General features: G+C 39.4%; 3 protein-coding genes and 3 pseudogenes across 8 annotated transcripts; all 6 read right to left on the reverse strand.

The window, feature by feature from the left end:
* Nucleotides 1-23,773: 23,773 nt before the first annotated feature.
* Nucleotides 23,774-33,764, reverse strand: LOC107823959 (thiamine pyrophosphokinase 2-like; annotated as a pseudogene).
* A 4,198-nt stretch (nt 33,765-37,962) lies between these two features.
* LOC107810085 (outer mitochondrial transmembrane helix translocase-like) lies at nt 37,963-42,693 on the reverse strand (annotated as a pseudogene).
* Nucleotides 42,694-42,713: 20 nt separating this feature from the next.
* Nucleotides 42,714-54,950, reverse strand: LOC107803471 (thiamine pyrophosphokinase 2). 4 transcript variants are annotated; one of them, XM_016627207.2, is made up of 8 exons: nt 54,575-54,950; nt 54,272-54,367; nt 53,651-53,816; nt 53,453-53,549; nt 52,634-52,706; nt 51,525-51,623; nt 43,469-43,718; nt 42,714-43,245 (listed from the first exon to the last, which is right to left on the reverse strand). In XM_016627207.2, exons 3-8 carry the CDS (start codon nt 53,781-53,783, stop codon nt 43,127-43,129), a joined length of 771 nt encoding a protein of 256 aa, XP_016482693.1. In that variant the 5' UTR covers nt 53,784-53,816; nt 54,272-54,367; nt 54,575-54,950; the 3' UTR covers nt 42,714-43,126. The 4 variants fall into 4 exon arrangements, with proteins under 4 accessions (XP_016482693.1, XP_016482692.1, XP_016482694.1 ...); XM_016627206.2 differs by having other exon boundaries at nt 54,313-54,367; nt 54,575-54,899; XM_016627208.2 differs by having other exon boundaries at nt 53,453-53,544; nt 54,575-54,898.
* A 7,949-nt stretch (nt 54,951-62,899) lies between these two features.
* LOC107803474 (uncharacterized) lies at nt 62,900-86,875 on the reverse strand (annotated as a pseudogene).
* A 485-nt stretch (nt 86,876-87,360) lies between these two features.
* Nucleotides 87,361-100,258, reverse strand: LOC107818778 (DNA mismatch repair protein PMS1). 3 transcript variants are annotated; one of them, XM_075226013.1, is made up of 11 exons: nt 99,756-100,258; nt 98,884-99,207; nt 96,712-97,944; nt 96,284-96,558; nt 96,071-96,197; nt 95,000-95,068; nt 94,743-94,816; nt 93,200-93,265; nt 88,510-88,613; nt 87,979-88,160; nt 87,361-87,645 (listed from the first exon to the last, which is right to left on the reverse strand). In XM_075226013.1, the coding sequence occupies exons 1-11, from the start codon at nt 99,987-99,989 to the stop codon at nt 87,514-87,516; spliced, it is 2,820 nt and encodes a 939-aa protein (XP_075082114.1). In that variant the 5' UTR covers nt 99,990-100,258; the 3' UTR covers nt 87,361-87,513. The 3 variants fall into 3 exon arrangements, 2 of the variants coding, with proteins under 2 accessions (XP_075082114.1, XP_075082113.1); XM_075226012.1 differs by having other exon boundaries at nt 96,071-96,200; nt 99,756-100,254; XR_012697147.1 differs by lacking the exon at nt 94,743-94,816 and having other exon boundaries at nt 96,071-96,200; nt 99,756-100,254.
* A 37,863-nt stretch (nt 100,259-138,121) lies between these two features.
* On the reverse strand, nt 138,122-138,947 carry LOC107820728 (RING-H2 finger protein ATL80-like). The gene has a single exon (XM_016647066.2). It carries the CDS (start codon nt 138,871-138,873, stop codon nt 138,298-138,300), a length of 576 nt encoding a protein of 191 aa, XP_016502552.2. The 5' UTR covers nt 138,874-138,947; the 3' UTR covers nt 138,122-138,297.
* Nucleotides 138,948-144,179: the final 5,232 nt, after the last annotated feature.

Here is a 144,179-nt window from a genome sequence, read left to right on the forward strand (position 1 = left end):
TCAAACACTCTTTCTTCAGTTTCAGTGGTTGTAATTGAAGTGTTTGGTTTTGTAGATGATTAGGCATTATTATCTTCATTTGCCTCCTTCATTTGACTCATCATATATGCCTTTCCATTTGTCATGTTAATGACTTCGCCAGGAACAAGTAAGGTTTCTCCATCTTGATCTTCCTCAGCGTTCTTCTCAAATGATGGGTGAGATTCATCAAAGATAACATGGAAGCTTTCTTCAACATATTGAGTTCGCTTGTTATATATCTTGTAAGCCTTGATTTGAGAAGAGTAGCCAAGAAATATCCCTTCGTCACTTTTGGCATCGAACTTACCAAGCTGATCTTTTCCATTGTTGAGAACATAGAATTTGCATCCAAACATTCTTAGGTAGGTCAACTTGGGTTTTCTTCCATTCAGGAGTTCATATAGTGTCTTGTTCAGAATTGATCTGATCATGCACCTGCTCACTAAGTAGCAGACAGTGTTGACAACTTCAGCCCAAAAGTTCTTTGCAAGTCCACTGTCAATCAGCATTGTTCTTGCCATTTCTTCCAGAGTTCTGTTCTTTCTTTCTACTACACCATTTTGCTGAGGAGTTCTGGAAGCTGAGAAGTTATGAGAGATACCATTTTTATTGCAGAAATCATCAAATTTGACATTGTCAAATTCTGTCCCATGATCTGATCTAATGCATACAACTCTAGACTCCATCTTCACCTAAATTTTCTTCATAAAGGCCACAAATACTTCTGTCATTTCATCTTTTGTTCTGAGAAACAAAGTCCATGTGAATCTGGAATAGTCATCCATGATCACGAAAATATCTCTTTCCTCCTCTGCTTTGCACCCTCATAGGTCTGCACAGATCCATGTGCAAGAGCTCAAGTGGTTTTGAGGTGCTCACATCTCTTTTTGACTTAAAGAAGGACTTTACATGTTTTCCTCTAATACAGACATCGCAGACTTTTTGAGTTTTGAATTGTGACACAGGCAAACCATGGACCAGGTCCTTTTGAATTAGTTTGTTCAGAAGAGAAAAGCTTGCATGGCCCAGTCTTTTGTGCCATAGTTCAGCATCATCGTCAACCTCCTTCAGACAACTCAGATCACCACTCTGTAAAGATTCGAAATCAGCAACATAGATGTTCTTGTATCTATACTTAAGGAGATTGTACTTAAGTCCATTGACATAGTACATAGAGACACTCAAGAGACTGTACTTAAGTCCATTGACATAGTACACATTTTCAATAGAGTGAGTGAGTGACTTCCCAACTTTTTCAACTCCAAGAATGTACCCCTTTTTGCCATTGCCAAAGGATACACTCCCTCCCTGCAGGCTTTTAGTGAAAGAAAGTTTGTGGTGTTCCCAGTCATGTGTTTCGAGCATCCACTATCCATGAACCATTGTTGACCACTTCCCTTCATTGTCCCCTGCACAAGAATTTTAGGAGTTATTTTTAGGATCCCAAACAAGTTTGGGTCCCTTGTAGTAACCAAGAGGATGAATAAGAGCTCTTTTAGTCCATGTAGGTAATGTGCATTTTCTATGAGTGGAACCTGGTCCCTCTTTTGTGATTATGGTTTCAGCAACCACATTATCTTTTGGTACTAATTGATTTTTGGCATGGACACCTTCCTTGGAGTGCCCAGTGTTTCCCCATTGGGTCCTAGGCCAGTTATCAGATGCAGTGGCGCTCTTACTATGAGGGTTGTAAGGATCCTTTTTCCTTGAAAACCCTGCTCCCCGCCCTTTTTCACTATCATTAGTGAACAAGGCAGTGGTAGCCTCTACGGACCAAGTCCACTTTAAAGACTTTTCAAGGTCATTCATTACTTTTTCTAGATTGGCTTGGAGGAGCTCGTTTTTCTCAATTTCAGCGCTCATCCTACATCTCAAGGCCTTCACCTCATCTTCAAGCCTATCATATTCCTCACTAACTATCTCCTTTCCTCTTTCAGGGTTTTTAGGTTTTGACTTAGTCAAGGGCTCTACTATTTGTTCCCTTTGGTTAGCAGCTTCTGCCAAGAGATCACTCTTTTCTTTTCTAAGAGTTTTAATGGCATTCTTTTGATCAATAACTATAGCCACTACGTATTTCCTAGTATGTTCAGATTCTTCTAGTTCTAAGAACAAGGAATCCCTATCCTCCGCAAGACTACAAAATGCAGTAATTAAAACATCAGCTAAACACATGACTTTTTTTGAAGAGTAGGATTTTAGATTTTTCTGAACATCCCTGAAGTTTACCTCTTCGTTGCCATTGTCTTCATCATTGTTTGTTTGACCAATCAAAGCAAGCGTTGAGTCATATCCAGTCTCCTCGCCTTCAATTGCCATCGTAGAACTATCGTCGGTATTAGATTTATTTTGTTTTACTTGTGTAGTTCCATCATAAGCTATTTGCAAAGCCTCCTATATTTCCTTGGCAGTGTCGCATGTAGAGATTCTGCTGTACTCATTAGGTTCCAAACCATATACCAGAATTTCTTGGTACGAGCATTCTTCTTCAATGATTTCTTGTCTGCTTTAGTGTATTCTCCACTGGTCTTGATTGGAACAAACGGACCATCGCAGATAATATCCAAATCTTGCAATCCTCAGCCATGATGAAATCATGCACTCTAGCTTTCCACCACCAATAGCATTTTCCATCAAACTTGGGCGGGTGGTATATGTACTGACCTTCTTCAAGATTTAGTGGAGCCATCATAAGTATCCTTCCTAGGTGTTAACCTGATAGGAGGAACCTGCTCTGATACCAATTGATAGTTTGTATGGGTTTACCAAGTCTTAGAGTACCTGGTCCTCTACAAGTTTCTGCTGAGAGCACTTAGTAAAACAGTAAGTAAATGAGGTAGAGGATATTTACGTGGAAATATCTCGCACAAGGGGATTAAAAAACCACGACCTACACCTGTAGGCTTTTAACTTTACTATTTGTAATTTTACCTATTACAAGCCACTTTACAATACTTCTGATTGCAAAGGATTTACTCAACTAACTTGTGGTACCTTTACCACAAGCCACTTTGTGACTATCCTAGTTACAAAGGCTTTTTCTAACTTGTGGTGCTATCACCCCAAGCCACTTTGCAATTCTACAATTACAAAGACTTTCTTTATGACTAAATCTAGTCGCAACCTAAACGCAACGAGTTTGAGGATTTACAAGAGGAATCCTAATCAATATGCTTCTAATTAAGCGATTTAGGAGATATAGTAAGTACAATAACAAGGCTACAACTCAACTAGGATAACAACAATCAATCTTTTAGGAACTGGTCCATAGTGGCGTGCAACCTTGTTCTTCAAGCTTGAGAGGATGACAAGTTTTCTATTTTGCAAAGAGCTTGAATGAGAAATAGAAACCTTCCAGTGATGTCTTTGTATAAAGCTTCATCGGGTGCATCTTGATCACACCGCTTGAGGTGATGTGAGTGCTTTGTTTGATTAGAGAGTGAGTGGGCAGACAGTGTATTGCAGTGCGGCAGAAATAGTGTTGTCAGTCACTTCATTTTCAGCTGTGTCCACATGAATTTGTACTGCTATATAGGAACCACAGGAGCACCAGGTCCTTGATTGGTTCCTAGCTCCTGAATCTGTAGCAGTTCATCCTTAGCTGGAATCCGTTTAAGTTTGCAGCAATCCAAGTAGGTCAGGTTCCCTATCTGGTTCTTATCAGTAAGTTTGTTAGATCATCAAAACACAAGGCAAGAGTATTTAAGATCTATCACTAACCTCAAAATAATCTCATCCCCGAGTTTATGTCAATTAACTGAAGACAAAACTTTAACGTATAACGCGAGATGTAACATAATGCGTATTACAAGATATGTGTACTCTTTTTCCTTCACTAAGATTTTTTCCCACGGGGTTTTTTCTTAGTAATGTTTTAACCAGGCATATTATCTATAGACATCCAAGGGGGAGTGTTATGAAATATTATATTATGTGGTGGATGTCTATAACTCCTAAAGAAGTTACCCCCGCTAATCTTCTATATTAACCTCCCTCTACTTCTTACCATTATGGTTATAACTCTCACACCTCCATAACCCCATCCATCATCTTTCCCTATTATCTCAAAATTTATCATGACATCCCTTTGTATTACCTAAATATCATCCTATAAATAGAGGGTTTGGGCATCATATTGTACATATTTCAATAAGAATCTCCCATCTCCTGCTCCCTACATTCTTGTTTATTTTCTTGTTTTATATTATTACTTTGAGCTAAGTTTCTTAACAAATTTTAATTAATTTAAGATCGAGGCATTGGTTCATTGACTCTTCATCTGACTGTTGACGCAATAAATTCTCCTTCTAGCAAGCAATTGTTGGCACAATATTTCAGCTTTCCATACTTGCGCATTTCAAGGAAGTGTAACTTGAGAATCCACTCAATCAGTTAATTAAACCTCCTGCTCATTATGGAAATGGAGAAAATTGAACAAACAAAGAAATAAACACCGTTAAAGAAACAAGATAAAGTGTTTGAAAGAAAGGTAAGTAATAAAGATCGCTCTTTAAACAAAAACGAAAAAAGGAATGTATAAAACGAAGTAGATGGAAAGGAAAAGACCCCTTTCTGCGTTCTCAATAATTTCCTTGACATTTTGATAATTCTAGGCAAAATGTAGCCTTGATTTATAGGTTTCTAATAGTTTACAGAAAGAAGTACCCGCTTTAGTTTGGTGGTTGTGTTACCAACTGGAGTTTATAAGGCGGTCTCATTCTCATCCGCATTTATTCTTCTATGTACAGTCCTCAGATCAACCAAGTGACGCATTGTTGGTCTACCATGTGGACAATTCCACGGAAACTTGAGTCGTGATAGATTGTCAAGTATCTAAAACAATGAATTTTATATCTCGGGTCATGAAGCAACCAGAGGGAAGAAGAACAATTTTTGGCCAAAAACTCCTGATAACTGTTCTCAAGTAAGTTTTCAGAAATATGAAATGTTTTTTTAGAGTTTTGGAGAAACAATATAGCTTTTTTGGCATAAACTATCAAACAAACACTTCGAAACTAGAAATAGTATTTGGCCAAAATTCTTTTTACCTTTTTCCCCTTCTATATTAAGCTAGACAATTGTAGAAGTGCAACGCAGAGAGGATGATACCAAAGATACTATGATATGAGCATAAATTTTAAGAGCACGATAAAATGGACAAAAATACCTTTTGCATCTCATTTCTCCCAAGTGGATCTCCAATAACAATAGATGATTTGCAGGCACGTGATGCCAACATTGCACGAACTCTAGGAGGATAAAGTGAATCGGCGGAATCATCCTTATACATGCCACAAATAGGCACTGTCTATAAATAGCAACACTTGTCTTCACACAACTGTCCATTATAAATTCTAAGAGTAAAAAATGAGAGCTTACATGATGACCTACTGGCCTGAATAGAGCTGTGTTGAGGTATCCCGCCTCGAGTCATATCTTCAGTTTGAAATAGGTGGGGGTATTTAGACTTCATTTCTTCCTCTGCTTCCTATGACATCTCTTCCACATTCTTGCTTCTCCATAAGACCTTCATGGAGGCTACCTCTTTATTCTGTAGCTTGCGGATTTGTTGGTCTAGGATTTCAACCAGAATTTCCTCGTATGACAAGTCCTATGTAATATGTACATCATCCGTGGCACGACTCGGGTAGGATCGCCAATGCACTTCCGTAGCATAGATACGTGAAAAATCGGATGGACAGACTCTAATTTCGAGGGCAATTATAACTCATAAGCTACTTGGCCCACTCTCCGAATGATCCTATAAGGCCCAATACATGGGCTAAGTTTGCCTTTCTTGCCAAACATCATCACACCCTTCATAGGTGACACCTTTAAGAATACCCAATTATTAACCCCAAACTCTAAATCTCATTGCTGCACATCAGAATATGACTTATGACGACTTTGAGATATCAACAGTCGCTCCCGAATAAGCTTTACTTTTTCTATGGCCTGCTGAACTAGATCTGGCCTATGTAACCTAGATTCTCCAACATCAAACCACCTTATAGGAGATCTGAACTTATGCCCATACAAAGCCTCGTATGGATCCATCTGGATACTGGAGTAGTAACTGTTATTTTATGCAAACTCGATAAGAGGTAGATGTTCATTCCAATTTCTTTTAAAATCCAACACACATGCTCGTAACATATCCTCGAGCGTCTGAATTGTGCGCTCGGCTTGCCCATCAGTTTATGGATGAAAAGTTGTGCTGAGATTCACCTGAGTCCCTAGACCTTTCTAAAATGATCTCCAAAAATGTTCTGTAAACTGGGCCCATGGTTAGATATAATAGATATTAGTACTCTGTGTAGTCGCACTATCTCTTTAATATATAATTTTGCATAATCTTCTACTGTATATGTAGATCTGACCGGTAGGAAATGAGCTGATTTCATGAACCTATCGACTATCACCCATATGGAATCGATCTTACGATGAGAACGAAGTAAACCCGTGATAAAGTTTATGTTTATCGCCTCCCATTTCCATGTCAGGATCTCTATAGTCTGTATTAGCCCTCCGGGCTTTTGGTGCTCTATCTTCACCTGCTGGCAACTAGGACACTGAGCGACATACTCAGCAATGTTCTTCTTCATATTGTTCCACCAATACAGGATCACTGCCAACTCTACACTACTAAAAGGTAGGAAGAGAGGGTCGCAATAGCTTTTACCCGATATGAGGGTAGAGATCGATTTCCACAGGGAGCTAGAAATGGAGTCGAGTATCTATCTAGACTAGAGTTGTGTATTTGTCCTAATGCTTCCATACATTTTTGTTTTTTTTTTTATTATAAACTACTGTTATCAAGCTATTAATTGAAACTAGATTATGCTATGAGATAATTGCTAAGTTGTATCTAATGGGAAGAAAGGCACTAGGGTCGTGACATTACCTAGGTGGCTAATTGACGGGTAGATGTTACTAAGGTTCGATTGACATAATTGGGGCTCATGCTATAACTGTTGCACAATTTTACCCATTCTCACATCTCTCGGTGTAGAGAGTGATTTTGCTCAATTGACTTTCTCGAGACCAAACGGGTAGGCAAATTAGCTCAAGCAACTAGGGTTCAAGTTGGGTAATTACTCTCTCGAGGTTTAACCCTTTAATTGGGACTATCAATTCTTTTGAGTCCATCCCAATTCCTTGTTGGGTCAATTTTGGAAACTTAGGCTCTCTTTATCAAGAAGAGCCAAGTCAACTTAGCACAAACCAGTGTTTGCAACCACCAATTCATATATTAAACCATAAAATTGACCCAAATAACAAACACTCATAGTCAATCTAACAATAGATGGCAACACCCATCAATTACCCACACTAGGGTTGAGCCACAACCCTAGCTAATGGGTTTAGCTACTCATGCTTGAAGGAGAAAATAGAGAAATAGATGAAAAACAAGGCATATTAATTAAATGCTAAATTAAAATACAAGAATCTATCGTTAATTTGAAGCTAAGATGCCAAAAATGGCTACAGATGAAGTTCTCACGAGCGCAGCTAAGTTTTGGATATATCTGATGACCTAAAAAGGGTAAAATGTTCTATTTATACTAGGCTGGAAAAACTGGACAAAAATACCCCTGTGGGGTCAGTGTGGACCACATAAAATGGATCGCGGCCGCGCTAGGCTTTTGGACTTCAATTCTGGGCTCTCTGACTTGGGCTACGCAGACTGCATAGAATGGACAGCGGCCGCGGAGACAGCTGTCGCGGTCCGCACAACCATGACCGCGGACCGCATTGGCATTTTCCATCTCTCTGAATATCTCTTCCGCGGACTGCATAAAAAGGTAGTGCAGTCGCGGAACCTTTACTGCGGACCGCGCAATGTGTATCGCGGTCGCGTTGCCTGAAGCCTGTTTTTTGTCATCTCTTTGAATCTCTCTTCCGCGTACCGCACAAAAAAGCAGTGCGGCCGCGGAACCTTCACTGCGAACCGCGCAATGTGGATTGCGGTAGCGTTGCCTGAAGTATGGTTTTGCCATCTCTCTAAATCACCTAGTGCGGTAGCATTCGACTTTGTGCGGTCCGCACTAGGCCTGTTTGCCCTTAGTTTATTTTGTCTTTGATACTTGAGCAGGTTTCACTCCTTTTGAGCCGATCTTTGACATTTCGTCACTTTGTCGATCAAACCTGCAATCAAGCACAACTTATGAGCCTTTTGGGACTATTTTATAACAATTTATAATGAAAGCATAGGCAAGAAGGAGCATGAAACTCGTTAAAATCCCTACTTATCAACTCCCCCAAACTTAAGTCTTTGCTTGTCCTCAAGCAAACAAAATAAGACTCACCCCTTAAGGGAAAATCCAAGTATTTCCAACTATCCTAAAGTAACCTCAACAAGCATCAATTGGGACTAACAATTGCCCTCACTACGAATGAACCATTCACAACATTTAAACTTTGAAAAAACTATGGATCAAGTGTGACACAAGAGCATCAAGAGTTGACTCATTACATCAAAGAACTCTCTCAATAACTTTGGTCATCGTGGAACCCAAACACACACATCCCCAACTCTCTCTAAGCAAACCTCACCTTTTAGAGTATTAGCACACAAACCGAGGTTAATGGGAATTCACTCATCTCTCTCAAGTAAAGGCCACAAATCCGGCTCTAAGTACCATATGTTTGCCCCTCATGTAAGTATCCACTAATGTAAGCGTCATTCAACTCAAAATCATATAGGGCTTTTGAGGAGTCAATGTGAAGGCGTTTGGTTCAGGGTAGGAAAAGTTTTTGGTCTAAATGGGTTCCATCTTCCCTTAAGCACTTCTTTTGATTCATTTGGCACAATTCTCTTGACTCTTGGAGTATCTCACTTCTTTTTAAGGGGTTAGAGAGACAAAACGTCATTTTTCTTTTACACTTCAAAACGTTTCTCCTTTTTTCAACTTTTTCCACACTTTTTTTCTCTTTTGTTTTTTTCTTGAATCCCTTTTTATTCTTTTTCACATTGGGCTTTCTTTTTGTCCTTTTCTTTTCTTTTTCATTGCCTTCCTTTTTTTCGCTTTAGTACCTTTTACCACTTTGTTCCCTCTCTCGTCTCCCCCCCCCCCCCCCCCCCCCAACTTAGACTTTTGCCATTGCTCAAGGGAAGATCGGGTGCCAAAAGAGGGTATATTTTAGAACGGATATAGGCTTATATTATTGGTTCTTGAAAGAAAAAGGTTTAAGGCTCAAAAGGGTTAACTAGGGATTATATCATTGGTGGGATATGGAATTGTTCAACTATCATCTGAATCCAGGAGAACCTATAATCACTTCTCAAGCCAAATTCACTCAAGATTTCGCCTCAACAGACATTCAGGGCAAGTTCTAGACCATTGGCTCGGGACTTGGACTCACAGTTTGATTTCTCACCACACAAGCTCAATGATTGCTAAAGACATAAAGTAGGGGGCCCACAACAACCTTAGACACGATTGAGCACACAATAGTCCCGAAAGACCACATGATGATTGTTTGGTCAACACAAGAGTCTCAAGGTCACGACTTTCACCATCCTAAACACAACAACTTGTCTTTGATCATGGGATCAAAGGCAAATGTGTTAGGCCCAAGTGAAGCTTTTCTTGAGGTACCCTTAACTATAAGCTACCAAAAATAAAAACAAAAACAGACTCAAACCCTTAAGAAGGTTGTCACGCCATCCATCATCGGGAAGAGTCACCCGGTTCACACAATACTCCACCTTTGGAAAGAACCGTGGCATTAAGAAAACCAAAGGCTTATTGAAGCACCAAAAACGAAACAGAAAGCTACGAGCCTATCTAAGAAGCTAAAAACGAGGAATTTTTACAAAAATAGAAGATAGAATGAATATGTACAATAGAGGATTTGAATATACAATAGGGGATGAATATATACAATAATGTAACTTTATATACAGACCAAAGGGAAGATAAAAAAAATGCGATAAAAGTAGCCAAATGTAAAGTTATATACAGACCAATAGAAGATCAAAAAGACATAAAATGTAACAATATATACAGTAATCCAAAAATGTAGGGCGCACCCCCTGAAATAAAAGTTGGCATTGTCCCCAATGCCAACTAAACAAATAAGCATCAAAAAGTATAAAGAAAGGATATGGGAACTCCCTAAGCTGTGTCCGTCTGCATAGGATCATCAATGGTCCCCGGGTCCTCTGTATGCGCGGGAACCTTAGACTGGTTCCCAGTCTCCTGCTGCTCAGCTGCTGGGACTGGGGCCCGGTCGTACCTACCAGCGCGGCCGCACAAAATGGACCGCGGACCGCAATGGTTTAGTTCAGAAGAAGCTTGAAAAGGCAACCTCCGGAGATCGCACAAAATAGACCGCGGCCGCGGAGGTCCACTATGACCCGCACTAAATGGAAAACGACCGCGGTGGCAATCATCAGAGAGTACCTCACTTGGCCTTCACCAGTGCGGATCGCACAAAGTGCAATGTGGCCGCACTGGCAACTTCAGAGACTGTTCAATTTTTCTAGAATGTTTTGCACTGTGTCAACACAATACCTGCAACATCTCACAACCAATTAGCTCAAAAATCAATCTACACTACAAAGAAAATCAAAGAAAACAAGAAGAAAAAGACATGGGTTGCCTCCCAAGAAGCGTCTGATTTAACGTCGCAGCACGACGCATGTTACCATCACATCACTTTAGATGAAGAAGTGCCACCACGTGGATGTCATCAAATTTTCCAAGATAATGCTTAACGCGGTGCCCATTAACTTTGAAAACTTCACCATTTTTGTTCCTTAGATCAAGAGCACCAAATGGGATCACAAACACAACTTCAAATGGCCCACTCCACTTTGACTTGAGCTTACCCGGAAACAGACGTAACTGGGAATTGAACAAGAGAACCATATCTCCAACCTTAAACTCCTTACCCTGAGCATATTTGTCGTGAAGGTAATTTATTTTGTCCTTATACAAGGATGAACTTGAGTAGGCATGGAATCTAAACTCATTGAGCTCATTGAGTTGTTCAACATGAAGATTTGCCGCAACATCCCATTCCAAATTCAACTTCCTCAAAGCCCACATGGCCTTGTGCCCTAACTCAACCGGAAGATGAAAAGATTTTCCAAACACTAACCGATACGGAGACATACCAATTGGAGTTTTGTAAGCCGTCTGATAAGCCCATAGAGCGTTATCCAACTTTTTCGTCCAATCGGTCCTATTAGCATTGACAGTTTTTGACAAGATGCTCTTAATTTCTCTGTTGGAGACTTCCACTTGACCAATAGCTTAAGGATGATAAGGGGTAGAAAAATTATGATTGACACTGTACTTGGAAAGCAACGTGTCGAAATCCTTGTTGCAAAAGTGAGACCCCCCATCACTAATAATCGCACGAGGAGTGCCAAACCTTGTGAAGATGCTCTTTTTAAGAAATGTCACAACACTTCGGGCTTCATTATTAGGCAAAACCACAACTTCAACCCATTTTGAGACATAGTCAACCGCCACGAGAATGTAAGTATTCTCACAAGAGCTAACAAATGGACCCATGAAATCGACGCCCCAAACATCAAAGATATCCACTTCTAGAATCGTATTGAGAGGTATCTTATCCCTTTTTGAAATTTCGCTCGCTCTTTGGCACTCATCACACCTCTTCACCACATCGCCCACATCTTTGAACACGGTGGGCCAATAGAATCCACAACTAAGAACTTTCAAGGCAGTCCTCCCCCCCACCATGATGGCCACCATAGGGTGAAGAATGGCAAGCCTCCAAGATACTCAATTGTTCTTCCTCCGGGACACATCTACGAATCACACCATCCGTGCAAATCTTGAACAAGTATGTCTCACCCCAATAGAAATTCAAACTATCCCACTTGAGCTTCTTCCTTTGGTTAGAAGAGAGCTCACACGGGATTATTCCGGTCACAAGGTAATTGGCAACATCAGCAAACCATGGCATATCCTTCATTGACACCGAAAGGAGTTGTTCATCGAGAAATGAATCATTGATCTCAAGGCCGTCACATGGCCTCCCCCCTCCTCCAAATGGGACAAGTGGTCTGCCACTTGATTCTCACTACCCTTCTGGTTAACAATTTCTAGATCAAACTCTTGAAGAAGTAACACTCATCTCATCAATCTCGCCTTAGAGTCTTTCTTGGTCATCAAATACCTAAGGGCAGCATGATCGGTGTGCACTATAACTTTGGCTCCCATAAGGTAAGGTTGAAACTTTTCCATAGCAAACATAATAGCCAATAACTCTTTCTCCGTGACTGTATAGTTCCTTTGAGCCTCATTCATGGTCTTGCTTGCGTAGTACACCGGATGAAACATTTTGTTGATTCTTTGGCCCAAAACATCCCCAACCGCAATGTCACTAGCATCACACATGAGCTCAAAAGGCAAGCTCCAATTCGGTGCGGTAGTGATGGGGGTAGAAGTCAACTTGAGCTTGAGAAGCTCGAATGCTTGCATACAACTCTCATCGAACAAGAACTTTGCATCTTTCTCTAGCAATTTGCACAAAAGGTGTACCACTTTGAAAAAATCTTTTATGAACCTCCGGTAAAAACCCACGTGCCCAAGAAAACTCCTCACCCCTTTGACAGAAATAGGGGGAGGAAGCCTTGAAATCACCTCTATCTTGGCTTTGTCAACCTCAATTCCTCACTTCGAGATTTTGTGACCCAACACTATACCCTCTTCAACCATGAAATGGCATTTTTCCCAATTGAGTACGAGGTTTATGTCTTCACACCGGGCCAATACTCTATCCAAATTTGTTAGACACTCATCAAAAGAATCCCCAACCATGCTGAAATCATTCATGAAAACCTCCAAGATATCTTCCACCATGTCAGTGAAAATAGCCATCATGCAACGTTGGAAGGTTGCCGGAGCATTACACAATCCGAACGACATTCGAGAGAAAGCGAATGTGTCATAAGGACATGTAAAAGTTGTATTCTCTTGGTCCTCTGGGGCAATTAAAATTTGATTGTACCCTGAGTAACCATCCAAGAAGCAATAGAAAGCATGCCCCGCAAGACGATCTAGCATTTGGTCAAGGAATGGCAATGGAAAATGATCTTTTCGGGTCACCTTGTTTAGCTTCCGGCAATCCATACATACTCTCCACCCGGTGACCGTGCGAGTAGGGATGAGTTCATTGTTGTCATTGGTCACCACAGTCATACCACCTTTCTTTGGCATACATTGCACCGGAGAAGTCCAAGAACTGTCAGAAATAGGATAAACCACACCGGCGTCTAACCACTTGATAACCTCTTTCTTCACCACTTCTTGCATCACCTCATTTAATCTTCTTTGATGTTCCAAGGATGGCTTTGCATCCTCCTCCAAGATGATTTTGTGCATGCAAAATGCGGGACTTATTCCCCGAATGTAAGCTAGAGTCCATCCAATTGCCCTTTTTTGCTTTTGAAGTACCGCCAAAGTGGCATCAACCTGCATGTTAGTAAGGCAAGAAGAAAGAATAACTGGTAAAGTAGCATTTGAACCTAAGAATTCATACCTGAGGTGTGGAGGAAGTGGCTTCAACTCTAACACCGGTGGCTCCTCAATTGATGGCTTTGTTGGTGGAGTTTTCCGATTTTCAAGATCCAAAGATAGCTTCCGCGGCTCATAAGAATAAGAGCCCATCCCATGTAGGGCATTGACACATTCCACTCTACTAGCATCATCATTGACATCCATGTTCAAGAGCACTGCTTCAAGAGGATCTTCCACGTTGATCATAGCACTGGTATCATCCACAATAACTGTTGTGACAAGGTCTACAAATGAGCACACCTCGGTGCTATTGGGCTGCTTTATAGATTTGCAAACGTGGAAAATGGCCTTTTCATCTCCCACTCGAAAAGTGAGCTCACCTGCTTCAACATCAACCAATGCCTTCCTCGTTGCAAGGAAAGGTCTACCCAAGATAATAGGAATCTCATAGTCCACCTCATAATCCAAAATCACAAAGTCGGCCGACAATATGAATTTGTCCACCCGGACAAGCACATCATCAATAATGCCCAAAGGTTGCTTCATCCATTGATCCACCATTTGAAGTCTCATTGAAGTTGGCTTAGGTTGCCCGATACCCAAAGTTTTGAAAACCAAGTAGGGCATCAAATTGATACTAGCTCCCAAGTCACAAAGAGCTTTGGCAAAATCTGCACTTCCAATGGTGCAAGGAATGGTGAAAGCAACGGGATTTTCAAGCTTCGGGGCCATTGAATGCACTATAGCACTAACTTGGTGAGTCATCTTTATAGTTTCACAGTCCATAGAATGCTTATTTGTAACCAAGTCCTTCATGAATTTTGCATAACCCGTCATTTGTTCAAGTGCCTCCGCCAGAGGCACATTAATAGATAAGATCTTCATCATGTCAATGAACTTTTTAAACTAATTATCATTCTTCTGCTTTGCGAGCCTTTGAGGATAAGGTGGAGGTGACCTTGGCAAAGGAGCCTTGGCTTTTGGCACAACCAGCTCGGGCATGTCAATCACGTGTTCCCTAGATGGGTTCACGGCATCTTGGGTTTCTACCTCAGCCTCACCAATATCAATCATCACATCATTGTTCACATTCTCTTCAACCACATCTTCAACAATCAAAGGTATATCATCATCCCGCAACTCAACATCTTCATCCACAACTTGCTTTTCCTTTAAGGCATTCACATCATCACCTCTCCCACTTCTTGTTGTAACCGCCATCACATGATTGTTATTTCCACCCTTTCGGGTTCACTACCGTATCACTTGGTAGAGCACCCTTCGGGCGAGTATTCAATGACTGTGAGATTTTGCCTAATTGCACCTCCAAGTTTCGGATAGAGGTATTGTGAGAAGCTAATTGTGCATCCGAATCCGCATTCCTCTTCATCATCTGCTCAAACATCATTTGAATTCTACCCATATCATTGCCAGAGAAACTAGGACCTTGAGAAGGGAAAGGGAGTGGATTGTTCGGTTGTTGGTACATTGGGGGCCTTTGAAAGCCTTGCCCCTAGTTGCCTTGGTTTCCATTATTGTTCCACCCGCCTTGATTGTTGTTGTTGCCCTAGTTGTTGTTATTTCCATTCCAGTTGCCTTGGTTGTTGTTCTGATTGCCCCAATTGTTGTTTTGGTTGTTGTTCCAATTGCCACCACTTTGTTGTTGATTGCCCCAATTTCCTTGGGGTCACCATTGTTGGTTTGAAGAGTTGCCTCTATTGCCTTGATAGTTGTTGACATATTGTACCTCCTACACTTTGGTCATCATAACCATCATTTTGACACCCATCATATTCATCAACAAATTGCTCAGAATTTCCTTGATTTTGTTGACTCTTTTGCCTTCTCTTGTTGACAAGCATAATAACACCCTTCACGGCATTCATTTGGCGAGGATTCTGAACTTGTTGCAATTGTGCCTTAGCCAATTGATTCATCGTAGTGGTAAGTTCAGCTATCGCTTGCCCGTGATCATGTAATTCCTTGTGCAAATGGATAACCGTAAGGTCACCTTGAGGCACATTTGCTCTACTACATGCTTAAGAAGTGTCCGCCATTTCATCAAGTACATCACATGCCTCCTCATAAGAAAGTTTCATAAAATTGCCCCCAGCCAATTGGTTAACAATGCATTGATTTGTAGTATTTGTGCCCCAATAGAAGGTTTATTGTATCATGGCCTCAATCACATCATTATTTGGGCACTCCTTCACCATCGTTCTATACCGCTCACAAATCTCATGCAAAGGTTCTGTTGGCTCTTGCTTGAAGGCTAATATTTCATCTCGAAGTGATGCCATATGACTAGGAGAGAAGAATTTGGCAATAAACTTATCCGCCAACTCATCCCAAGTTGTGATGGAATGGTTGGGGAGTCTATCGAGCCAATCCAATGCCTTTCCCCGAAGTGAAAATGGGAAAAGTCTCAATCTCAATGCATCCTCGAACACATTTGTCTATTTGCTCCCCCAGCATGTATCTACGAACCCCTTGATATGTTTGTAGGCATTTTGATTTGCAGCGCTCGTGAAGTACCAATGCTGCTCAAGTAAGGTCAACATCACATTGGTTATCTGAAAGTTGCCCGCCTGGATTCGGGGTGGGACAATAGCACTTGTGTAGCCCTGGTTCTTTAATACTCTAGGAGCCACTCTTGGAGGAACCGGGGGAGGGTTTGGAATATTGTCATTTGGATTAGCATTGGCATTCCGGCCTCTCCGTTGACCTTGAGGTGCAAGAGTCACCTCATCTTGCTCAAGATCATCTACCTCCTCCCTCGCTATCACGTTTCCAAGAGGATCATTAGCGTTGTTTAAAGTCATGTTGGTACCTGAGTAATGACACAAACAAGTAAGTAACAAAGAAGGAAAAAAGAACAATACACAAAACTAACTAAATAGATAGCCAAAACCGTTAGCTCCCCGGCAACGGTGCCAAAAAGTGATCGCTACCAACTCCACACTACTAAAAGGTAGGAAGAGAGGGTCGCAATAGCTTTTACCCGATATGAGGATTGGGATCGATTTTCACAGGGAGCTAGGAATAGAGTTGAGTATCTATCTAGACTATAGTTGTGTATTTGTCCTAATGCTTCCATACATTCTTTGTTTTTTGATTATAAACTGCTGTTATCAAGCTATAATTGAAACTAGATTATGCTAAGAGACAATTGCTAAGTTGTATCTAATGGGAAGAAAGGCACTAGGGTCGTGACATTACCTAGGTGGCTAATTGACGGGTAGATGTTACTAAGGTTCGATTGACATAATTGGGGCTTATGCTATAACTGTTGCACAATTTTACCCACTCTCACACCTCTCGGTGTAGAGAGTGATTTTGCTCAATTGACTCTCTCGAGACCAAACGGGTAGGCAAATTAGCTCAAGCAACTAGGGTTCAAGTTGGGTAATTACTCTCTCGAGGTTTAACCCTTTAATTGGGACTATCAATTCTTTTGAGTCCATCCCAATTCCTTGTTGGGTCAATTTTGGAAACTTAGGCTCTCTTTCTCAAGAAGAGCCAAGTCAACTTAGCACAAACCAGTGTTTGCAACCACCAATTCATATATTAAACCATAAAATTGACCCAACTAACAAACACACATAGTCAATCTAACAATAGATGGCAACACCCATCAATTACCCACACTAGGGTTGAGCCACAACCCTAGCTAATGGGTTTAGCTACTCATGCTTGAAGGAGAAAATAGAGAAATAGATGAAAAACAAGGCATATTAATTAAATGCTAAATTAAAATACAAGAATCTATCGTTAATTTGAAGCTACGATGCCAAAATGGCTACAGATGAAGTTCCCACGAGCGCAACTAAGTTTTGGATATATCTAATTACCTAAAAATGGTAAAATGTTCTATTTATACTAGGCTGGAAAAACTAGACAAAAATACCCTTGCGGGGTCAGCGTGGGCCGCATAAAATGGATCGCGACCGCGCTAGGCTCTTGGACTTCAATTTTGAGCTCTCTGACTTGGGCTCCGCAGACCGCGTAGAATGGACAGCGGCCGCGGAGGCAGCTGTCGCGGTCCGCACAACCATGACTGCGGACCGCATTGGCATTTTCCATCTCTCTAAATATCTCTTCCGCGGATCGCACAAAAAGGTAGTACGGTCGCGGAACCTTTACCGCGCACCGCACAATGTGTACCGCGGACGCATTGCTTGAAGCCTGGTTTTTTGTCATCTCTCTGAATCTCTCTTCCGCGAACCACACAAAAAGCAGTGCGGCCAAAGAACCTTCACCGCGGACCGCGCAATGTGGATTGCGGCCTCGTTGCATGAAGTCTAGTTTTGCCATCTCTCTGAATCACCTAATGTGGTCGCATTCGACTTTGTGCGGTCTGCACTAGGCCTGTTTGCCCTCAGTTTACTTTGTCTTTGATACTTGAGCAGGTTTCACTCTTTTTGAGCCGATCTTTGACATTTCGTCACTTTGTCGATCAAACCTGCAATCAAGCACAACTTATGAGCCTTTTGGGACTATTTTGTAACAATTTATAATCAAAGCATAGGCAAGAAGAAGCATGAAACTCGTTAAAATCCCTACTTATCAATACACATCCTTAATGTCATGATACTTCTTCGTCGACCCAGGGTGAATATAGTACCACGAATAATGTGCCTCTGATATAATCCTGTCTCGTAGCCTGCTACATATAGGACACACAAACGACCAATGTATCTGAGAACCCCATCTCCCTTGAGTTCTAACAACGGCTTCTTCTGCTACGGAACTCGCTCTCTCAACTCGACCAACTCTAGGTCCTCGTACTGCCTCTCCTTTATTTCAGCTATGAGAGACGATTTTGCAATATTTTGGAGTACAACTCCACCATTGACATATTCTCCTAATCGAACCCTCAAACAAGCCAATTGATCAATCTCTCTAGTTAATTGTCTTTTTTCGGCCTCTACATGTGCTAAGCTACCTATAGATCAGCGACTTAAGGGATCTGCTACAATATTAGCTTTCCCTGGATGGTAGAGAATGTTAACATCGTAATCTTTCAATAACTCAAGTCATCGCCTCTGTCGCAAATTCAACTCTTTTTTCTTGAAGATGTATTGCAGGCTTTTATGATCTGTGAATACATCAACATGAACGACATATAAATAATGCCTTCATATCTTAAGTGCATGGACAACCGCAGCTAATTCGAGGTCGTGGGTCGGATAAATCCAATCATGCTTCCATAACTGCCTTGAAGCATTTGCAATTACTTTCCCATGTTGCATCAGAACACATCCTAACCCGACACCTGAGGCATCACAATATATGGCATAACCATCTGGACCCTCTGGAAGCGCTAGAACTGGCGCTAAAGTCAACATGTTTTTAAGCTCCTGGAAACTCTGCTCGCAAGCCTATGTTCACTGAAACTTAGTTGCTTTCTACCTCAACCTCGTTAATAGTGTCGAAAGAGAAGGAAACCCTTCTACGAACCTCCGGTAGTCTCCTGCTAAGCCTAAAAAGCTACGAACCTCTGTTGGAGTGGTAGGTCTAGGCCAAGATTTCACAGCCTCAATCTTCTGAGTGTCTGCCTTTATACCTCCATCAGATACAACGTGCCCTAAGAATGCTACAAACTTCAACCATAACTCACATTTAGAAAACTTAGCATATAATTTACTATCACAGAGGGTTTGGAGTACCGCTCGCAGGTGATCCACATGCTCATCCTCTCAGCGTGAATAAACTAGAATATCATTAATAAAGACTATCATGAACAGATCTAAATATGGCCGGAATAGGCTATTCATCAAGTCCATAAATATGACAGGTTCATTCGTCAACCCAAAGGACATGACAAGGAACTCGAAGTGGCCATATAAGGTCCTGAAAGCTGTCTTGGGAATATTTTTCTCCCGAACTCTGACCTGGTGGTAACCCGACCTCAAATCTATCTTTGAAAAGCATTTATCTCCATGTAACTGATCAAACAAGTCGTCTATCCTTGGAAGTGGATACTTATTCTTATAGTTACCTTGTTCAATTGTCTATAATCGATACACATCCTCAGCGAGCCGTCTTTCTTCCGTACAAATAGTACCGGTGCACCCCAAGGTGAGGTATTGGGTCTGATGAAACCTTTCTCCAGCAAATCTTTTAACTGCTCCTTCAACTCCTTCAATTCGGCAGGTGCCATTCTATACGGAGGGATGGATATTAGTTGCATTACAGGAAGCAAATCGATGCCAAAATCAATTTCTCGCTCTGGAGGAATACCTAGAATTTCATCTGGAAATATATCTATGTACTCTTTGACTACTGTAATAGATTGAAGTGTAGGTATCTCAGCATCTGCATCTTTAAATCGCACAATATGATAAATGTACCCTTTTGCGATCATTTTCCTCGCCTTCAGATAGGAAATAAACCTACCTCTAGGTGTCATTGTATTACCTACCCATTCAAGGACGGGCACACCTGGAAAATGAAATCTAGCTATCTTTGCCCAACAATCAACTGTGGCATAGCAAGCTGCCAACCAGCCCATGCCTATGATAGCATCAAAATCCAACATCTCTAGCTCAACTAGGTCGGCTAAGTTCTGACGACCACAAACTGATACCGCACAACCTCGGTAAACCCGTCTAGCAATAATAGATTCTCTGACCAGCGTAGATACCACAAAAGGATCACTTAATATTTTAGGCACTATACCAAATTTCCCCGCGACAAATGGGGTAATACACGATAAAGTAGATCCTGGGTCTATCAAGGTATAAGCATCAAGAGAGCAAATGGTCAATATACCTGTCACAACGTCTCGTGAGACTCCTGGTCATGTTGACCCGTTAACGCATAGCTACAATTCTGGTTACCACCTAATTTGGAACCTCACCAGCCGAAGACTGAGACTCGCGCCCTGAAGGATGCACGGACATAGATGATCCTATTGGTGAATTCGTTGGTTGCGACACCCCCCCCCCCCCCAAAAAAAATCTCTATTTGGGCAATATCATATCATATGCCCCACACGTCCACATGTATAACAAGCATCTAAACCGGCTCGGCATTGGCCCAAGTGTCCTCTACCGCAGATGGCACACCGCGGCGAAAATGGACATATCTAACCCGAACCATGTTGTCCCTACAAACTTGACGCCTGGGAGCTCTCACCTAGTCCTGACTGAATATAATGGTCATACCTGTAACCCTGTGACTGAGGTGGCGGAGGTCTAGGTGGTCGTTCGAAGTACTGGGTCCTATAACTACCCTAAGACTGCTCTTGAGATCTGGCAAATCTCATCCTCTTACATTGCGCTGACTCAATCCTCTCAGTACCGTGCTGCTGACGCCTACCCCTTTCTATATTCTGGGCAAATGCCTGAATCCGGGAGATATCCATATTATCTTGTAATGCAAGCGGTGGCATATGCCTCAGTCAACTCTGGGGCCAACCCTACTATAAACCTGTGGATCTTGTACCGCATAGTAGCAACTATGGATGGTGTACATCTGGCCAATGAGTCAAAATGGAGACTATACTCTCGAACATTCATATTGCCCTACTTAAGGGCTAGAAACTAATCGACTCGGGCCTGTCGGATCTCCCGCGGTAAGTACTGGTCAAGGAAGGCATCTGAAAAATTCTCCCAAATAGCGAGAGGTGCATCACGTCCCCTGGATCTTTCCCATCCCTCGTACCAAAGGATGGCTATATCTTTGAGTCAAAAAACTGTTAGCTCAACTGCTTCTTTCTTCGTGGCATGCATAACCCAAAAGATCATGTGAAGCTGATCTATGAAATCTTGCCAGTCATACCTCTAATCTGTCCCAGTGAACTCTGGGGGACCCAAAGCAATATAAACTCGGACCCTTGAACTCTCAGATCCCTCATAAGGTCCTGCACTAGCGGATGCCCTAGCCTGTTGCTGGGTAGCTACCAACTGTGCCAACAAATGCACTACTCTCCTCAAGTCCTGATCAGATGGAAGCGGAGGGAGAACTGGATGTACGGTCTCCCTAGGAATCTCCTAAGGTGGCGGAGGAGCCGGTAATGGCTGAGTAGGGGTCTCTCCCTGGGCCTCTGATTGGGCCCCATCTAATGGGGGTACCCTGTTGGTCCCCTCACCTAATGTTGTCTCTCTCCTCTGGCTAGTCGTAGCCTTCCTAGTTATCGTCATTTGTGCATGTGAATGCCAACATATAATTTTAACTCAAATTTCCTATAATTCAGTTCTACAACATGATATATATACACAATTACACACACTGGCACACACATCTACATAAACACACACAAAACACACACATGACACATATACATAAAGACACACAAAACACACACAAGACATAAATTGATTGAAAATAGATAGTAGTATGGAGAAAGCCTACACACATACACATATACAAGCAGAATCGCATAAATGTGGGTGTCTGTATGCATAATACACACACACACAAACACACACACACACAAAACACAATTTTACTGGCTTATTCACAAATAACAAGCAAATGGAAGAGAGAGTGACAAAAATTTAGGACAAGAACAGAAAATAGAATGGCAAAGAGAGACCTTGAAATTGTGAGGCGAGATACCACAACCGTTGTCGATAACCTGGAAGGATTCAGCGCCATAGTCTTTGAGCGAAACCTTGATGCTGGTGGCGCCGGCGTCCAAGCTGTTCACAACCAACTCCTTGAAGGCGGAGGAAAGGTCCAAAATAACTTGACCAGCACAAATTCTATGCACGATGCGCTTGTTTATAGGGTTTATAGTCGACGGTGAAGCTGCTGGTCCTCCATCCATTTCAATGGCGCTCAATTACAGGGCAATGCCGGTACCTGTAAGGTATCAAATTGACTTCATGCTGAGAACTTAGGGATGCATATCTGCAATTTTTTAAGCTTTTAACTGATTATTGAGTAGTGGAGCTTCAAGGACCAGAAATCAAACCAAGCAACAAAACCCTATGGTTTCAATTTGATTACTGTTCAGAAAATCACTTATTTGTCGTCAAAAGAGAACATGTATGAGATATAAAATATATCGAAAAGAGGTAATGCAATGTTGTCGTGGTGTAGTTGGTTATGACTTCATTCTAACACACTGAAGGTCTCCGGTTCAAGTCCGGGCGATGCCACTATATATTTTTTAGTTGAAATTTTAACTTGGAACTGAAAGTTGGAAAAAATAATCCTTTTTCTTTTTCAAAGTTGGAAAAATAATCCTTTTTCTTTTTCATAGTCCATTCCTTTACTGAATCGCGATATCAATTGTTATTATTGCACAAGTAGTAGATTATTATTCATTACTCGATATCATTTGGACTTTGGTGTTTTCCAAAAGAAATTGTATTGGTCTTAATCGAAAAAAGTTTACTCAAAAATATAGACGTGTCTTTGTATATTAAACATAGTTATGTTTCAAGTGCAAGTGATATATTTTCATTCAATTTAGAAAACTATAGTAAAGTAGCAAGGTTCAAAGGAGCAACAAAGTTTGTCGGATGTGTACTTGCGCTTCAACTTGTCACTCGGTTAAAATGCTTGATTACGCACACACTTGGTGTCTTTTAACGTTTGTTATCTTTCCTTTTCATGTCGAAGACAGAGAGATATATTATATATGTTATTGGTGCATATAAATGTATAACACCTTAAAGAGAGACACGAGCTGGCACTCTACCTTTCGCAGAATCAGATTCGAATATGATTCTTCACCATTACATTTTCTAAAACAAAATCGTCTACCATCTTGTGATCATTCTAATTTTTACGTAGCAAATATTTGGTAGTTCCTCTTAAGCATGCTGATTTGTTGGTGTCCGAGAATTAAACACCACTAGGAACAATTTTCAAACGATCCCTTTCTACGAGCAATTGAACGAGCGAACTCTTTCTCTCATTTATATTGCAATCTTCCGTATTTACCAACTATAGACATGTCAGTGTATCACCGGAAAATAAAAAATATACTTTTCCATGTTTCATTATAATGGTAAAAGAGTTATGTATACAAAAGATTAGAGAATTGTTGGACCAAATGCGTTTAATGAATCAAGCACACAAACAGAAGTTGATAATCAAAGTTAACCCCCCACAAGTACTCTTTACTCATAAGAACCCGTGTTGTTTGTTTCCCCAAGACTACTACAATACAGGCACTTGACGCCAAAGAAATCTGTTGTGCGCCATCACACAATCGGACTCGAGAGATGTTGTATTCCCAAAAACATAAGAACCCCAACAATTTTCAAACTCTATGAAACTTCTTTATCTGGAAAGAATTGAACAGAAAATGGAGGTCAGCACCCACGATTCATCTAGCAAAAGTTGGCTCTTCATTTGTGTCATCTGCAAGCTGCATCCTTCATTCTTTTTTATATAGAAATCGCCTATGGAAGGTCAGATTAGGATTGTACTGTTACTATGTTCTCTTTCACGATATTAGATGTACTGACTAAACCACCAAACCTCATTTCTGTCTTGTCTGAAATAAAGTCAAGTGAACACAAGTCAGTCTAGTAGAAAAGGTAGATACCACTAGTATGATGGCATCAAATCTGGAGAGAAATTTATCCTTCTTGTATTGAACCAAAAACAAATAGAGATATGCAACACATAAAGCATCAATCTATAACAAATTGAGGCAGGTTGAGTCTAAACTACCATATTAAAAGTTAATAAGAAAAGAGTAGATGGAGTTGCTCACCCAAATTCCATTTGAGACCTGTGGTTGTGGTTTTTCCAGCAGTCGTTCTAATGGGTATGAGTCCGCAATGTGGTCCCTCAACAGAGGACTGGATATGAATCTTGTGATGATGTGTACTCGGAAGAAGTTGGATGAGGCAGTCATCATAGAGAAGAATAATCGGCATGGACGGGAAACGGCATATGACATTAATATTTCTCATCTCATGGTCAAACCTTCCACCAAGTGCTCCGGTGGCTGGAATACAAAATTGTAATTACACACAGATACAAGTCAATCCCACTAAAACTACATTACGACATTTTTTCCAGTAATGGGGTCCTATAATCTTCTAATTGCTCAGAGATTATGCTAAATTATATTTTGGCTCTCCCTGTGTGTGCTTGTAATTATTATCTTGCTATGTTAGAGTTGTAATATTGCATCATATTTATGATCTTTATAATAGTGGCTTTTCTCTAATGTCAGTAGATCCACTCAAAATAATAATAATGGTAATCATAAAAAGACATTAACAAATATACTGTTCCTTTTAATACTACTTTATTCTTCGTCATCCTGTGAAATGTTTATCATTTGTCAGCTTTTAGTTTGATCCAGCACCCTTATGTGGTGGTAGAAATGTTAATTAATTAATTGTTCAATTGGTTACAAAACACTTTACTATATTTTTTTAGCAAAAGTAATAGAAGTTGGACCAATCATGCTTACAAGTAGAAAACTTCCACTATATATGAAAAGGCATATCACATTTTTTTCCATAATAACCTTACAACATACCCTACTAGAGAGGACAAGGAAGAGTTTTTTTTTTTTTTGATAAGGTAAATTGTATTAATCAAAAGGGAGAGAACTCCCGTATACAAGAAGTATACCAAAAAGTAGAGAATTTACATAAGAACATAATTCTCTACAAAAGACGCCCAATCTTCTATACAAATAGGGGCTATATGAGTGCACCAAAAAACGATCAAAAATAAAAGACTATTCTTAAGATGTGAAAAAGGAGACTCAATCCCCTTAAAAGCTCTACTATTTATCTCCTCCCAAACTATCCACATGAGATCAAACGGGGCGAACTTTCACGCCTTTTGCTTTCTTCTTCTACGAAAACCGGCCCAGCTATATAACATTTCCTTTACAGTGCTTAGCATCACCCAATTAAACACCAAAAAGGTTCAGGATCGCCCTCCACAAAGCCGATGACACAGGGCAATGCAACAAAAGATGATCAACATCTTTCCCTGAGCTTTTACACATATAGCACCAACTAACAAGTGTAATTCCTCTCTTTCGCAGATTCTCAGCAGTCAAAATCACTGCCCTCGCTGCTAGCCATGCAAAAAAGCATACCTTTGTGGGCACCTTAGGAATCCAGATCGAGGAGTATGGAAAAGAGGCCTCCTCTCTCACCAACATACTCTGATAAAAGGACTTTACGGTGAACAGACCATCGCCAAGCAAACCCTATCTCCAAGAATCACAAAATGGCTGGGGCCTGTCTTGCTCATATAGCAGTGTCAATAAATCTTAGAGCTCCGCAATCTCCCAATCTTGCATGTTCCTTCTAAATTAGAGGTCCCATACTACCCCACCCCCCACCCCCTTCATGCTCCTTACGAATCTGTTGGACCATCAATTCCTTCTGGTTTCAAACTTTGAAGACATGGGGAAGGAAACCCTCACAGTATCCTCTCCACACCACCTATGATTCCAAAAGCTCATTATCCTTCCATCTCTCACCTTGTGAGAGATGTTGCCACTGAAGGATGCTCCTCCACATGCCACACCGGAAAGGTGTTGTGATTGCCTTGACCCTCCAACCCCCTCCCGTGGAATTGTACTTTTCTATTGTGACCTACCTCCATAGAGTATGCTCTTTTACCCCGAATCTCTATATACATTTGCCCAACAAAGCTCTGTTGAAAACCCTAAGATCTTTTAATCCAAGTCCACCCCACTTCTTTGGGGAAGTGACTGTCTGCCAATTCACTAGATCATACTTTCTAGTTCCATCTGCTGCATCCAAAAGAAAATTCTTTGAAGCCGCTCTAGTTTTTCCGTGATGCTCACAGGAGCTTGCAACAAGGACAAGTAATAGGTGGGCATACTCGATAAAGTGCTTTTAATGGGCACTTTCTTTCCACCTTTTGACAAATACTATTTCTGTCAGCTTGCTAATCTTTTTTCAACCCTTTCGATCACTGGATTCCAAACCGTACTATCCTTATGTGAAGCGTCCAATGGGAGACATAGGTAAGTAGTAGGAAGGGATCCCACCTTACATCTAAGAACATAAGGCAAATCATCAATGTTAGCAACGTTACCCACCGGAAAAATCTCACACTTGCCGAGGTTGATTTTGAGACCTGATACTATCTGAAACCACTACAGGACCTGCTTCAGGTAGGTCAACTGATCCATATCGGGATCATAGAAAACCAGGGTGTCATCCACAAAAAGCAAATGAGAGACTCTTCGGGCACTGGCACCCCGATCGGAGCTGAGAATCCTCTCAAGAAACCTCCGCCCGCCGCACGATCCATCATTTTACTTAAAGCATCCATCACTAGAATGAATAGCATGGGGGATAGCGGGTCTCCTTGCCTGAGACCCCTAGAAATGCAGAACTTGATCCATCCTCCCCATCTTGCCCCAAACCCCATCCGCATCATAATGAAATCCAGGAACTCCTAATTGACATGGTCGAAAGCCTTCTCAAGGTCCAACTTGCATAGTAAGCCGGGATCTCTATTTTTCCTTCTAGAGTCTACAAGTTCATTTTCCATCAAAGCTGCATCTAGGATCTGCCTACCTTCCACAAACGCATACCTTCCACAAATGCATTCTGGAAGGATGAAACAAACACGTCAAAAACCTTCTTCAGTCTGTTGGAAAGAACTTTAGAAATAATCTTGTAAATGCTCCCCACGATACTAATAGGCATGTAGTCACTGATACAAGATGCACCTTCTTTCTTAGGCACAATAGTAATAAAAGAAGCATTGATACTTCTCTTGAAAACACCATTCACATGGAACTATTCAATGGCTTCCATCAACTCCCCCTTAATGGTGTCCCAACAGAGCTGGAAGAAGGCCAAGGAGAAACTATCAGGGTCGGGGGCCTTATCACCAGCACAACTCGACACAGCCTCGTGCACCTCCTCCTCCTCAAAGGCCCTTTCTAGCCACTCACTGTCTCCCTCCCATATGTGGTTGAACTCTGTTCCTCCCAAAGTTGGCCTCCAACTAACTTCCTCTTTGTATAAGTTCTCATAAAACCCTACTATCGCTCATTTTACCTCCTCCTCTCCCTCAATCCTCACCCCATCCACAAAAGGACTATGAAATTTCTCCTGCGATTTGCAACCGCCACCCTGTCAAAAAATTTGGTATTCGAATCCTCCTCTTTTAACTATAGCGCCCTCAAATTTTTCCGCCAACTAGTCTTCTGAGCTATTGCTAACTCGACTATTTACCTCTTAACCTCCCCCAGTCTCGCTTTCTCAGATTTATCTAACTCTCTCGCCCCTTACCCTCTCTCTCTAGATCCCCCAATTCATGCATAAGTTCCTCATTTTAACCTCTATCCTCCTAAAAACCTCCTTATCCCACCTAATAATATCTCCCTTGAACAATTTAAGTTTTTTCGAAAGACGGAATGAAGGTGTCCCTGATACCCCATAGCTTATCCATCATCCTTAACCTTGTCACCAAATCTTAGCACCTTCAACCACATGTTCTCGAATCAGAAGTGAGCACGCACCCCACTCCCTCTACATCCACCTAGAAAGATAGGCAAATGATCTGAAGTCAGCCTAGGTAAAGGAATCTGCAGCACATTCGGCACTAGCTCATCCCAGGAGGGTGATATCAAAAATCTATCAAGTCTAGACCTTGAGTTGGAATCCTCCGCCCTGGCCCAAGTAAACCTTTCCCTTAACAGAGGAAGATCAATGAGAAAGTGATCATTGATGAAGTCGGAGAACTCCTCCATGGCCCTTGAAATCATACTACACCCTAATCTCTCCTACGAGAATCTAATAGTGTTAAAGTCTCCCCCTAGAACCCGTGGAATGTCCCATTCCCCCATCATATTGACCAGTTCCTCCCAGAAAAACACCTTGGACACTTCTCTTACCGGTCTGTACACTCCCCAAAATCCCCACTCTACCTCACTCATTTATTTTTTACAAGAGCTGCTAAAGAAAAAACTCTCTTCTTAATCTCCTTTACCTCCAAGCTTCTATCATCCCATATTAGAAGAATGCCCCAAGCACTTCACTCTCTAACTCCCACTTTGATGATGGCCCTTCTGTTTGGGTCATCCATCCCCCTCACATTCCATGAAATAATCTTAACTTCCATAAGAAACAATATCCCCCTTCTCCCCACCCCCTCTAACCGAGCTCCCTTCCTCCCTGTCACACACCCGACCCCTTCTCTTGTACACCACTACATCCCCTAAATTATTTTGCTTAACACCTTGACCCAACTCCCTCCATGCACCATCATAACAAGATTGTTGCTCAATCTCCTTCAACAGTTCTAACACTCTATCTTCCTTCCCTTCAAAAGAAACACCTAGAAACTTCCCAAAGTTTAATAGTTTATCCTCCATCCAGAAAGACATATCCCCTCCTCCAATCCATGACGAAATTGGACATGCGTCTTCTATATATACCCTTTCTTTGCCCCTACTGGAGGAATACAAGACCATAGCATTATTAGCAATAGGAATGTTTGGTGCCGAAAGGTTCTCACCCCTTCCTTGATGGATATCAATCTCTGAAATTAGCACCCCGCTGCTATAGGAATGACCAAAAACACCAGTAGGGTAGTAGGAAGGGGGAGAGCATGGAACCCTTGGTGGCATCTTAACTAGAAAACTAGCCCAGTACTAACATCAGGTGGGACATGCTCAACAATCTTCCCAGAAAAAGAAGAAGCTTGAAGTGTAGCCTCAACACAACTAAGCCCAGAAACAGATGAGGGGGCGATGGAGTGGGGTCCATCAGATGCGGGAGGCCGTGGAATAACAGCACCATCTATAGTCGGTGTCGCCCCTGAAGCAACGGCCATCGAAGAGGGGCGCAGGTCACTAGAGCTCGATGCAGAAATGCCACTGTGTGTAGCACCACTAGCAGAAGAAGGAAGAACGACTGTTCCCATATGCTTAGGAGCCTTATCAAACGCAGCTTGAAATAATCTGGGTCCCTTAGGATCAATTCTAATAGAATTGGAAAACGTTTGGGCCCATGTGAGGAGGCCCAGGCCTATACTTGCTGAAACCTTGCCTGGCCGTAGGATAATTAGAAGATGACCGACCCATTTTGCCTTTCCATCATGCATCACTAACCCATTCATGTTTTTCCTCCTGTTGAAATTTTGTCTTCTTCTCCCAAAATCATACATCCCGCCTTTTCTCGATATGACGTCTGATTCCGGCTTAGTCCATTGATCCAGTGAGCCCTCCCCTCCCCTCAGAGACTGATTTCCCCTTCCCTCCCTTCTATTTGACCTTCTCTTTTCTTCCGCCACTATCTCGGACATAAAGATAAGGCAAAATTCAGGGCTCAACCAAATCCTATAACTTAAGTAGTCATCTTTCACCATAGTGGAGACAGGGATTTTGCCCCTTTCCTCACCATAATCCTCATTGAGAGAGATCGTGTAAGCTGCAAGCAACAACAATAAAAACCCCACATATTTCCCCAATCTTCTTGAATAAGTCAAGACACCAAAGATGCACAGGGAGACCCACCATGTTGACCACCAATGATTCGCCGGTGAAACAAAGGTCTAGACACCCATCGTGCTCTACCCATCTGTCTAGCTTTAAGAAGTTCCCATCGAACCACATGTTTCCTCTTACAAGAATTTTTGAAGCTTGAGACTCATCGACAAAACGAAAGAGATATTGTGTGTCCCCCAGTTGCGATATTTTCAGCCTGTCCTTGACATTCCATGCCTATGCTGCTCAGTTCCTAATAGCCTCTTGAGAACCAACCCATTTGGAAAAACACCCAATCAGATAAGATTTCAAGAAGTCCTTGCGCCTAAGAGTATGTTCCTCAGATAGCGAGAAGTGCGGCTCCTGCCCTATGTCAAACTTTCGATGACATCTTCCCCCAAGTTCTAGGTCTGGCCAAGAGGCAACTTTGATGAAAGATATGTTTTCCAGTTTTCAAGATTCTAGAGAGAAATAGGAGTTTCTCTTTGTAGAATCCATCATATTCTAGATGTGGTTATCCCAAAAAAGAGTAAGATCTTGCCGGAAAAAGCCCTAAAGGATAGAAAAATCAGTAGTCACAGTAGGTGAAAAGCAGAATATAGGGAGGGAAGAAAGTTTTCTGGTACTGAACAACTGAAACACTCGCTGGAATCTGCGGTTTAATGGCCGGAAAAAGAAAAAGTCACCAGATTTTGGTGGAACTGGGACAAGGAGACTCGAAAAAGCCTCGAGAAGAGGTTGTCTGAAGAAAAAGGTTTGAAATAGTCGCCGTAAATAGCCACATGCGCCGGCGCGTGGCTGAGATCTCGCCATAAAACAAGCGTGTTGCCCGCGCGTGGCGGCGCGTGAGAGCACGGTTGACGGAGGGTATCACTGGGGTTTGGTCGCGGGAAGCTTGGCTATTGATAGGGGTGGTAGAGTCTTAGGAAGGAGAAGAGAGAGAAGAATCTCAGGGAGCGTGCCTCAGAGCATTTTTTAGATCTGGATAGAAGAGTGTTTTCACGCAGCAAATTGGGGGGATAACAAGGAAGAGGTTAAAAGGGTTTTCTTGAATTTATTGATGATTACTTCACCTTGCCACTTTATATCCTCACTTTCTTGAAGATTGTGCATGCAATGGTGTCCCTGGTAACTAGTTTCAATTTCATTTTAAAGGAGTGAGTAAAAAAAAGCAATAAATGAAGCTTATACCAACCCAGATTGAATAATGACGAATAAGCAATACATCTGATCCACCATGTGAAAGATTTTCTAATGAATTGTTTATTTCAAATATCTATTCTAAATGAATAATATCTTATTATTAGCAATAATCATAAATAAGAAACAATTAGAGTACAAATATCCCACAGTGAAAAGATGCAGATATAGTTTGAGCAACTATTTAGTGTAGAGATATTTTTAATGAATATAAATTAAAATATAGCATATTGATAAACATGGAAAATGCTAAAAATTTCCAGAGTTATGTTAAAAAGCTTAACTTACATTTGGATGTTCTGGGTTTAGTAATTCACGAATATATGCAACACATTTATGAAGATCTGTGATATCTTGATTATGAGATTCATCAATTATCTTGGTCCCCTGCAGAGTCACCAAGCTATACATCCTCAATATATGGTTTTAACTATGCTTTGTAGTGAACTGCACAAACATATTGCACAAGAACAAGACGGCAAAGAACGATCTTGAGCCACATTGCTAATTATATCCAAAAGTGTAATAACTATCTAGTAACTGAAATGATATACACATGTAGTCAGGTAGCTTAGAATCCTCACTAACATGCTTAAAAATGAAAAAAAATGCACAAGTTAAATTACATACTACATTAGAAAGAATTTAAACAAGACCAGATATTACTCTCTTGATCTTTACACAAAAACTAGTAAGTAGAAGTGTGGTACCTGCTTGTACATATGGCAAAAACTTGAACTCAATAATATATTTGGAAACCACAAGGTTTTAACAAAGTGGGCTTCTCTTCCAGACTCAAGAATATATTTGCACAGCTCAACTGTACTGTAAACAAATTTCTCACTCTCGGATAAGGTGAAAGACAGGGAAGCTCTTGACACACCATACAATTAGTAAACTGTCACATGGAGCTCCATTCCATTGCATATCAAATAAGATCCACCACAAAGGTTCTGTAAGGCCAAGGGTTCAAACACCAGATTCTTTCGGTAAGGTCAAACACCAAATTCTTTGAAGGTTGACGTCCCTAGAGGTCGACATTTAACATAAAGTGATGATTCAATTCAAAGTAGGATAAATTATACTAGTAAGGGAGACTTGTGAGTATATATCAATCAGGACTGCCTCAATCCAAATTAATTGAGATCGACTACATCAATCCAATGTATCTATGCTGCCGCACCATTCATGTTCCATTTCATTTCAACACTAAATATTCTGTTTTTTAAGGCAAATTAGTTATTCTCCAAAACTAGATGTTCTCTTACACTTATCCCTACACAAATATAAAAATGTGGATGATTTTAAAATTTATTGGAAAACAGATTTGCTAAGAAACTACAGAACAATCACAAGCAAACTCTAGCTTACTAGGCCTCTATAAAAGTCAAGAACATCAGTTCTAATTGAATCCATATCTCCTTTTATAGCATATGGCTTGTACCTGCAAAAAAATCATGGTTCACTCGAATTCAATCTAAGACGACAAAATAAAAATTTCCAAATATTAAGAAATCGTGTTTTAGCCCAAAAAAAAAAGAGAAATCCCGATGCTTTTACATATTGTCTGCATGTGTTTTTACTCACTTACAGCTCAAACTTGAATCTCAGTATTTGTCCTATGCTTGGATTACTAATATGGCATGAAAATTTTCAAATAGTAACTTATTAACTCATTCTTTCCTCCAGCAAAAATCCAAGTTTTAGTTTCCTTTTGCACATTCTGGTCCAAGAAAAAAAATACCAAGGCCCACGTGAGGGGAGTGCAGCAAACCTAAACAAGTTCACAGAGTTCAAAGCTATTAATATATACTATTTTTTTAAAGTAGATTTTTCTTTTCTCGAAATGGTGGAAAAAGTAAATTCTTCGCCCTATAAAAATCCAGATTTTATTCAGAGGCGGAGCTAGAGTGCTGGGAGAGGGTTCGGCCGAACCCAGTAGCTTTGGTTCGAACCCTGTATTTGTCTCAAAAAATCCATTGAATATGTATAAATTATTAATTTAGAACCTAGTAACTTAAAACGATAAGAATCTCGAACTCATAAGCTTGAAATCGTAGCTCCGCCTGTGATTTTATTCCTTATTATTTTGCCAATTTGCAAACAAGTTTAGAGATTGAAGAATGAACCAGCAACAAGCTGCTACGTATAATCAGTAACAAGAGCAATTGGTAAGTGAATTCAGAATCACCTCTTACGAATATTAGAAGGGTCGTCATGAGGGAAAAAGCGGGGCAATTCATCAAACACCCTATTCGCTCCACCGTCAGCACAAACATGAACCCGTTCTGCTCTAAACAACAAACATATGCCACCATTTTCAGGAAAATTACAAGGCACTAGAGAAGTTCAAAAAAGGTTAAAAAAGGAAGGCACAGGGGCCATTACCGTGCTCCCAGAGCAAATGAGTGAATTAAGGGAGGCGTTGGTTAAGGATAACAAGCGCATACGTTAGAGCAGGTTCATTGTCGGTAGGAAGATTTGGGAGGAGGAAAGTAGATAAATGAGACATCGTCCCCATCTTTGCTAACTTGCGCCCCTCAAAATCACCCCGTTGTTTCAGTTTTTTCAATTAAGAAAGAGAAAACATACGAGCACCATTATATACCAATCAATCAATTGATTAATTAACTGCATCATAATCCAAAAATTATTTAGTATAGACAAGGTGCTCTAAATCTCAAGCTTATACAAACCTCAAAGGATTGGGGTTAAAGACAAGATTGGTAGAAGAAAAGAGAATATTAGAAGCGGTCAACAATTGAGACGGAAGAAATTTCAGGTCAAACACTATAATTATTTCACACAAAAGTAATTTTAATGTAGAATGTAGAACTTTGTGGAAATATTTCGATTGGTCAACCCCTTTATTACAGGCAGATTTTGTGGTTGTGTTTAACCAATTTTTAAGTCACGTTAGGAAGGATATGTACGCATTTGCTTAATATTATCTTAGAAAATAATTATTAGTGATTTATTTTTAGAGACTTTGATTAAGTTTTTCAGTTTTACTTAATTAAAATATTTCATCTTTTATTTGAGATTTGATATGATTAGCACAAAAAAGAGTTGAAGAGATAATAAAAAAAACGCATACAATGTAAGAGGAAGAGACCAAATTTAATGGTTGATTTTCTTGTTGAAATGAAGACATACTTTTGTAAATGAAAGTTATTGATAAGAATATTTTTTATTTTGAAGAATAAATTTTATTTTTTTTGGCAATCCGCTAGGCAAGTGCCTCGGGCTAGTTTTTTATTAATAGAAGAAAAGAAAAATACAACAATTAGGAAAAGTACAAATAAGGGGGACAATAGCATCGGTATTGTTACTCATATGTCTTGGCTATATAATCACTCCTTTGCGCCTCACATTGCCTATGACAGCCTCATGTAGAGGATTCATGGTGTAGCTGCCTGCAAAGTCTCACGAGGGCATATAATCTTATAGCCGTGTGGATAATTTCCAAAGGCATAGGACCAAGGAAACACAAACCGTGCTAAACCTTACCTTACTAATCGTATTGAGGCATAAAAAACCTCACCTACTAGCATGTATGTAAAAAATAAGAACTAGAAAGTACCAAATATTCAATGATCATCACAGAGTTTATAACATACTCTGTGATGATATTACAAATGAGTATACTAATATAATGGTAGAATAAAATGATGAAGGAATTAAAATGTTGTCCCTTCTTGTCCGAACTTGTAATTTCTTCAAGTTGAAATTCTTTTTCATCACAACCCCAATTCTTCAAGATGTATTCAAAAATCATGATTTCTTTTTTGAACGATTGGACTTTGTAGATGTAGTTGGGGCAGCCTTCTTTTGTTTGGCAACTCTCATTGGAGGTTGCCTAACATTTAAAAAATCGCTGACCTTGTCGTCCCAACTATTTTTCCTTGTATGTGCCTTCTTTATTTTTCCACTATGCATAGGTGATAGGTCACCTTTTCTTGATGTCTCTGCCCGGCATTGATTTAAGATATCACCTTCCTCCCCTTCTTCATATATATCTCTACCTACCAATAGTGAATTTGGCATGTCTTGAGAAACACCCTGAGTCATCAATGTATTGCCAGCTTGTGCAGTAACCAGACTTGCCTTACTTTGTTGTGATTTGTTCCTGCTCATATTCTCATGACCAGTGCTTGAAATAGCATGATTTAAAGCTTTTTTAGGATCAGAACTTACCATTGCATCCAAAAGTTATCTTTCGTCTAACGAAATAACTGGAGCAGTGGTTACGAGCTGTTGCTGCCCAACCTGTGAAATTGTTACTGTTTTGCAATAACCAGTAGGAGTCCTAGCTGTAGCGTTTGGATCATTTTGTTGTTGTTGTTCAATAGGACTTGTATGGATACCTGATGTGGCATGTTTGGTCGATGTTGCACCTATATGAGTTGTAGCTGGCGTACCTTGCCTTGTAGATGTTCTTGCAGGAGCACTTGTTTGTCACAGTTTGGAACTGCCCAGATGTTGGTGTTCCTATTTTTGTTCGATCACCATTAGGCTTTGTGTTTGAGGTGTTGGGATTAATTTGCTGATATTGCACAGTAGTTGTAGGTGTTCCAGCTACTGCATTTTGAAAAGCTTGAGATGAAGGATTTCTAGGAACGAATGCAGGAGCATTGGAGTTCAAATTGCTCGTTGGACTTGCTGCTGGCACTCGTTCAGATATTACCATCACTAAGGAATCAATCTCCTCACCTGCACTCTCATGATTAGCCTCACGATCAGCCTCTTCTGATGAATAGCCAGCAAAACCATCTCCCCAATCCTCTTCATCATCATCCTCCCGTTGTTCTAGCCAAAGTTTAGACTTGATAGCCAGCAGCCTCAAATTTCCTTGTATAGCATCATTGTTATTCCCCGTTGATAACATAAGTTGCCCAGTTTCACCTTCAACCTCTCCACAAGATTCCATTGACTGAGAAGGGACCTCAAAAACAGATTTGTTTAAGGTGACCAAAGGTTGTTTGACCATGGAATTGTTCATCATCATTTCTTTTTGAACATCTTTAATGATTTGTTCAACCTGTGGATTGGAGAAATGCAATGTAGGTGGATTGGAGTTGTGTGCCTCTGCATTAGAACGAATCTGTTGTTCTGGACTGCCTGGAGATTTATGCATCCCAGATTTTGTAGCTGCCTCGCGATCACACTATTGCATAGTCTTCGCAGTATCATCCAAAAAAGGTTCGTGCATCAGAACCTGCTGTATACTCTTCCTCTCCTTATTCACCACTTGTTCCTGGTCGTTGCTTAAGGCATCAAAAGAATTAGTAAATTCAACTCCTTGCTTTTGCGCCAGCTGGTGCACTTTTTTATTTCTTGGAGATCCTATTTTGCTGGACACCATTGTCCAGTTTTCAGCCTTTTTCCCATGAATGTTATCACTCTTTACACCTTCTTTAGAAGCGTCATTAGTTCCAGCCTGTAAAATTGCTGATTTTGTATTTGCAACAGTAGGTTTATCAATCTTAGACATCACTCGATCAACAATTTTATTCAACTCAGGAGCATCAGTTTTGTTTTCTAGAATTGCACCAGCTTGGCCTGCATAAAGAATCACATGTGCATTAACTGTTTGACGCTCAACTTCATCAGATTTTTGCTTATCCCCTGGTCCTTTAGTAACCCCTGCTGAAGCACGAACAGATATAGGAACTGTAACAGGATTCAATTTCGTCGATACCCTAGCACCACATATAATTAGGACACTCACCACATATAAACCCCTGCTGATGAACTAAGACACTCACCACATATAATTAGGCTCCGTAAAATTAAAAAAACCAGTGTATACCAGACTAGAAGAGAAGACTAGTGGAATTTGAGACTATATTTGATCATCAGATTGAAGCTTGGTGGCTTAAAAGCAAAGGCCAGCCAGTGAAGGTACAAGTACCTATACTAGTGGCTGACTAGGAGATACTAGCATAAATAGAGAATCATTTCTCCATGAAACAGTGACGAAAGAAAGCCACTCGCTAAGAGAGGATTATATCAGTTTGAGGAGCTATTGATCTTTCAAGTTACATATATAGACTAGCTGATCGAAACCCCGAAATGTTGTGGTGGTCTCTTGTGCAATCACATGAACAAAATTCCTTTTTGAACTACTTCACAGTAGCATGTAGAAGACATGAGAGACCGACAACATTCAACCAGTCAATGTGATTTGTTGTGTTTAACTGGTTGAATGTTGTTGATCTCTCATGTCTTCTGCATGCTGCTGAGAAGTAGTTCAACAAACCAGTCAACATGATTTACCCCATAATTTTATGACAACAGCTCTCAAATCCCAAATCTGTATCTCGCACCATCGAATAAATAAATAAAAACTAATCACTTGAGTACATATATATCTGAAGTTACGAGAGATGTTCGATTCCTTCCTCTATGATCCCTGCATTCTCTTTCTTTGTTGTGAAGTGGATGTGGATTTGGAGCCCAAGTCCACTGAAGGAACTGGATGAAAGAGCTACCTTCCTGGAGCTGCCTCCTTATTGTAGATCGTTAGTTCACCAATTCAAACTCAGATCAGTTGGCAAGTGGATTTGTGCCTGGGTACGAACTACAAACTAGAAATTCGATCTTGAAAGTGTATCTAAGGCGGATTAGTTGTTTATTTTCAAAAGAGAATTTGATTAGAAAATCTGCAACAGTGTGATATCAGAAAGATCCATGAGAAAGTCCCAAACTTTTCTTGGCAGTAAATAAAGCCTACTAAAAACTTTTCTTGGCAGTAAATAAAGCCTACTAACATTTCTCCTGAACCCCAAATACTCTGCAGAGAAAGTAGAATGCATGGCACAAAAATCAGATTAACCACAGTACGTGCAATTGTGTACCTGTTCTTGTGCATGCTTAAAATCATCCATGTTAAGTGGACAGATGCCTGCACTACTACGCAACGCCGGAGTTGGCCTGTTCTCTGCAACTGCCGATGCTTTCTCCTGAAATCATGCCCCAAAAATAAAGAACAATAAGTCAATAAATTTAGCAGATTAAAGTGTAAAGACTCCATAGGAGATGACGAAGACCAATTAATTTAAGACATCGCCAAAGGAAATACATCATGAAGCTAGAACAAAAAGACTTCCAAACAAAATTAGTAATAGCGCTTTTGTATGTTGTGATCCAGGTCACCAATTCAACCAAATGTTGGAAGGTCACAGAATTATAACGAAAAACTAGAATGAACTCAAGCAACTGACCTTCTTCTCTTTCTCCAAAATTTCTCTAATCGGGCAATGCGCAGCTGTCACACATAAATTCTGGGATTGGAAATTTCAGACAGCAGTAAGTACGATATCAAATGTAGATTTAAAAATAATGCAGTTATTTTGAAGGAGGTATTGCAAAAACAAATGCATTAGGAAGTGCAAGTAATCTTGATCCAGACCTTTAAATCACTCCCTGAGTACCCTTCCGTCATATTAGTAATAGCTTCTACATCTACATTTGGCGCTAATTCTTCCTTCGCCAATATCACTCTTAAAATTTTCTTTCTGTTTGGAGCATCTGGCACGTTTACCATCAACCTGTATTGATCAATCATTGGAGCACCAGTAGCCGTAAATCATTTAAAAATCAATCATTGATCAATCAGTTACACTTACGCAAATCATAAGGAAATAATTTATTCAAATTTTACCTGCACGGAAGCCTCCTAATAACTGCTTCATCAAGGTAGAAGGGTCTATTTGTTGCAGCAAGCACAAGCACTCGTTCCTTATCTTTTGTAAGCAAACCATCCCAATTTACCATGAATTCATTCCTCATTTTTCGCATAGCTTCATGCTCTCCTGGATTTTCTCGTCTTCCTAACATGCTATCCACCTAGTAGACAAGAAGAAATGGAGGAAAAAGGACAATATAAACAAAGAACGATATAAAGAAAACTTTATAACTTTTTAGGGTGTGAAAAAAGAAAACCTAGCTTTGTAATCTATATAGGAAAAAAGCTTAGCCCAGCAATAGCTGCAGAAAATGTCACCAACCTCGTCAACAAAAACAACACTAGGCGCTATTTTACTAGCTAACGTGAAGACTGCTTTGACATACTTCTCTCCTTCACCGAACCACTGATAAGAAAAAGTTGTCAACCATTTTAAGAAGGGCCAGTCAGATATAAAACAACAGAAAGCAGATATCAGTGATACCTTTGACGTAATGCTTGACATTGATATGTTTATAAAGTTTGCACCAGCCTCAGTAGCAACAGCTTTTGCAAGCATTGTTTTGCCTGTACCTGGAGGTCCAAAGAGCAATATTCCCGTGCAAGGCTGTAGATAGCATCTTGTTCAGAAACATGAGTGCATACTTGACGACCAAGTTCTATCTGCCTCAACCCCCACCCACCCACCCCCCCACCCCCCCAGAAAAAAAACCGTGGGAGGAAAAAAGATCCCAATGGACTTCAACATAACGCAAATTACTTTAACCTTGGACAGCTACTCCAAGGGGGGGAGAGAGAGAGAGAGAGAGAGAGAAGAAAGAAAATCCAAATGGACCTCAACATAAAGCAAATTCCTTTACCTTGGTCAGCTGTCCTTTACAAAACAATTCTGGTCTTTGAAGAGGCAACATCACCAATTCTTTCAGAGTATCCTTGACAGTTTCCAAGGCCCCAATGTCATTAAAAGTAACACCAATATCACTAGGTGGAATTACGTCCCCGAGTAGTCTCTTCTCGAACTCATTTTCAGTAACTACATCCTGAAAGTCAAGTATCCATCTCAGATTTCAGGTAATTCAGAATGAGAAGCACCTTTTTTAAGAAGTAAATTTGCACAGTCGAGAAGAAAAATCAGAGCCACCTTGAGGGATTTCTTTGAACTCTTGGTTTCACTCTGAATGCCTTGCAAGATATTGAGCCCATAAGCAATGCTGCAAATAAAAAGACATTTCAGTGAAATGTAAAGCAACCCAAAACAACCTTCGCCCCCTAGAGACGTGAAATAAGAGGACACTTTCTTTACATGTTATAACATTATGGACTAGAGAGTGAAAATTAAATTTGACCTTTCACCGGAGATAACTAGCTTGGCGTCCTTCACGGAAGACTCAGATTCATGCATAAAGTGATGACTCAAAGCCCAGCCGATTATCTTTTCAATGCCTTGACAGCCACATCAAGAAATATGATAGACTGTTATAATCAAGTAAACGATTTCAAAGCTAAAAGGCCTAAAACTACGAGAAAACACTTACTTTAGTTTGTGAGGGCTTGATCTTTTATGCATAAAGTTTCCAGGTCAGGGCAATCAATTCTGATTCGATTCAAAACCTGAAATCGCACATATAGTTAGAACAGCTCAATAAATCAGTTCATTGAGGATACATTTCCATAAGCATCATACTCATTTATCTTTCTTATACAAATCATCATAAACAGTCAATTGTAAATATTATCTTATGCTAACTTCACAAGTGGTGGAGTAAAATGAACTTTTCTTCTGGCAAGGGATGCGCTGATGAGAAGGTGGTTTCAGCCTTTCAGCTGAATCCAGGACAAGACAGTAAGAAAATGAAAATTGAAGTGCTAAAGAAATGTTCATGGTGTTGCCTATGTGTCCTAAAAAATCCACAACCCAAAAACAATGAAGGGATCTAAGATAAAAGGTTTTTGCCCTTAGCTGGTCAGAATAGAGCACTCACATTGCGAATGCTTGCTATGTTTGACTGAGATTTCATAGTTTCCATATCCTGATCTAACTGTTGCTTCCAGTCTGATAATAAGGTTTCATCCTGCCACAAGAAGATCCCTATTACATACTTAAATCAAAATTTAATACAGTTGGCACTTGGCAGTCTAAACATAAACTGAAAGTTACCGGAGGAATCTGTATGGTAACTTTGTTGGGGAACAGGCGGGTGAGCTGCTTCATTGTCTTAGGGGTTTCTTTGCTTCTATCATGCAGCCTACCAAAATTATCCTGGAAAGAGATGCCATTCAATGCATATTAGTCAACCATTTGACAGAGGCAAGTACTTCCAGAATGCAATTCGTAATAACCAAAAGCTCACCTAGAAGCTCCAAGGAGATGCCAATAATAATAACAACAATAGACCTTATCAAAAGAATAATAATAACAAGGATAACCAATAACAACTTATCAAAAGAAATTTAATAATAATGACGACTACTCTTTACTACACAATTTTCGAGTAGAGCTAGCACGTAAAACCAAAGTCCATAGGTCCGTCGGTATCTGACTCATATGAACCATATTAGTTCGTAAAAAATGGTTTAGCACGCAATGGTTAAAACAGGTTAAATGGGTTTGGTGTGGGTTTAAGAAATGTTAAGTTTCTTCTTCTTTTTTTTTTCTTTTTTTTGGGGGGAGGGGGGGGGGGGGGTGTCTTGGAATTAGGGGTGGATGGTAAGGCAGAAGCTTAAAGGATTTGAAGGCACATAACTATAGCAACATGTTCTAGTCAACTTGTTAGCACACCACACCTGCCATCCTCTTCCCCCAACCACCTCATATCTGCAATTTTTTAAGCTTTTAACTGATTATTGAGTAGTGGAGCTTCAAGGACCAGAAATCAAACCAAGCAACAAAACCCTATGGTTTCAATTTGATTACTGTTCAAAAAATCACTTATTTGCCGCCAAAAGAGAACCTGTCCGAGATATAAAATATATCGAAATGAGGTAACGCAATGTTGTCGTGGTGTAGTTGGTTATGACGTCAGTCTAACACACAAGGTCTCTGGTTCAAGTCCGGGTGACGCCACTATATATTTTTTAGTTGAATTATTAACTTGGAACTGAAAGTTGGAAAAAATAATCCTTTTTTTTTTCAAAGTTGGAAAAAATAATCCTTTTCTTTTTCATAGTCCATTCCTCTACTGAATCGCGATATCAACTGTTATTATTGCACAAGTAGTAGATTATTATTCATTACTCAATATCATTTGGACTTTGGTGTTTTCCAAATGAAATTGTATTGGTCTTAATCGAAAAAAGTTTACACAAAAATATAGACGTGTCTTTGTATATTAAACATAGTTATGTTTCAAGTGCAAGTGATATATTTTCATTCAATTTTAGAAAACTATAGTAAAGTAGCAAGGTTCAAAGGAGCAGCAAAGTTTGTCGGATGTGTACTTGCGCTTCAACTTGTCACTCGGTTAAAATGCTTGATTTACGCACACTTGGTGTCTTTTAACCTTTGTTATCTTTCCTTCTCATGTCGAAGACAGAGAGATATACTATATATGTTATTGGTGCATATAAACGCATAACACCTAAAAGAGAAACACGAGCTGGCACTCTACCTTTCGCGGAATCAGATTTGAATATGATTCTTCACCATTACATTTTCTAAAACGAAATCGTCTACCATCTTTTGGTCATTCTAATTTTTAAGTAGCAAATATTTGGTAGTTCCTCTTAAGCATGCTGATTTGTTGGTGCCCGAGAATTAAACACCATTAGGAACAATTTTCAAACGATCCCTTTCTACGAGCAATTGAACGAGCGAACCCTTTCTCTCATTTATATTGCAATCTTCCGTATTTACCAACTGTAGACATGTCAGTGTATCACCGCAAAATAAAAAATATACTTCTCCATGTTTCAGTATAATGGTAAAAGAGTTATGTATACAAAAGATTAAAGAACTGCTGGACCAAATGCGTTTAATGAATCAAGCACATAAACAGAAGTTGATAATCAAAGTTAACCCCCCACAAGTACTCTTTACTCATAAGACCTCGTGTTGTTTGTTTCCCCAAGACTACTGCAATACAGGCAAGACCAAAGAAATCTGTTGTGTGCCAGCACACAATCGGACTGGAGAGATACTGTATTCCCAAAAAAAAATAAGAACCCCAACAATTTTCAAAATCTGTGAAACTTCTTTATCTGGAAAGAATGGAAAGAATTGAACAGGAAATGGAGGTCAGCACCCACGATTCATCTAGCAAAATTTGGCTCTTCATTTGTGTCATCTGCAAGCTGCATCCTTCATTCTTTTTTTATAGAAATCGTCCATAGGAGGTCAGATTCAGATTGCACTGTTACTATGTTCTCTTTCACGATATTAGATGTACTGACTAAACCACCAAACCTCATTTCTGTCTTGTCTGAAATAAAGTCAAGTGAACACAAGTCAATCTAGTAGAAAAAGTAGATACCACCAATATGATGGCATCAAATTTGGAGAGAAATTTATCCTTCTTGTATTGAACCAAAAACAAATAGAGATATGCAGCACATAAAGCATCAACCTATAACAAATTGAGGCAGGTTGAGTCTAAACTACCATATTAAAAGTTAATAAGAAAAGAGTAAGATGGAGTTGCTCACCCAAATTCCATTTGAGACCTGTGGTTGTGGTTCTTCCACCAGCCGTTCCAATGGGTATGAGTCCGCAATGCGGGCCCTCAACAGAGGACTGGATATGAATCTTGTGATGATGTGTACTCGGAAGAAGTTGGATGAGGCAGTCATCAGAGAGAAGAATAATCGGCATGGACGGGAAACGGCATATGACATTAATATTTCCCATCTCATGGTCAAACCTTCCACCAAGTGCTCCGGTGGCTAGAATACACAACTGTAATTACACACAGATACAAGTCAATCCCACTGAAACTACATTACGACATTTATTCCAGTAATGGGGTCCTATAATCTTCTAATTGCTCTGAGATTATGCTAAATTGTATTGGCTCTCCTTGTGTGTGCTTGTAATTATCATCTTACTATGTTAGAGTTGTAATATTGCATCATATTTGTGATCTTTATAATAGTGGCTTTTCTCTAATGTCAGTAGATCCACTCAAAATAATAATAATGGTAATCATAAAAAGACAATAACAAATATACTGTTCCTTTTAATATCAATGTGAAATGTTTATCATCTGTCAACTTTTAGTTTGATCCAGCACCCTTAGGTGGTGGTAGAGATGTTAATTAATTAATTGTTCAATTGGTTACAAAACACTTTACTATATTTTTTTAGCAAAAGTAATAGAAGTTGGACCAATCATGCTTACAAGTAGAAAACTTCCACTATATATGAAAAGGTATATCACATTTTTTTTCCATAATAACCTTACAACATACCCTACTAGAGAGTACAAGGAAGAGTTTTTTTTTTTTTTGATAAGGTAAACTGTATAAATCAAAAGGGAGAGAACTCCCGTATACAAGAAGTATACCAAAAAGTAGAGAATTTACATAAGAACATGATTCTCTACAAAAGACGCCCAATCTTCCATACAAATAGGGGCTATATGAGTGCACCAAAAAGCGATCAAAGATAAAAGACTATTCTTAAGATGTGAAAAAAGAGACTCAATCCCCTCAAAAGCTCTCCTAGTTCTCTCCCCCCAAACTATCCACATGAGAGCTAACGGGGCGAACTTTCACGCCTTTTGCTTTCTTCTTCTACGAAAACCGGCCCAGCTATATAACATTTCCTTTACAGTGCTTGGCATCACCCAATTGAACACCAAAAAGGTTCAGGATCGCCCTCCACAAAGCCGAGGACACAGGGCAATGCAACAAAAGATGATCAACATCTTCCCCTAAGCTTTTACACATATAGCACCAACTAACAAGTGTAATTCCTCTCTTTCGCAGATTCTCAGCAGTCAAAATCACTCCTCTTGCCGCTAGCCATGCAAAAAAGCACACCTTCGTGGGCGCCTTAGGTAAAAGGACTTTACAGTGAACAGACCATCGCCAAGCAAACCCTGTCTCCAAGAATCACAAGATGGATGGGGCCTGTCTTGCCCCTATAGAAGTGTCACTAAATCTTAGAGCTCCGCAATCTCCCAATCTTGCATGTTCCTTCTAAATGAGAGGTCCCATACTAACCCTCCCCCCCCCCCTTCATGCTCGTAACGAATCTGTTGGACCATCAATTCCTTCTGGTTTGAAACTTTGAAGACGTGGAGAAGGAGACCCTCAAAGTATCCTCTCCACACCACTTATGATTCCAAAAACTGATTTTCCTTCCATCTCCCACCCTGTGAGAGATGTTGCCTCTGAAGGATGCTCCTCCACATGCCACACCCGAAAGGTGTTGTGATTGCCTTGGTCCTCCAACCCCCTCCCGTGGAATCGTACTTTTCTATTATGACCTCCCTTCATAGAGTATGCTCTTCTACCCCGAATCTCCACAGCCATTTCCCCAACAAAGCTCTGTTGAATACCCTAAGATCTGTTACTCCAAGTCCACCCCACTTCTTTGGGGAAGTGACTGTCTGTCAATTCACTAGATCATACTTTCTAGTTCCATCCGTTGCATCCGAAAGAAAATTCCTTTGAAGCCGCTCTAGTTTTTCCGTGATGCTCACAGGAGCTTGCAACAAGGACAAGTAAATAGGTGGACATACTCGATAAAGTGCTTTTAATGAGCACTTCCTTTCCACCTTTTGACAGGTACCGTTTCTGTCAGCATGCTAATCTTTTTTAAACCCTTTCGATCACTGGATTCCAAACCGTACTATCCTTATGCGAAGCGCCCAATGGGAGACACGAGTAAGTAGTAGGAAGGGAGCCCACCTTACATCTGAGAACATAAGACAAAGCATCAATGTTAGCAACCTTACCCACCGGGAAAATCTCACACTTGTCAAGGTTGATTTTGAGACCTGATACTATCTGAAACCACTGCAGGACCTGCTTTAGGTAGGTCAATTGATCCATATCGGGATCACAGAAAATCAGGGTGTCATCCACAAAAAGCAAACAAGAGACTCTTCGGGCACTGGGCACCCCGATCGGAGCTGAGAATTTTCTCAAGAAGCCTCCGCCCGCCGCACGATCCATCATTTTACTCAAAGCATCCATCACTAGAATGAATAGCATGGGGGATAGCGGGTCTCCTTGCCTGAGACCCCTGGAGCTGCCAAAGAAACCACACGGGCTACCACTAACCAGGACAGAGAATTTGACTAAGGAAATGCAGAACTTGATCCATCCTCTCCATCTTGCCCCAAACCCCATCCGCATCATAATGAAATTCAGGAACTCCCAATTGACATGGTCGAAAGCCTTCTCAAGGTCCAACTTGTATAGTAAGTCGGGATCTCTATTTTTCCTTCTGGAGTCTACAAGTTCATTTGCCATCAAAGTTGCATCCAAGATCTGCCTACCTTCCACAAACGCATTCTGGGAGGACGAAACAGACACGTCAAAAACCTTCTTGAGTCGGTTGGAAAGCACTTTAGAAATAATCTTGTAAATGCTCCCCACGAGACTAATAGGCATGTAGTCACTGATACGCACCTTCTTTCTTAGGCACAATAGTAATAAAAGAAGCATTGATACTTCTCTCGAAAACACCATTCACATGGAACTATTCAATGGCTTCCATCAACTCCCCCTTGATGGTGTCCCAACAGAGCTGGAAGAAGGCCAAGGAGAAACCATCAGGGCCGAGGGCCTTATCACCAGCACAACTCGACACAGCCTCGTGCACTTCCTCCTCCTTGAAAGCCTTTTATAGCCACTCACTGTCGCCCTCCCCTATGTGGTTGAACTCTGTTCCCCCCCAAAGTCGGCCTCCAACTAACTTCCTCTTTGTATAAGTTCTCATAAAACCCTACTATCGCTCCTTCTACCTCCGCCTCTCCCTCAATCCTCACCCCATCCACAAAAGGACTTTATGAAATTTCTCCTTCGATTTGCAACTGCCACCCTATGAAAAAATTTGGTATTCGAATCCCCCTCTTTTAACCATAGCGCCCTCGAATTTAGCCGCCAACTAGTCTCCTCCTGAGCTATTGCTAACTCAACTATTTCCCTCTTAACCTCCCCCAGTCTCGCTTTCTCAGATTCATCTAACTCTCTCGCCCCTTCCCCTCCCTCTCTAGATCCCCCAATTCATGCATAAGCTCACTCATTTTAACCTCTACCCTCCCAAAAACCTCCTTATCCCACCTAATAATATCTCCCTTGAACAATTTAAGTTTTTTCGAAAGACAGAATGAAGGTGTCCCTGATACCCCGTAGCTTGTCCACCATCCTTCACCTTGTCACCAAATCTTAGCACCTTCAACCACATGTTCTCGAATCAAAAGGGAGCACACACCCCCCTCCCTCTGCCTCCATCTAGCACGATAGGCAAATGATCTGAAGTCAGCCGAGGTAAAGGAATCTGCAGCACATTCGGCACCAGCTCATCCCAGGAGGGTGATATCAGAAATCTATCAAGTCTAGACCTTAAGTTGGAATCCTCCGCCCTGGCTCAAGTAAACCTTTCCCCTGACAGAGGAAGATCAATGAGAAAGTGATCATTGATGAAGTCGGAAAACTCCTCCATGGCCCTTGAAATCATACTACGCCCTAATCTCTCCTACGGGAATCTAATAGTGTTAAAGTCTCCCCCTAGAACCTATGGAATGTCCCATTCCCCCATCATATTGGCCAGTTCCTCCTAGAAAAACATCTTGGACACTTCTCCTACCGGTCCATACACTCCCCGAAATCCCCACTCCACCTCACTCATTCTATTTTTGACAAGAGCTGCTAAAGAAAAAACTCCCTTCTTAATCTCCTTTACCTCCAAGCTTCTATCATCCCATATTAGAAGAATGCCCCTAGCACTTCCCGCTGCTGGAACCCAGTCATATTTTACCCAACTACCTCCCCAGACACTCCTCACAATCACATCCGACAAAACTTCCATTTTTGTCTCCTGAAAACAAACTAGGTTAGCACTTCACTCTCTAACTCCCACTTTGATGATGGCCTTTCTGTTTGGGTCATTCATCCCCCTCACATTCCATGAAAGAATCTTAACTTCCATAAGAAACAATATCCCCCTTCTCCCTACCCCCTCTAACCGAGCTCCCTTCCTCCCTGTCACACACCCGACCCCTTCTCTGGTACACCACTACATTCCCTAAATTATTTTGCTTAACACCTTGACCCAACTCCCTCCCTGCACCATCATAACAAGATTGTTGCTCAATCTCCTTCAACAGTTCTAACACCCTATCTTCCTTCCCTTCAAAAGAAACACCTAGAAACTTCCCAAAGTTTAATAGTTTATCCTCCATCCAGAAAGGCATAACCCCTCCTCCAATCCATGACGAAATTGGACAGGCGTCTTTTATATATAGCCTTTCCTTGCCCCTACCGGAGGAATACAAGACCATAGCATTCTTAGCAATAGGAACTTTTGGTGCCGAAAGGTTCTCACCCTTTCCTTGACGGATATCAATCTCTGAAATTAGCATCCCGCTGCTATAGGAATGGCCAAAAACACCAGTAGGGTAGCAGGAAGGGGGAGAGCATGGAACCCTTGGTGGCATCTTAACTGGAAATACTGGTTCGGCACTACCGTCAGATGGGGCATGCTCAACAATCTTCCCAGAAAAAGAAGAGGCTTGAAGTGTAGCCTCAACACAACTAAGCCCAGAAGCAGATGAGGGGGCGATGGAGCTGGGTCCATCAGATGCGGGAGGCCGTAGAATAATAGCACCATCTATAGCCGGTGCCGCCCCTGAAGCAGCGTCCATCGAAGAGGGGCTCAGGTCACTAGAGCTCGGTGCAGAAATGCCACTGTGTAGCACCACTGGCAGAAGAAGGAAGAACGATTGTTCCCATATGCTTAGGAACCTTATCAGACGCAGCTTGAAATAATCTGGGTCCCTTAGGATCTATCTCTAATTGAATTGGAAAAAATTGTTGGGCCCATATGAGGAGGCCCAGACCTATACTTGCTGAAACCTTGCCTTGCCCTAGGATAATTAGAAGATGACCGACCCATTCTGCCTTTCCAGCCTGCATCACTAACCCATTCATGTCTTTTCCTCCTGTTGAAATTTTGTCTTCTTCTCCCAAAATCATACCTCCCGTCTCTTCTCGATATAACGTCTGATTCCGGCTTAGTCCACTAATCTAGTGAGCCCTCCCATCCCCTCAAAGATTGATTTCCCCTCCCCTCCCTTCTATTTGACCTTCCCTTTTCTTCCGCCACTGTCTCGGGCATAAAGATAAGGCGAAATTCAGGGCTCAACCAAACCCTATAACTCAAGTAGCCATCTTCCACCACAGTGGAGATAGGGATTTTGCCCCCTTTCCTCACCACAATCCTCATTGCGAGAGATCGTGTAAGCTGCAAGCGACATCAATAAAAACCACACAGATTTCCCCAATCTTCTTGAATAAGTCAAGACACCTAAGATGCACAGGGAGACCCACCATGTTGACAACCAATGATTCGCCGGTGAAACAAAGGTCTAGACACCCATCGTGCTCCATCCATCTGTCTAGCTTTAAGAAGTTCCCTTCGAACCACATGTTTCCTCTTACAAGAATATTTGAAGCTTGAGACTCGTCGACAAAACGAAAGAGATATTGTGTGTCCCCCAGTTGCGATATTTTCAGCCCGTCCTTGACATTCCATGCCTCTGCTGCCCAGTTCCTAACAGTCTCTGGAGAACCAACCCATTTGGAAAAAGACCCAATCAGATAAGATTTCAAGAAGTCCTTTCGCCTGAGAGTGTGCTCCTCAGATAGCGAGAAGTGCGGCTCCTGCCCTACGTCAACCTTTCAATGGCATCTTCCCCCAAGTTCTAGGTCTGGCCAAGAGGCAGCTTTGATGAAAGACACGTTTTCTAGTTTTCTAGATTTTAGAGAGAAATAGGAGTTTCTCTCTGTAGAATTCATCATATTCTTTTTTTTTTTATTTTGCACCGGGTGTCCGAATCTCTTCGAGCCCCGACTATTCCCGGGGGTGCACAGGCCCTCGACAAGGAGTTTCCCGCAAGTGCACCACAGTTAATTCAGGTTTTACCCAGTCCGATGGCCCTCAGAAATTGTTTGCACCCAGTGGGTTTCGAACTTGAGACCTTGAAAGGGAGCAAACCCCAAGGCTCAAGTCAATTGCAACCAGGTGCGTGGCTGAGATCTCGCCGAAAAACAGACGTGTTGCCCGCACGTGGCGGCGCGTGAGAGCTCGATTAACAGAGGGTTTCACTGGGGTTTGGTCGCGGGAAGTTTGGCTCTTGATAGGGGTGGTAGAGTCTTAGGAAGGAGAAGAGAGAGAAGAATCTCAGGAAGCGTTCCTGAAAGCATTTTTTAGATCTGGATAGAAGGGTTTTTTCACGCAGCAAATTTGGGGGGATAACAAGGAAGAGGTTAAAAAGGTTTTATTGAATTTATTGATGATTACTTCACCTTGCCACTTTATATCCTCACTTTCTTGAAGATTGTGCATGCAATGGTATCCCTGGTAACTAGTTTCAATTTCATTTTAAAGGAATGAGTAAAAAAGGCAATAAATGAAGCTTATACCAACCCAGATTGAATAATGACGAATAAGCAATACATCTAATCCACCATGTGAAAGATTTTCTAATGAATTGTTTATTTCAAATATCTATTCTAAATGAATAATTTAGAATCCATCATATTCTAGATGCGGTTGTCCCAAAAAAGAAGTAAGATCTTGCCAGAAAAAGCCCCAAAGGATAGAAAAATTAGTAGTCACAGTAGGTGAAACGCAGAATATAGGGAGGGAAGAAAGTTTTCTGGTACTGAACAACTGAAACAGTCGCCGGAATCTGGAGTTTAATGGCCGGAAAAAGAAAAAGTCACCAGATTTTGGTGGAACTGGGACAGGGAGACTCGGAAAAGCCTCGAGAAGAGGTTGTCGGAAGAAAAAAGTTTGAAATAGTCGCCGGAAATAGCCACACGCGCCGGCGCGTGGTTGAGATCTCGCCGGAAAACAGGCGTGTTGCCCGCGCGTGGCGGCGCATGAGAGCTCGGTTGACGGAGGGTATCACTGGGGTTTGGTCGCGGGAAGCTTGGCTATTGATAGGGGTGGTAGAGTCTTAGGAAGGAGAAGAGAGAGAAGAATCTCAGGGAGCGTGCCTCAGAGCATTTTTTAGATCTGGATAGAAGGGTTTTTTCACGCAGCAAATTTGGGAGGATAACAAGGAAGAGGTTAAAAAGGTTTTATTTAATTTATTGATGATTAATTCACCTTGCCACTTTATATCCTCACTTTCTTGAAGATTGTGCATGCAATAGTGTCCCTGGTAACTAGTTTCAATTTCATTTTAAAGGAATGAGTAAAAAAAGCAATAAATGAAGCTTATACCAACCCAGATTGAATAATGATGAATAAGCAATACATCTGATCCACCATGTGAAAGATTTTCTAATGAATTGTTTATTTCAAATATCTATTCTAAATGAATAATATCCTATTACTAGCAATAATCATAAATAAGAAACAATTAGAGTACAAATATCCCACAACGAAAAGATGCAGATATAGTTTGAGCAACTATTTAGTGTAGAGATATTTTTAATGGATATAAATTAGAATATAGCATATTGATAAACATGGAAAAGGGTAAAAATTTCAAGAGTTATGTTAAAAAGCTTAACTTACATTTGGATGTTCTGGGTTTAGTAATTCAAGAATATATGCAACACATTTATGAAGATCTGTGGTATCTTGATCATGAGATTCATCAATTATCTTGGTCCCCTGCAAAGTCACCAAGCTATACATCCTCAAAATATGGTTCTAACCATGCTTTGTAGTGAACTGCACAAACATATTGCACAAGAACAAGACGGCAAAGAACGATCTTGAGCCACATAGCTAATTATATCCAAAAGTGTAATAACTATCTAGTAACTGAAATGATATACACATGTAGTCAGGTAGCTTAAAATCCTCACTAACATGCTTGAAAATGAAAAAATGCACAAGTTTAATTACATACTACATTAGAAAGAATTTAAACAAGACCAGATATTATTCTCTTGATCTTTACACAAAAACTAGTAAGTAGAAGTGTGGTAACTGCTCGTATAAGTAGAAGTGTGGTAACTGCTCGTACACAGGGCAAAAACTTGAACTCAACAATATATTTGGAAACCACAAGGTTTTAACAAAGTGGGCCTCTCTTCTAGACTCAAGAATATATTTGCACAGCTCAACTATACTTTAAACAAATTTCTCACTCTCGGATAAGGTGAAAGACAGGGAAGCTCTTAACACACCATACACTTGGTAAACTATCACATGGAGCTCCACTCCATTGCATATCAAAGAAGATCCACCACAAAGGTTCTGTAAGGCCAAGGGTTCAAACACCAGATTCTTTCGGTAAGGTCAAACACCAAATTCTTTGAAGGTTGACGTCCCTAGAGGTCGGCATTTAACACAAAGTGATGATTCAATTCAAAGTAGGATAAATCATACTAGTAAGGGAGACTTGTAAGTATATATCAATCAGGACTGCCTCAATCCAAATTAATTGAGATCGACTACATCAATCCAATGTATCTATTCTGCCGCACCATTCAGGTTCCATTTCATTTCAACACTAAATATTCTGTCTTTTTAAGGCAAATTAGTTATTCTCCAAAACTAGATGTTCCCTTACACTTATCCCTACACAAATATAAAAATGTGGATGCTTTTAAAATTTATTGGAAAACAGATTTGCTAAGAAACTACAGAACCATCACAAGCAAACTCTAGCTTACCAGGCCTCTATAAAAGTCAAGAACATCAGTTCTGATTGAATCCATATCTCCTTTTATAGCATATGGCTTGTACCTGTAAAAAAATCATGGTTCACTCAAATTCAATGTAAGATGACGAAATAAAAATTTCCAAATATTAAGAAATTGTGCTTTAGCCCAAAAAAGAAAAAGAGAAATCCCGATGCTTTTACATATTGTCTGCATGTGTTTTTACTCACTTATAGCTCAAACTTGAATCTCAGTATTTGTCCTATGCTTGGATTACTAATATGGCATGAAAATTTTCAAATAATAACTTATTAACTCATTCTTTCCTCCAGCAAAAATCCAAGTTTTAGTTTTCTTTTGCACATTCTGGTCCAAGAAAAAAAATACCAAGGCCCATGTGAGGGGAGTGCAGCAAACCTAAACAAGTTCACAGAGTTCAAAGCTACTAATATATACTATTTTTTTAAAGTAGATTTTTCTTTTCTCGAAATGGTGGAAAAAGTAAATTCTTCGCCCTATAAAAATCCCGGTTTTATTCAGAGGCGGAGCTAGAGTGCCAGGAGAGGGTTCGACCGAACCCAGTAGCTTTGGTTCGAACCCTGTACTTGTCTAAAAAAATCCATTGAATATGTATAAATTATTAATTTAGAACCTAGTAACTTAAAACGATAAGAATCTCGAACTCATAAGCTTTAAATCGTGGTTCCGCCTGTGGTTTTATTCCTTATTATTTTGCCAATTTGCAAGTTTAGAGATTGGAAGAATGAACCAGCAACAAGTTGCTACGTATAATCAGTAACAAGAGCAATTGGTAAGTGAATTCAGAATCACCTCTTACGAATATCAGAAGGGTCGTCATGAGGAAAAAAGCAGGGCAATTCATCAAACACCCTATTCGCTCCACCGTCAGCGCAAACATGAACCTGTGCTGCTCCAAACAACAAACATATGCCACCATTTTCAGGGAAATTACAAGGCACTAGAGAAGTTCAAAAAAGGTTGAAAAAAGGAAGGCACAGGGCCCATTACCGTGCTCCCAGAGCAAAGGAGTGAATCGAGGGAGGCGTTGGTTAAGGATAACAAGCGCATACGTTAGAGCAGGCCCGTTGTCGGTAGGAAGATTTGGGAGGAGGAAAGTAGATGAATGAGACATCGGCCCCATCTTTGCTAACTTGCGCCCCTCAAAATCACCCCGCTGTTTCAGTTTTTTCAATTAAGAAAGAGAAAACATACGAACACCATTATATACCAATCAATTAATTGATTAATTAACTATATAGACTACGGATCCACATCTACTCTTTTTTTTATAGTTTGGGGGAAAAGGGAAAATATTATGTGTGCTCACGCATTCCCTACATCTAAACACTAAAAACACAGAGTTTCAGCAGAAAATTGTACAAAATCAGATCAAGACATTCAATTAAAACGGAGGGAGTAACTCAATATCAGAAGTGGAAAGGCAAAAGATGGATAAGTTGAAGCTACAAGCCCTGTGCTAATCATTTTATTGAACATGAACCAAGACAATGCCAAATGTTACAAAGAGTTTAGCATTGAGCTTCAAAAAAAACCAATTCGGCTATATACAAAAAAGGAAGTTGGTGTGTGCCACAATATAAGTAAATTAAAAGATAACCCTGATCGAACCTCTTGTTCAGCAGATTCAGGCCCTGATTCATTCAACTCACCCTGGATTTTCTCCCCAAGCGTATCATTAATCGACGATGACAATGCCTCCGCCGCCTACAAAACGGATCAATTTATATAGAAAATTTCAAAGGAAAAAGAAATCTTTTATGCAGGGTACATGCAGGCATGTAAAAAAAATCAAGATTTAGTGGTCAGGTCTATTAAATTATACATTTTTATAAAATCTGTTTACATGAATTTAACCCTAATCTGTTTTAAATCTGAATCTATTAGGAGTTATCCGATAAGAGAAACCCTAACCTTGGAGTGCTTGCCGTTAGAAATAGGAGAGGAGGGAGAAGAGAGAGAACCCTTAGGAGGACGAAGAGCTGCGTCTGGTCTCAACCATGTTTGATCTTTTCTCCTTCTTCTTCTACAGATCCAAAGAATTAGAGAAATGAAGCAAAAAACGATTTGGATGTTAGGAGTAATAAATAGAGAATTCTAGTGTGTGTGTGTGTAAAATGGAGAGAGAGACAGAGAGACAAGGGGAGAAGGCGAATGATTGCTGAATTTAGAGTTCCGTCTGTTTGCTGAATTTATATAAAGTTTCAACAAACATGTCAAAACCTAATTTTATCCAATGCTTCCTTTGATTGGGTCGAAATTGGCTAAAAGAAATCAACCCACTCAGTTTGATTTTGAATTTAATTCCCCTATATATATATATATATAATCAAGAAAGTTACCATATATAATTGACATTATGGTTAAGTCAAGTGGCAAGCTAATAAATGTCAATAGTATATGGTAACTTTATTCTATATTTGACTATTTTAGTTAAATACAAATATAATTTTGAGTTTATAGATAAAGTTCTAAAATTCGAATTTAAATTAAAACTAAAATTTATCTTTTTTTATCATGTTATCATACTTAATTCGGTTAATGATCATATGCAATCATGTTAGTAACTTTTGTTATTTTTATAATTATTTAAATACTACTTCGCCTCTGGCAAAAAAAAAATACTACTCCATATAACTATAAAACTCTTTCACATTTTGTCACGACCCGGGATTTTCACCCTCGGGAGTCGTGATGGCCCCTACTAATGTGAGCTAGGCAAGCCAATTATTTGAACAAATTACTTCTTTATCCATTTTATACTCTTTAACAATTATAAAGCCAAAGCGTGTAGGCAACGAAAAATTTCAATAAGCGGAAGAAATGTAGTAACTTATCTGAATATATATATCTAATATAACTATTTGAACCTCGACCACCCAAAACTAGTGTCACAATGCCACAGACAATCTAAGAATGCTACATACAAAGTCTGAAAATAAACAATACATTGTTTCTGAATTAAGGAAATGAAACATGAATAAAGGGATAGAGGGAGACGCCAGGGCCTGCGGACGCCTGCATGTCTACCTTGGATCTCCGCGTGGACTGAAGGCAGCCACCCAATCTACGGTCCAAATGTTGATGCTCCGGGATCTGCACGTAGTGCAGAGTGTAGTATCAGCACAACCGACCTCATGTGCTGGTAAGTGTCTAGCTTAACCTCGGCGAAGTAGTGACGAGGCTAGGACCAGACTACCAAATAAACCTGTGCAATTTAACTATATACAGCAGAAAAGAAGAACAGTAATATACAGTCAAGTATGGGAGGGGTAACATGTTGCGGGGGAGCTATCAATTTAGAATAGAAAGACAACAGGTAATTGAAAGAAACAACATATCTCAGATATCAGCAAAGAACCAGAAATCAATAAGTGCACGGCATCACCCTTCGTGTTTTTACTCTCGTCCTCATCAAAGCAATCAAGTAATGAAAATGTGTACGACATCACCCTTCGTGTTTTTACTCTCGTCCTCACCATATAATTAATATAATCAGCACGGAATGGTATATCGTGCGGCACGGCATCACCCTTCGTGCTTTACACTCTTTCCTCACAAATCATACACGACATCACCCTTCGTGCTTTAACACTATCTCACCAAAACAATACACGATATCACCCTTCGTGCTTTAACACTCTTCCTCACCCAAACAACAATCACAAATAATAGGGCAAGGGAATAAATGAAATTACAATAAGAATCCTGGCAAGGGAACAATAGTTCAACAATCAAGTCCCGGCAAGGGAATAACATCAAAAGAAGCATCAACATCCCGGCTAGGGAGATAACATTAAAAACAACAAATTTCCGGGAAGGGAGATAATATAATGATTCTCTTCTCTTTTACTTCACAACTCACTTCACAACTTTGAGCCAATGCTCTAAAAGGTTTAATTTCCGCTTATACTTTCACATTTCACTGTACAACTTGAGCCAACGCTCCTCAATACTCAAATGTCACAATTTCTTCCACAAACTTTGCCCAACAAAAGAAATCATCACCAAAGCATGAATAATACAACGAAGCCATAATAATCACAATATAAGACTCATGGGCATGCTTGACACTAACGTATAGATACTCGTCAACATGCCTATACGTCGTACTCGACAAATACCACATAGCATTTAGGACTCGACTCCTAATCCCTCAAGCTAAGGTTAGACCAAACACTTACCTCGATGCCACAAACACAATTCAAGTCTCTACTATCGCTTTACCTCTTGATTCCACCACCAATTCGCTCGTATCTAGCCACAAGTTACTTAATTACATCAATAAATGATAAATGAATCAATTCTAATACATGAAAATGAGTTTTCTAAAGTTTTGCCCAAAATGTCAAAAATCGCCCCCGGTCCCACATGGTCAAAACCCTAGGTTCGAACCAAAACCCGATTACCCATTCCCCCACGAACCCAAGTATATAATTTGTTTTAAAATCAGACCTCAATTCGAGGTCCAAATCCCCAATTTTTGAAAAACCTAGGTTTTACCCAAAACACCCAATTTCTTCCTTGAAAATCATTGATTTGGAGTTGAAATCATGTGAAAAGATGTTAATGATTGAAGAAAACGAGTTAAAATTGACTTACAATCGATTTGGAAGAAGAGTTGTCTTTGAAAAATTGCCCAAGAGTGTTTTGGTTTTGAAAGAGTGTGAAAAATGAAAGATTTTCGGCTAAGTTATAAAATTGCAGGTTGTAGATATGGGAATTACGACCAATTGCGAACCCAAACTTCTGCTAAGTTTGCATTTGCGAAAATTGAAAATGCGACCAACATGTCGCATTTGCGACGACTGGCCACAAGCTGGGGGATCACATTTGCGATTAAAACACTTGCAATTGTGAGATAGGTTGGCTTGGGCTACTGTCACAATTGCGACATAGACCTCGCTCCAACTCCAGCGCTTGAAAAATCTATATTTATATATATATGTTAAAGCAAGAAAGTTACCGTATATAATTGACATTATGGTTATGTCAAATGGCAAGCTAATAAATGTCAATAATATATGGTAACTTTATTATATATTTGACTATTTTAGCTAAATAAAAATATAATATAATATATATATATATATATATATATATAGAGAGAGAGAGAGAGAGAGAGAATTTGAATTAAAAGATAATTTTGAATTTATAGATAAAGTTTTTAAATTCGAATTTAAATTAAAAATAAAATTTATTTTTTATCATGTTATCATACTTAATTCGGTTAATGATCATATGCAATCATGTTAGGAACTTTTGTTATTTTTCTAATTATTTAAATACTACTTCGCCTCTAGCAAAAAAAAAAAATACTCCATTTAACTATAAAACTCTTTCATATTTAGAACCCTATAAGTATAGTTCTTTGAAATAATGTAACTAGATTTGAATAAAACGAATTTCTTTTAAAATAAATGTAATATATAGCGTACACGTATGTGTTTATCCAAATAACAAAAAAGAGTTTACAAAACCAAATAAAAGTTTACTTACATATATAATAAAGTAAACATACATTCAGGAGAAAGTAACATCACAAAATCAGTCAATATTATAAAAAATATTTTTTTTTTCTTCTTGAAGAATATTTGTTTGAAGAGTCAATTTACATAAATGAACTTCAAACAAATAAAAAAACTTTGGTTATATAATTGCTATCATTAATTTCAATTTAGCACATTCAAGGAATTGAAGGGTATAAGCTGAAACCCCTTCATTTAACCATAGTCAAGCCAATATTACAAGGGAATAATATTTTTTTCGTTGAAGAATATTAGTTTTGAATCATTAGATTATGTGAAAGGTTTTTTTTTCAAATTCAACAAGAGATAAATTGGTTTCTAATTGATAGTTTCTATAGCGATATTTTAAGTGTAACAAAGTGTACATATAAAAAAAATCGTATGACGTGAATTTTTTTTTAAAATGTAAACAAATTATTTCAAAAAAAAAAACTCTTTGCTTTTTTTTTTTACTTCGAAGATAATAAAAAGACACGATATTTTTGAACATTAGTAGAGAGTTTTAAAATTATTATAATAGAAATTATATCATAAACTCAAAAAACCGAAATCTTATGGAATATTTACATAATATCTGGCCATATTAATTGTTTACTTTTTATAGCTAATATAAATAGATGATATACCGACAACACACGATTATACACATATTATAATTTCAGCTATTTAGGCTGATTAGATAAAGCCAAAGAAAAATATGAAATAATTTCAACCTAAGAAATATAATTAAAGTTCATATGTAGATAATTTTTATTAAAACTCATCCTTTTATAGTAAAATAAATTATTTTTTTGTAACAAAAGAAATAATGACATAAAAAATAAGATAAAAGAAAATAAATATTGAAAAAATGTTAGAAAGATCTAAAAACCAGAAATAAAAGATGACAACAAATTTCTTCTTATGTTTCATCTTTGTTGAGTATAAAAAATTTGAAATTTAATCTCATCGATTTCATATATATATATTTTTAACTCAAATACATAGATTATAAAATAAGGATATCTTAGAATATTTTTTTTTAATTTACATTATGTGTCGTTTTTAAAAAATCACTATAACTAACAAACTGATATGATATTCGAATTTGAATTGGAATGCAATTTGAGCAGTTTGCATTGATGTTAAGCCAAGTATGGTGTGGAAAATAAACTACTTGACAATTTTAAGACAATATATGCAATATTTTATAATAATAATCAACTAATTTAACATTTAATGATTCAAAGAACAAATTTTTTGTATATATAGGGTATTAAAAATTTAAATTATGGGGTTAGAGATATCGATAAACTTAAAGTGGAGTCATACTGAAATAAATCCGACCAAAGAATCATTTAAATTTTTAGATAGCCGATTAAAGTGAATTTTAAATTAAGGATAATATCTTCACTTGCATCATTATAAAAATAATCATTATTATAATATACATAAAGTTTTAGAAATTGAAATTTCAAAAATAAAAATATTTTTGAAAGATAATATCATACCAAATAAGAGACTAAGTTGTAGTATAAGAGTCACGTCGTAATCAAAGAGTCGTTTATATCGTATCAACCTTTGTATTTTGCCATAAATATGAGTTATTATTTCACTTTGTGTCTATTTTTATGTTCCAATGACACATATGAGAATAGTGCAAAAATAAAATTATCACTACGAGAATTGAGAAAATGTTTGTCTTCTTTCATGTAGTGTTTCTTAATTAATATTTGACAATTATCTATAATTGTTTAGAAGGTTTAAATGTTAAGGTTATTTACATATAATTCAAATGACTCAGATATTTAACATGGTCAATGTCAAATATCAAAATGTAGTAAAAAAATTCACTAGCTAAAGAATTTTTTTATATTTTTAGATAGTCAACTAAAATGAGTTTTGAATTAAGAATAATATTTTCAATTACATTATTATAAAAATAATTATTGTTGAAAAATAAAGTTTTAGAAACTGAAATTTTAAGAAAGAAATATTTTTTAAGAGGTATCAACACACCAAATAAAAGTTCAATGTTGTAAAAGAGTTAAGACTTATCCAAAGAGTCATTTATTGTCTCAATATTTGATTGTTTTGCCGTAAATATGAGTTATTATTTTGCTTCGTTACTATTTTTAAGATCCAATGACATCAACAAGAATGGTATCAAAAAAGAAAAATAGAAGAAATGGTTTTTTTCCGTATAGTTAATATCCAATGATTATCTATATTTACTAAGAAAGTGTAAACTTTAAGATTATTTACATACAATACAAATAACTTAAATATTTGACATGATTAATATCCGCGCATCCGCGCAGGTACTAATACTAGTTATTTAGTATAGACAAGGTGCTCTAAATCTCAAGCTTATACAAACCTCAAAGGATTGGGGTTAAAGACGAGATTGGTAGAAGAAAAGAGAATATTAGAAGCAGTCAACAATTGAGACGGAAGAAATTTCAGGTCAAACACTATAATTATTTCACACAAAAGTAATTTTAATGTAGAATGTAGAACTTCGTGGAAATATTTCGATTTGTCAACCCCTTTATTACAGACAAATTTTGTGGTTGTGTTTAACCAATTTTTAAGTCATGCTAGAAAGGAGATATACGCATTTGCTTAATATTATCTTAGAAAATAATTTGTAGTGATTTATTTTTAGAGACTTTGATTAAGTTTTTCAGTTTTACTTAATTAAAATATTTCTATCTTTTATTTGAGATTTGATATGATTAGCACAAAAAAAGAGTTGAAAAGATCATGAAAAAAAAACGTATACAGTGAAAGAGGAGGAGACCAAATTAAATGGTTGATTTTCTTGTTGAAATGAAGAGGCACTTTTGTAAATGAAAGTTATTGATAAGAATATTTTTTATTTTGAAGAATAAATTTTTTACTTCTGCTTCTAGCTTTTTTCAACGACAGAATAACTGTAGTTCAAAAATACTTTTTTGTTGGCCAAATAACCTCCAATTTTCACAAAAACTATTTTCTTGTTTGTTTTTCATTTGGTGCCTAGTATTCGTATTGACTGGCATCCAATAAAATGCAAATATGCACCGAAATGTTCCACATTCCGAGTAAAGCGCAACCTAACAAAGATAAACTCCATGCTTAGGCCGAACCCGAGATTCTAGTTAAGGATAAAAGATACTTATCACTCCACCACAATCCTTATTCGATCACAAACAAGTACTTTTAGCTTGCCAAAAACTTGGTCAAACAACTCTATTATGACCTACGTGAAAGGAAATAGACACAAACTCTGGTAATTTCTTCTTATCCCAAAAATATTAATCATCGTGGCATTACTCCGCAATAGAAATATGAAGAATTAACCTCAAATAGTAGTCCACCTAATTTCTTTAACTAAAAATAATACGGCGGATGTATAATATAATATGTGTATAATTTTTGTACACCGGCTAGAAAAAGTAAATAGTAAATCTGGCCTGCAATTTGTGTAATCCCAAGAGGTATTCTACTTCATCAGACAAATTAACCTAAAAGCCCTTGGGAGTTGGGAAAAGTCAGGTGGCTAAATACAACAATTACAACTATACTAGTAATCACAAGTTGTAACCTAAAGGTCCTTTTGCTCGCTACTAAATCACTTGTTCCTTTCTCTTCCGCAATTTACCTTTTCAGGTTGGCATAAAGGCCAAATTTCAGACTCGACTTTAGTCCTCTTCTTCGACCGCACTGAACCATCTTAGTTTGTGACTTGTGAAGTTTTGTACTTTTCTTTTACTTTCCCCATTGTTTACTTAGTTTCCAATACGGTTTCTAATTTCTGTTTAGCTCCGCCATGATCGTTGAGATCTTTATTCATCTATAAGTAGTGAATATGGCATCAATGAAACTATACACTTTAGAAAACGAAGAATACTTTCCCTTGAAATATCAACATTTTCCGTACTTTATGCAAACATTGGTGCTGAAGACATTACTAAGTAATTAAATTGCACCCTCTAATAACCAAAGCTTTTAAATGAAGTAGTCACAAAATTCTAACAAGATATCAAACTTAACTGCCCGCTCTCTAATTGCTTACACTTATGACCTTGGAAAATTTAAGTAGAATTACAATTGTCAACAGTAACATTAAGAAAGGAAGAGGGAAAGCTACACAAATATAACAAAAAAATAATAAAAATAGTATTAAATAAGCGTAGCTTAAGATCTATTGGTCAAAACAGAGAGCTAGCCGATACTGATACAACCAAATGAAACCACGCAAATCCAGCTAGACAATGTCAGTTTGACTGTGGCAGGTCAGTATTAATTATGAAATTTATGGTCATGGCAACCACCCAGATGAGAAACAATGACCAAAAACAATGACCAACTCGGAATGAATGGGGAACCATAATAAAATCCCACCTAACAATTAATAGGAGAGTGTCACAGGCTCCTAAATAATCGTCCCATTACTACAAACACAAATTAACTTTAGCACTAGCTTTAGTCCATGGATGTCGATGACCATATGCCAAGACGTGACCACAATTCGCAGATGAAAGCATTTGCGGGCAATCCCGTGAGAGAGGCCTGTTATTGAGGTGGTGGAAGTACTCAACAAAGCCAAAGTATTATCCGAAGTAAATAAAAACTTTCAATGGAACAGACATATGGAGGCCAATAAAATAGTCTGTATTTACTCCTTCAGTTAACCCTAACAAGTTTGCCCGCTTCATCATAGGAATTCAAACTATACAATATTCAATACAGAAAAAGAATATTAGAATACAGTTATTGAATTAGTCAACTCGTATATACAGAGAAGAGACCTACAAAGGAGAAAATTGGATAAGACAAGATTTGAGAGACTCATTAAGACTAGCAATTCCTAAGATAAAATCCTATGAACTAATATGATATAGAAGGGCCTGAGGGGAACCTGAAATGGATTATCCATGTAGGTCCCACTGCCATCTCGGGTTGCAGAACAAGAAAATAAATAAACCAATGGTATATAGTTACATATTTCCTCTACATGAAGTAGCTGAGAGATGTTTTCTTCCTTGATCCACCTTCTCCATATAAGTCATTCCACTGGAGAAGCTCATTCATGTTTGAAGATTCCGAGGATACACTAGCACATACCTGAATTCATTGACACATAAACAAGTCATGAATCAACTAAATGCATACACACTTACACACTATACCAAACTATACTCCACAGTGATGATAAAGCAAGAAAAACACACAAGGGCCCAAGAAAGTAGTAGTACTTAAACATTTTTCCCCACGCTAACAAGAAACAATTTCATTTGCACAAATTGGTACAAAACCATCAAAGATTCCTGGTTGGTCATCCAGGTAGGTCAAATACAAAAGCTTGCAATAAGAATATGATATCTACATCGCCTATGCAGCAACATTTCAAGAAGGACATGATATTTAGATTGAGGTTATCAATTTAGCTGCTATCTATTCCATCTGAAATGAATTAGCTGCTATATATGGAGTCACCAATTGTGATGGTCATCTGATAGCATGAACTCAACATTAGTTCTTCATTACAGATACAGGGTCTACTGAAGTGTGCAAGCATAACAACAAAGATAAGAGATGAGCATAGATTTATGTAAGTGGACCCGCTAGAATTTACTGAAATGAGGCACCAAACAAGATCAGCTGCCTAAAGACTGGAATTTGAGCTCACAAGACTAAGAGCCCAAGTTCCTCGGACCCCCAACAGTGGCTTTACCCTGGACATCCTCCTACCACATTATTACCAGTCATGCACCACCGTGGAGATGGTGTTTTTTCTGTATAGGGGCCAAAGCAATTAGCTGATGAACTAAGACACTCACCACATATAATTAGGCTCTGTAAAATTAAAAAAACCACTGTGTATACCAGGCTAGAAGAGAAGACTAGTGGAATTTGAGACTATATTTGATCATCAGATTGAAGCTTGGTGGCTTAAAAGCAAAGGCCAGCCAGTGAAGGTACAAGTACCTATACTAGTGGCTGACTAGGAGATACTAGCATAAATAGAGAATCATTTCTCCATGAAACAGTGACGAATGAAAGCCACTCGCTAAGAGAGGATTATATCAGTTTGAGGAGCTATTGATCTTTCAAGTTACATATATAGACTAGCTGATCGAAACCCCGAAATGTTGTGGTGGTCTCTTGTGCAATCACATGAACAAAATTCCTTTTTGAACTACTTCACAGTAGCATGTAGAAGACATGAGAGACCGACAACATTCAACCAGTCAATGTGATTTGTTGTGTTTAACTGGTTGAATGTTGTTGATCTCTCATGTCTTCTGCATGCTGCTGAGAAGTAGTTCAACAAACCAGTCAACATGATTTACCCCATAATTTTTTGACAACAGCTCTCAAATCCCAAATCTGTATCTCGCACCATCGAATAAATAAATAAAAACTAATCACTTGAGTACATATATATCTGACGTTACGAGAGATGTTCGATTCCTTCCTCTATGATCCCTGCATTCTCTTTCTTTGTTGTGAAGTGGATGTGGATTTGGAGCCCAAGTCCACTGAAGGAACTGGATGAAAGAGCTACCTTCCTGGAGCTGCCTCCTTATTGTAGATCGTTAGTTCACCAATTCAAACTCAGATCAGTTGGCAAGTGGATTTGTGCCTGGGTATGAACTACAAACTAGAAATTCGATCTTGAAAGTGTATCTAAGGCGGATTAGTTGTTTATTTTCAAAAGAGAATTTGATTAGAAAATCTGCAACAGTGTGATATCAGAAAGATCCATGAGAAAGTCCCAAACTTTTCTTGGCAGTAAATAAAGCCTACTAAAAACTTTTCTTGGCAGTAAATAAAGCCTACTAACATTTCTCCTGAACCCCAAATACTCTGCAGAGAAAGTAGAATGAATGGCACAAAAATCAGATTAACCACAGTACGTGCAATTGTGTACCTGTTCATGTGCATACTTAAAATCATCCATGTTAAGTGGACGGATGTCTGCACTACTACGCAACGCCGGAGTTGGCCTGTTCTCTGCAACTGCCGATGCTTTCTCCTGAAATCATGCACCAAAAATAAAGAACAATAAGTCAATAAATTTAGCAGATTAAAGTGTAAAGACTCCATAGGAGATGACGATGACCAATTAATTTAAGACATCGCCAAAGGAAACACATCATGAAGCTAGAACAAAAAGACTTCCAAACAAAATTAGTAATAGCGCTTTTGTATGTTGTGATCCAGGTCACCAATTCAACCAAATGTTGGAAGGTCACAGAATTATAACAAACAACTAGAATGAACTCAAGCAACTGACCTTCTCTTTCTCCAAAATTTCTCTAATCGGGCAATGCGCAGCCGTTACACATAAATTCTGGGATTGGAAATTTCAGACAGCAGCAAGTACGATATCAAATGTAGATTTAAAAATAATGCAGTTATTTTGAAGGAGGTATTGCAAAAACAAATGCATTAGGAAGTGCAAGTAATCTTGATCCAGACCTTTAAATCACTCCCTGAGTACCCTTCCGTCATATTAGCAATAGCTTCAACATCTACATTTGGCGCTAATTCTTCCTTCGCCAATATCACTCTTAAAATTTTCTTTCTGTTTGGAGCATCTGGCACGTTTACCATCAACCTGTATTGATCAATCATTGGAGCACCAGTAGCCGTAAATCATTTAAAAATCAATCATTGATCAATCAGTTACACTTACGCAAATCATAAGGAAATAATTTATTCAAATTTTACCTGCGCGGAAGCCTCCTAATAACTGCTTCATCAAGGTCGAAGGGTCTATTTGTTGCAGCAAGCACAAGCACTCGTTCCTTATCCTTTGTACGCAAACCATCCCAATTTACCATGAATTCATTCTTCATTTTTCACATAGCTTCATGCTCTCCTGGATTTTCTCGTCTTCCTAACATGCTATCCACCTAGTAGACAAGAAGAAATGGAGGCAAAAGGACAATATAAACAAAGAACGATATAAAGAAAACTTTATAACTTTTTAGGGTGTGAAATAAGAAAACCTACCTTTGTAATCTATATAGGAAAAGAGCTTAGCCCAGCAATAGCTGCAGAAAATGTCACCAACCTCGTCAACAAAAACAACACTAGGCGCTATTTTACTAGCTAACGTCAAGACTGCTTTGACATACTTCTCTCCTTCACCGAACCACTGATAAGAAAAAGCTGTCAACCATTTTAAGAAGGGCCAGTCAGATATAAAACAACAGAAAGCAGATATCAGTGATACCTTTGACGTAACGCTTGACATTGATATGTTTATAAAGTTTGCACCAGCCTCAGTAGCAACAGCTTTTGCAAGCATTGTTTTGCCAGTACCTGGAGGTCCAAAGAGCAATATTCCCTTGCAAGGCTGTAGATAGCATCTTGTTCAGAAACATGAGTGCATACTTGACGACCAAGTTCTATCTGCCTCAACCCCCACCCACCCACCCCCCCACCCCCCCAGAAAAAAAACCGTGGGAGGAAAAAAGATCCCAATGGACTTCAACATAACGCAAATTACTTTAACCTTGGACAGCTACTCCAAGGGGGGGGGGGGGGAGAGAAGAAAGAAGATCCAAATGGACTTCAACATAAAGCAAATTCCTTTACCTTGGTCAGCTGTCCTTTACAAAACAATTCTGGTCTTTGAAGAGGCAACATCACCAATTCTTTCAGAGTATCCTTGACAGTTTCCAAGGCCCCAATGTCATTAAAAGTAACACCAATATCACTAGGTGGAATTACGTCCCCGAGTAGTCTCTTCTCGAACTCATTTTCAGTAACTACATCCTGAAAGTCAAGTATCCATCTCAGATTTCAGGTAATTCAGAATGAGAAGCACCTTTTTAAGAAGTAAATTTGCACAGTCGAGAAGAAAAATCAGAGCCACCTTGAGGGATTTCTTTGAACTCTTGGTTTCACTCTGAATGCCTTGCAAGATATTGAGCCCATAAGCAATGCTGCAAATAAAAAGACATTTCAGTGAAATGTAAAACAACCCAAAACAACCTTCGCCCCCTAGAGACGTGAAATAAGAGGACACTTTCTTTACATGTTATAACATTATGGACTAGAGAGTGAAAATTAAATTTGACCTTTCACCGGAGATAACTAGCTTGGCGTCCTTCACGGAAGACTCAGATTCATGCATAAAGTGATGACTCAAAGCCCAGGCGATTATCTTTTCAATGCCTTGACAGCCACATCAAGAAATATGATAGACTGTTATAATCAAGTAAACGATTTCAAAGCTAAAAGGCCTAAAACTACGAGAAAACACTTACTTTAGTTTGTGAGGGCTTGATCTTTTATGCATAAAGTTTCCAGGTCAGGGCAATCAATTCTGTTTCGATTCAAAACCTGAAATCGCACATATAGTTAGAACAGCTCAATAAATCAGTTCATTGAGGATACATTTCCATAAGCATCATACTCATTTATCTTTCTTATACAAATCATCATAAACTGTCAATTGTAAATATTATCTTATGCTAACTCCACAAGTGGTGGAATAAAATTAACTTTTCTTCTGGCAAGGGATGCGCTGATGAGAAGGTGGTTTCAGCCTTTCAGCTGAATCCAGGACAAGACAGTAAGAAAATGAAAATTGAAGTGCTAAAGAAATGTTCATGGTTTTGCCTATGTGTCCTACAAAATCCACAACCCAAAAACAATGAAGGGATCTAAGATAAAAGGTTTTTGCCCTTAGCTGGTCAGAATAGAGCACTCACATTGCGAATGCTTGCTATGTTTGACTGAGATTTCATAGTTTCCATATCCCGATCTAACTGTTGCTTCCAGTCTGACAATAAGGTTTCATCCTGCCACAAGAAGATCCATATTACATACTTAAATCAAAATTTAATACAGTTGGCACTTGGCAGTCTAAACATAAACTGAAAGTACCGGAGGAATCTGTATGGTAACTTTGTTGGGGAACAGGCGGGTGAGCTGCTTCATTGTCTTGGGGGTTTCATTGCTTCTATCATGCAGCCTACCAAAATTATCCTGGAAAGAGATGCCATTCAACGCATATTAGTCAACCATTTGAAAGAGGCAAGTACTTCCAGAATGCAATTCGTAATAACCAAAAGTTCACCTAGAAGCTCCAAGGAGATGCCAATAATAATAACAACAATAGACCTTATCAAAAGAATAATAATAACAAGAAAAACAACTTTTTTGGATAACCAATAACAACTTATCAAAAGAAATTTAATAATAATGACGACTACTCTTTACTACACAATTGTCGAGTAGAGCTAGCACGTAAAACCAAAGTCCATAGGTCCGTCGGTATCTGACTCATATGAACCATATTAGTTCGTAAAAATGGTTTAGCACGCAATGGTCAAAACAGGTTTCAAACCCATTTTTAATGGGTTTGGTGTGGGTTTAAGAAATGTTAAGTTTCTTCTTCTTCTTTTTTTTTTGGGGGGGGGGGGGGTGGTAGTGGTGGTCTCGGAATTAGGGGGTGGGTGGTAAGGCAGAAGCTTAAAGGATTTGAAGGCACATAACTATAGCAACATGTTCTAGTCAACTTATTAGTACACCACACCTGCCACCCTCTTCCCCCGACCACCCTAGGGCTGGGCATATATAGGGTAAAACCGATAGCCCGAACCGAATTGGTTTATTGGTATCGGGATATTGGAATAATGATTCGATAACGGTTTGATATTATTAGACTACTGGGTTATCGGTTCGGGTCTCGGTTTGGCCAATTTTATTAACAGTTTAACCGATAACCCAATAAGCTATATCAAAACTATAATTTTACCCTTAATTATATAAAGTCACCTTAAGGTTTCATTCTCTATTAGTACTATATTTGGATTTCTTAATTTTTAAGGTGTAATTGCTACTACTATTTTGTGTTGTTTCTATTGTGTCTGGACAACTGGACTTGAGCAAATCTCTTAAATTCCTTATACGAAAGCAGCTTTTGTGATTACCATTGTCCTGGTTTTTCAAAGCCAGCAATTGGCTGTCGGATTTCGTCCCGCAACTAGAAGAATATCGCTTCGGGGTCACTGTGGTGTGACTGAATGTAGAGCAATCCGCCCTTACCGCCTTTGATCAGTAAATTATTTAGAACTTCGGAAGATGGTCAAGGTAGCTTGCTTCCAAGCGACTGAGTACATGTGCCACTTTTCCAAAATATATTGTTACTCTTGCTACAATTGTTGGATCAATGCATTTTATGGTATCAGTAAATTTAATGTTTCTATCTTAAACAATATAACACACGTTTGATGAAGATTAATAATGAGTTTTTCATTCATTGTCTTGGTCGGATGCAAGTTAATATGGTGAAGTCATCCTCTTTTATTTCATAATCTCATTGATGTTCATTTGAGTATGAATATGAAAGTATATTTGAGCAAAGTTTGCTATTTATAATTGGACAAACTTTTTGACGAGGGTAGACATGTGTTCGTGAAACTTGTGTTCCCTCTTTAAAATATAACTGAAAGGGGTCAAGATTATAAGATCAATTAGTGTTATACACTATGCTTTTTCGCTCTAAAATTGAGTTATCTTATCGGGTAAACCGATAACGATTGATAACCGATTAACCGATACCCGATAACTGATATACCGAACTAATAACATTCACAATCAAACCGAACCAACCGATACCCACCCCTAGATCACCCCAGCAAAAGACACCACTTCTTCATGCCCCTCCCTGTAGCATTTTCTCTCTATAACTCCCTCCCTCGTACACAATGACACATCATACATATGCATCTACATATATATGCACGTGGGTGAAAGAAAACTTACTAGTGGCCATTGGTGGGTGGTAGTAGTTTTGGTGATTGAAATATATGAGATTTGGTAATAGTGGAAAGGTATATCTAGTACAAGATGAATAAGATAGAGATATTTGTGTAGTATAAGAAGAAAGAATAAGGATATGGGTTAAATGAGCGTGGGTATGTTGGGTAAGGCCTGTGTAGATTACTTTCGACAAGCATACATTCAGATAACTAATGTGTACACATCATACACACATTAGTTTTGGTGATTGAAATATATGAGATTTGGTAATAGTGGAAACAGGGGCGGATCTATGTAGACAAGAAGGGGTGGTCCGTCACCCGGTTGCTCGGGTAAAATTTCCTGTGTATACTGACATTTCACGCAAAAGAACGTAGATAAAGAACGAGTGGCACCCGGATTAACAAAAGTGGTTGTGGGTGCCATGGTTTGAGGGCCAACTTTTCAGCCAAAATACCTGTGATCGACACTCATTTCACGCTTTTAGCATTCCAATTCTACTTACCCCTTTTTATCTTCCTTTTTCTTGTCTGTTTCTTAATTTCTTTTACTTTTTTCACCTTTGTAACTCTCTTTGTGCAATTCTATTTTTATTATTTTCTTAAATTATAAAGTTATATTTGCTTTTTTTCTAGTTTCTAGATCACAAAAGTTTTATATGTATTTAATTTTAGTTATTTTTCTTTTTTATCCATCTAATTTATTTTTCCTTGATAAAAAAAAGACAAAATTTTTTTGTATGGTTATCATCTAGGTATTTATGCATCAAAATTTTTGTAAAGAAAACCGAAGTAATTTCAAAATGGATCGAATCGAAAGGAAGTGAATTAATACAAAATGAGTCAGATCAAATTTACATCCCAATTTAATCGCTTTGATTATTGATAAGTTTACATTAAATCTGGTGGCACCCGCATCCATCAAATTCTGGATCCGCCTCTGAGTGGAAAGGTATATCTGGTACAAAATGAATAAGATAGAGATATTTGTGTAGTATAAGAAGAAAGAATAAGGATATGGGTTAAATGAGCGTGGGTAGGTTGGGTAAGGCCTGTGTAGATTACTTCCGACAAGCATACATTCAGATAACTAATGTGTACACATCATACACACACACACAAAAAAAAACAATTGCCATCAGAAAGTTATTTTTCAGACACACACATATAAATATAAGAGACATGGATGGGTAAAAGTAGTTTGAGAAATTAAAAGATGAGGAAAATGGATAGGAATAGGACCCCGGGGGTAAGAACACAAGAACACAGCATGTGATGTGTGGGTTAGGCGTATGTTACAGGTTCAAACCAACCGCAGACAAAAGCCTAGTATTTAAGTGGACACGAGTAGAGGGATAGGCCCATCATCCACCATGTTTCGAGCCACGCATTAGCTGGCCCTTGGGGACATTGTATAAGAACAAAGTATGAGGAAATCAATTAAATGGGTTTTGGTAGGTTGGGTAAGTCCAATAGCCATTTTCTGAAAACCCAATTGACACCCACCTTTGAAACCCTAGACCACAACATATTATATCATGAGGAAAAAAGTTTGTTTTGTATTGTATGCTCCCAAACTATACAATTCTTAATGACCAATTAGAAAGACTTAGGGAATCCATAGTGTCAGTCATAGGATCAATAAAATAAATGAAAATCCATATTAAAACATCTCCCCTCAGACGTGGATATTTACATTCCATTGAAATTCTTAGGTACAACACCGAAAACAAGAAATAGAAAACCAAAAGAAAAGACAATGGGAAAAAAAGTTGTACATACTAGGAAGGCAAGGTCAAGCAATACGGTTTGGTTACTTCCAAATTTCGTAAATAGCAGGCCACCAGGATGCGACTGTAAAGCATAAGGTAAGGCAATCAGAATCACAAGCCAATTTCTTTATCCTGAAGGAATGCGAAAATAACCGTCACTGCATACTTTCTCCTTTCGGTTGTCCGACTGGGTAAGGGATGCTATGGCAACAACATTCTCTGGCAAATGTTCGAGCTTAATCTTGAAAGCAGCATAAGCCTCAGGGTTTCCCACCATAGACTTCTCAATGTCTTTGATGAACAAAACTAGAGGACTACTTTTACTTTTGTGAGAAGGCACGGGAGAAAATATGATATATTGATATTGTGTGTGATGCAATACAAGAGGTGCTATTTATAGCTACTCTATACAAAGGGGATACTACTCCTATTCCAATGTGGGACAATTACATAGCTATCTCTAACATTTACATAGCTATCTCTAACACTCCCCCTCAAGCCGGAGCATATAAATCATATGTACCGAGCTTGTTACATATATAATCAATGCGAGGACTAGTGAGGGACTTGGTGAAAATATCTGCAAGTTGATCATTCGATCTCACAAACTTCGTAGTAATATCTCCTGAGAGTATCTTTTCTCTGACGAAGTGACAATCAATCTCAATGTGTTTAGTTCTCTCATGAAACACCGGATTTGATGCAATATGAAGTGCAGCTTGATTATCGCACACAAGTTCCATCCGACTGATTTCACCAAATTTCAACTCCTTGAGCAATTGTTTGGTCCAGACTAGTTCACATGTTGCCATAGCCATTGCTCGGTATTCTGCTTCTGCACTAGACCGAGCAACTACATTCTGTTTCTTACTTTTCCAGGACACCAAATTTCCTCCTACTAAAACACAATATCCAGACGTAGAACGTCTATCAGAAGGTGATCCTGCCCAATCAGCATCCGAGTACCCAACGATCTGCTCATGACCTCGATCCTCAAACAGTAATCCTTTACCTGGAGCCGATTTTATATACCGGATAATGCGGACAACTGCATCCCAATGACTATCACAGGGAGAATTCATAAACTGACTTACAACACTCACAGGATAAGAAATGTCGGGCCTAGTCACTGTGAGATAATTTAATTTACCAACCAGCCGCCTATAGCTTGCAGGATCGCTAAGCGGCTCCCCCTGTCCAGGCAGAAGTTTACAATTCGGATCCATCGGCGTGTCAACAGGTCTGCAACCTGTCATCCCTGTTTCCTCAAGAATGTCTAACACATATTTCCTTTGAGAAATAACAATACCTGAGCTAGATTGAGCAACCTCAATACCTAGAAAGTACTTCAATCTACCTAGATCCTTAGTTTGAAAGTGTTGGAAGAGATGTTGCTTCAGATTAGTAATACCATCCTGATCATTGCCCGTAATAACAATATCATCAACATAGACTACCAGATAAATACATAGACTTGAAGCAGAGTGGCAATAAAACACAGAGTGATCACCTTCACTACGAGTCATGCCAAACTCCTGGATAACCGTGCTGAACTTACCAAACCAGGCTCGAGGAGACTGCTTTAGACCATAAAGTGACTGACGCAAGCGACATACAAGGCCACGAGACTCCCCCTGAGCAATAAAACCAGGTGGTTGCTCCATATAAACCTCATCCTCAAGATCACCATGAAGAAAGGCATTCTTAATGTCCAACTGATAGAGAGGCCAATGACGAACTGCAGCCATGGATAGAAAAAGGCGAACTGATGCCACTTTAGCCACTGGAGAGAAGGTATCACGGTAATCTAGCCCAAATATTTGAGTGTATCCTTTGGCAACAAGACGTGCCTTAAGTCGATCAATCTGGCCATCGGGACCAACTTTGACTGCATAAACCCACGACAACCAACGGTAGATTTACCTGAAGGAAGAGGAACAAGCTCCCATGTACCACTTGTATGTAAAGCAGACATCTCGTCACTCATAGCCTGTCGCCATCCTGGTTGAGACAATGCTTCACCTGTAGACTTAGGGATGGAAATCGAGGACAATGAAGATATAAAAGCATAATGGGGAGATGACAGACGATGATAACTCAAACCAACATAATGAGGATTAGGGTTTAGTGTGGTCCGTATACCTTTTCGAAGTGCAATCGGTGTACTAGGAGCAGGATCCGAAGTAGGAGCCGTGTCAGGTGCAGGACGAGAACCAGATGGGCCTGATGTAGGGCGCGAACGACGATGATAAGTCAAGAGTGGTGTTCCTGTGGCTGGGGAACTAGGAGGGATAACACTGGACTCCTCAAAAGTTGGTATGGGTGAAACCTCTGTGGTTGAAGGTGGATGAGGATTACTAAACTCCTCAAAAGTCGGTATAGGTAAGACCTCAGATATGTCATGGTGGTCAGCAGAAGTGACATCAGTTGTGAAGAAAGGTTTAGACTCAAAAAATGTGACGTCAGCTGACATAAGGTACCTATGAAGATCAGGTGAATAACAACGATATCCCTTCTGAACACGAGAATAACCAAGGAAAACACACTTGAGAGCACGAGAAGCTAACTTACCTTTCCCCGGGGCTAAGTTATGAACCAAACATGTGCTCCCAAAAACCCGAGGTGGAAGAGGGTATAAGGCTGACTGGGGAAACAATATTGAATGTGGAATCTGACCCTTGATGGGAGATGAAGGCATCCTATTAATCAAATAACAAGCTGAGAACTGCATCGCCCCAAAAACGCAGCGGAACACGAGACTCAATTAGAAGTGTGCGAGCAGTCTCAATAAGGTGCCTATTCTTTCTTTCTGCAACCCCATTTTGCTGAGGGGTATAAGGACAAGATGTCTGATGAATAATTCCATGAGAAGACATAAACTGCTGAAACTGAGAAGATACATATTCTAAGGCATTATCACTGCGAAAAATGCGGATAGAGACACCAAATTGGTTTTTGATTTCAGCACAAAAACTTTGGAATATAGAGAATAACTCAGAACGATCTTTCATTAAGAAAAGCCAAGTACATCTTGAGTAATCATCAATAAAGCTAACAAAATAACGAAATCCCAAGGTTGAACCCCATATATCAGAATGAACCAAGGAGAAAACAGACTCTGCATGACTCTCAACACTACGCGTAAAGGAAGCTCGGGTATGTTTCCCAAGCTGACACGACTCACAATCTAATCTAGACAAACTGGATAAACTAGGCACCATCTTTTGAAGTTTGGATAAACTCGGATGTCCTAAACGTCTGTGGATTAGATCTGGAGGATCTGTAACTAGACATGTTGTGGAAGGACTGAGCGAGTTAAGGTAGTAAAAACCTTCTGATTCACGACCTGTACCAATTGTCCGTCCCGTACTGCGGTCCTGCATAATAAAAGAATCATCAATAAAATATATACCACAATTGAGGGCACGAGTCAAACGACTAACAGATGCAAGACTAAAAGGACAACCAGGAACATAAAAACGGAATCTAGGGTGATAGAAGACAATGGGTTGGCTTGTCCAACTCCTTCTGCCTTAGTTTGACATCCATTGGCTAAAGTAACAGTAGGAAGAGACTGTGAATATACAATATTCGACAAAAGTGATTTATTACCAGAGATATGATCAGAAGCGCCTGAGTCCATGACCCATGGTCCAAGAGTACTAGACTGGAAAACACAAGCAAAAGAATTACCAGCAATAGGAGTGTTAGTCTGGGCAACTGAGGCTACTTGTGGAGATGTTTGCTTACTTGCTCGATACTGAAGGAGCTCATTATATTCTTCTTTAGATACAGAAAAGCCCTGGTTACCTGTAGTCTCGCTCTGAGCAACGTAGGCATTTTTGGGTGGACGGCCATTTAAGGAATAACACATTTCACGAGTGTGTCCAAGTTTGTGACAATAAGAACACTTGGGTCTAGATCTCCCAAAACGACTGTCTCCTCGTCTATTCTCCATAGCTTGAGATGCCCGAACATCCACTGTCTGGGATGCAAGAACAGAGGAATCAAGTATCTGTGATGAAATCACTGGGTGACTTGGTGCTGCAGCAAGGCGAAGTAATCGAGAGAATAATTCATCAACTGTAGGGACAGTCGGACTCGCCAAAATCTGGTCTCGTACTGAATCAAGATCATGAGGAAGTCCAGCGAGTGTAAGAACTAGAAACATTTTCTGTCGCTGCTCTTGTTGTTTTGACACACTAGCAGAAACTGGCATCAATGTCTCAAATTCCTCCATGACTGCCTGTACCTGACCCAAGTAAGTAGACATATCTAATTCTTGCTTCTTTAAGTTTGTCATCCGTGATATCACATCATAGAAGCGAGATATATCATTAGTGTATAACGTACGAGCCTTTGCCCAAACCAAATAACATGTCTGGAATGGCCGAAACAAAGGCATCAACTTAGAATCAATAGAACGCCACAAGATGCTACATAATTGAGCATCAATTTTTGCCCAAAGCGCTATCGCCTTTTCATCTCCTTCGCTAGACTGTTTAATCAGATGATCTTGCACACCTTAACCTTTACACCACAACTCGACAGATGAAGCCCAAGCTAAGTAGTTTGAACCTCCCATTAAAGGTTCCGAGGTAATCATAACATTAGAGTTTCCAGAACTCATGCTTTTAGACCCAAAAACATCAATTCCCAAAGACATCTTGTAAATTATTACCAAATAAGAGAAATAATCAACTGTAATCCACTGAAAATAGAGTAAGGAACACTGAACCAGAATAGTAAACTACTGTAGCAGTTGGAAAGTTACTGTTGCAGCCGGAAAATATTCAAAGTGGTCGGAATGAAATAAAAACAGTAGGGGTAGGATCGGAATTACCAGAAGACCCAACTGTTCTGAAGGAACTTTTTCAAAAAATGGCCGGAAGTCAACTTTTTGAAATCACTATTCACGCCGGAAAAATAAAAAGTGGTCGGAATTTGGTGTAACCTGGATGGGTAGGCTCGGAATTGCAAGGGAAACAATCTGTCCTGAAGAGTCGTCGCCAAAAAATGGCCGGAAGGTGGCCCACGCAACGTTGGAACTTCGCCGGAAATTTTCTTTGGGCAGCTACAGTACCGCCGGAGATTTTCACTGGGATTTGGTCGCCGGACAGTGACTACTCTTGTGGTAGTGTTGGATTTTGTGCACAACACTGACCGAGACAAAGCAGACGCAAAACAACTTTGAAAGTCGCCGGAAAAAAAGGGTTCTGGTGACTGATTTTACTTCCCGGAATCGCTAGAATTTATGCACAGCGATAAATCTCTCACGATAGCTCTGATACCATGTGAGAAGGCACGGGAGAAAATATGATATATTGATATTGTGTGTGATGCAATACAAGAGGTGCTATTTATAGCTACTCTATACAAAGAGAATACTACTCTTATTCCAATGTGGGACAATTACATAGCTATCTCTAACATTTACATAGCTATCTCTAACAACTTTCATTTGAAGCAACCTACATATATAAAACATAGTAAATAAACCAAGGACACTCGACTTTGAAATGGAATAGTATCACCGAGAGGTATATTAGCAAATACCTCAAAGAGTTCATTGATAGCAAGTTTATCAATTTCATCAGTACTTGAGCTATCAAGGCGGAGCAAGTCAGCTGTGGAAGAAAAAAAGATCAGGCCACCGAAAAGACATGCTCTGTTATTCGGCATAACTGAGCCGGGCAACAAAAGCGGACCATGAGTTAAATGAGGCACTAGAGTATTACCAGCACAAAAGAACCCATGATCTTCATCGCACAGACCGCCAAGATCATTACCCTCTGGGATTGATTTATCAAATCTGACACCAATTTTAGAGGACCCATTTTCCTCAAATGCAAGAACCACTTTGCCCCTGTAACCATATGTTGGACCCCTGCAATCATGTGTGTTGATGACGTGATTTTAAAAATAAAGGAGTTACTGACAAATCCAATAGAGACATAGAGCATTCTGTTCACAATGAATAAAGGGAATATTAACTAAACAAGTCAATCCATTCTGTGCACAAAGAATAACAAGAAAAAACCATTTTAATCCCCATAGTAGTATTGCCATATAAAGCACAAAGGGGTCATAATTAAGAATCATTGGAGCAGGAAAAAACCTCATTAAAGAAATACAGCATTAAGTGCTCATATTTACCGACATTATCCAAAACATTTAAATTTTATTGTTTTTCAATAAGGTACTTTCAAAACTATTTATAAGCCTTTCATGACTAAAATGTTTATACCCATGTTCCTATTTTATTTTCACATTTAGAGAAAGGATAAGGCTAAGGTAAGGAATCAAAAGATTTCAAATGTTTTAACTTGTTCACAGCACTTTAAATTACATAAATCAAACAGAAATTATGATTTAAGCGTGTTATTAAGAAAAGTTCAAATTTTTATCTCTAATTGGACCTTCTGAATAAAATTTGGCCCATAATGGTTCCATGAAACTTTTGTAGATATTACAGATTATCTTCCATAATGGTTCAAGGAAACTTTTGAAGATATTACCGATTATACAGAGTCGTAATTTCAGAAAGTGGACTATGGAAGATCTTTCATAGGCACATAAGACCACTTAATTCATACAAATAAATAGATAGAGTACTAGGGCTAATAAGCAACCACTAACTCAATTACAGAATTGACTAATGTTCCAACTGATCCATACAAATGATCCAAATCAGAAATTCAAGTAAACGGCCATCGGTGAGGTACTAAGATCAACTCCTCGGGTAGCACATTATAGGCTGCCCTAAGAAAGTTAGGCAACTGCACTAGCCAATCACGTAAATTATGTGTCTAAAAGTAGTACATAGTAAATATCAGAGAATACTCAGGTTAATTGTGGAAGTCCGTAATTCTATCCATATGAAGACTTGAATAAGACATCACAATTAAACAGTAAGTTAACAGATGGAAATGATTCAAAATGCAACCTCAAGCATAGCATATATAAGAATCAATGAGAGAACTGAACTAACATCTCACAGGAAAAAGATTTTTAACAGAACTTATTGCACTTACCTTAAAGGTGTTTGCAGCGGAGAAAAGCCTGATGAAGATCCAACATACTTCACTCTGTCACATGTCAAAATGACAGGTCCTAGCATTAAGCATAAAACTTCCACCACAACAGGATATTTTCTAACCCAACATATATAAAATATGAAATGATGTTTTGTGTCATTATCAAAGGAAGAGAGAGAGAGAGAGAGAGGCCTTAAAAAGCATTCTCGCTACGAGAGCAACAATTACCTTTTTTGAAAGTGTAGTTTTTTGACGAGGCAGTAGATGCCTCCTGCTTGGGCTGAGCATGAGAACTAATCGTTGAACCACCAGTTATATCGGCCTCAACACTTGAAGCTGGCTTCTTATTAAGATGCAGTGCCGCTGCTTGTGCAGCACGTTTAGCAAATACACTAGCTCTCCCTGGCTTTGAACTTTCTTTCACAGGGTCGACATCTTTGGCAATTGAACCCTAGATGGTATATTAAAGAGGAAAAAATTAACTGCAGGATAAAGAAAGTTCAATTACATTAACCTCGTACATCAACAATAACAAAAATGTTCTGAGTACTCGTCCCTCCCATTTCACTTAATACTGCAAAATCACTCTCAGGTAACTATAGCCAGCAGTGAAGTTGATAGATTACTCTTCAAATATTCTGACCACCCTCCATATGATCATTGAAAATTTTGCAAAAGTTTAGATTGGATTGCCCTGAGCGGCTGAGCCTGCCATCAAGCACCTCCCTGTTTACTTCTAATTTGGCTTGCGGTGGGTCTACACGAGCAAACTAACAAAATCCCTAAGGGACGAGGTAAAGGGTAGAGGGACATCCCAGCTAAGATTGAAAATTTGCAGCCAAGTTTCCATCCCATTCTCTATTTCCCCATCGAAATGATATCTCTGTGGTTCTTGAGGTCGAGGCTCAACCAAAAATGTTTTACTTTCTTTCCCCCTCACCCCCTCCCCCTTACACAAGCTTTTTTCTCCTGATTTTAAGTCATTTTGCATATGTTCTGTCAGCAAGTCAAGAGATGAAATGAACTGTCATACATGTCCTAGTGAATTAAAATTGTTTGAATTGCACGAACGAACAATGACGGTAAATCATGTCTTTCCACTATGATCTAGCCCTCGAACTGAGTCATATCATTATACCTCATACAAGTATATAGAAATGCAACATTAATCCCATTCTCTATTTCCCCATCGAAATGATATCTCTGTTGTTCTTGAGGTCGAGGCTCAACCAAAAATGTTTTCCTTTCTGTCACCCACCTCGAGTCATATCTTCAGTTTGAAATAGGTGGGGGTAGTTAGACTTCATTTCTTCCTCCGCTTCCCATGTCATCTCTTCCACATTCTTGCTTCTCCATAAGACCTTCATGGAGGCTACCTCTTTATTCTGTAGCTTGCGGATTTGTCGGTCTAGGATTGCAACTGAAATTCCCTCGTATGACAAGTCCTCTGTAATCTGTACATCATCTGTGGGAACCACTCGGGTAGGATCGCCAATGCACTTCCGTAACATAGTTACGTGAAAAACCGGATGGACAGACTCCAATTTCGAGGGCAATTATAACTTATAAGCTACTTGGCCCACTCTCCGAATGAGGCCCAATACATGGGCTAAGTTTGCATTTCTTGCCAAACCTCATCACACCCTTCATAGGTGACACCTTTAAGAATACCCAATTATTAACTCCGAACTCTAAATCTCGTCGCTGCACGTCAAAATATGCCTTCTGACGACTCTGAGCTATCAACAGTCGCTCCCGGATAAGCTTTACTTTTTCTATGGCCTGCTAGATCTGGCCCATGTAACCTAGATTCTCCAACATCAAACCACCTTATACGAGATCTGCACTTAAGCCCATACAAAGCCTCGTACGGATCCATCTGGATACTGGAGTGGTAACTGTTATTATATGCAAACTCGATAAGAGGTAGATGTTCATTCCAACTTTTAAAATCCAACACACATGCTCGTAACATATCCTCGAGCGTCCGAATTGTGCGCTCGGCTTGCCCATCAGTTTGTGGATGAAAAGTTGTGTTGAGATTCACCTGAGTCCCTAGACCTTTCTAAAATGATCTCCAAAAATGTGTTGTAAACTGGGCCCACGGTCAGATATAATAGATATTGGTACTCCGTGTAGTCGCACTATCTCTTTAATATATAATTTTGCATAATCTTTTGTTGTATATGTAGATCTGACCGGTAGGAAATGAGCTGATTTCGTGAACCTATCGATTATCACCCATATGGAATCGATCTTACGATGAGAACGAGGTAAACCCGTGATAAAGTCCATGTTTATCGCCTCCCATTTCCATGTCAGGATCTCTATAGTCTGCATTAGCCCTCCAGGCTTCTGGTGCTCTATCTTCACCTGCTGGCAACTAGGACACTGAGCGACATACTCAGCAATGTTCTTCATATCGCTCCACTAATACACATCCTTAATGTCATGATACTTCTTCGTCGACCCAGGTGAATAGAGTACCACGAATAATGTGCCTCTGACATAATCATGTCTCGTAGCCCTGCTACATCTGGAACACACAAACGACCGATGTATCTGAGAACCCCATCTCCCTTGAGTTCTAACAACGGCTTCTTCTGCTACGAAACTCGCTCTCTCAACTCGACCAACTCTAGGTCCTCGTACTGCCTCTCCTTTACTTCAGCTACGAGAGATGATTTTGCAGTATTTTGGAGTACAACTCCACCATTGCCAGAGTCTACCAACCGAACCCTCAAACAAGCCAATTGATCAATCTCCCTAGTTAATTGTCTTTTTTCGGCCTCTACATGTGCTAGGCTACCCATAGATCAGCGACTTAAGGCATCTGCTACAACAGTAGCTTTTCCTGGATGGTAGAGAATGTTAACATCGTAATCTTTCAATAACTCAAGTCATCGCCTCTGTCGCAAATTCAACTCTTTTTGCTTGAAGATGTATTGCAGGCTTTTATGATCTGTGAATATATCAACATGAACGCCATATAAATAATGCCGCCATATCTTAAGTGCATGGACAACCGCAGCTAATTCGAGGTCGTGGGTCGGATAAATCCGCTCATGCTTCCATAACTGCCTTGAAGCATACGCAATTACTTTCCCATGTTGCATCAGGACACATTCTAACCCGACACCTGAGGCATCACAATATATGGCATAACCATCTGGACCTTCTGGAAGCGCTAGAACTGGCGCTAAAGTCAACATGGTTTTAAGCTCCTGGAAACTCCGCTCGCAAGCCTCCATCCACTGAAACTTAGTTGCTTTCTGCCTCAACTTCGTTAATAGTGCCGAAAGAGAAGAAAAACCCTCTACGAACCTCCGGTAGTATCCTGCTAAGCCTAGAAAGCTACGAACCTCTGTTGGAGTGGTAGGTCTAGGCCAGGATTTCACAGCCTCAATCTTCTGAGTGTCTGCCTTTATACTTCCATCGGATACAACGTGCCCTAAGAATGCTACAAACTTCAACCAGAACTCACATTTAGAAACTTAGCATATAATTTACTATCACGGAGGGTTTGGAGTACCGCTCGCAGGTGGTCCACATGCTCATCCTCTGAACGTGAATAAACCAGAATATCATCAATAAAGACTATCACGAACAGATCTAAATATGGCCGGAATAGGCTATTCATCAAGTCCATAAATATGGCAGGTTCATTCGTCAACCCAAAGGACATGACAAGGAACTCGAAGTGGCCATATCGGGTCCTGAAAGCTGTCTTGGGAATATTTTTCTCCCGAACTCTGACCTGGTGGTAACCCGACCTCAAATCTATCTTTGAAAAGCATCTAGCTTCCTGCAACTGATCAAACAAGTCGTCTATCCTTGGAAGTGGATACTTATTCTTAATAGTTACCTTGTTCAGTTGCCTATAATCGATACACATCCTCAGCGAGCCGTCTTTCTTCCGTACAAATAGTACCAGTGCACCCCAAAATGAGGTACTGGGTCTTATGAAACCTTTCTCCAGATATTTGCGTAGTATAAAAAGAAAGAACAAGGATATGGGTTAAATGAGCGTGGGTAGGTTGGGTAAGGCCTGTGTAGATTACTTCCGACAAGTATACATTCAGATAACTAATGTGTACACATCATACACACACAAAAAAAAACAGTGGCATAGCAAGCTGCCAACCAGTCCATGTCCATGATAGCATCAAAATCCAACATCTCTAGCTCAACTAGGTCGGCTGAGGTCTGACGACCACAAACTGACACCGTACAACCTCGATAAACCCGTCTAGCAATAATAGATTCTCCGATCGGTGTAGATACCGCAAAAGGATCACTTAGTATTTCAGGCACTATACCAAATTTCCCCGCGACAAATGGAGTAATACACGATAAAGTAGATATCCTGGGTCTATCAAGGTATAAGCATCAAGAGAACAAATGGTCAACATACCTGTCACAACGTCTGGTGAAGACTCCTGGTCCTGTCGACCCGCTAACGCATAGCTACGATTCTGGTTACCACCTGAACTGGAACCTCCACCTCTGCATCAACCTCTACCAGTCGAAGACTGAGACTCGCGCCCTGAAGGATGCACGGACATGGATGATCCTATTGCTGAATTCGCCGGTTGCGACACCCCCCCCCCCCCCAAAATCTCTATTTGGGCAATCTCGCATCATATGCCCTGGACGTCCACATGTATAACAAGCATCTAAACCGGCTCGGCATTGGCCCAAGTGTCCTCTACCGCAGATGGCACACTACGGCGAAAATGGCCATATCTACCCCAAACCTCGTTGTCGCTGCAAACTTGACGCTTGGGAGCACTCACCCGGTCCTGACTGAATATAACGGTCATACGTGTAACCCTGTGACTGGGGTGGCGGAGGTCTAGGTGGCCGTTCGAAGTACTAGGGCCTATAACTACCCTGAGACTGCTCCTGAGATCTGGCAAATCTCATCCTCTTACATTGCCCTGACTCAATCCTCTCCGTACCCTGCTGCCGACGCCTACCCCTTTCTATATTCTGGGCAAATGCCTGAATCTGGGAGATATCCATACTATCCTATAATGCAGCGGTGGCATATGCCTCGGTCAACTCTAGGGCCAACCCTGCTATAAACCTGTGGCTCTTGTCCCGCATAGTAGCAACTATAGATGGTGCATATCTGGCCAATGAGTCAAAACGGAGACTATACTCTCGAACACTCATATTGCCCTGCTTGAGGGCTAGAAACTGATCGACTCGGGCCTGTCGGATCTCCCGCGGTAAGTACTGGTCAAGGAAGGCATCTGAAAAATTCTCCCAAATAGCGAGAGGTGCATCACGTCCCCTGGATCTTTCACATCCCTCGTACCAAAGGATGGCTATATCTTTGAGTCAAAAAACTGCTAGCTCAACTGCCTCTTTCTCCGTGGCATGCATAACCCGAAAGATCCTGTGAAGCTGATCTATGAAATCCTGCGAGTCATACCTCTGATTTGTCCCAGTGAACTCTGGGGGACCCAAAGCAATAAACTCTCGGACCCTTGAACTCTCAGATCCCTCAGAAGGTCCTGCACTAGCGGATGCCCTAGCCTGTTGCTGGGTAGCGACCAACTGTGCCAACAAATGCACCGCTCTCCTCAAGTCCTGATCTGATAGAAGCGGAGGGAGAACTGGATGTACGGTCTCCCTAGGAATCTCCTCAGGCGGCGGAAGAGCCGGTAATGGCTGAGTAGGGGTCTCTCCCTGGGCCTCCGATTGGGCCCATCTACTGGGGGTACCCTGTTGGTCCCCTCACCTACTACTGTCTCTCTCCTCTGGCTAGCCGTAGCCTTCCTAGTTATCGTCATTTGTGCATGCAAACGCCAACACGTAAGTTTAACTCAAATTTCCTATAACTCAGTTCTACAACACGATTTAGATTTGAAAGAAGGGTAGCCAAGCCTAAATGCCTTGTAGTCCCCTACTTATATAATGTGGTGCACCACACATCTATAAACAAGACCCTACTAGACACGGCTTGTAAACTCCCTATGAAAGAACTGCTCTGATACCACTTTTGTCACACCCCGAGCCTGGGGGCAAAACCGACACCCGGTGCCTCATCTATCCTTGCGTACCAACTTGCGACTCAAGAATTCTGGACATATAATGTCATACTTTAGCCAGGGACCACATTACAAGACAATTTGCGAAGCAAAATATAAAACTGAATAAAGACTAACGCTGACTAAATGTCAACATAAAGCTGGGTCGGCAAGGCCGTTATAACTACTATAACTGACAAGCCAACAAAATATACGTACAGGGCCTACAAGCCCTATATACTGCACTAACTGACAGAATATGTCTACAAGCCTCTACCGATGGATGTACGGTGATCGGAACAGGGCCCCGACCTAGCCATAACCTATCTACATGCATACACAAGATATACACAAAACTTATAGACCCGGCAACTCCGAAGGGCGGGGAGCTCACCAATAAAGCTGAACTCGGGCAACACCTACTGAGGAGGTCTACCCGTCTGTCTGTCTGAACCTGCACGCACGAAATGCAGCGCTCCCAGAAAGGGACGTCAGTACAAAATAATGTACCGAGTATGTAAGGCAATATATAGAAAGCTAAAACTAAACTAATAATCTGAACATATGCTTACCTGCTGATACCGACTCAACTCTTTCAATATAGCAAGTAAAATAGTTTTCCGACCCTATAAGGCTCGGGGTATATATATATATAACTGCTCTGTCATAGTAGGCTCGCTCATAGGCGCTCGGCCATATTAGGCGTTGTATCTCGACCAACTGGGCTCGCTCATAGGCGCTCAACCACAGTAGGCTCGGTATATAATTTACCATCTGATCATAGGTTGCCCAATAAGGGCCTGCCTATCGATTATAGCTCGATGGTAATGAAAATACTGTAATACTATATAAATAAATTCTCTGCTCTCATGACTGGGAAAAAAAGGAAATACTCAATTGAATTTGAAGTCCCGATAAGGAGAATATTGTAACTTACAAGACTAGGAAAATATACATAAATTTCGGGATATGAATTTTTCTTTATGCCTCATTATCAAACTCGTGTAATTACGAGATCATGCCAAAATGAAGAAAGGGCTTAGCCTTAACATACTTGGAGGCGGGAAAAATCCGTATGATATTCTTGAAAAAGGTTGCACTGTACTCCTTTAGAACAACAAAATTTTACGTTGCTATGATTTCAAAATTCTTGTTGGAATTGTTTTGTTGCAAGAAATTTTATTGAAACTTGCTAGATTATAGCGTCTGTTTGAATGTTTGAATTAGGAAGGTGTTATAAGATTTCTTACAGAAACTTGCTAGATTGAGGGACGTCGGTTTGAAATGTTTGAATTAGGAAAAATATTATAAGATCTCTTACTTTGTTTCTTTAAGTCCAATGAAGCCAAATACTACATGACTTACTTTGTTACTTATGATGCCACCTTTCAATTAAGATCATTAGTCACTTATTTTAAATGGAGGGGCTGCCACATTTAGTCATTATCACATATATCCCTAATTAATTAGGTAATATCCCATTACCCAATAATTAACCAATTACCCATATAATTAAGAATTGTCTCAACTTACTTAAAATACTACTCATTTTTAATACACCTTCTACATCATACTATTGTGGTCATATGGTACCTTGTATGGTACTAGTCCATAAGTATCGGGTATTATAGCTCGGACCGGATTTTATCTAAATTCGACAACCTTCAACGAAACTCATTTTCTTTAATTCGTGTACCCTTTCCTTTATGGTAGTTATTGCGTGTTATAAATAGCATAAATACGCTAACCTCAAAGATAATCTCATCCCCGAGTTTATGTCAATTAACTGAAGACGAAACTTTAACGTACGAAAAACGCGAGATGTAACATAATGCGTATTCCAAGATATGTGTACTCTTTTTGCTTCACTAAGATTTTTTCCCACAGGGTTTTTTCTTAGTAATGTTTTAATGAGGCACATTATCTATAGAAATCCAATGGGGAGTGTTATGAAATATTATATTATGTAGTGGATGTCTCCTAAAGAAGTTACTCCTTCTAATATTCTATATTAACCTCTCACTACTTCTTACCATTATGGTTGTAACTCCCACACCTCCATAACCTCCTCCATCATCTTTCCCCATTATCTCAAAATTTACCATGACATCCCTTTGTATTACCTAAATATCATCCTATAAATATAGGGTTTGGGCATCACATTGTACATATTTCAATAAGAATCTCTCATCTCCTGCTCCCTACATTCTTGTCTATTTTCTTGTTTTATATTATTACTTTGAGCTAAGTTTCTTAACAGATTTTAATTAATTTAAGATCAAGGCTTTGGCTCATTGACTCTTCATCTGACTGGTGACACAATAAATTCTCTTTCTGGCAAGCAATTGTTGGCACAGTTTCAGCCTTCCATACTTGCGCATTTCAAGGAAGTGTAACTTGAGAATCCACTCAATCAGTTAATTAAACCTCCTGCTCATTGTGGAAATGGAGAAAATCGAACAAACAAAGAAATAAACACCGTTAAAGGAACAAGATAAAGTGTTTGCAAGAAAGGTAAGTAATAAAGATCGCTCTTTAAACAAAAACGAAAAAAGGAATGTATAAAACGAAGTAGATGGAAAGCAAAAGACCCTTTCTGTGTTCTCAATTAATTCCTCGACATTTTGATAATTCTAGGCAAAATGCAGCCTTGATTTACAGGTTTCCAATAATTTACAGAAAGAAGTACCCGCTTCAGTTTGGTGGCTGTGTTACCAACTGGAGTTTATAAGGCGGTCTCATTCTCATCCGCTTCTATTCTTCTATGTACAGTCCTCAGATCAACCAAGTGACGCATTGTTGGTCTACCATGTGGACAATTCCACGGAGACTTGAGTCGTGATAGATTGTCAAGTATCTGAAACAATGAATTTTATATCTCGGGTCATGAAGCAACCAGAGGGAAGAAGAACAATTTTTGACCAAAAACTCCTGATAGCTGTTCTCAAGCAAGTTTTCAGAAATATGAAATGTTTTTCAGAGTTTTGGAGAAAAAATATAGCTTTTTTAGCATAAACTATCAAACAAACACTTCGAAACTAGAAATAGTATTTGGCCAAAATTCTTTTTACCTTTTTTCCCTTCTATATTAAGCTAGACAATTGCAGAAGTGCAACGCAGAGAGGATGATACCAAAGATACTATGATATGAGCATAAATTTCAAGACCACGGTAAAATGGACAAAAATACCTTTTGCATCTCATTTCTCCCAAGTGGATCTCCAATAACAATAGATGATTTGCAGGCACGTGATGCCAACATTGCACGAACTCTAGGAGGACATAGTGAATTGGCAGTATCGTCTTTATAAGTACCCATCATGGAACATTCTTCCTGACTATCGGCAAGAATCGCAATGAGTTCTTTCACATCTGCAAGGACAATAAAGTATTTTAAAAAAAGATGAGCCAAAGTTTCTTAATGCAATAAAGCAGATGCAGGAGCTAACACGACTTGTCCCCCCTTACATTCTGTAGATTACATCAGGCCCAACTGTCAATAGAATGACCAAAGGGAAATTTGTCCAGTAATGCAAAGCGCATTCCAGATTATGAAGTTCTCTCTTTAGTTATTTTTTTATGACGCTCTTCTTAGCTATCTTATCAAGGATTGCCAACTTGTGTGGTCGTTTGTGAAGTTGCAACACAAAGATGAAACACTGACCAATGTCCTGCAGACCTTCAAGTTCATGGAAGGTATGGAATGCATCTGAGTGATTACCTGCGACTCCAAAAGTTATATTTTTGCTGAAGGGAACTGCTTTTAGCTTAAATCGATGCCCTGGAGGAGCATGCAGATCCTCTTCCAATAGAAATCCATTTCTCCTGCGAGCCCAAAGACAGAAATGATATTGTCATCACTTAAGAGAGGACATATCGCACCAAATAGTTTTTAAGCTAATATGATTAGTAGTTTATCAAACAGAGAAGTGCCAGATGCCAAGATGATTCTGTGGACTGCATTTTGACTGCTATATTACAAGATCTATTTATTTCGTTGACCTCTATTTGATTAAGTAGATAAAGAACCTTCCAACTGTTAATTTTTGGCACTTCTATCTGACTTAAACCTAAAAGGCTTTTCTTACTCTTATTCTCATTTGAAATGTTTTCTTTTTCTTTTCTTTTTTAGTTTCTTCACCAAATTAGATATATCCGAAAATAGGTAAAAGGGAAACAGTAATACTCTCTCTCTCTCTTTGTGCGCGTGTGTGTTAGGTGAAAGAGTGAAGACAACATACATTTTTTTTTCTTTTTTGACAAGGTAAAGTTTTATTGATAAAAAGTACCAAGTACAGAAACATAAAAGCACCAGACAACATCTACACAAACCTCCAATTACATCTTCCCTAGCAAATCCAAAAATTCCATATATTGATCCAGTTTTCTAATATACACCTCTTACACCAAAAAAACAAGTTATGCAGACAAGAGTTTTGATTCTAGAAATCTGATTTCTTATGTTCTCAAAACAAACATAGTTTTTCTCACTCCAGATGGTCCAAAATTACATAATTGGATAGTTCTCCAAATCTGCCTCATTTCCTTTCTTATCTTCTGTCCTTGCCAGCTAGCCAATAGATTTCTAATGCTTGAAGGCATAACCCAAGTAACTCCACAAAGGTTCAAGAATAGCTCCCAACATAGCTTTGCAATTTTACAATGAATAAACAGATGGTTGACTAATTCCAAACCTTCTTCACACAGATAGCACCTATTGCTTAAATTGAAACCTCTTTTTTGCAAATTGTCTCGAGTTAAGCAGGCCTCTCTGATAACTAACCACTCAAAGCAGGCTACTTTAACAGGTGCCTTTGTACTCCATAGCATTTTCCATGGCCAATTAGATACGTAATGGTCTGCTTGTTTTTGAAGAAGTTTATAGTCACTGTTGACAGAATACTTCATATCTGCGCTTGTTGTCCGAGCCATGGTGTCCTCTTTATTTTCCTCTATCATAACTGTGTCCATTAATTGAAAAAAATTGACGAACTTCTTCCATCTCCCAATCATTAAAATCTCTTCTAGAATTTATCTGCCAGCCATTGGAAGAATAATGTTCAGCCACACTTCCTTCTTTAGTGAGGGAGCAGTTGTATAAGGACAGAAATCTGTCTTTCAAGCTCACATCCCCACCCATACTTAGACCGGAATCTGATTTTTGCCCCCTTTTCCCAACTTCAATTTAGCATGTTGCTGAAATTCATTCCACAGTTTACTTATGCTGCTCCAGGTGCTCCCTTTGAGGAAATAATGACAACTGGAGGGCTCCATACTTCCTTCTTCTCATACTTGGCATTTATAAGATTCTTCCAGATGCTCTCTTTTCAATCATTATATCTCCATAACCATTTATAAGCAAGCTTTTATTATGGAATCTCAAGTTTCTAACTCCCAGTCCACCTCCTTTCTTAACAATCATCACATTTTGCCATTTGACCAGATGTAACTTCCTTTTTTCTGCATTACCTTCCCACAGAAAATTGCTCCTCATAGTATTCAGTTTCTTCTCCACACTCACAGGTATCTGAAATAAAGACATCAAATAAGTTGGAATCCCATCCATTACACTACTAACCAAGGTGAGTCTGCCTCTAAGGAATAAGTATTGCTTTTTCCATGGAATCAATTTTTTGCAACACCTATCAACTACCGCTTGCCAGATCCTCTGTTCGTTTTTCCTAGCACCCAATGGAAGCCCCAAATAAGATGTTGATAACTGCTCCACTTCACAGCCCATTAACTCGGCAAGATCACCTATACAATGTTCTGCATTAGTGCTAAACATGCTACTCTTTGCCAAATTCACCTTCAAACCCGTTACTGCTTCAAAGACTAGTAGGACCCCTTTGAGATAAAAGACTTGTTCTTCTTTAGCTTCACAAATCAGTAAGGAATCATCTGCATATAAAATATGCGAGATGACACAACTTGCATCACCCCTTCTTTCAATATTTAAGCCTTTAATCCACCCCAATTGTTCAGCTTTCTTTAGCATCTTGTGGGCTTCCATTAATAAGTACTAAAAATCTTACGGTAGAGATGCAATATTCAATCCATTTTATCCATTTCTCACCAAAATTCATCCGCCTCATGATATCCAATACACATGCCCAATTAATATGATCATATGTCTTTTCTAGGTCTAATTTATAGAGTATTCCTTGCTTTTTGTTTCTGATCAAATACTCTACACGCTCATTTGCAACCATAGAAGCATCAACTATTTGCCTCCACTTTATAAAAGCATTCTGATTATCAGAGATCAAATTTCCCATCACCACCTTGATCCTTTTTGCCAGCAGTTTAGCAATTATTTTATATACACTTCCCAGGAAGCTAATTGGCCTGTAGTCTTTTATTTCCCAACATCTTTCTTTTTTGGTATCAAGGCAATAAATGTAGCATTAAAACTCTTAGTGAAATTACCTTCTTGAAAAAAGAAAAAAAAATTAGTGTTCCATACATTATTTTTTACTGTACTTCAACATTTCTGAAAGAAGTGGAGATTAAAACCATCTGGACCTGGAGCTCTCCCTTAAAATAAGCCGTTTCCACTTCTTCCATTGTAACAAATCTTTATACCCATTCTTTCTCCTTCTCCGTCAGCTTGCTTAGATCGTCTCCTAATCATTTTTGCCTTCATGCTTCAGGTTCTGTAAACAAACTTTTATAAAATCCCAGAATATGTTCCTTTATTAATATATCATCTTCAGTCAATTCACCTTCTATAACAATCTTGTCAATGCAGTTGTACCTTTTAGGCACATTTGCCTGTTTATGAAAGAAACTGGTATTTCTATCTCCATGATCAATCCATAAACATCTGGACTTTTGTCTCCAAGACATTTCCTCTGCTTTGGCAATATTTTCTAGCTCACTTTGGATAGCACACCTTTTAGCCTCAGCTTGATCAGAACTTTGAGTCAAAATTGCTCTTTGATCCAAGACTTCTATTTTTTCCGAAGCCTTAATTTTCCTTTCTATCAGATTGCCAAAGATCTTTCTATTCCACTTTTTCAAGTCTTCTTTCAATAATTTCAGCTTTTTAGCCAGGACTTCATCAGCTCTGCCAAGTACATTGTATGAGTTCCACCAATTATCAGCCAAATCACTGAAATCTTTATGTTCAAGCCACATGTCCTCGAATTTAAAATAACCCGTTCCCTTACTCCAATCCCCACATTCTAGCAGAATGGGACAATTGTCTGAAGTAACCCTGGGCAACACTCTTTGTTTTAAGAGTTTAAATTGCTCATCCCATCGTTCAGCAAAAGAGGATTCTGTCTATTCTAGAGGCACATGTACTATTTCCCCCCCTAAACCAAGTGTATTTGCCACCATGAAGTGGAGGATCCAGTAAAGATAAATCATCAATTAATCTGGAAAATTCCCTCATAGCTCTAGTGCTTCTCGCATTCCCTTCCTTTTCTGCTTCAAATCTGACCACATTAAAATCTCCAACAATAACCCATGGCTGTGAAATCAAGCCATAGATTGCACCCATCTCTTTCCACAAGCTCCTCCTTATCTTCCGATCACAAGGTGCATATACCCCTGTGAATGTGCAGTCAAAGCCAGTATTTTCCTCCTCCATAAAAGTAGTAACAGAATGCTGTCCAACAATTTCTCCTTGCATTTCCATCTCCTTTTGTCCCAATACACCACAATTCTCCCACTATTTCCTTGAGCCTCCAATTCAACCCCAACTTGTTTAATACCTTCCTGAATTAGACCACTTATCTTTGTTTCAAAAAGACAAACAATGTCTGCGTTCCAATTTCTGAAAAGCAAATCTACCAAGTTTCTTTTCTTTTTATCATTCATGCCCCTAACATTCCAACGTATAATTCTCAACTTCATTAAGAAATAGCCAAAGCCCTCCTACCCTTGCCTCTACCCCCCCCCCCCAAATAGATTTCCCTTTGAACTTCACCACAAATTCCAGCAAATTTTTTTCTCTCATATTTTTTGCCAGGAGAAATATGCGTTAGAGTGCAAAGAATGGGAGGAAAAGATAATATGTGTTAGGGTGCAAAGAATGGGAGGACAAGATAATCATAACATTAGACCAACCAAATGAAGAAGAGAGTGTGATGTGACAAACTAGATAAAAGAATTAAACAACAAATGACATATTTATTTATTCTGATTTAAGTTAAAAAGTAAAGGACTGCTTATCCCTAACAACTGACTGATTGGCTTAAGCATCAGTGCAGTCATGCCTTTGACTTTTCAAACAGGTTGATAAAGTTAAGGATAGCATGCAAAGGTTGAAATCATGTCATCTTAACCTCAGAAGTTGAACATAACCATACTGCAGATCTTTCAGGCAGAAACACAACCAAATGATGAAAAGAAATGCCAATAAGAATTCACCATAAACAAGAGCAATAAGGATTCTCAATCACCTAAAAGTATCATTGTGGATGGAAATAACTATTTCTTCTTCAGGCGATAACTCCATCTTCAAGGGCCTAGATTCAAGAAAGAAAGAATTACATTTGGAGCCAGGAATAAAAAGTTCTCGAGGGATGCAGAAAAGAAATATTACAACTTACAGCAGCTCCAATCCACAACAATTCTACTATAGAATATAGCATTACACCTTCAAAGATAACTGATATTAATTACAACCCATAACCCATCCCTGTTGCCAGGACAAAACAGATGATATGGGAGAACGATAAAGGTTCAGCAATCAGAGCAACTAGTCATCATGCATAAATAACTTATAAACATGTAATTTCACCTGCAATATTCCGAACAGATTGCATGACTCTCAATAGATCAACATGTCAAATGGAGTAGCATGTCAATTTGAGAACTTGCACCACTACAGTGCTGTTACGTCCCACATTGGTTGAGGGAATGGGTTGTGATCTCCTTATATGGTCTTGGGCAATCCTTCCCTCGTGAGTTAGCCCAAGGGCCATATTATCACAAGGTAACAGAGCTAGACCCATCGGTCCCTGTTGTTGTGTTTTTCAATCTTGGGCCCCAATTCACCCTGCAGTCGAGTTCTGAGCGTGTGGGGGAGTGTTAAGTCTCACAATGGTTGAGGGAATGGGTTGTGGTCTTCGGCAATCCTCCCCTCATGAGTTAGCTTTTGGGTTGAGTTAGTTCCAAGGGCCATATCTTCATAAAAGAGACAGAGTCTTGGGACTCCCTTCTTTGGGGAGGGGGGCATATTTGTGAGAAATGTCCAAAATTTTCAAGCCGGAGAATGTAAATGTAGTTGAGGGATATGAACTCAATTTTGAGAGGCCAACATAAATGCTAATTTATCATCTTTAGCATGAAATATGGAAAAGATGAATTACGAGGATTATAACTTTGACCTAGCATCTGCATGAGCCAACTTATGACATACATCAACCATACGGGCCTACTGATCTTACTTTTCAGATTATCTAGCCATGACACCAAGAAGAGAATATTTTGATTAATCCACTAGTTGTTCCGAGTTTCAACATCTAGTGACTTCCCACATTACGGGTGAAAGATAAAAGCAGAGATAATCACAAAATCATTCACCAAATCCTGCACCAACTCAAACCAGATAACAAGTTACTACTTTAAGATTGAAGCATCAAGATATGATTTGGCATGTAAACTTGTTTAGTCGCTTCGAGTAAAAGTAGCTCAAATCCCATTAGAAGCAATTAAAGAAACAAAACACAAGGGACAAAAATAAAGTCTTCTCCCAGTCCCTGCTTTTAAAATTTATGCTGCTCTTTTTATCGTGCAAAATGACTTATTGAGAAGGAAAAAGAGAAGGTAATCCATTTATTCTTTTGGTCGAGTAAAGTAACATCAGTATAGATTTAGCTTAATAAAAACACATCATTTTCCAGCTACTATTGTGTTGGAGGGATTGCATCTATCTTGATCCATTATGAACTTAAAAACAATCTTACACAAAACACATAGCAGGAGAATGAAGACCCTCACCGAAGCAAAGGTTGCTGATTCAAGATAGTTGACTGTGACAGACGCTCAAAATTATACTTCTCGTCTGCAGCATGCTGACCAACCAAAGAAAAATGAAAAAGAGAGAGAGAGAGAGAGAGAGAGAGAGAGAGAGAGAGAGAGAGAGAGAGATCATCCAATTCAAATCACATAAGCAACATTCAAAAACCAAACTCAAATGATAGACTAATTTACTTTTACTACAGAGAGGTCAGTATACAAAAGCAACGGAATAATACCTGATCAATAATAAAAAGGTCCTCATCCAACCTGCCTATAATGAATCCAAGATTGAATTGCCCAATCACCTGCATAACCAAATTTTGAAGTTGAGAATTTTCAAATGCTGATACTAAAACTCTGCATTTCTTCTTAAACTACTAATGACAAAAGTAAACACGGACATGGAATGATTGCCAGTTGCATGTAAATAAACTAGTGCTTGACCGCATTTAGTGTTGGAAGTATGACAACCAAATAGCATGCAATAAAACTCACATTTTACAGATATATAGCACAAAAACAGCTCTGCAAATACTAAGAAGTTCAAAAGAGTAGGTTTATATCAGCATATCCAAGAGAGGACGACAAAAATCACTTATTATGGACTAGCAAATCTGTTACAATAATTTAAGTCAGAACACTGAAGGTTTCATGGTGTAAAGAGAGGAAAAAGAGATCAGACAAATTCCAAAATGCAAATAGTGACTCCTGTCATGCCTTGGATTGGATTGATTTTACAAAGAATAGCTGAAATTGAAAATGAGTATTATCTAGCGTTAAATGAGGGAACATGTTCAGACTGCACTTCAGAGTTGCATTACGGAGTGAAGAAGTGGGTTTATAAGGTACAATTAAACTGTACCTTATCCGAACAAAGAAAAAAAGAAAAAGATTTGAACAGACACCTTTAAAGAAGCAGATGATATTATTTACGACACAGAAGAAAGAGGTGGACATATTCAATTTGGGACCAAGGAATGCTAAGAATGTCAATTGGGGCGTTTCTAAGTGCTATTGACTGGAAAAAACAATGCAGCGTGAGAACACCCCAGTGCCACAATATCCTCAATCAAACCAACTACGGAATATTTAACTGAAACATTCAGATGCAAACAAAAATCAGAAAACTGCAATTTTTTTTGTTAGAGGTGGGGTCTAATAAGGTAGGGGTGTGGATGAAAGAAAAGAATGCTCCATGGAGATCCTAAAACAATCTTACCTTCCAGCAAGAACAGGAAACAAACTTATTGGCAGATTAAAATGATAATACAGGTTTGCTTTTGAATACTAATGGATGAGTTTTGGACCTTCATTTTAGTAAAATCTTCTTTCTTGAAAAGTCTCTCCAGCTCACTGGTAGCAGCAATCAAAGCCTTTTCCTTGGCCACTTCATTTTCTGATTCGGTGAGCTCCAGGGTAGCTGCAGCATAATCCCTACTGAAGCCATTAAAGAATTTCTTTTAACTAATTGAAAGACCAAAAGCTCTTTTCCCAAGTCAAAGGAAATTACTGTATAGTACATTTTTGTTTTCATTCTTTGAGATGTACGATTAAGGAGTTGCAATCTTGACAGTCTCTGCTTCCTTCTTGATATGAGGTCGTTCACACTAAATTGCAATGTCGAACCAATCTTTAAATCAGATGAAGCCTTAGGAGCATCCAAAGTCAGACTAGCAGGTTGTTCAAAAGAAACAGCATCTACCATATTTTCTGACACATCGTGAATGTTGTTGCAAGTAGAATTAACAAGCACCGATTCAGTCACACATAACTCGTTCATTTGAACCTCATGCTCCTGAAAATGAAATGGTTCAAAACTAACAGGACTAACAAAAATAGCATAGAGAATGAATTGAAATTGTCTCCTGTTGCAACTATAATTCTAATCCAACAAAGCAAGGATAGTTAGAAAAACTCAGAAAGGAAATATCTACTAGTTCTCTCTTACCTCCTCAAATTTTCCATTTTGTATACTATTTCCAGGCCGAATTAAATTATTTGTTTGATCAAGGACTGTGTCCGTTCTTGACTGCTTCACTTGATGAAGAAATCTATCTATCTTTGTGAACTTGGAAGATCCAGACTTATCACTGGTTAATTCATCACACTTATCAGCCTTAACTGGATTATCTGGAGATCTTAAGGATGTCGTATCCTTCAAATAATTGTCTTCTCCTGAAGGACATACAGTCGATCTATTTCTCAGGAGAGGTACCTCAGATAATGCAGTACCCATACTCTCGTGCTTTCTCTTATTTACTGTAACAAATTTGGTGAGTGATGACTGGACAATGGTTGCATGATCCACATAATGTGCATTATCGATACAGCTTTTATCTTTTGATCCTGGGGTGAGTGCTTGTCCATCAGCAGTAATCAGACCTCCGACTTCCTTCCAGGGACTTCTGGAACTGCGATTGTCTTTCTTCTTTCCATGGAATCGAAGACTGAAGTGTTTCTCTGTTGACCTGTTTCCATCATTTAACATGCCCGTGACAGAAGTATCTTTTAATTCCTTTAGAGGTTTTTTGAGATAGTGGCCATCTTTATGTAGCTCCCCAATGCAGTCACCTTCCTGAGTATCATCGCTATCTGACAATAATTGCTTGGATTGAAACTGAAAGGCCTCGAGTTGGGAATGAGTGGATGTATGTTTTTCTTCAGAAACCTCTTGGAAACTATTAACAGCATAACTAGCATGATTTGATGAGTATATCTTCTCTAAAGCTTCTCTCAAAGAATGCAATATGGAGCCTTCATCGGACAGAAATATTTTTCTTTTATCAGGAGTTACGTTGACATCAAATGCTCTGGGTGGGATCGTGAAGTCCATGATTGCAATGGGATATTGTCGAGAGTTTGCACCTCTGTACAACTCATTGACAAGCTTGCCAACTTTTGGCATATCTACTGGCCGTCCATTCACAAAAAAGTATTGTCGATCCCCTATATTGCGTCCACTACCATAACCAGGCTTAGAAATGAATCCTTCAACTGTGCAACCATCAGAAGTACATACTTTAAGAGGCTCCAGACAAGTAAAGGTACTCATACCAAATACTGTTATGATGTTATCTTTCAGGGATCCACTTCCCTGAGTCTTCAGAACTACAGACTTTGCATTTCTTACAGCTGTGTTCGTGCAAACTATTCTGACTCCCTTAGAAATAACAGCATAGGCCTAGGAGTGCAAGAAAGACAAAAAATTTAAATAACTTAAACAACTAAAGCATAAAAATACTTCTTCAACAGGATGTCATGCCTATAATCTCTTATTAAGATTAAAAATATTGACAAGAAAAAATTATATAAGAAGCCTAACATGGATGATTTGGTCACCAAGGTTATAGCAAAATGCGACTTAGAATTGCCAGAAGCAAAGGGTTTTTTTGATGAAGTAAATCAATTTCATTAAAGTGGGAAAATCTCCCTTATGATGTATACCAAAAAAGCAGAGAACTTACACAAAAATATGGTTCTCTACAAATTGCACCCAATCTTCTATATAGACAGGAACCTTATTTTCCAAGGAAGATCTCTATTTTACACAGTTGCATCCCTCTTAGAATTTGAGTTTATAAAGGGACTCAAATTCAGTCAGGTATTTCCAACTTACTTTAAGTATTTCCGATCGAAAAAAAGAAGAATTAGAAGACATATAAAGAATATTCAAAAAACACTACAGCACAAACACAGCACAACTGCTAATATACAAATTCATCTACAATACGGTGTCAGTTAGATAATTATTCATTATCGAGATACCTCAAATAGAATGATTAATAATATATTTCCAATATAGTGAGAAAATTCTCTTCTTTTAACTCTTTTTTTTCCTTTTTTGGTTGAAATAAGTATGTTCAACAAATTTCTAAGTTTAAAAATCAATGTCCTCCAAAATGTCAAAGACAGGAGTGCTACTGTAACACATAAAAGTTTGGAGCTTGAAGTCTGAACCAACTTGAACTGAATCGAATTATACCACCACGAACTGTCCTACAGATTTGAAGGCACCAGTTGAAATTTTGATCTTCAATTATTTTGTTGAATTACAATTAAATTCTTCCTAAGAAATCAGTAGCCAAAGGCAAGTAGATAATGCAGATTAAAGGCATCATACATTCAGCAATGTAATAAGCTTTCCATATTCCTTTCGGATGTTGCGGTGAAACTCTTTACTTCGCACTGGTAAAGTGGAGAACAACTTCTTAACAGTGACAGTGGTACCAACTTGGCGAGCTGTGTTCCTTTCAGCTAACAGAAGGCCCGAACGATCAAAAGTCAAGAGTGTCGCCACTTGCTCATTCTTTGTTCTTGTTTCAACCATCAAATCCCCTAAAGCACAAAGTGAACTCAATGCCTCCCCTCTAAATCCAAAAGTCGCTAATGACTGAAGATCAGGAAAATCTGATAGTTTTGAGGTATGATGTTTTAGCGTCAGTACCTTCAAAACCAAACACACACCACTTTGTACCATTAGACCAATTCTCAATGAACACGACAAACAGTGCACTTAATCAGCACAAACTAAGAAATATTAACAAACAGTGAAAACCAGCAGCAAGGGAGCTACAGAGGACAAGAGACAACCTTGATTGAAAATAGAGATTAGCATAGAGAAAGTTTAAATGTGATACATAAGGAAACACCCCACATATAGATACAAAATTACACACACTGGCACACACATTTACATAAACACACACAAAACACACACATGACACATATACACATATACATAAAGACACACAAAACACACACAAGACACAAATTGATTGAAAATAGATAGTAGTATGGAGAAAGCCTACACACATACACATATACAGGCATAACCGCATAAGTGTGGGTGTCTGTATGCATAATACACACACACACACAGAGAGACACACACAAAACACGATTTTACTGGCTTATTCACAAATAACAAGCAAATGGAAGAGAGAGTGACAAAAATTTAGGACAAGAGCAGAAAATAGAACGGCAAAGAGAGACCTTGAAATTGTGAGGCGAGATGCCACAACCGTTGTCGATAACCTGGAAGGATTCAGCGCCATAGTCTTTGAGCGAAACCTCGATGCTGGTGGCGCCGGCGTCCAAGCTGTTCTCAACCAACTCCTTGACGGCGGAGGAAAGGTCCAAAATAACTTGACCAGCACAAATTCTATGCACGACGCCCTTGTTTATGGGCTTTATAGTCGACGGTGAAGCTGCTGGTCCTCCGTCCATTTCAATGGCGCTCAATTACAGGGCAATGCCGGTACCTGTAAGGTATCAAATCGACTTCATGCTGAGAACTTAGGGATGCATATCTGCAATTTTTTAAGCTTTTAACTGATTATTGAGTAGTGGAGCTCCAAGGACCAGAAATCAAACCAAGCAACAAAACCCTATGGTTTCAATTTGATTACTGTTCAGAATATTTGCCGCCAAAAGAGAACCTGTCCGAGATATAAAATATATTGAAAAGAGGTAAGGCAATCCTGTCGTGGTGTAGTTGGTTATGATGTCAATCTAACACAAAGGTCTCCTGTTCAAGTCCGGGTGACGCCACTATATATATTTTAGTTGAATTTTTAACTTGGAACTCAAAGTTGGAAAAAATAATTTTTTTTCTTTTTCATAGTCCATTCCTCTACTGAATCGCGAAATCAAGTGTTATTATTGCACGAGTAGTAGATTATTATTCATTACTCGATATCATTTGGACTTTGGTGTTTTCCAAAAGAAATTGTATTGGTCTTAATCGAAAAAAGTTTACTCAAAAATATAGACGTGTCTTTGTATATTAAACATAGATATGTTTCAAGTGCAAGTGATATATTTTCATTTAATTTTAGAAAACTATAGTAAAGTAGCAAGGTTCAAAGGAGCAGCAAAGTTTGTCAGATGTGTATTTGCGCTTCAACTTGTCATTCGGTTAAAATGCTTGATTTACGCACACACTTGGTGCCTTTTAATCTTTGTTATCTTTCCTTCTCATGGCGAAGACAGAGAGATATACTATATATGTTATCGGTGCATATAAACGCATAACACCTTAAAGAGAGACACGAGCTGGTACTCTACCTTTCGCGGAATCAGATTCGAATATGATTTCACCATTACATTTTCTAAAACGAAATCGTCTACCATCTTTTGGTCATTCTAATTTTTAAGTAGCAAATATTTGGTAGTTCCTCTTAAGCATGATGAATGTTGGTGCCCGAGAATTAAACACCATTAGGAACAATTTTCAAACAATCCCCTTTCTACGAGCAATTGAACGTGCGAACCCTTTCTCTCATTTATATTGCAATCTTCCGTATTTACCAACTGCAGACATGTCAGTGTATCACCGCAAAATAAAAAATATACTTCTCCATGTTTCATTATAATGGTAAAAGAGTTATGTATACAAAAGATTAGAGAACTGTTGGACCAAATGCGTTTAATGAATCAAGCACATAAACAGAAGTTGATAATCAAAGTTAACCCCCCATAAGTACTCTTTACTCGTAAGAACCCATGTTGTTTGTTTCCCCAAGACTATTGCAATACAAGCACTTAACGCCAAAGAAATCTGTTGTGTGCCAACACACAATCGGACTGGAGAGATACTATATTCCCAAAAAAAATAAGAACCCCAACAATTTTCAAACTCTGTGAAACTTCTTTATCTGGAAAGAATTGAACAGAAAATAGAGGTCAGCACCCACGATTCATCTAGCAAAATTTGGCTCTTCATTTGTGTCATTTGTAAGCTGCATCCTTCATTCTTTTTTTATAAAAATCGTCCATAGGAGGTCAGATTCAGATTGCACTGTTACTATGTTCTCTTTCACGATATTAGATGTACTGACTAAGCCACCAAACCTCATTTCTATCTTGTCTGAAATAAAGTCAAGTGAACACAAGTCAGTCTAGTAGAAAAAGTAGATACCACCAGTATGATGGCATCAAATCTGGAGAGAAATTTATCCTTCTTGTATTAAACCAAAAACAAATAGAGATATGAAGCACATAAAGCATCAACCTATAACAAATTGAGGCAGGTTGAGTCTAAACTACCATATTAAAAGGTAATAAGAAAAGAGTAGATAGAGCTATTCACCCAATTGAACACCATAAAGGTTCAAGATCGCCCTCCACAAAGCCGAGGACACAGGGCAATGCAACAAAAGATGATCAACATCTTCCCCTGAGCTTTTACACATATAGCACTAACTAACAAGTGTAATTCCTCTCTTTCTCAGATTATCAGCAGTCAAAATCACTCCCCTCGCCGCTAGCCATGCAAAAAAGCACACCTTCGTGGACGCCTTAGGAATCTAGATCAAGGAGTATGGAAAAGAGGCCTCATCTCTCACCAACATATTCTAGTAAGAGGACTTTACGATGAACAGACCATCGCCAAGCAAACCCTATCTCCAAGAATCACAAGATGGTTGGTGCCTGTCTTGCCCATATAGTAGTGTCAATAAATCTTAGAGCTCTGCAATCTCTCAATCTTGCATGTTCCTTCTAAATGAGAGGTCTCATACTACCCCCCCCCCCCTTCATGCTCCTTACGAATTTGTTGGACCATCAATTCCTTCTGGTTTGAAATTTCAAAGACGTGGGGAAGGAGACCCTCAGAGTATCCTCTTCATACCACATATGATTCCAAAAGTTGATTCCCCTTCCATGTGAGAGATGTTTCCACGGAAGGATGCTCCTCCACATGCCACACCCGAAAGGTGTTGTGATTGCCTTGGTCCTCCAACCCCCTCCTGTGGAATCGTACTTTTCTATGACCTCCCTCCATAGAGTATGCTCTTTTACCCCGAATCTCCACAGTTATTTCCCCAGCAAAGCTCTGTTGAATACTCTAAGATCTTTTACTCTAAGTCCACCCCACTTCTTTGGAAAATTGACTGTCTGCCAATTCACTAGATCATACTTTCTAGTTCCATTCGTTGCATCCGAAAGAAAATTCCTTCGTAGTCGCTCTAGTTTTTCCGTGATGCTCACATGAGCTTGCAACAAGGACAAGTAATAGGTGGGTATACTCGATAAAGTGCTTTTAATGAGCACTTCCTTTCCACCCTTTGACAAGTACCGTTTCTGTCAGCCTGCTAATCTTTTTTCAACCCTTTTGATCACTGGATTCCAAACCGTACTATCCTTATGCGAAGTGCCCAATGTGAGACACAGGTAAGTAGTAGGAAAGGAGTCCACCTTACATTTGATAACATAAGACAAAGCATCAATTTTAGCAACCTTACCCACTAGGAAAATCTCACACTTGCCGAGGTTGACTTTGAGACCTGATAACATCTGAAACCACTGCAGGACTGCTTCAGGTAGGTCAACTAATCCATATCGGGATCACAAAAAATCAGGGTGTCATCCGCAAAAAGCAAATAAGAGACTCTTTGGGCACTAGACACCCCAATCGGAGCTGAGAATCCTCTCAAGAAGTCTTCGCCCGCCGCACGATCCATCATTTTACTCAAAGCATCCATCACTAGAATGAATAGTATGGGGGATAGCGGGCCTCCTTGCCTGAGACCCCTGGAGCTGTCAAAGAAACCACGTGGGCTACTATTAACCAGGACAGATAATCTAACTAAGGAAATACATAACTTGATCCATCCCCTCCATCTTGCCCCAAACCTCATCCGCATCATAATGAAATCCAGGAACTCCCAATTGACATGGTCGAAAGCCTTCTCAAGGTCCAACTTGCATAGTAAGCCAAGATCTCTATTTTTCCTTCTGGGGTCTACAAGTTCATTTGCCATCAAAGTTGCATCCAAGATCTGCCTACCTTCCACAAACGCATACCTTCCACAAATGCATTATGGGAGGACGAAACAGACACATCAAAAACCTTCTTGAGTCTGTTGGAAAGCACTTTAGAAATAATCTTGTAAATGCTCCCCACGAGACTAATAGGCCTGTAGTCACTAATACAAGATGCACCTTCTTTCTTAGGCACAATAGTAATAAAAGAAACATTGATACTTCTCTCGAAAACACCATTCACATGGAACTATTCAATGGCTTCCATCACCGCCCCCTTGATGGTGTCCCAACAGAGATGGAAGAAGGCCAAGGAGAAACTATCAAGGCCGGGGGCCTTATCATCAGCACAACTCGACACAACTTTGTGTACCTCCTCCTCCTCGAAAGCCCTTTCTATCGACTCACTGTCTCCCTCCCCTATGTGGTTGAACTCTGTTCCCCCCAAAATCAGCCTCCAACTAACTTCCTCTTTGTATAAGTTCTCATAAAACCCCACTATCGCTCCTTTACCTCCTCCTTTCCCTCAATCCTCACCCCATCCACAAAAAGACTCTATGAAATTTCTCCTTCGATTTGCAACTGCCACCCGGTGAAAAAAATTGGTATTCGAATCCCCCTCTTTTAACTATAGCGCCCTCAAATTTTACCGCCAACTAGTCTCCTGAGCTATTGCTAACTCGACTATTTCCCTCTTAACCTCCCTAGTCTCGCTTTCTCATATTCATCTAACTCTCTCACCCCTTCCCTTCTCTCTCTAGATCCCCCAATTCATTCATAAGCTCCCTTATTTTAACATCTACCCTCCCAAAAACCTCCTTATTCCACCTAATAATATCTTCATTGAACAATTTAAGTTTTTTCGAAAGATGGAATGAAGGTGTCCCTGATACCCCGTAGCTTGTCCACCATCATTCACCTTGTCACCAAATCCTAGCACCTTCAACCACATATTCTCGAATCGGAAGGGAGCACGCACCCCCTCTCTCTGCATCCATCTAGCAAGATAGGCAAATGATCTGAAGTCAGACTAGGTAAGGAATTTGCAGCACATTCAGCACCAGCTCATCCGAGGAGGGTGATATCAGAAATCTATCAAGTCTAGACCTTAAATTGGAATCCTCCACCCTGGACCAAGTAAACCTTTCCCCTGATAGAGGAAGATCAATGAGAAAGTGATCATTGATGAAGTTGGAGAACTCCTCTATGGCCCTTGAAATCATACTACACCCTAATCTCTCATACGAGAATCTAATAGTTTTAAAGTCTCCCCCTAGAACCCATGGAATGTCCCATTCCCCTATCATATTGGCCAGTTCCTCCCAGAAAAACACTTTGGATACGTCTCTTACCTGTCCGTACACTCCCCCAAATCCCTACTCCACCTCACTCACTCTATTTTTGACAAGAACTGCTAAAGAAAAAACTCCCCTCTTAATCTCCTTTACCTTCAAGCTTCTATCATCCCATATTAGAAGAATGCCCCTAGTACTTCCCGCTGCTGAAACCCGGTCATATTTTACCCAACTACCTCCCCAGACACTCCTCACAATCACATCCGACAAAACTTCCATTTTTGTCTTCTGAAAGCAAACTAGGTTAGCACCCCACTCTCTAACTCCCACTTTGATGATGGCCCTTTTGTTTGGGTCATTCATCCCCCTCACATTCCATGAAAGAATCTTAACTTCCATAAGAAACAATATCCCCCTTCTCCCCACCCCCTCTAACTGAGATCCCTTCCTCTCTGTCACACATCCGACCCCATCCCTTCCTCCCTGTCACACATCCGACCCCTTTTCTGGTACATCACTACATCCCTTAAATTATTTTGCTTAACACTTTGTCCCAACTCCTTCCCTGCACCATCATAACAAGATTGTTGCTCAATCTCCCTCAACAGTTCTAACACCCTAACTTCCTTCCCTTCAAAAGAAACACCTAGAAACTTCCCAAAGTTTAATAGTTTATCTTCCATCCAGAAAGACATATCCCCTCCTCCAAACCATGATGAAATTGGACAGGCGTCTTCTATATATACCCTTTTCTTGCCCCTACCGAAGGAATACAAGACCATAGCATTGTTAGCAATAGGAACTTTAGGTGCTGAAAGGTTCTCACCCTTTCCTTAATGGATATCAATCTCCCGAGTCTAACCATATAAAATTTATCAAAATCGGACTCCGTTTGGTCCCTCAAATCTTCACTTAAAACTCTCCAAAACTCAACCTTAACTCCCTCAATTTCACTTTGAAATCATCAATTAAATCTAAAAAACAATGATGGATTCATGAAATATAACCAAAACCAAGTAAAGACCACTTACCCCAATCCATATGGTGAAAATCGCCTTCAAAATCGCTCAAATCCAAGCTCCCCAACTCAAAATATGACCGAATGAACAAACTCTAGTTTTATATATTTTTCTGCCAGTTATTCTGTCTCGTTTCTCATGCCAAACAATCCTGAAAGTTATATTTTATGTCTCCAATAGATTCCTTGTGAAATTCTAGTCAAGTTAGGCTTTTGAATCACTCAATTTGACCTTATAATGAAGGAGATATGTAGGTTTTAATATTTACAAATAATGCAGATTTTTAAATACATTGTCAATGGCAATTTCGTAATTAATCTGAAAAAATCTGGTAACCTAATTCTTAGTAAAATGACCCTAAAATCCTCATACAATGCCCAAATTTGACAATTCTTTTTGCTACGGGTCCATAAGTACTATACGGATCTAATGCTTCAATCAAAAAAGAAATTGGAGCTCATTTGTTCAATATGATATCATTTATGCTTGAAGAAACAACATCGAAATATAAGAAAAACGAGTGCAATACAACCCAACCTATTCAAAACTCACCCGAGGCCCTCGAGACCCCAACCAATAATTTTAACAAGTCATATATCACTACCCAAACTTGGTTGAACCTCCAGAACACCCAAAACAATACCAAAACACCAAATCAACCTCGAATTCAAGACTAAGAATTTCTAAACTTCTAACTTTCGCCAATTCAAGCCTAATTCTTCCACGGACCTCCAAATTATATTTCGAAGACACTCCTAAGTCTAAAATCACCCAACTAAGCTAATTGAATCATAAAAATCCAAATTCGAATTCGTTTACTCATAAGTCAACTTCTGATTGACTTTTCTAATTTAGCTTTCTAACTAAGAAACTAAGTGTTCATTTTATTCCAAAACTACTCTAAACTCAAACCTACCAACTCGATACAACTCAACACAGTTGAACAACATATAAATAAGTATAGATGGGGAAATGGGGCTATAATTCTCAGAACGAACGACCGGGTCGTTACATCCTCCCCCTCTTAAACAATCGTTCGTCCTCGAACGAGTCTAAAACATACATGAAGTCTCAAATAGGTGAAACCTTCAGCAATACCTTCTCGTCACATTCAAATCATATGAACTCATCTCGCGGTCACATCCTACTCATCATGTATCCATCTAGCCACCATTTCTACTAATAGGATCACTACCAGACATATAGGTCCACAAACACGCGCTCACACAATCAATACCTCATTACTTAATCTACAGTCAAAACCTAGTCTCAAGTCCTCCAGACTGGCCTAAAATCAACACATAAAAATAACATCTCGTACCTCATCCAGGGAATCACAATCCATCGATGCACAACTGATACCGAGCGCTCATGTGCGCATACGAATGCGTGGATGAAATTCAAAGAGTTACACTTCAAGCTGAATTAATACCACACGATAAGAATTCAAGAAGGTGAAGTTTTCCTAAAGATTCTGCAGCATCTCGAAAATAAGTACAGACGTCTCCGTACCGATCCGCAAAACTCTACTAAACCCCCTCATGACTCGTGAGACCTATGTAACCTAGGCTCTGATACCAACTTGTCACGACTCAAAATCTAACCATGGTCGTGATGGCGTTTATCGTGTTACGAGGCAAGCCTATTCCCAAAATATTACTACTTATTTGATTATAAGAATTTAATAAAACATTTTCAATAATTTAATTCCTGCTAAACTAAACCAACTCTAAATATAATTAATATAAAATACGGAAACGAATCCCAAATATCGGGGTGTCACTAAGTCATGAGCGTCTAAAACTATAAACTAAGATATATAAACTGTCTAACTGTCCAAAATAAGAAATGACAAAAGGAGTAACAAGGCCCTGCGGACGCTAGAAGCTACCTTGTAGTCTCCAAAGATAGACGGCCTGAACTCAACAATCGCCGCACTCTAACTCACCTAGATCTGCACATAAAGTGCAGAGTGTAGTATGAGTACAACCACATTAGTAGTAACAGAAATAACTAAGGAACTGAGCAGTAGTGACGAGCTAAGTAAAACAGTCCAATTATTTATTTTCATAATTTTAAAAAAATAAACATGAATAAATAGGTAAGTTCCATAACTCAGTAAATACCACAAAGAAATTTAATAGATAAATGCAGCAACAACAAAAGTAAATGTAACTTCACAGCAATGTCACTTCATCACTCAGCACTTACACTCAACACTCAACACTCAATACACTCAACAATCTGCACTCACTGGGGGTATGTACAAACTCCGGAGGGGCTCCCAAAGCCCAAGCTCTAAGCATGAACAACTCGCGTGCTATCATATCAATACCTGGATCTACACGGTCAACTCACGTGCTACGCGGACAACTCACGCGCTATGGTATAAATACTTGGACCCGCACAGTCAACTCACATGCTACGCAAACAAGTCACGCGCTATGGTATTAATATCCTCACAACCAGGCCCTCAGTCTCACTCAATCATGTACCTCACTAGCCTCACCACCATCAACAAATAAGGGAATACATCCCACATCAAGTATCACAGCATATTAGCAAATAATAGAAACTGAGGTAAACATGTACAATAATTTCTATGACTGAGTACAAATAATATGAGCATGAATAAAGCCTAAGCATGATCTCTAACATGAAGGTAGACAAGTTCAACAACAAGTAACTACGTAAACACAGATGATGGCCATGAGGCCTCACGGGACGGACCAAGTCTCCATCCCTCGAGGTATACACCCACACGTCCATTACCTAGCGTGGGTATCACCTCCAAATAGTCACACGATATCAAATTCTCCGGGTTTATACCCTCAAAGTCAGAGTAAAAACTGTTACTTACCTCAACCGCATAAAATCCTACTCCGGGATGCCCTCGTCTATGGACTCAATCTCCAAAAGCTCTGAATCTAACCATAATCATATTAATACCATCATCATATGCTAAAGAATCGAATTCCACAATGAAAAACTACAAAATATGCCAAAAATCCGAAATTGGCCAAAACCCGGCCTCCGGACTCACGTCTCAGAATCAGTCAAAAATGGAAGAATAATAAACCTCGTTCTCTCCCGAGTCTAACCATATAAAATTTATCAAAATCGGACTCCGTTTGGTCCTTCAAATCCTCATTTAAAACTCTCCAAAACTCAAACCCTAACTCCCTCAATTTTACTTTGAAATCATCAATCAAATCCCAAAAATAATGACGAATTCATGAAATATAACTAAAACCGAGTAGAAAACACTTACCCCAATTCATATGGTGAAAATCGCCTCCAAAATCGCCCAAATCCGTGCTCCCCAACTCAAAATATGACCGAATGAACAAACCCTAGTTTTATATATTTTTCTGCCGGCTATTCTGCCTCGTTTCTCATGCCAAACAATCCCAAAAGTTATTTTTTATGCCTCCAATAGATTCCTTGTGAAATTCTAATCAAGTTAGTCATTTGAATCACTCAATTTAACCTTATAATGAAGGAGATATGTAGGTTTTAATATTTGCAAATATTGTAGATTTTTAAATATGCTGCCAATAAGAGTGACAAACGGGCGGGTCGGATATGATTCGGGTCGAAAATGGGTAATGAAAAAATGGATCAATTATCCGACCCGAGCTATATTTAATACGAATAAAAAATGGGTTAACCGGAGGATAATACGGGTAACCATATTATCCATTAATTCTTGCATATGATCACTTTTGGGAGAATTCTTAGTCTCCCTAACTTGAGGAACCCCCAATTTGAGGCTTTACAAATGTAAAAGCTAGACCCATTGGTTATCCATTGGTTACTCATTGGTTATTCATTTTCTAAATGGATAATATGGTTCTTATCCATATTTGACCCATTTTTAAAAAGTTCATTATCCAACCCATTTTTTAATGGATAATGTCACACCTCCTTTTTCCATACCTGCGAGGGTACAAGGGAGTTTTTTCCAATTAAAGGACAATCGAAACGGGATTTGTTTAATTATTTCAGAGTCGCCACTTGGGAGATTTTAGGGTGTCCCAAGTCATCAATTTAATCCCGAATCGAGAAAAAGAATGACTCCATATTACAGTCTGCGTACCAGAAATCCGGATAGGGAATTCTGTTAACCCGGGAGAAGGTGTTAGGCATTCCCGAGTTCCGTGGTTCTAGAACGGTCGCTCAACTGTCATATTCGGCTTGATTATCTGATTTTATATAAATATGAACTTATGTGCAAATTTTAACTCTTGACCGCTTTTATTATTATATTTTACGAGAATTGCAACGTCGTGAAAACATATCTCGAACCATGTTACATCAATGCACCCGTGGTTGTTGACATATCTCGACTCGGTTGAGATTTGGATTTAGGTCACATAAATGCGCGCCCGAGTTAAGGAAAATAAATTATTAAAGGCGTGCCTAAAGCAACTAGCGTATTGTTATTTTGGGGAAGGCCGTAAAATTCGCTAAACGGCATGTCCCGAATTCTAAGTATTTTAATATATACATTTAGAGGGGCCCACAGCTTGTGCATTTTTTGTTTGTCGAGGCTCGTCTCATTCATTATTTAAAAAAAGAATTTGCAACGTCAAGGAAATGCGTCTCAGACCACGTCACAATCAATGTACCCGTAATTAGAGACACATTTCGATTTCGTTGAGATTTGGATTTGGGTCACATAAATGTGCACCCGAGTTTAAGGAGATAACATTATTAAATACGCGCCTAAAGTGACTAGCGTATCACTATTTTGGGAAGGCCGTGGAATTTTGCTAAACGGTTCATCCCGAAGTCTAAGCAATTTAAAACAAATATTTACTGAGGGCCCTGCGATTTTTGTATTTTTCGGCGAGGCTCATCTCATTTTTATTTTTAAGGATAAACCTACAGCAACCACATGTTTTCTATTAAGTTTGTCTCTTAAAAACAAAAGAAAATACCTCGATTAATTACATGCTGAAAAGGTGTAACTTACTAGTTATTAGTTTACGGCTGACACAAATGAGAAATTGCAGCAGAGTTTGTACAAAGAGGGATTGCTTTCGTTCTATATTCTATTATTTAACAAAACTGAAACATGAGATTGACGCACAATAATATCGAAACAGATTTTTTTTTAGATGAAGAAATTAGACGTATGCAACCTTATTGATTGACGAACATACATATGAGGTTCAGTTAATTATTCCTTACATGCTTGACACTTAAAAACGAAACAACTGAAGCTGACCCTATCTAACTTAGGTGATATTACTACGTGTTTAACTACACGATTTTCTTTTATCTTTTTGCCATAATTCAGATTGCCTAGTATGCCTTCGAAATATACATTATCTACTGATGAATTAGGGTGAAACAAATGTGATCACTGCATTCATTTTAACAGACCCTATGCGAAACCATTGTTGGCCGAGTATCACTACTATCCAGCTAGCTTCTTTTTTATTAACATACAATGATAGATTACCAGACCAAACTCTTATGGACTGAAAACTGTTTCATTACATAGTTTGTAAACCAAACTTTACATGTTAAACACAAAAAATATTCTAAACTACAAACAACAGAATAACGGTAACTATGCTAATGTTTGGACTGCAATACTTCTTATACTCTTATTCAGCTCCAAATTCATCATTACGTCAGTGAAATTAGAATGTGTACCTGGAGGTTTGGACAATAAGAAGGAGAAGAAGAAAAGTATCAACAGCAGGAAACCAGACAGCAACAACACAGCAACAACAATCAGCAACAATGTCACCAATAGTCCACAAACAACCAACAACAATTTCAACAACGATGAAACCTACAGGTGGTCGAGCACCACAAAAACAAACCCAAAAACAGAGTAGGAACCAGCAGGAAAACCCAGAACACTCAATGCAATAGCAACAACAGTTCAATAATCACAACAAACCCGATGAATAACCAACTACAACTTCAATAATCAGTAAGACCAAAACTCAATCCACAGCATATAGAAGCTCAGATTCCAGTAGTAATCTCACATAGAAATCAGAATATCCTCTCAACTGTTGGAAGAAGCTCTCTCTCTCAGCTATTTTTCAGAATCCTCACTGTTTTTTTTCGACCCAGAAAATTTCAGCTATTTTTTTGAACCCCCTTTATTTGTCCTCAACAGTCCTATTTATAAGCAGAAATGGCAAGCACTAAGCTGCCTTCATTCCCCCATTCCTTTTCTACCCATAACTCCTTAAAAACTAATCAAAAGTATTCCCCATGCCCATCTATTTGATAGCCTTCTAGCATGTGTGTTCCTGCCCAAAGGTATGGGCAGTCCTTTTATTTAATCAGCCCCATGCTACCAAGTTTGGTTCCCCACTATTACATTAGTTTAATCCTAATTCAGTACCCTATTTGTCAGCTCACTTAAACTAATCATTTCTGTTCTTTTTTACACCCAAATTACCCTGTTAGCCCCTGGTTATCACTGTCTTGCCCGGCTTCTATAGCAGGAAATTTGAACTTCTGACAGTTCGATTTCCAGCTGCCCTAGACTGAATCTTTTAGTTATTTGCGATGCAGTTACAAACTAACATTCACAGATAATGTCAAACGTCCAATTAACAACACAGGTTCGTTCAATCATATGAAGTTGTATGAATTAGAATACTTGAACATTTAGTCTTATAAAATTAATCGACGACGTTTATCTGATCGACTATACTAATTATAACATGAAACAATCAGTCGATCAATCAAACAACACGAACAGGGCATCGACTGCCCTCAACAACTTTGCACAACACAGAGAATCTATATGAATTATCTATTCGACGACATTAATTAACTCGAGCATGTATGTCACTATACGTATTCAAACATGAACAGAATAACAATCGACCAAATAAAAGGTCTTATGAAGATGGGGAACAAATTGAAAAACACATATCAGAATTACCAAATAAACCAAACAAATATGCTGACAAACTAAAACAACATTTTAAACAAAACAGAAAAAGAAAGAAAACCTACTGTGAAGGCTCAACAAAGGACGAACCCAGGTCTGAACTAGATTTGACCATTTGAGGCCGAACAAACTTTAATCGGGGTGTTCTCAACCGAGAACACCTTGATTAAGGTCTATTAGACCTCAACCCTTTATTAAAACTGGCCGGATTCCCCAGGTTCTTGTGTTCTAGGGTTTGAATCCTCAGATTTGGGATTTTAGGATTTGTGGGTAGATTCGGACCAAACCAAGCTTGGTTTGGTCACGAGGGAGGTCAGGGGGTTGTCCAGTGTGAATCTGGGGTGGTTTGGTGTAGATCTGGGTTTGGTCTCGAATCTTCAAATCAAGATTCGAGATGGAGGGGGCTGATTCGAGGCAAGGGGGTAACAGATTTGGGTTTGGGGTGGTGAGGTGCATCAGGGGTGTTAAGGGGGTGGTCACCGGCATCCTTGCCGCCGGCTTTATGGTGAAGGTGAAGGGTGGCGGCTAGGGTTTGGGATATTAGGGTTGGTCTCTAGAGATGATGAAGCCGGGGGGTGTTCGGATAGGGGGCGGGGTAGCAAGGTTGGGCTTTATATATGTTTTAGAGGTTTAGATCCTGGCCGTTGGATCAAGTGAGATCTATGGCCAGGATCTATTCATTTAGGAAGGACGACGTCGTTTAGGTGTGAAGGTGGGTGAGACCGGGTAGGGAAATAGATCGGATCAGATTAACGGGTCTTAGGGGAGGGCCTGGATCCGTTGGAACAATGAGATTGGACGGCTCAGATCAAACGCCCTGAAATAGCGTCGTTGTGGTTAAATGAGCGGCCTGATCGGGACCGTTCATCTGAATCATATCAATGGATCAAAACAAAGGCGCCGATACGGCGTCGTTTGGGGTCGTGCTTGGGCAGCCTGGGTTGGGCTGGGTCTGTTTTGGTTTTGGGCCTAATTTTTGGGGTCCAAACCGATTTTAACCCAACTCTTTTCTCTTCTTTAACTACCAAAATTAACTAAACTCCTAAATAAATTGTAAAAATAAAATAAAATTACACACATACTGGTTAACACCCATAATAATTAACATACAGTTTAACATTAAATAAAAATCACTCAATGACAAAAACATATATTTTTTGATTTTCTTTTTTTCTTTTGGAGTAACTTCCGTGAAGCAAAAATTACGTGCTTACAGCTGCCCCTCTTTGCTTGAAGACACGAAGGGTTTTTGTGCAAAGATAAAGTGAGCGATTTTTGCTTGTCCGTGTACTCCATGTGAAGCATTTTTTGAAAAAGATTTGACCGAACCTTTGCTTCAGAGGTTTCTTACATATCCTGGGCTGAGCAGGAATCAGGTCAATGTAGTTCGGGAAGTTTTGGTAGCTGGGACTACCGTGTGACTGTCATGTTTGCTGTTGTTGTGTGCTGTTACACGCTGTTGTATGCTGTTATTGCTTACCGATCTCCTTGTTACATTGTGCTAAAAGGAAAAACAAGAAGCTAGGCTAGACTATGGATCATAAGATCTATCTTCAACTTGTTCTTGTTGCCTTGCTTTCTTGTCGGCTTGCGTTTTCTTCCGATGCTTTTATTTTGTGAACTTGGGGGACGACACTGGTCCTTCGCCTTTCTGAATGCCAGTTTTCATCATTTGCTTGGTCCGCTGGGGACATGGCTTTCTTCATTAATCTTTTCAGTGGTTCCTCTGGTGGTACGACTCTCTTCATCAGATTTGTTATGCTGGGCAGAATTTAATGTTCACAAGCTGCTTCTTTCAAAACGCGTATTTTCTTCCCTTTTGACACATGCACTTGAGTTTGCAACCTTCTGCTTCCCGGTGCTGGGGACTTTTTATTGTTTCCTGCTAGGTATTCCTGCTGTAACCTTCGGCCTTCCGGTGGGGTTACTGCTCTCAAAATCTGAAATATTTAAACTAAAACATGAAAAGTATTCCACTCGTTATACAGGTGGGCGCCTATTTAAACTAAGACTGAAAATATTCCTCTCGTTATACAGGTGGACGCCTATTTAAACTAAGACTGAAAATATTTCCCTCGTTATACAGGTGTGCGCCTATTTAAACTAAGACATGAAAAGTATTCCTCTCGTTATACAGGTGGGCGCCTATTTAAACTAAGACATGAAAATATTCCTCTCGTTATACAGGTGGGCGCCTATTTAAACTAAGACATGAAAAGTATTCCTCTCGTTATACAGGTGGGCGCCTATTTAAACTAAGACATGAAAATATTCCTCTCGTTATACAGGTGGGAGCCTATTTAAACTAAGACTGAAAATATTCCTCTCGTTATACAGGTGGGCGACTATTTAAACTAAGACTGAAAATATTCCTCTCGTTATACAGGTGGGCGACTATTTAAACTAAGACACGAAAAGTATTCCTCTCGTTATACAGGTGGGCGCCTATTTAAACTAAGACATGAAAAGTATTCCTCTCGTTATACAGGTGGACGCCTATTTAAACTAAGACTGAAAATATTCCTCTCGTTATACAGGTGGGCGCCTATTTAAACTAAGGCATGAAAATATTCCTCTCGTTATACAGGTGGGCGCCTATTTAAACTAAGACATGAAAAGTATTCCTCTCGTTATACAGGTGGGCGCCTATTTAAACTAAGACATGAAAAGTATTCCTCTCGTTATACAGGTGGGCGACTATTTAAACTAAGATTGAAAATATTCCTCTCGTTATACAGGTGGGTGCCTATTTAAACTAAGACATGAAAAGTATTCCTCTTGTTATACAGGTGGGCGCCTATTTAAACTAAGACTGAAAATATTCCTCTCGTTATACAGGTGGACACCTATTTAAACTAAGACATGAAAAATATTCCTCTCGTTATACAGGTGGGCGCCTATTTAAACTAAGACATGAAAAGTATTCCTCTCGTTATACAGGTGGGCGCCTATTTAAACTAAGACTGAAAATATTCCTCTCGTTATACAGGTGGGCACCTATTTAAACTAAGACATGAAAAGTATTCCTCTCGTTATACAGGTGGGCGCCTATTTAAACTAAGACATGAAAAGTATTCCTCTCGTTATACAGGTGGGCGCCTATTTAAACTAAGACTGAAAATATTCCTCTCGTTATACAGGTGGGCGCCTATTTAAACTAAGACATGAAAAGTATTCCTCTCGTTATACAGGTGGGCGCCTATTTAAACTAAGGCATGAAAAGTATTCCTCTCATTATACAGGTGGACGCCTATTTAAATTAAGACATGAAAAGTATTCCTTTCGTTCCTCCGAGAAATTTTTTTGACAACGGCAGAAAATTTTCTGCCCCGGTTTTAGTGATCTTTCTGGCATCGCGTCCTGCTGCCATCATCAACCTTTATTTTCTTGCAGCAGACAAAATAATTTAGTTAGTTTCAATCATGGTGGGCGGCGGTGTCCTTCCCGTTGGGGGATGATTTTTTCCTTTTCTTTTCCTTGCTCTGTGCTCCAACAAATGGTGGGTGGATAAAGTTGCTTGCTGGGGATGGTTCTCCTTTTATCCTCTTTCTTGCTTTCTCTTTACAGAACGAGCTGTGTGAGTCCGCTTCAATCTTGAAACCCCTCCCTTAGGAGTTTATTTCCTCCCAGAACTACAAGGCATAGAATTTTATTGCCTGGGGATGACCTTTAGGACTGTTAAGGTTATCTTGCATAGGATTAATTTCCCTTTCCTGTGGCGTCTGACCACTTCGAACTTGGGTCTGTGGTTTGTCGACATTCTGCGGGGACACCTTCTCGGATCTTGGTCCACAAGTCCTTCACCCGTCATTTTCCGCTCTCTTCACGTCACCCTTAATTTTCTACACAATTCCCCCTTTGGTTTTGCAATCGACGCCTTTCGTCTTATTGCCTCGGCCTTTGGCCTGTCCTTTTCGTATTTTGTTCTTGTACCCTTTCGGCCTCTGGTAGTAAACTCTGAAAAATCCTTTTCAAAACGAATTTCTAGAAAGAAATGAAAAAGATAGAAAAGGAGAAAAATCTTTCTGAACCAATACTGGTGGAAAAAGGAAAAGAGAAGAACTTATCTGGATGACATGACTGGTTCTTACGATCATGACGTGCACCATAGATTCTCGACCCAGTCTATTTGTATCAATCAACCTGCCTGATGGCCTTGCTTGCTGGGGATAGATGGGTGTCCATTTCTTCGCGAATGTGGACCCTTTTGTCAATCTGTCTTGTCGCCTTATACTGCCTTTCGAGGGGTTTTCACTAATGAGAATCTCTCTTTTCTCTCAGCTCCTGACGCCTTATGGTTCCTGTGAAGGTTTTCACCGATAAGACTCTCTCGTTTTATATCTCTCATCTTTCGTCGCCTTACAGTGCCTGCGAAGGTTTTCACCGATAAGACTCTCTCATTTTATTTCTTCAGCGGGAATTGGGGTGCTGTCGATATGACCCTCTCTTCTGGAGATTCCTTTTGACTATCAATTCATTTCCAGTTTTATGATCCTCTTCTTTGCTGGGGATCAGTGTATTATTCTCGGCTTTATTTGTCTAACTTGGCACCTCTTGGAAGTTGATCGGGAGGTCTTTTTTTTTGGACATCGATGTTGGTTTTGGTGTGGGGTTAAAAGAAAGGCTATCAAGAATTCGAAATAACTTTGACGGGTGAGCCACTACAACTCTTGGAATCAAACCTTTGTTGAAACTTTAAAACATATCCTCTGCCCCAGTTTTCTCGCTTGGGGGATTTTTATTTTTACACTATGTTGGGCTATGTGCGTTACGCACAACTGTGCACACTATGCACACTATGACCGAGCCGTGAGGCGCCTACGTATCCTCTTTGAGGAATCAGGTCAAACGTAGTTCCTACCGCTCTCTTGTTTTTCTTGCGATTTTTATCTTTCTCTTCTTTTTTTAATTTCTTCTCTTTCTCTCTCTCTCTCTATATGTGTATATATATATATATATATATATATATATATATATATATATATATATCTTTTCCCATTTAGTGATTCCAAAAGAGGGGTACGAAAGAACAACTTAAGGCTCAAAAGGGGAAAGCAAGGGTTAAAAGTGTTTGGATAGAAGAAAGAATTGTCTCCGTCATTTCATTATCCAATAGGTACCAAATACAAACAAACGAACCAATAACTACCATAATCAAAGAAATTACGCATAATATCTTTTGACTGCATCGGAATTGATAGCCATGTCGACACATCTTCCCTCAATATCTGTCAAACACAAAGCACCGTTGGACAACACTCTGTTCACGATATAGGGCCCTTGCCAATTTGGGGCGAACTTGACTTTTGCCTCGACCTGATGCGGGAGGATCCGTTTCAATACCTGCTGCCCTACTTCAAACTTCCTGGGGCGTACCTTCTTATTATATGCCCTTGCCATTCTCTTCTGATACAGCTGACCGTGGCACACTACTGCCAATCTTTTCTCGTCTATCAAGCTCAACTGTTCTAATCAAGCTTTGACCCATTCATCATCATCAATCTCGGCTTCCGCGACAATTCAGAGGGACGGAATTTCGACCTCCGCTGGTATTACGACCTCAGTTCCGTACACCAACAAATAAGGAGTTGCACCTATGGAAGTCCGGACGGTAGTGCGATAACCCAACAAAGCAAAGGGTAATCTCTCGTGCCATTGTCTGGATCCTTCCACCATCTTCCGTAGTATCTTCTTGATGTTCTTATTGGCTGCTTCGACCGCTCCATTCGCCTTGGGACGATATGGGGTGGAATTGCGGTGGGTAATCTTGAATTGTTGACATACCTCTCTCATCATGCTGCTGTTAAGATTTGCACCATTGTCCGTAATGATCACTTTTGGGATCCCAAATCTGCAGATGATATGGGAGTGAACAAAATCCACCACGGACTTTTTAGTTACCGACTTGAAGGTTTTAGCCTCGACCCATTTGGTGAAGTAGTCAATGGTCACCAGAATGAACCTATGGCCGTTGGATGCTGCCGACTCGATAGGCCCAATGGCATCCAAGCCCCATGCAACAAACGGCCAGGGTGCTGACATCGTATGTAACTCTGTTGGCGGAGAATAAATCAGATCTCCATGTATCCGACACTGATGACATTTCCTCACGAAAGTGATACAGTCGTGCTCCATGGTGAGCCAATAATACCCTGTTCGAAGGATCTTCCTTGACAACACATATCCGCTCATATGTGGCCCACAAACTCCAACATGTACCTCTGCCATAACCTTCTTGGCCTGACCGACATCTATACATCTTAACAATCACAAGTCCGGGGTTCTTCTGTACAAAACTCCTCCGCTGAGGAAGAAACCATTCGACAAACGCCGAAGGGCTCTTTTTTGGTCTCCAGTGGCCTGTTCCGGATATATCCCCATTTTGAGGTACTTTTTTATATCATGAAACCAAGGCTTGCCATCTACTTCCTCTTCTACCGTGTTGCAATAAGTGTGCTGATCACGAACCTAGATGTGCAAAGGGTCAACATACATTTTGTCAGGATGGTGTAACATTGATGCTAAGGTGGCCAATGCATCCGCAACCTCGTTATGAATTCTCGGGATATGTTTGAATTTCACCGATCGAAATCGCTTGCTCAGATCGTGCAAACATTGTCGATATGGTATGAGTTTCAAGTCCCGTGTTTCCCATTCACCATGAATCTGATGTACCAAGAGGTCCGAGACTCCCAAGACCAAAACGTCTTGGACATCCATGTCTGCGGCTAATCGTAGACCCAAAATACAAGCTTCATACTCGGCCATATTATTGGTGCAATAGAAGCGTAGTTGAGCTGTAACAGGATAATGAGTTCCTGTTTCTGAAATGAGTACTGCTCCAATTCCAACCCCTTTCGCGTTTGCAGCTCCATCGAAGAAAAACTTCCAACCCGGTTCCTCGGGTAACTCCAGCTCACCCGTATGCATCACTTCTTCATCGGGAAAATACGTTCTTAAAGGCTCGTATTTTTCAACAACGGGATTCTCTGCCAAATGGTCGGCCAGCGCTTGGGATTTCATGGCTGTCCTCGTCACATAGACGATATCGAACTCTGTGAGCAGAATTTGCCATTTTTCCAACCTCCCTGTGGGCATAGGTTTCTGAAAGATGTACTTCAATGGGTCCAAACGGGATATGAGATAAGTAGTATACGATGACAGGTAGTACTTCAACTTCTGATCTACCCAAGTTAGGGCGCAACATGTTTTCTCGAGTTGAGTGTATTTGACCTCATATACTGTGAATTTCTTGCTAAGATAATAAATGGCCTGCTCCTTCCTTCCTGTGTCATCATGTTGCCCCAGTACACAACCAAATGAATTTTCCAGGACCGTCAGATAAAGAATTAAGGGCTTCCCTGGCTTAGGTGGAACCAACACAGGTGGATTGGACAGATACCCTTTGATTTGTCGAAAGCCTCTTGACACTCTGCCGTCCAACTTACCGCAACATCTTTTTTCAATAGCCGAAATATGGGTTCACAAGTCGCCGTGAGTTGAGCAATGAACCTGCTGATGTAATTGAGTCTCCCCAACAGGCTCATTACCTCTGTTTTGTTCTTTGGCGGTGGCAAATCTCGGATGGATTTGATCTTGGATGGGTCTAACTCAATACCCCGTCGACTGACAATGAATCCTAACAGCTTTCCTGATGGAACCCCGAATGCGCATTTGGCCGGGTTGAGCTTGATATCATACCTTCAGAGTCTTCGGAAGAATCTCCTTAGGTCTGCTACATGGTCTTCCTGACGCCAAGACTTTATGATCACATCATCTACGTACACCTCAATTTCTTTGTGTATCATGTCGTGAAACACAGTAGTCATTGCTCGCATGTACGTTGCCCCGGCATTCTTCAATCCGAACGGCATTACCCGATAGCAGTAAGTTCCCCATGGCGTGATAAATGCTGTCTTTTCCGCATCTTCCTCGTCCATTAGGATCTGATGATATCCCGCATAGCAATCCACAAAGGATCCGATCTCGCGCCCAGCGCAATTATCGATCAGGATATGGATGTTGGGCAATGGAAAATTGTCCTTGGGACTTGCTTTGTTGAGATTGCGGTATTCGACGCATACCCTACTTTTCCCATCCTTCTTCGGAACTGGTACCACATTGGTCAACCACTCGGGATATCGAGTGACCCGAATGACCTTTGTCTGTAGCTGCTTAATCACCTCTTCTTTGATCTTTACACTCATTTCTGTTTTAAATTTCCTTAGCTTTTGCTTGATCGGAGGGTATGCCGGGTCAGTGGGCAATTTGTGAACTACTAGATTGGTACTTAATCCCGGCATATCGTCATATGACCATGCAAAAACGTCTCTAAATTCCACGAGGGTTTTGATCAATTCTTCCCTGACATTTGGCTCAATGTGGATGCTGATTTTTGTTTCTCGGACATTATCAGCGTCTCTTAGATTCACGGCCTCAGTGTCATTTAGGTTAGGCTTGGGTTTCTCTTCAAATTGGCACAGTTCTCGGTTTATCTCTTCGAAGGCTTTATCTTCGTCATCTTCAGATTCATCGTCGCAAACGACCTCTTGTATTAAGTCGGGCTCGGATTGATTTATTAGACTAGGTCGAAGATCCGCTGTGCATGCCATGTCATTAGAACCAGTAAAAAGAGAACTGTTCAGAAAGAAAAAGAACAAAACAAAATTAAAATGAGACAAAAGAAGAGAACTTTATTAAACTTGCGGGATAACAGGGTTCACACTTTTACAAAACAAAATAAAATTTGGATTACACCCTGGAATAATCCGAACAAGAAAAGCATAAATCAAAGCCTACTACCAAGACTCCCCCCGGACAGGAAGGGGAGTAACCGTCCAATTGTTGGTTTTGGACTCAGGCCCCACAAACTATATCTCCGCTCTGCTGGAACTCACTCCAGCTTCTACCATACTGACATCAGCGAATAGCCTCTCGAAACTCTGATTTAGGTCCCCATCCGTCCCAATCAATGGTCCGAGAACTTTTGGGACCGGTGGCCACTTGGCACTTACTCTGACAAAAGATCTTGAGAGACGTGGCACAGGTTTGGGAAGATACCAGACTTTCTTCTTCATTTTCCGCGCTTGCTTTGCATCTGCTGCGGTTGGTTTGAACCCCAACCCGAAGGTTTCCAAATTCTTGGGCAGGGAGATAGGTTGGACAATCCCCTGAAGCTCGACTCCCAGGCCTTTTCCTGGCACAAACCCATTACCCAGCATTTCCGAGACCATCATGATCGTTGCGGAAGCTACCCTAGGGTGCTGGAGGATCTCACCCTCAGAAATCTTGTTTGCCGACATTGTATCAAAGATCTGGTAGACCCAAGGACCGACCTTTGTCATCATCGGTCTCTATGAAGGGAACAATGGTGCCACCTAAGATGCACGCAGTGTCCTCGCCGTGCAGTACGACCTCTTGTCTATCCCACTCGAACTTGACCATCTGGTGCAGGGTGGAAGGCACTGCTTTGGCTGCGTGAATCCACGGTCGTCCTAACAGAAGGTTATAAGATACCGCGGCATCTAAAACCTGGAACTCCATGGTAAATTGGACTGGACCGATGGTCAATTCGAGTACAATGTCCCCTACGGTGGCTGTTCCATTTCCGTCAAATCCTCGGACGCAAATGCTATTCTTGTGGATTCTTCCGTGGTCGATCTTTAACTGGTTCAGGGTGGATAATGGACAAATATTGGCACTTGAACCGTTATCCACCAATACCCGAGTAACTACCGAGTTTTCACATTTGACCGTTAGGTAGAGAGCTTTATTATACTCCGTACCTTCCACTGGCAGATCATCATTTGAGAATGTTACCCTGTTCACCTTGAAAATTTTGTTGGCAATGGTTTCCAGGTGATTTACAGAAATCTCGTTGGGCATATGAGCTTCGTTTAATATCTTCATCAGGGCCCGACGATGCTCCTTAGAATGGATTAGTAATGATAGCAGCGAGATCTGGGCCGGTGTTTTCCTTAGTTGTTCGACCACGGAGTAGTCCTGCACTTTCATCTTTCTCAAGAACTCCTCAGCCTCTTCTTCGGACACAGGTTTCTTGGTTGCAGCTGGGTTGGGTCTTCTCAGCTCCACCGGAGCGAAACACCGTCCTGATCGAGTCAGCCCTTGCGCTTCACAACTAACTTCCTCCACTTGTTTCCCTTTGTACATCACCACTGCCTTCTCGTATTTCCAAGGCACGACCTTGCTATCAATCATCGGCAGCTGGACTACAGGCTTTATGGTGACCAGTTCCCTGTATACCCCTTTCAACACAACTGCAGGCGTGGGTGGAGTCCCTGATATTACCAACTTGGTTGGATCGGGTTTGCTTGTTACGGTGGACGAGCTCTTTCCCAATATCACTATTGGCTTGATGCCTTCTCCCTGCAATTGTACCCCCGTTCCTCCACTGGTCGATCCTTCTTTCGGGGCGGCCTGGATCATCATCACTGTCTGTGAGGGCTTTCTCAGCTCTCCTCCCTCATACACCAACTCGATCATGTGGGTCTCGTGGTGCGCCGGCAGCGGGTTCTGGTTGATGTTAGGAGCCTCCGGCGTTTGGAACTCGATTTTGTTATCATCAATGAGATCTTGTATCGCCTGCTTCAACCTCCAACACTTTTCAGTATCATGTCCCAGCATTCCTGAGCAGTACTCACAGCTTATTGACCTGTTCATATTTTGGGGAGGGGGGTTTTGTTCTCTAGGTTCGACAGGACTCACCAAACCCAACCGTCTCAATTTGTGGAATATGGCGGTATAGGTCTCTCCCACCTCAGTAAAGGCTCTATGTTTCTGTAGCCTATCATTTTTAGCAGCCTGACTCCCTCGAAAACCTGCCCTTGGAGGGTCCCTGTATGCTCTCGGTGGAGGGTAGGTATTTTGTGGTGGTGGGTAGGTATTATGTGGAGCTGGGTATGTATTGTGGGGAGCTGGCGCACGCCATTGTGGGCGAACCGAGGTTGGGTGTATGTCTGGGCTTGATGGATGGTGAAATGTGGCTCTTGAGGTGGGTAGTAGTGATGTGGTGGGCTGTATAGGTAGTTTGGCCTGTGAGGTCTGGGTTGATTGTACTGTGGTTTGCCAGACCTGGCCCAGCTACTTGCCTCAATCGTGGCAATTTCTTCTTTCTTCCTTCTTCCCAGCGCACCTCCCGTGCCGCTCTGAATAGCCTGGGTCATTGCCTTGAGTGCCGAGTAATTCAGGATTTTGTCAGACCTCAGACCCTCTTCTATCATGACCCCTATCTTTACTACCTCGTTGAAGGATTTTCCAACCGTCGTCACCAAGTGACCAAAGTAGGTTGGATACAGTGTTTGCAAGAAGTAGTCCACCATTTCTCCCTCTCTCATGGGAGGATCAACTCTGGCCGCTTTCTCTCTCCAGCGGAACCCAAATTCGCGAAAACTTTCCCCGGGCTTCTTCCCAGTCCTCAGCAATGTGAGACGGTCAGGGACTATCTCGAGATTGTATTGAAAATGACCTGCGAAAGCCTGCGCCAGGTCATCCCAAGTGTACCATCTGCTGGAATCCTGCCTGGTATACCATTCTAGTGCCGACCCGCTCAGACTTTGGCCGAAATAAGCTATCAGCAGCTCATCTTTGCCGCCTGCCCCTCTCATTTTGCTACAGAAACCCCACAAATGTGCCATGAGGTCACCGTGCCCTTCATATAAATCAAACTTAGGCATCTTGAACCCAGCCGGGAGTTGGACGTCCGGGAAAGGGCATAGATCCTTGTAGGCCACGCTGACCTGGTTGCCCAATCCGTGCAGGTTCCTGAAGGACTGCTCCAGGCTTTTGAACTTCCTCAATACCTCATCTTGTTCTGGGACTTTAACCGGCTTTTCAATCTCTGCCGGTACCTCCAAGTGTGGATTGTAGGCATGTGGTTCGGGGGCATGGATTGTGGGCTCAGGGGGATAGTATTGCGTATGGTGAGCCTGAAACAATGGATCGTTGGTCGTTCTTTGCAGGGTGGCTGATGTGGGTCCCACAAAAGTGGGAACATTTGGTGTTGGGAGAGGTTGATGGGGTGGTGGAGCTTGTGAATCATGGGGGCTTCTCTCCTGATGATAACGGTGATTCGGGAGGCTTGTTGAAGGGTCGGAGTGGGGGTATTCCGGCATGTGCCCTAATGGCTCAGGGCTCTTTTGTGCTTTGGCTAGAGCTAGCTGCATTGCATTCATCTCTAGTCCCATCCTTTCTATCTTTTCCATCGCTTCTTTTAACAACTGGCTCATCGGCCTTTCTTCCTCGGCACTATTCTCTGAGGTAGTCATGCTTGTTGTTACCGGTCCTTTGGATCTGGTTTGGTAAGGGTGTGTTGCCAGAATTCTTTAACAACTAACTGGTCGGATACAGACAACAACAAACTTTGTTAGCGTTAGAGTTTAACAGATTTGATAACAACACATTGAGGATGCAATGCTCCTAGGCAGTTAACCGTTTCTAACATGCTTTGCTTCAAACAACATGCGTCATCCCGACTTGCTTATTTGTCCTTTTAAAGCACTTTGGGAAACCCTGTATTTTATTTTATTCTTGTATTTTCTTTTCTCTCTTTTTTCTTTTTTCTTTCTTTATTAAAGGCGGCCGAATCTTATGTGGATTGCCTATGTATCACGTCCCCGCGTGAATCAGACCAGGCGTAGTTCTGCCATAAAGTAAAGACACACAAAATTCTTTTGGAATCATTTAATTCATCATCGAAATTCGCTATTACAAATTACTTCAAACAAATAATAGCAACAGTACATATTCCAAGTTTTTTAACCTAACTCCTTGACATAAAGAAAACAACACATAGGAAGACAACAAAGCCAATTAAACAAGACTCGAACTTAAGGCTACGACTCCAACTTGAGGGCTCGCGAGGCATCGCTCGGCCTTTTCGCGGCCCTTGGTGTAAGGTCTCTCTGCAAGCTCTTCAACTCATTCATGATCCGGTGGACGCAGCCCATGATGGAAACAAGGGGGGTTTTCCGAGGTATTTGCTCACATGCTAGGCATCTCATGTAGATGTAGTGCCTGATCTCATCAATACTTCCTCGAATGTTATTCCTTTCAACGAATAATTGCTCTATTCGCCGGTCTTTTAATCCCAGTGCTTGAGCATTGTCGGCAAGTCGATCCTGGAACATCTCCATTTGTCTTTCCATGCGGGTCATTGCATCGTAACAACGTCTTCTGTCGGCTTGGGCATCTCGTGCTTGTTTGAAGATTCGTTCATGAAGGGTGGAGTTCGTTTTCCTTAATATCCCGATGCTCATTTCATAATCCCTTATGACTTGTTGCAGACGCTGCCTCCGGGCCATTGTACCTTTTGCCCATTTGACCTTCATCCTTGCTATGCAAGCTTCTGATTGTTCTAATTCTTCTCGGCTTTGGCTGACCTGATTTCTCAAATCGGCTATCAATCTTTCGTCGGAGCGGCGTTTCTGTCGGTCGGTGTTACTCTTACTGGCTTGGCGGATGTGGGCCTTTAGCGTCTGGTTTTCTTGGGCTAACTTGTTCTTCTCACCCCGCTCGGAGGCGACTTGCACGTTGTTCTCAAATGCAAGCCTTTCAACTTGTTGCTTTAGCCTCCCGATTTCAGCCCGGTAGCCTTCCTCCCTTTTTAACCAGCCCCACTGTGTATGTAATGATTCCTCAAAGTTTTGGATGTGAGCTCTCTTAGTTGGTCTCTGATGCTCAAGCTCTCTTCTGTACCACGTGAGGTATTTTGGTGACACTTCGGCCTTGGCCCGATTTTGTACACGAGTATCCTCTTTCAGGGTTTGACATTCATTCCAGATTCTCCGAACGACCGCTTCAGGGAACTGCCCACCAGGTCCGATTTCGATTACCTGGCTACTGAGATCCTCTTCCTTTGGGATTATTTGATATCACCCCAACTGTCTCAACACTCTGCATGGTGCGTAGAGTTGGATACTTTGGAGACCCATCAGCAATAAATGAGACTCAGCGGTCGACATGTGTATGACCTCACCTATGGGTAGCCACTCGAATGCCCATTCTATCTGGTTTGCTGAAACTGAGCGCAGCAGCGTGACCCATTCGGCGACCCCTTCCGGTAGGTTGAAACCGTCGACCCTGGTGGGAAACTATTCTATACAAGTCTTTTGTGATAACCCATATCTCAGCAACTGAGGGCGATGACATAGATGCTCTATCATCCACATTTGCAGTAGTATATTACATCCTTCGAAGATACCTCCTCCGGTTTTGCAAATAATGAGTGCGCGGAAAATATCTGCTATTATCATTGGCGCCAGAGTGTTGTTTTCTTGCTTGAGCAAAGTGCTGACGACCCCAGCGATTAGTATGTTAATTTTCCCATCCTTTCTAGGGAACACCAGAAAACCCAGAAAGGCTATCATGAAAGCAATACATCTATGCCTCTCCCATTTCAACCAGCTTTCCCCACTGCAAATCTTACTCTCGGGATTGTTGAACCCTCCCAGATGACCGTACCTGTCATACGGAAATGCCAAACTACAAAACCCTTTTGATAACTCTGGGTTATGTACCGTTCTGCGGATCTTTACGATGTCCAGGAATTTGTGTATGGTCGCGGTCCTTGGTGCAATGAGATACTGTTCTTTCATAGGGATTTTAGGACATCCAATGTACCCTGCCAACTCCTCCAGCGTCGAGGTGAGTTCGAAGTTCGAGGAGTGAAATACATTGTGTGCCGAGTCCCAAAATGAAATTAAAGCCCTGATAATGTCCCCTCGTGGATCGATGTCCAGCAATCCAACCAAATTTCCCAAGTATATTTTGACCGTATCTCGCCCTGATCCTTCTAAGTCGTTCCACCACATGCGTAAGCCCAAAGGAACCTTATTTATGATGGCCTCAGATGAACTCTTACTTGTGCTCATTCTGCACATTTATTAAGGTGATTTCAGACGAAAGCAAAAATCTTTATTTTGATTCCAAACAACTTTCGTTTTCCCTTTTTTTTGAAAGAAACAATATATGTATATACATATATGTGTATATATATATACATACATATATCATTATTGGTAAAACAAAAACGGGGAGTTGGACCCAATAAGGGTTGCCTACGTATCCCACATCCGGTGAGAATCAAACCGACGTAGTTCGGGTTAGCGAATTATCTAAATCACGAGTTTTTCTCAAAATTGAAAAATATTTGGACATTGCTTTTTTTCTTAAGTGAGAAACTCTCGAAAATCTTTGTCAATTATTTATTTATATTCCTTTTTCAAAATTCCCGTTATCACCCGCCGGTCAACATGCAAATTCGAAACAAATTAAATGCGCTAACAGACAAGATGCCACATGATGGTCTTTTTGTTCCAGGTTGCTATTCCTAGACGGGCCCAACCCCTGTGTTGAGCCCCCTAAGTCAAATGCAACGTGATGCAAATAAGCGTTTTCCTACTAGGGATCCGGCATGAAGTTATGTTTTACTAAGCTTCAAACTGGGCTTTGTTCTAGACCTGGCTTACACGAGCGGACAACTCGAGTCGAGGAGGGGGCTACATACCGGGGACCCGCGGGGTCGTCCGACTTTGTAACTTATCCGAGCCACTTTCTACTTGGGTATGACACTAACAGAATAGGGAGTCTCGACCAGCAAGCTTCTCCCCGGAGGTAAGAAGAGAAAGGTTTCGGCACAGTTTATATATACAGTCAAATAATATCAAAGCGGTAACACACATCATTTTGCACATGTATCACATATAAGAATAACAGATAATAAATAAAGCCAAATAGAACAATTATTCTAAGCTCGAATTTCTAACCCTGAACCAGTGGTTCTGGGTTTTTAAGATCCCCAGCGGAGTCGCCAGAGCTGTCACACCTCCCTTTTCCATACCCGCGAGGGTACAAAGGAGTTTTTTCCAATTAAAGGACAATTGAAACGGGATTTGTTTAATTATTTCAGAGTCACCACTTGGGAGATTTTAGGGTGTCCCAAGTCACCAATTTAATCCCGGATCGAGGAAAAGAATGACTCCATATTACAGTCTGCGTACCAGAAATCCGGATAAGGAATTCTGTTAACCCGGGAGAAGGTGTTAGGCATTCCCGAGTTCCGTGGTTCTAGCATGGTCGCTCAACTGTCATATTCGGCTTGATTATCTGATTTTATATAAATATGAACTTATGTGCAAATTTTAACTCTTGACCGCTTTTATTATTATATTTTACGAGAATTGCAACGTCGTGAAAACATATCTCCAACCACATTACATCAATGCACCCGTGGTTGTTGACATATCTCGACTCGGTTGAGATTTGGATTTAGGTCACATAAATGCGCGCCCGAGTTAAGGAAAATAAATTATTAAAGGCGTGCCTAAAGCAACTAGAGTATTGTTATTTTGGGGAAGGCCATAAAATTCGCTAAAAGGCATGTCCCGAATTCTAAGTATTTTAATATATACATTTAGAGGGCCCCGCAGCTTGTGCATTTTTTGTTTGTCGAGGCTCGTCTCATTCATTATTTAAAAAAAGAATTTGCAACGTCATGGAAATGCATCTCAGACCACGTCACAATCAATGTACCCGTGATTAGAGACACATTTCGATTTCGTTGAGATTTGGATTTGGGTCACATAAATGTGCACCCGAGTTTAAGGAGATAACATTATTAAATACGCGCCTAAAGTGACTAGCGTATCATTATTTTGGGAAGGCCGTGGAATTTTGCTAAACGGTCCATCCCGAAGTCTAAGCAATTTAAAACAAATATTTACTGAGGGCCCCGCGATTTTTGTATTTTTCGGCGAGGCTCATCTCATTTTTATTTTTAAGGATAAACCTACAGCAACCACATGTTTTCTATTAAGTTTGTCTCTAAAAAACAAAAGAAAATACCTCGATTAATTACATGCTGAAAAGGTGTAACTTACTAGTTATTAGTTTACGGCTGACACAAATGAGAAATTGCAGCAGAGTTTGTACAAAGAGGGATTGCTTTCGTTCTATATTCTATTATTTAACAAAACTGAAACATGAGATTGACGCACAACAATATCGAAGCAGATTTTTTTTTAGATGAAGAAATTAGACGTATGCAACCTTATTCATTGACGGGCATACATATGAGGTTCAGTTAATTATTCCTTACATGCTTGACACTTAAAAACGAAACAACTGAAGCTGACCCTATCTAACTTAGGTGATATTACTACGTGTTTAACTACACGATTTTCTTTTATCTTTTTGCCATAATCCAGATTGCCTAGTATGCCTTCGAAATATACATTATCTACTGATGAATTAGGGTGAAACAAATGTGATCACTGCATTCATTTTAACAGGCCCTATGCGAAACCATTGTTGGCCGAGTATCACTACTATCCAGCTAGCTTCTTTCTGATTAACATACAACGATAGATTACCAGACCAAACTCTTATGGACTGAAAACTGTTTCATTACATAGTTTGTAAACCAAACTTTACATGTTAAACACAAAAATATTCTAAACTACAAACAACAGAATAACGGTAACTATGCTAATGTTTGGACTGCAATACTTCATATACTCTTATTCAGCTCCAAATTCATCATTACGTCAGTGAAATTAGAATGTGTACCTGGAGGTTTGGACAATAAGAAGGAGAAGAAGAAAAGTATCAACAGCAGGCAACCAGACAGCAACAACACAGCAACAACAATCAGCAACAATGTCACCAATAGTCCACAAACAACCAACAACAATTTCAACAATGATGAAACCTACAGGTGGTCGAGCACCACAAAAACAAACCCAAAAACAGAGTAGCAACCAGCAGGAAAACCCAGAACACTCAATGCAATAGCAACAACAGTTCAATAATCACAACAAACCCGATGAATAACCAACTACAGCTTCAATAATCAGTAAGACCAAAATTCAATCCACAGCATATAGAAGCTTAGATTCCAGTAGTAATCTCACATAGAAATCAGAATATCCTCTCAACTGTTGGAAGAAGCTCTCTCTCTCAGCTATTTTTCAGAATCCTCACTGTTTTTTTTTCGACCCAGAAAACTTCAGCTATTTTTTTGAACCCCCTTTATTTGTCCTCAACAGTCCTATTTATAAGCAGAAATGGCAAGCACTAAGCTGCCTTCATTCCCCCATTCCTTTTCTGCCCATAACTCCTTAAAAACTAATCAAAAGTATTCCCCATGCCCATCTATTTGACAGCCTTCTAGCATGTGTGTTCCTGCCCAAAGGTATGGGCAGTCATTTTATTTAATCAGCCCCATGCTACCAAGTTTGGTTCCCCACTATTACATTAGTTTAATCCTAATTCAGTACCCTATTTGTCAGCTCACTTAAACTAATCATTTCTGTTCCTTTTTACACCCAAATTACCCCTGTTAGCCCCTGGTTATCACTGTCTTGCCCTGCTTCTATAGCAGGAAATTTGAACTTCTGAGAGTTCGATTTCCAGCTGCCCTAGACTGAATCTTTTAGTTATTTGCGATGCAGTTACAAACTAACATTCACAGATAATGTCAAACGTCCAATTAACAACACAGGTTCGTTCAATCATGTGAAGTTGTATGAATTAGAATATTTGAACATTTAGTCTTATAAAATTAATCGACGACGTTTATCTGATCGACTATACTAATTATAACATGAAACAATCAGTCGATCAATCAAACAACATGAACAGGGCATCGACAGCCTTCAACAACTTTGCACAACACAGAGAATCTATATGAATTATCTATTCGACGACATTAATTAACTCGAGCATGTATGTCACTATACGTATTCAAACATGAACAGAATAACAATCGACCAAATAAAAGGTCTTATGAAGATGGGGAACAAATTGAAAAACACATATCAGAAATACGAAATAAACCAAACAAACATGCTGACAAACTAAAACAACATTTTAAACAAAACAGAAAAAGAAAGAAAACCTACTATGAAGGCTCAACAAAGGACGAACCCAGGTCTGAACTAGATTTGACCATTTGAGGCCGAACAAACTTTAATCGGGGTGTTCTCAACCGAGAACACCCTGATTAAGGTCTATCAGACCTCAACCCTTTATTAAAACTGGCCGGATTCCCCAGGTTCTTGTGTTCTAGGGTTTGAATCATCAGATTTGGGATTTTAGGATTTGTGGGTAGATTCGGACCAAACCAAGCTTGGTTTGGTCACGAGGGAGGTCAGGGGGTTGTCCAGTGTGAATCTTGGGTGGTTTGGTGTAGATCTGGGTTTGGTCTCGAATCTTCAAATCAAGATTCGAGATGAAGGGGGCTGATTCGAGGCAAAGGGGTAACAGATTTGGGTTTGGGGGTGGTGAGGTGCATCAGGGGTGTTAAGGGGGTGGTCATCGGCGTCCTTGCCGCCGGCTTTACGGTGAAGGTGAAGGGTGGCGGCTAGGGTTTGGGATATTAGGGTTGGTCTCTGGAGATGATGAAGCCGGGGGGTGTTCGGATAGGGGGCGGGGTAGCAAGGTTGGGCTTTATATATGTTTTAGAGGTTTAGATCCTGGCCGTTGGATCAAGTGAGATCTATGGCCAGGATCTATTCATTTAGGAAGGACGACGTCGTTTAGGTGTGAAGGTGGGTGAGACCGGGTAGGAAAATGGATCGGATCATATTAACGGGTCTTAGGGGAGGGCCTGGATCCGTTGGATCAATGGGATTGGACGACTCAGATCAAACGCCCTGAAACAACGTCGTTGTGGTTAAATGAGCGGCCTGATCGGGACCGTTCATCTGAATCATATCAACGGATCAAAACAAAGGCGCCGATACGGCGTCGTTTGGGGCCGTGCTTGGGCAGCCTGGGTTGGGCTGGGTCTGTTTTGGTTTTGGGCCTAATTTTTGGGGTCCAAATCGATTTTAACCCAACTCTTTTCTCTTCTTTAACTACTAAAATTAACTAAACTCCTAAATAAATTGTAAAAATAAAATAAAATTACACACATACTGGTTAACACCCATAATAATTAACACACAGTTTAACATTAAATAAAAATCACTCAATGACAAAAACATATATTTTTTGATTTTTTTTTTCTTTTGGAGTAACTTCCGTGAAGCAAAAATCACGTGCTTACAGATAATATGGGTGGTTAACTGTTTTCTTTTAACCATTTTGCCTCCCCTAGCTGCCAGTGGCAATTTCGTAATTAATCTGAAAAATTTGGCAACCTAATTCTTAGTAAAATGACCTTAAAATCCTCATACGATGCCCAAATTCGACAATTCTTTTTGCTACGGGTCCGTAATTACGATACGGATCTAATGCTTCAATCAAAAAAGAAATTGGAGCTCATTTGTTTAATATGATATCATTTATGCTTGAAGAAACGTCAATGAAACATAAGAAAAACGAGCGCAACACAACACAACCTATTCAAAACTCACCCGAGGCCCTCGAGACCTCAACCAATAATTTTAACAAGTCATTATTACTACCCGAACATGGTCGAACCTCCAGAACACCCAAAACAACACCAAAACACCGAATCAACCTCGAATTCAAGCCTAAGAATTTCTAAACTTCCAACTTTCGCTAATTCAATCCTAATTCTACCACGGACCTCCAAATTATATTCCGGACACACTCCTAAGTCTAAAATCACCCAACGAAGCTAATCGAATCATAAAATCCAAATCCGAATTCGTTTACTCATAAGTCAACTTCCGATTGACTTTTCTAACTTAGCTAGCTTTCTAGCCAAGAGACTAAGTGTTCATTTCATTCCAAAACTACTCTGAACCCAAACCTACCAACTCGATACAACTCAACATAGCTGAACAACACATAAATAAGTATAGATTGGGGAAATGAGGCTATAACTCTCAGAACGAACGACCGGATCGTTACAGTGAACTTCTTGCAGCAGTACTTTATTAGTATGGGCAGTATACAAATTATGTTTCTTTGTTGAAGTTTATTTCTCTCTCTCTCTCTCTCTCTCTCTCTCATATATATATATATATATATATATATATATATATATATATATATATATATATATATATATATATATATATATATATGTTTGAATATACTTTTATTCACTTACTTATTATCTAATTTAGTGCTTGAGATCATAAAGTATATGCTTGAAATAAATGTGAATATAGAATATAATGTAAACAAATATAATTTTTAAACCACAAAATTGTGGATTAAAAATTACTTCATAGCGCAGACAAAAAATGCCACGCCTAGAAAATTTGGCCATAGGGATTGTCAATTTGGCGCTATGCTCTATAACTGCTGCTTTAGAAGCCACGCTTTAAAAACGTTATCCATAAGGAACCAAAGACCACGCTTCAAATCTGTAACTTTACGACATAAAAGCGTGGCTACAAGAGGAAATATAAAGCATAACTTTTTTAAGCATCGGCCACACTTTTGAAGCGTGATTTCTATGACGACACGTAAGAAGCATGGCCATAGGTCAAAGGTTACGGTACTTTAGGCTACCCCAAAAGTGTTGGCTAAAGCCATAAAGTGTTGTCTTTGATCAATTGCTACACTTATGGCATCTTAGGCCACACTTATCGAGGGTGGCTAGAGGCCTAAAATATTGTAGTGCCTGTAACAAAAATAATCAAGAAGATATTTATTTTGTATTAACCACACATAGAAAAAGCACAGTAAGTTGTCTGTAAAAGTGGAGCAAGCAATGAAGAGAGAGTGCAGTAGGAGAAGAGGAAACATGCGTACTGCGTGTCTCCGGGAAGAAAGAAAAGAAAAGGCGTAATCACTCTCTCTCTTGTCTTCAATCACTCCCTTTTTACCCATTTTTTAAGATATATATATATATAGTTTCTTTCTGTTTCTCGTTCTTATCTCATGCTTTCCCCTCAATTCACATGTCTGTCGTGTTTCCCCCCTTTTTTGGCGTTCCCTTGCGTTTGTATCTGTCCAACTCTTTCTCTATTGGGGAAAGGGTTAATTATACTCCTCAACTATACGTAATACTATAACTACAGCAACAACTAGTTTCTGTTGGGATCGGAATAACATGGTGGATCAATAGAGGCGGAGCCAAGACTTCAAGTTTATGAATTCGTAATTCTAATCATTTTAAGTTACTGTGTTTTACATTAATAATTCATACATATTCAATGGATTTTCTAAGAGAAATATAGGGTTCGAACCAAAACTAATGGATTATGTCTAACCCGCACCCGACATTCTAGCTCCGCCCCTAGGTGCATGCGGAAACTAACAACAAAAAGTTTGGTGGACGATAAATCAAATAAGAAAGAAAATATACTAAAGAAACATACTATATTAATATGGTTTGGTCAAGTGACCTACGTAAATCTACTAATTAATAGAGAGAATAAATTCTCACACTAAATAAAACTTTCTGAAAGACTATATTGTATATATTGTTGTTGTTGTGAAAAGAAAACGTCAATTTATAGAATTAGAAAACTTTTACTCTCAGAAAAGAATAAGGCATATGAAGGATATCTATTCCTTTTAGGAGTATTTTTCTCTTCCTTTGAAAGAGAGTCCTAATAGATTAAAAATTCAGGACAAAATTCTAACCGTTTCATAAGTGGGACCCATGGAGAATATAGTGTATGCAGACCTTACTCCCACCTTATGCAGGTAGAGAGGTTATTTCCAATAAACCTTTGACTCTGGCAAACATAGTCACAACTGTACGAAATACTATTTTAAATTTTATCTTCCCTTATATTTTAAGGTTATTCATACTTTTATTGTGAGCAAATTGTTTCGGATTTGCCTTGACCCCTACGGACCCTTAGCATGAATCTTAAACGAAGTATAATGAAAGGTAATTCTAAACTATTTCTCAAAAATAGAGGTTTAAATCTGAAACTTTCTTCCGAAATATAATATATATATATATATATATATATATATATATATATATATATATATATTTCAAATACATGATATATGGATGAATTCTTGTACTTTATATGTATAAATGGATGAATTCTAACCTTTTTGCCCTATGTAGACTGTATTTGAAGGAAAATAGAATATCCTGGAGGTAAGACAAACTCCAATTAACAATTTACCTAATTAAGATAAATCCAAACATAGTGTACTTAAATATAATTGAACAAAATCAATGTTTTCTTAGGTGAACGCCACCGACAATATTTATATATAGGCTAAATATAGTATATAGTGGAAGCGTGAAAGAATTGATGAACATTGTTTGCTTAATTATTTTATTCCTCATTAATACTCTTTTGTCTTTTGGATGGAAATTATATATTAGTATATGAGAAAGTGGTTTAAGAATTGTCTCGTAGACGTTATAGTGGGATTTCATGGGTCCTCCCTAGTTACTACGTTGGACGGCTCCCATTAAAAGGGAATAAATGGCTTGATTAAATAAGTTAAACAAATATTTCATCAAAGTTGGAGTAAGATTTATCCTATTATTATAATAGTAGAGGTTAGGACAAGAAAAAAGAGATGGTATTTTATTATGTTAATTATATATATACTAGTAGCTTCAACAACAACAACCCAGTATAATCTCAAATAGACTGTTTCCAAATAGAAACTCGGCATTCTTTCCTCCAAGAACTTTTCACCTTGCTCTTGGGGAGACTTGAACTCACAACCTCTCGGTTGGAAATGGGGATCGCTTACCATCAGAGCAACCCCTCTCAGTTGGACTGTTTTCATATATACTAGTAGCTTATTTGGAGCTATCCTTTTGTGAATTGTAACATTTTCATTTGATCTTTAGTTTACTAATTAATGATAGTGGGTCCTGCACTTCTTGTTGTTATCCGTTTAACTAACATTCTTGGTAGTTCATTTGGTGGTTTACCGACTATATCGACCTCATCATTTCAACTTGGACAAACATTAATTATAAGATGAGATCTTGTAGTATCTTATCTTATTTGGTGAAATTCCACATGTTTAGGTGACTATGCTTTGAACATCACCTAAGGCTAAGGGTTTACATGGACCGAGTTGGTTCGATTTTTACCAAAACTAAATCTAACCAATTATATCGGTTTGGATTGGTTCGGTTTTGTCGGATTTTTCGGGTTTTCGGGGATTTTTTTGTTACATGAATATTATTTCAATCTTACTTTGTTAAAATTATAGATAAAACTTTAATAAGTGAATATATGTTTAGTAAATATGAAAAAAATTGACAAACATATGGTCTATTAAAATATTCTAATGGGAGAATTTTTTTAGTAATACGTGATAGTTATTTTCTTAGTCGTCTAATAATAATTTTTCGTTAATTTACGCTTTCAAGGTTAATACACGAGAGGATCCCAAATATTCCTATGTTTTCTAAAGAAAATTCACTATAAAGTCTTAAAAATATAAATAAAATTTATATATTTATATGTCGGTTTGGTTCGAATTTTTTTACTCAATACCAAACCAAGTCAAATCAAACCTAGTCGGGTTTTTTAAGCGGTTTGATTTGATTTTTCGGTTTTATGCGGTTTTCCGGTTCGATTTGAACACCCCTACCTAAGGTGACCTAGTAGTCAATGAAGTGAGTTCAAAATCATAAAGTTTTAGGTTCAAATTATAGTGCGGATAAAACTACTAGGTGATTTCTTCTCATCTGTTCAAGGCTCGATGGGCGAGTTAACTGGTATATGTTGCTAGTGAAAGGTGAAAGATATCACATGAAATTAGTCGAGATGCACACAAACTAGCCCCGACACCATGATTATATATTTTAAAAAAAAAAGAGTGACTACGCTTTGAACATTTTATTTGCTACTATAAACTTATTTTCAAAAAAGGAGAAGGAAGAAGCATGGAAGCCGTGAAAGATTGAGCTACAGATTGGTAATCTGATTCAACATTTAAATTAATACATTGTTTGATTTTTGATTAAAAACTACGTGTAACTAATTAGGCGTTCAATTTTTGATTAATAGTATTGACTGATCATTAAGAACTTATATAAGGCAATTTCTTCTTTTATTGACTTAGCTATATAAGACTATTTTTTATCATTTTTAGGAACAAAATTTTTTATTTTATAATGTAAACACTAAATTATAAAATATTTAATATTTATGCGATATCTAAAAAATACTCTCACTAAGACATGATACATATTCAACGCACGTACCAAAGACCAGTTAAAACAGAAGTGACACTTAAAGCAATTTACACAAAATTATAACTTTTAACCAAATTATTAGTAGTTGATATGTTGAGTGGGAACAATATGCTCTCCGGGGAAAAGTAGAAAGGTGATTGACGGCCGCACACTTTGGTGAGTTCCTAACCGCCTTTTTTTCGGGTCATATCGACTGAAGAAGCATCTCTTTTACACTAGCCTTGTTTTTTCTCCTTAAACTAAAATAATCAGAAACTAATGAAAGCTCCATGGATAAATCATTTGTTAATGAAATGACCAATTCACACTAATTGAAACAGTAATATGTCACAAATTCAAACACTAAATTTTTGTAACCCTAATTAATATAGTAGGGCTGGATGAATATACACGTTTACATCCAGAATATATAGATACAGCCTAATCTACTAAATTACCCAATTTTTTAAGGTAGAAATGCATTTACGTGATAATTTCTCGGTAATCGGCTTTCCGGCACAACTCCGGGGGCCGACGACGAGCTCGCCACCGGCAACTCGCCGCACTTATGGCATCTCGTTACTACCAGGATCTGCCGGCAAGACGGACACGATGAATGCGAGCCTAACCAGGTATCGATGCATCCTACGTGGAACCCATGGCCGCACTGCGGCAGCACTCGAATCTCATCTCCGACGGCGAATTCCGCCAGGCAAATGGCACATTCAGAAAATTTCGCGGCGTGTTCGGTCGTGTAACTGAGCTTCGGAAGCGATTTGAGGACCTTCTTTTTCAAACCTTTATTAGCCGGAGGTGATGAAAAGGCTGAATTTCCGGTGGCTCTAGCGGAGATCCGTCGGATCCAGGCGCAACGAGCAACTGCAACGAGACCGAGGACGCAAATAAGGGCGCAAAGGAGAGCGGCGAGGATGACGACGAAGTCGGAATCGACGTTCCCAATACGTGAGGAGGAAGTCGCCGGAGAAGGTGAAGTGGACGGTTTAACGCCGCCGGGAATAGGTGAAGGATCAGTATTAGTCATGAGGAAAGTGCGGAGCTAATTGAGAGAGACGATAAAAGCGTTGTGCTTAAACCTATTTCAATTTCAGCTCTTTCTAGCTTTATAAAGGAGTAAAATATAGGCAACTGTTTAGCCAACAACTTTTTATATTTTTATTTTTATTTTTATTTTTATTTTTATTTTTATTTTTAAATGTTAATTTTTCTTCGGATCAAGAAAGCGAACGGATGGAGTCAAACTCACACATCTTGTGTGGTATACTCACGTCGTTGCTATGAAACAAATTACAATTAACATATAATAGCATATTATATAAAGTAAATATTTTTTATACCGATACAAGTCTATAAAAAGCCTACCTAGTGGAATAAAGTGATCATTTTATAAGGTGACCCTATGATTTTTAATTTCCAAAAGTTCCATCTTTCCTATGTATAAAAGAGTACTTCCTTCGTCTTAAATCATGATTCATTATTTGATTTAGCACGAAATTTAAGAAGAAGTGAAATAATTTTAAGATTTATGGTATAATATAGACCTTAGATATTTATTTAGTTAGAGGCGGATGCAGAGGAAGAGTTAAGATTTAAAGTTTTTGGGTTTTGAATTTGCAATCGGATCCATAGCTCGTTAGTTATTGGTTCACAATTAAATATTTATACATATCTAATCGATTTTATATGCCGATGATCTATCGGAAACAGTCTCTCTGTCTTCGTAGGGTAGGGGTAAGTTTGCTTACACACTACCCTCCCCAGACCTCATGTATGAGATTAAGCTTTTTTTTTTTTTCTTTTTTTCTTTTTTGTAATAGATTTTCTAATACAAATACAATGTCTAACCAAAAAGCTATTGGGTTCGTTCAATCCATAAGTAACACTCTCCCTCCGCCCCTGAGGATGCACACTATAGGAATAGCGGCTAGAGCTGTCAATATGGGCCGGGCCGGGCTAGGCCCACGTAGGCTTTAACAGTTGACGGGCTGGGCTAGGCTAGCCCACCATTTTGATGGGCCTTACAATGGTCAACTTACCCTAGCCCTATGTGGGCCGCGGGCCCCCACGGGTCGGCCCATCATTTTTAAAAATATAATTTTATATTTTTTCTTTAAGTTCTGACCTAAAAAAAGATAATTATTTAAAAGTTAAAAAATATTTTAATGGAAAAAATTCGCAAAATTTAATAACTTTTTATATTGTTCCAATATATTACAATAAATACGAAAAAAGTAAAAGACAGAACTATATTTCATTCACTAAAAGTCAAAACTTAAAACAAACTATTCAAGAGAACGTTCATGATGCTTATGAAATATCCAACACACCATCTTCATCAAACACATTTGAATCCGCTTGTGACAAGTTGTCTTAACATCTTCACTTTCATCTACAATTCATATGCAATATTAATTAGTTAAATATTAAAAAAAATTAAATTTTAAAAATTAATAATATTTAAATTCACATAAAAAATATTACCAGTTTGAGTTCGGGAAAACCTGTGCAGCCAATTTCAAGTAGTAACAAGTGTTTGAACATTTTCATAATAAATGCAACTTCTGTACTTTGTAAGAACACGCCACCAATGCTAAATATTGATTCCGACGGTACAATGGTAATAAGAATGCTAAGTACATCACGCACCATCATTGAAAGATCGGGATATTTTCTAGAATGGTCCTTCCAATACATGACAACATCATCTCTTGAAACTTCTCAAGATCAAGTTTTGGTTCCTCTTAGTAAAGATCCAATTCTGACTTTCTATCTCTAAAGGCAGTATACTTTTTATTTTTATATATTTTAAATAAATATTTTATTAGGCCCACGGGCTGACCCGATTCAGCCTCAATCAAGCCTCACGGGCCACGGGTTTACTCGGGCCGGACTTAAAAACTTCGTTTTTAAATGGGCTCCAAAAATTCTAGCCCACCCTGCTAAATTACTAGCACCTAAAGACTTCGACAAAAATTCCATGTACACTTGTAAATGTTTTCATGAAATAGTAAGATATTAGCATAGGCGCTCGTATCAATCTTTATGACCATTAATAAATTTATAAATATCAAATTTATCTAAAATCATAACTTTTGAACTTATTCGCATATGAAGTCCATACAAAGTGTTTTCAAATACTACAATAACAGGAATATGATTGGGGACCCAAGAACAAAATTAAAGTGAGCTAGCTAGAACTAGTACAAAAGCCTATAGTTCCAATTAATTCAAAAATGCAATATTGCGAATAGGTCTGTTCATTTGGATCGGATATCCGAAATCCGAACCGATTCAGTCAATTTTGAATTTCGGATTTCGGATTGGATCGGATTTCGGATAATGTTTATTAAAATTTTGGATTTCGGATCGGATTTCGGATTGGTATATTTTAATCCAATCCAATCCGAAATCCGAAATTATTAGGACATGTATAAATACTACACTTTAATTTACAGCAACCTCCAAGTTATTACCTTTACAATTGCTAGATTTAGCTATATTGACATCATAGTACTCTCATAATTGCATAAACATGAATTTTTCTTAATGTATTGCCTCTTTTACAAAAAAAAAATATACATATTAGTTTAACTTTGAGGCATAATAATACGATCCGATATCCGATCCGATCCAAACTTTAAAATCCGATCCGATCCGATATAATTCGGATCGGATTTGGATTGCATTTTCTAGAATCTGAAATCCAAATTTCAAATCCGAAATATGCTAAATCGGATCCGATCCGATCCATGCACAACCCTAATTGCGAACCTCTCTTTTCCTCTTTTAGGATTTTCCTTCACTATCATATTAAGTGTATTACTTAATTATGAGTTCGTTGATTTGTAGCAATCAACATATCTTTTGGCTAGACTAGATAAAGATGAAATAAAGAGCATCAATAAAGACTAAAAAGCATCTGAGTTGTTACATTAAGGAATGATTTTATATACTACAGTGCAAACACATGGGAATTGGGGTGTGATACATCCATCATTTATCTATTTTTGCGATGTTGACATTTCTTTTATGATTGAGAAATTTATCTGAAGTCGACCCGAAAGCTAATCGCAGCCTTCGAAGTTGCGGGATGAGCCCGTTCCTCTACCTTTCTCCAGCTAAGTACTAGAATTAGTTCATTTAGTATAGTGTTCGAACCTGTTAAAATAGCACGGTCTAGCCAATTGTCGGATTGATCATTTAAAAAATAGTCAGCGTTTGTCAAGTCATTAAAAAATAGTCATTATTTTGCTGCAACAGAGACCGATCCAGCATAATATACTGGAGTTCGGTGCACCGGTGTATGAACTTTCAGCATATTATGCTAGACCCAGGGGCGAATGCACCGTAGTAGTTATGGGTTCAACTTTCGGCACGAAGTAAAAATTTATATGTAAAAATTCATTAAAATTGTAAAAATAATATATTTGAACCCATAATTTTAAAAATGCAATGGGTTTAGTGTTAAAAATCTTAAAAATTGAACCCATAGAGTTAAATTACGGATTCGCCTTTGGCTGGACCGGTATACTTTGTTGGCTCCAGTATAATATACTGGAGACTGGAGCACCGATGCTCCAAACTCCAGTATATTATGCCAGATCGATCTTATACTAGAACTCCAGTATATTAGACTGGAATTCTAGTATAATATACTGGCTCCAGTATATTATGCTGGAGTATTTTTCTGAATTTTGAACAGTATTTTCGTTCATATTTATCTTCACATAAAAAGTAGCTAAATTTCGATTACTTTTGAAATTATGTCTATTTTTGAATGACTACTTGTAAATCTGGCTATTTTTTAATTTCTCCCCTCGAACCTACGACCTAAGACACAAATCCCTCTGACATAAAATGTACAACACTATGCTTAGTGGGGATTTGATTCACTTAATAAATAACCGAAATAAATAATTATAGTTAATTAAAGAGGAAAAAAAAAGATAAGATTGATCATAACAGAATATAGATCAATCGATTTCAGTTATGATATTGACGGATCATACTGAAAATACACCCTTAATAATTACTTAAGAATATCAAAAAAGATTAAGATAGAGAAATCTCTATAATGAAGTATGGTCTTATGCGCCTAGTCGTCCGAGTTTGGAGATAGGTATCTTAAAAAAGAAAAAGATAGAGCAATCTGTGGTCCAATATTACCAAACATCTTTAAGATTTCCTATTTATGGATTAGTTTTGAGAATGCCCCATTCCTATGGCATGTGCTTTGCAAATTTTTGTTTAGTTTAGGTGAATCTTGCCAAACAAGTCCACCACTAATATATCTTACCTCCAACGTTTATAGTTTAGTGGTACCAATAAGACTCTCCCACATTATACATCAAACAACAATAATAATATACATAGTGTATTCTTATACATAGTGTATTCTTAGACAAGCGGGGGTTGTTCTGATGGTAAGCAACCTCCACTTCCAACCAAGAGGTTGTGAGTTCGAGTCTACCCAAGAGCAAGGTGGGAAGTTCTTGGAGGGAAGGATGCCGAGGGTCTATTTGGAAACAGCCTCTCTACCCCAGGGTAGGGGTAAGGTCTGCGTACACACTACCCTCCTCAGACCCCACTAAGTGGGATTATACTGGGTTATTGTTGTTGTTATTGTTGTATTCTTATAATGTGGGGTCTGAAGAAGGTAGCGTGTACGCACGCCTTATTCCTATCTTGTAGAGGTAGAGGGGTTGTTTCAGATAGACCCACGGACCTTGGCTCAAGTCATTCCCACAGTAGAAATGACGTCAGATAGCCACTTTAAAAGACTGCTATTAAAGAATTAGCTAGTGCGTCTTGAATTTTAGTTTTTCAATTCAATTTTTCAGGACAAAATATGCTGCATTGTCTTGAAGTTGAGATTTTTAATTTAAAATTCTCGCATTATACATATCGGTTCATTTTCACTATCCCCTTCCCTAATCATCCTTTATAATATAAAAAAAGCTTTTAAAAAAGAACGACATATCTTATCCTTTTAACATCATAACCAACAAGGAAAAAGGGGGGAAATACAAAGAATTAAGAAAAGCAGGTGACACCTGCTCAAGTGATTAATTAATACTTGTAGGTAATGGTCAGCTCTAAATTCTTATTTGTCGATTATCTCCCACCATTTTGCTACAAAATATTTATTTATTTTTTAAAAGGAAAGTAGAAAAGTACATCACAAATCTCATATAAAGGCGAAAAGGGGTCTTTCTTGGTTGTTGCATAGAATAGGAAGTGGATGTAGTAGACCAGTAGAAGGGAGTGAGTTGGTCATTAAGCACTTGTTATTATACCACATGACAAGTTGGATCTTCTTACTTTATTTTT

Source organism: Nicotiana tabacum, chromosome 12 (assembly GCF_000715075.1).
Source record: "Nicotiana tabacum cultivar K326 chromosome 12, ASM71507v2, whole genome shotgun sequence".
NCBI classification, from domain to species: domain Eukaryota; kingdom Viridiplantae; phylum Streptophyta; class Magnoliopsida; order Solanales; family Solanaceae; genus Nicotiana; species Nicotiana tabacum.

Excerpts from the sequence above, each read along its gene's own strand:
- LOC107803471 (XM_016627206.2), bottom strand. The coding sequence starts at position 54,339 with ATGATACGCTTGGGGAGAAAATCCAGG. Across the intron at positions 53,817-54,312 it reads GCTTGGGGAGAAAATCCAGG|CGGGGTGATTTTGAGGGGCG; the intron begins GTGAGTTGAATG and ends AAACTGAAACAG. Across the intron at positions 43,719-51,524 it reads TAAACCCAGAACATCCAAAT|TTGTGTATTCTAGCCACCGG; the intron begins GTAAGTTAAGCT and ends GTGTAATTACAG.
- LOC107818778 (XM_075226012.1), bottom strand. The coding sequence starts at position 99,989 with ATGGACGGAGGACCAGCAGCTTCACCGTCGACTATAAAGCCCATAAAC. Across the intron at positions 96,559-96,711 it reads AAAATGGAAAATTTGAGGAG|GAGCATGAGGTTCAAATGAA; the intron begins GTAAGAGAGAAC and ends TTTCATTTTCAG. Across the intron at positions 87,646-87,978 it reads GGAGAAATGAGATGCAAAAG|ATACTTGACAATCTATCACG; the intron begins GTATTTTTGTCC and ends TCATTGTTTCAG.
- LOC107820728 (XM_016647066.2), bottom strand. The coding sequence starts at position 138,873 with ATGACTAATACTGATCCTTCACCTATTCCCGGCGGCGTTAAACCGTCC.